At 46.8% G+C, this 144,179-nt stretch overlaps 3 protein-coding genes across 4 annotated transcripts in view; 2 read left to right on the forward strand and 1 right to left on the reverse strand.

The window, feature by feature from the left end:
* Positions 1-23,904: 23,904 nt before the first annotated feature.
* On the reverse strand, positions 23,905-28,445 carry LOC129865497 (serine/threonine-protein kinase WNK1-like). 2 transcript variants are annotated; one of them, XM_055938344.1, is made up of 2 exons: positions 27,951-28,445; positions 23,905-25,821 (listed from the first exon to the last, which is right to left on the reverse strand). In XM_055938344.1, exon 2 carries the CDS (start codon positions 25,163-25,165, stop codon positions 24,284-24,286), a length of 882 nt encoding a protein of 293 aa, XP_055794319.1. In that variant the 5' UTR covers positions 25,166-25,821; positions 27,951-28,445; the 3' UTR covers positions 23,905-24,283. The 2 variants fall into 2 exon arrangements, with proteins under 2 accessions (XP_055794319.1, XP_055794318.1); XM_055938343.1 differs by having other exon boundaries at positions 27,732-28,445.
* A 26,200-nt stretch (positions 28,446-54,645) lies between these two features.
* LOC129865498 (ninjurin-2-like) lies at positions 54,646-119,817 on the forward strand. The gene is made up of 4 exons (XM_055938345.1): positions 54,646-54,903; positions 117,731-117,864; positions 118,026-118,105; positions 119,028-119,817. Exons 1-4 carry the CDS (start codon positions 54,868-54,870, stop codon positions 119,174-119,176), a joined length of 399 nt encoding a protein of 132 aa, XP_055794320.1. The 5' UTR covers positions 54,646-54,867; the 3' UTR covers positions 119,177-119,817.
* A 2,644-nt stretch (positions 119,818-122,461) lies between these two features.
* LOC129865499 (ELKS/Rab6-interacting/CAST family member 1-like) overlaps positions 122,462-144,179 on the forward strand; it is a 48,702-nt gene continuing 26,984 nt past the window's right edge. The window contains exon 1 of the mRNA XM_055938346.1: positions 122,462-122,667. The gene's annotated coding sequence lies outside the window, so the exon portion shown is untranslated. The remainder of the gene's footprint in view (positions 122,668-144,179) is intronic.

The following is a 144,179-nucleotide window of genomic DNA, read 5'->3' on the forward strand; positions in this document are numbered from 1 at the left end:
CACAAACACACCAACATACAGCTAGCACCACCTGTACTCACAGTCACAAACACACCAACATAAGGCTAGCACCACCTGTACTCACAGTCACAAACACATGAAAACACTGCTCCAACATGCACCATTAGCCACTCAGAGAAAAACAGAGAGACAGACTGACAGCAGACATGACAGGCCTTGGAGTGAGTAGGTGAGTGTTTTTAGGTTGTTAACAGGCGTTACTACCACTGGGTTCAGTGCGGTCGTTCATCCAGTGATCTGCTCCTGAGGGGAAGCCCCGAGACCTGAGAGTCAAACCCTCTAAGCTGCTGGTGTGTGTCTGTGATAGATGAAACTTCTATGTCCTAATGGTCCCAGACTAGATTAGGACAGCATTAGTCAGGCCCACCAGGTTTCCTGCAGCTCCAGGAGCACATGATACAGGGTGCTGCCTATCCCCATCTGATCCCCTCCGTCTAGGCAGGGATAAGTACACAACACCCCTGAGGAGAAGGTCTGCCAGGGAAGTAAATGCGCTACTGGGGTTCTGGGAACAGGCTGGGTATGGGCTAGGGAAGGGATGTGTAGAGGCTAGGGAAGGGTAGAGGCTGGGTCCTGGGTGCAGGCTGGGTATGGGCTAGGGAAGGGATGGGTAGAGGCTAGGGAAGGGTAGAGGCTGGGTCCTGGGTGCAGGCTGGGTATGGGCTAGGGAAGGGATGGGTAGAGGCTAGGGAAGGGTAGAGGCTGGGTCCTGGGTGCAGGCTGGGTATGGGCTAGGGAAGGGATGGGTAGAGGCTAGGGAAGGGTAGAGGCTGGGTCCTGGGTGCAGGCTGGGTATGGGCTAGGGAAGGGATGGGTAGAGGCTAGGGAAGGGTAGAGGCTGGGTCCTGGGTGCAGGCTGGGTATGGGCTAGGGAAGGGATGGGAAGAGGCTAGGGAAGGGTAGAGGCTGGGTCCTGGGTGCAGGCTGGGTATGGGCTAGGGAAGGGATGGGTAGAGGCTAGGGAAGGGTAGAGGCTGGGTCCTGGGTGCAGGCTGGGTATGGGCTAGGGAAGGGATGGGTAGAGGCTAGGGAAGGGTAGAGGCTGGGTCCTGGGTGCAGGCTGGGTATGGGCTAGGGAAGGGATGGGAAGAGGCTAGGGAAGGGTAGAGGCTGGGTCCTGGGTGCAGGCTGGGTATGGGCTAGGGAAGGGATGGGTAGAGGCTAGGGAAGGGTAGAGGCTGGGTCCTGGGTGCAGGCTGGGTATGGGCTAGGGAAGGGATGGGAAGAGGCTAGGGAAGGGTAGAGGCTGGGTCCTGGGTGCAGGCTGGGTCAAGGCTGGAAATGGGATGGTACATGCCGGATATGGGCTTGGGATGGGTACAGGCTGGGTATGGGATGGTACAGGCTTGGTATGGGATGGGTACAGGCTTGGTATTGGCTAGGGATGGGTAGAGGCTGGGTATGGGATGGGTAGAGGCTGGGTATGGGATGAGTACAGACGGTATGGGATGGGGACTGGATGGGTATGGGATGGGTACAGGCTGGGTATGGGATGGGGACTGGATGGGTATGGGATGGGTACAGGCTGGGTATGGGATGGGGACTGGATGGGTATGGGATGGGTAGAGGCTAGGGATGGGTACAAGCTGGGTATGGGCACTGGCTGGGTAGAGGCTAGTGACGGGTACAGTCTGAGTAGAGTCTAGGGATGGGCTGCCAGTCTCTCTCTCCCATGTTCCAGACCACACAGTGCTGTAGCCAGATACTAGGGATTCATACATCATTAACTCTCTCCCTCTCTCTGCATTGCTCTCTTCCCTTCGCTCTTCCTTTATCAGGGATGTCTGTCTCCATCAGCATCTTATACACAACAGCAGACCACTTCCTGTCTGATGGATCAAATCTCCCAGCCCATACACACAAACAAACAAACAGGTCTCCAACGCATATTGCACACACAGCTGACAGACAAGAGAGCGAGACAGAGTTTACTCTCAAATATTTATAGGGCCAAGAGGGAATAGAAGCTTTTCAGACCAGTCCCAGTCATCAGTGCTGCTTGCTCACTCACGTAATGTGCTATACTGTATGCAGGTTAGATTTCGTATGTCCGATCAGAGTTTCAGTCCAGCTCCCTGGCAAGAGTCAGACAGATTGAGATAGAGAGGAGAACCTGCTCTCCCAGGCAGACTGGACTGGGTTGCAGTGGGCTACCAGACACAGAGAAACAGAGAGAGAGTGACTGTTACAGGTTGTTTTTTTCATTTATGTTTTGAAGATGGAATATTAGCACGTAGGGCACACTGATTGGTGTCTTCATTAGTCAGTATGTGTTACAGCTGTACTGGTTGCCATCTCGTTAGTGGGAAGGTGTTACAGCTGTACTGGTTGCCATCTTGTTAGTGGGAAGGTGTTACAGCTGTACTGGTTGCCATCTCGTTAGTGGGAAGGTGTTACAGCTGTACTGGTTGCCATCTCGTTAGTGGGAAGGTGTTACAGCTGTACTGGTTGCCATCTCGTTAGTGGGAAGGTGTTACAGCTGTACTGGCTGCCATCTCGTTAGTGGGAAGGTGTTACAGCTGTACTGGTTGCCATCTCGTTAGTGGGAAGGTGTTACAGCTGTACTGGTTGCCATCTCGTTAGTGGGAAGGTGTTACAGCTGTACTGGTTGCCATCTCGTTAGTGGGAAGGTGTTACAGCTGTACTGGTTGCCATCTCGTTAGTGGGAAGGTGTTACAGCTGTACTGGCTGCCATCTCGTTAGTGGGAAGGTGTTACAGCTGTACTGGTTGCCATCTCGTTAGTGGGAAGGTGTTACAGCTGTACTGGTTGCCATCTCGTTAGTGGGAAGGTGTTTCACCTGTGCTGGCCCAGGTGCTCTTTAAGAGTGGCTGGCCCAGGTGCTCTTTAAGAGTGGCTGGCCCAGGTGCTCTTTAAGAGTGGCTGGCCCAGGTGCTCTTTAAGAGTGGCTGGCCCAGGTGCTATTTAAGAGCGGCAGGCCCAGGTGCTATTTAAGAGCGGCAGGCCCAGGTGCTATTTAAGAGCGGCTGGCCCAGGTGCTATTTAAGAGCGGCTGGCCCAGGTGCTATTTAAGAGTGGCTGGCCCAGGTGCTCTTGAGAGACGTGGAACAGACAGACAATCCTTTATCTTTCCTGTTTTCGTTTTGCTCCACTTTTTGGTTTGCTTCCTGTCTTTAAGTTTGGTGTGGGGTTTTATTTTGTTTGCCTGTTCTGGGGCAAATGTAGTGGGTCTCATGGAGGGGGTCTTAAGTTCCAGTTGTTGTTGCTAGTAAACTTTCAGTGGACAACTACATGAGTGTCTTTCAGAACCCCTCCTAAAACCCCACGTGTTTCATTTTGGTGGTTGTCAGTGACTCTTCGTTAGTTTCCCCTTGTTTGAGCGACATTATTTGGTTTTCTTGCTGGGTAAGGTAATAGACCGCGCGCGAGAGACGGAGGGAGACCCGACAGAGACACGAGAGGGAGGCAAGTCGCGACTCACAAACGTACAACTTTAGCAGAACAACAAACATATTTGTCCTCCTGTTCCAAGAAGACAGATAGCTGTGTGGTAGCCTCACAAGCCGTTTTAGGCTTAATGACCCGTCCTTTAACCCCAGGCAGGGTCCCATTGTGACTGCTCTCTCACTACTACTACCACCAGGGTCTTGGTCAAATATTAACTTAGGCCAGAAGACGCTACAACAGGGAGGAACAATAGGTCTGCTCAGGTAACATTTGTTTAACGGCACCTTCCCTTGGGTGTGTCTGGTCAAACCCAAATCAACGTTTGTCACATCCTACCTCAACAGGACCACAGGGAAATAATTATGCTACAGGCAGCCTATTTGAGTAATTCAGGCACAGAACTGCCTCGTGCAGGGTTCCTCAACTGGCGGCCCGCAGGCTGAATTTGTAAAACAGATGCTGCCAGAGCAGGAATGGTGTCTAGGACCCGGCCTGGCCTGAGACTCTCCATATAAAACCGATGCAGCCAGAGCAGGAATGGTGTCTAGGACCCGGCCTGGCCTGAGACTCTCCACATAAAACAGATGTAGCCAGAGCAGGAATGGTGTCTAGGACCCGGCCTGGCCTGAGACTCTCCATATAAAACAGATGTAGCCAGAGCAGGAATGGTGTCTAGGACCCGGCCTGAGACTCTCCATATAAAACAGATGTAGCCAGAGGAGGAATGGTGTCTAGGACCCGACCTGGCCTGAGACTCTCCATATAAAACAGATGTAGCCAGAGCAGGAATGGTGTCTAGGACCCGGCCTGGCCTGAGACTCTCCATATAAAACAGATGTAGCCAGAGCAGGAATGGTGTCTAGGACCCGGCCTGGTCTGAGACTCTCCATATAAAACAGATGTAGCCAGAGCAGGAATGGTGTCTAGGACCCGGCCTGAGACTCTCCATATAAAACAGATGTAGCCAGAGCAGGAATGGTGTCTAGGACCCGGCCTGGCCTGAGACTCTCCATATAAAACAGTTGTAGCCAGAGCAGGAATGGTGTCTAGGACCCGGCCTGGTCTGAGACTCTCCATATAAAACAGATGTAGGCAGAGCAGGAATGGTGTCTAGGACCCGGCCTGGCCTGAGACTCTCCATATAAAACAGATGTAGCCAGAGCAGGAATGGTGTCTAGGACCCGGCCTGAGACTCTCCATATAAAACAGATGTAGCCAGAGCAGGAATGGTGTCTAGGACCCGGCCTGGCCTGAGACTCTCCATATAAAACAGATGTAGCCAGAGCAGGAATGGTGTCTAGGACCCGGCCTGGTCTGAGACTCTCCATATAAAACAGATGTAGCCAGAGCAGGAATGGTGTCTAGGACCCGGCCTGGCCTGAGACTCTCCACATAAAACAGATGTAGCCAGAGCAGGAATGGTGTCTAGGACCCGGCCTGAGACTCTCCATATAAAACAGATGCTGCCAGAGCAGGAATGGTGTCTAGGACCCGGCCTGGCCTGAGACTCTCCATATAAAACAGATGTAGCCAGAGCAGGAATGGTGTCTAGGACCCGGCCTGGCCGGAGACTCTCCATATAAAACAGATGTAGCCAGAGCAGGAATGGTGTCTAGGACCCGGCCTGGCCTGAGACTCTCCATATAAAACAGATGTAGCCAGAGCAGGAACGGTGTCTAGGACCCAGCCTGGCCTGAGACTCCATATAAAACAGATGAGTCGGCCGGTTGCAGCCCCGCACTGCCACAGACAGTCTGAATATTTCGCAGCCTCCAGATTTATCCCTGCAAACCATGTGACTGGCTGGCTGATGCATGGAATGAGATGGCATTACACAGACCGCAGGTTGGTGCATACTGTAAAACAAGCTGTATAACAGAGCTGGAGGGAAGGGTGAGTGGGAGGGTGGATGAGAGGGAGTGGAGGGAGTGACACATGCATATCAAGCCATGGCAAGACATAATTTGCATACCTTTGGTTCCATGTTTCTAAACACAACCGCCAATATAAATGTCATGAGCGGTGTTCGAATACCCATACTAACATACTGTATACTACCTACTTAATGAGTACACACTCTATAAATTCCTTTAAGTATACTGTAAATGAACGGTAACGTTTCAGTTGAGCGTACGCGTCGCCTGTCTACCGGAAGTTGATGCTGTTGCTATGCAACCTCTTGCTAGCGTAACAAATGACTATCTTGACATTTTACAATTTCGGGTGTGTTCGTAAGTTATCAGATTGTCCGTGTCGCTCTCGGAGCGTTCAGAACGCTCACTGGACGCTCTGGCCGAGGAGTAGGGTTGATCTGAGCGTTCAACGGCAGTCAAGGACCCAAGCTAACTGGCTAACGTTGGCTAGCTATTTCCACACACAAATGAGAGAACACCTCACTCTGACCATTTCACTCACCTTAGCAGAGCTGGTTAGGCTGTTTTCATGTTATCCAGAGTTTTTGCTGACGATTACTGTCACCGGCCATATTCAACAGGTGTTGAGCATTTGTAAATTCAGCAGTTATTCTGCGCTCTGGCACATTCAGACGAGATTGCTCTGAAATCGGAGTAGATAGCCAGAATGAACAACGTCCACTGAAACACACAACAACTATACCACTTAGCTAAGAATGATGTGAATAATCAAGTCAATAAACGTTGGGTAGTTAGTTAATATACTGCCTGGCAAGTTCGATTAGCAGCCAACAAATGTTAGCTAGTTACCTAACATACCGGTATTAACATACTGGTATTTTCTTCAAATCTGAAAACGTTGTGTGGCCACGCCCATTTTCTGAAGAATTGCATTATGGGCCCTAAAAGCACAGAAATAGTGTACACATACTTTGGCGAATTTAGTAAGACATCCGGGCACATTTGGCATACTAACTATATCCACACTATGACCAATAAGCATAAAATATACTCAATTCACATCACAAATAGTACAGTTAGTGTGGTTAGTATGAGTATTTGAACACAGCTATGGTTTCTCAGAAGCCCCAGCTGCCTGACTGTAGGCTTTTATTATTAAGTGTCGGCTTATTGACAACATGACACACAGCTTGTGAGGGAGGAGTCATCTTAACAGATCTACTGCACACTGGTGATGGAGCTCATTTCCTGACTAAGAGAATGAGAACCAATCAAGTTCTCTGCAAGTCAAATCTTTTGTGAAGCATCACAGCACAATTGAAAAATATATGGCAAATAAAAATCCGAAATGGATGATGTTGGAAGATAGATGGGAAAGGTTGAGTGGAGCTGAAGGGTGGGACTAATAACAAGATAAACAATGTAGGGCATACGGGATCTGTGAAATGTGTATAGGTGCGGAGCTATTGTGAAATAGCACAGTTACAAGTGGAAATCAAACTGGATGGACAACAGAAATAGAGGAAGGACTAAGAACAAACAAGAGAGAACTATTATGAAGTAGACTGTGTCTGTAAAATGTGTATAAGTATAAATTGAAGGTAAAAACAGAAATGTTTATCAGTTTACTCCAATTGGGGGATCGGTGGTAGGGTTTGCGGGGAATAATAATAAAGGTATACTCTTTAAAAAAAGTATGTATGTCTATGTAGGTATGTGTATGTATATATGTGTATATGTATGCATACGTGAATGGATATATATATTTACCCCAAAAAATATGGGGGATTGGAAATGATGCAGACAATTACATTGGAAGCAACATTCTTTCCGCAATATTAAGCTGATCCACCCCCCCCCCCCTAAAAAAAAAGTTCTCTGTAAGGGAGAACCAATCATATTGGTCCTTTTAGACACTAGAGAGTAGTGATCCCCTATTGGAGCAGGTATGGAACAAAAGCTGCAGTGCATAGCAAAAATATCTCCACAGGATTGGTCATCCCTGCTGTAGTAAAGGTAACGGAAAGCAGCAGTGGGACACTGTCATGGACTCTTAAAGATAATTACCTGAAAAGAGAGAATAGCATTGGATTGGTGATAGCATTGGCTGGAGGGCGTTACCTTCCACCATTGATAAATCCATGAGAGGGAGGGTGTCTGGAAGTACAAACTTGGGGAGAAGGGAACCTCTAAAGGCAGCAGTACAGGACCACTGCGTCATGGCCTGGCCTTGCACTGTAGAGTTCAGTTCACCACATAGCAGAGACATTAACATTCTTCCACTAGTTATCTGGAGTTCTGTGGCTGAGAGGAGAGACATGAGAGCACCGGTCAGCTGAAGCAGGCAGGCCCACACACCCCTTCTCTCCCCCTCACAAGCAGGCAGGCCCACACACCCCTTCTCTCCCCCCTCGCTCTTACAAGCAGGCAGGCCCACACACCCCTTCTCTCTCCCCTCACTCTTACAAGCAGGCAGGCCCACACACCCCTTCTCTCCCCCCTCGCTCTTACAAGCAGGCAGGCCAACACTCATCTCTCCCCCCACCTTTATTCTCTCCCTCCCTCCTCTCTCAAACTTCCAAGGCGAGGGGTGACATGTACGCACTGAGCCAACCAACACATCACAGGGAAAGAAGTGAAATGACATACCAGAGCAGAGAGAGTGTGGGAGAGGTGATAATGGAAAATGCAATGTCTCAAATAACCACAGAGAAACATGAGCTCAATTATGAGTTCCACATATGAGGGTTTGTAACGTCTAACACACACACACACACACACACACACACACACAATGCCCTGTAGATGACATGGGAATGTGTTGACATTGACAGGTCACCTGAACCGCGGTGACAGCAGGCACAGTGGCATGGGCTAGAGGACACAGCGTGCCTCCACTGTCACCGGGCTGTGTCTCTGTTACTGCTCAGTCAGGAGGACGGGCAGTTGACTATTCCAGTACTTGCATGCTTTTTTGGGGGGGGGGGGGGGGGGGGTACTTTGAAAAATAAAAATTATATAGATAGATTTATCCATCTTTGTCCCATTTCGTTACCTTACAGCCTTATTCTAAAATGGGGTAAATACAACTTCCTCAATCTACACAAAATACCCCATAATGACAAAGTGACAACAGGTTTTTAGAAATGTTTGTAAATGAATAAAAAAAACTTTTCTATGAGACTCCAAATTGAGCTCAGGTGCATCCTGTTTCCATTGATCATCCTTGTGTTGTTTCTACAACTTGATTGGAGTCCACCTGTGGTAAATTCAATTGATTGGAAATTATTTGGAAAGGCACACACACACAGTCTATATAAGGTCCCACAGTTGAAAGTGCATGTCAGAGCAAAAACCAAGCAATAAGGTCAAAGGAGTTGTCCGTAGAGCTCCGAGACAGGATTGTGTCAAGGCACAGATCTGGGGAAGGGTACCAAAAAAGTCTGCAGCATTGAAGGTCCCCAAGAACACAGCGGCCTCCATAATTCTTAAATGGAAGAAATTTGCAACCACCAAGACTCTTCCTAAAGCTGGCCGCCCGGCCAAACTGAGCAATCGGGGGAGAAGGGCCTTGGTCACTCTGACAGAGCTCCAGAGTTCCTCTGGAGATGGGAGAACCTTCCAGGCCTAGGCTAATCAATTCTAAATGGCACTAGCAGTTCGCAAAGTAGACAGGACACATATTTCCCTACTTCAATCAACCAGTGCATTTTGAATGTGATAACTGTCGTTGTTTGGCACGGAACGCAGCGCGTGTATCCCATCAGAGGCATTTATGCCCACCGTCCCACCGCTTTTAAAGGCATTTATTTCTAACAGGCGCTTGTGTCCGAATGCAATTGAGTGAGTGAGACATGGAGGGGAAACTACATTTAGGGACTAGAATTGTGTGATGCTTGCCATGGTTTAAAAAATGTTGTACCCCGCAAATGTACAAATGGAACACTAGAGTCAAAGGAAATTGACGTGGTCGTCAAGACAACAAGCCACAAAGCACATACCACCAAGAAGTTTAACAGTATTTGAAATAATGGTGATCTCTGGTTAAAGATCGAATTTTGACTTCCGTTCGAGTATTCAATTACGCATACCCATCCCTACTCTGTCCCCACCTCTAACCCTGTCAGTCAGTCTCTGTCCCCGTTTCTAGACTGTTCCAATCCTTGTCACGAGTGTGTCATGTCATTAGGCTCTCTCAGGCGTCTGCTGTTCTGACCATGCAGCAGAACAGCCCCGGCAGATGAGGTGCTGCTATTTATAGATCCTAAAAAAAAGGAGCAGGGGGGGTAAAAAAGTATATTTCTTTCTTTCTCTCCCCTGCTCCTTCCTTCGCTGGGTTAGAATATTCCCACAGTGCATCTGTGTTTTGGTCTGGATAAAAAGTGATAGGTCATCGCCCCGCCGTCACCCCCCCCCCCCCTCTCCTTCTCTGTACAATACAGCCTGCCTCGTCATCCACACAGAGAGAGACAGAGGACACCGAGGTGGGATCCGATAGCCACACAAACACAACAATCTGTTACTGGCCAGCAGCCGTATACCCTTGAGAAGAAGACAGGCACTACTTCTCTGGCAAGGCCCTGAGAGTTTAAAATGGCCGTTTATATTGCTTTATTATCACACTCAATTTCTGGGGCTGCAAAACTTTGTTTTCAGAGAGCAGGGTGCCCTACTTTCCCCTTGCGGTAGGGGGTGAACACAGACCTTCATGTGATGTAATAGTCTGTGACAGCACGGCAGCCTCAGAGTTGAAGGAGAGTTGAACACCTTCCCTCAATCCTCACAACCTTTTTCCTCATGGCCTACGCTCCAGGAGAAGTAAAAGACAAAGTAAGAAGTCCAGCCCAATAGTGTTTGCGGAAAGGCGCACCAAATGTGACATTTGACCCAAAAGCTACTGTAAAATTGACATTCCTTCAAGTTCAGTGGTTTCTCCAAGTGGAGCAGTTGAATAATGGATATGCTGACTTGGGTTAGGACAAATCATACAATATAGTAGTACAATTATAACAGCAGCAGTCACATTCATCAGATTCCTGCGTTTTCTTGCTTGGGAACCACTCCATTCATATTGCTGTGATCAAAGCTCAGGGCTAGCCCTCTTTTATAGGCCAAGACCTCTCCATCCTATCCCAGCTTGCTCCACTTTCAACAGACACCATGTGATATGGTTTAGCCCTGCTGCATGCACGTGGAGAACTGTGGAGCCTTTTGGCTCCATCAATCTCTGACAGGGAAGGAGAGGGAGCAAGAGACACACAGAGAGTCTATTTATTCCCCTTATTGTACTTTAACTATTTGAACATTGTTACAACACTGTTATACTATGACATTTGAAATGTCTATTATTTTGACATTTTTGTGAGCGTAATGTTTACTGTACATTTATTATTTCACTTTTGTTTATTATCTATTTCACTTGCTTTGGCAATGTAAACATGCGTTTCCCATGCCAATAAATCCCTTTGAATTGAGAATGGGCGAATAAGGGTGGGTAGAGAGGGAGAAGATGGGAGGGGGCAGAGAGACAGAGAAAGAGGAGAAGGAGAGACAGAGACAGAGAGAGAGAGGAGAAGGAAAAGATGGGAAGGGGCAGAGAAAGAGAAGATGTGAGGGGGCAGAGAAAGAGAAGATGTGAGGGGGCAGAGAAAGAGAAGAAGTGAGGGGGCAGAGAAAGAGAAGATGTGAGGGGGCAGAGAAAGAGAAGATGTGAGGGGGCAGAGAAAGAGACAGGAAAAGAAAGTAAGACAGAAGAGTGACCCTGTTCCTCCACTGTGTCTTAAGGCCTCTCTGAGAGCCTGGGGGCATTGTAGAAGGCGAAGCGAAAACGACCCAATTAAAATCAAACGGTCAATTAAGCCCAAAGCTTCAGTGAGTCAGCAGTTCTTCTCTTCTCAGTTTGCAACGTAGGTCTCTCTCCCCTTCTGATCACAGACACCATGAGCTCTTCCTCCTTTACGGTAAATGAGAAAATGTGTTTGTTTTTAGACCACAGATTTTGACTTGAGGCCTTAAAAAAAAAAATTATGAACTCTCCAATTTTAGAAACTGGTGTAATATATTGGTTAGCAGATGCAGCCCAAATCTCCACACAGCCACAGCTCACACATCAGCCCGACACAGCAGAGCTCGGCTAGAGAGGACGGCTGAAGGAAGGATTTGGATAATACATGTTTTATTTAACTAGGCAAGTCAGTTAATGAACAAATTCTTATTTACAATGACGGCCTACCCCGGCCAAACCCGGACGACGCTGGGCCAATTGTGCACCCCCTATGGGACTCCCAAACATGGCCAGCCTAGATTCGAACCAGGGACTGTAGTGATGCCTCTTGCACTGAGATGCAGTGCCTTCGACCACTGCGCCACTCAGGAGCCATAATGGAGGACTTGACAATTCTATGCATCAAGACAGCTAGATACAATGCTCATGATTGGGTCTTTCTGCTTGGTTTGGGTTATTCTGAAAGGGAACAATGGAGTGGGGAGAGTGTAGAAAGGAGAGGAGAGGTGGGTCACACACCCCCCTCCCTAACCTGTTTTTTTTGTCCAGTGAGCTGCCCGCTCTTACAAATGACTGACGTCCTGCCACAAGAATCCAGGGAATGCGAGAGCAAACAGAAAACCAACCAACCAGGGAGCAGTGGACAACAGAGAACCCATCATCAACCACAACAGACTGTCTCTCTCACACACAATTACAGAGCAGCAGGCAGCACAGTCACTGCAGTGCAGCTCAGCTTACGCTGATGCAGTGAAGTGAACAAGCAGTCTAGTTTATCCCAGTTTTAGCCACCGAGGCTCACATAAGGCCTGTTGATCAATAGGTTTGTTCTCTCTCTGGATCCATTGTGGCAGGGTAGTGCTATTGAAAGTGAAAACCACAGCACCAGTTCTTTAAGGTCATGATATGTAAGTCACAAGTAGGCCAAGTTATGTCATCATAACGCATTGTTAGTGAATATGTTCCTACTGTAGATTGCATTGCAGCAAGCCTGTTTTCTGCACTAGTTCATATAGGTCAGGGATGGGCAACATATATTTCGTTTTTAACAATTGGGGGGGTTCTCAAATCGGGTCTCAACTTGCCGTCCTGAGAGTTAGAACAGTAGAACACACAAGGTGCCATTTTTAAATGTGGTTGACATCATCAGTTTCAGTTGTTATGTCAGTCACTCAATGAACCGGTCAGCTAACAACACTGATTGGTAAGTTAGTCTAGCCAGGAGAGTGGTGGGTGAATGGGGTGGAGGGTAGCAAGTGGAGGAGTTCTGGAAGGTTCACAAGGGAGTTGGGAAATAGGGAGGGTGGGATTGTGGGTGGTTGAATAGGAGAGTTGGAGGGAAAGGGGAGGTGCAGGAGAGTTGGAGGGAAAGTTAATTGGAGACTCACTCAAGGGAAAACAAAATAGGAATCCAACTCCACTGATTTTATACTTGCAGCCATCTGTCAATATGGGGTTTTGTAGTTAAGAATGTGAACTGATTAGTTTAATTATTTTGACAATGTCACTATTGTTTAACTGGCTCATATAAAACATAACCCCTCAATTTTCTAAATCTGAAACACACTTGGGCCGGGCCCTCCTTCCAGACTGTGTGTCTGTCGTTCCACAAACAGCATGGGCTTTACAAAACTCTTTCCAGAAAATGATTTAGAGACAATCAGCATGAAGGAAATTGATGACGGGCCAGAGAGAAGAGGTTAGTAATGGAGCCAATACGCTATGCTAGTAGCCTTGTCATTTGTGATCTTTTGTAGGCTGGTATTCAATAGGCAAAAACGTAGCAAAAAAAAGGTCTTCAGCACTAAAACTGAAAAGCATCTGGCAGAAGTAAATTCATCCAAACACACACATGTAGTATTTTATATATCTGATGTAACCACATGTTCATGAATCTGATGATTTAATCATCAAGTCCATTCAAAACACCAGGGACATTAACACGGAAGTATGACGTAGGAACGAGTCACTTGCATTGTTTATAATGGGAGGTAAAACAGAGGTGGAGGTAGGGGAGCAGGCAGGAGGTGTAGGGGTGAGCAGGCAGGAGGTGTAGGGGTGAGCAGGCAGGAGGTGTAGGGGTGAGCAGGCAGGAGGTGTAGGTGTGAGCAGGCAGGAGGTGTAGGGACGAGCAGGCAGGAGGTGTAGGTGTGAGCAGGCAGGAGGTGTAGGTGTGAGCAGGCAGGAGGTGTAGGGGCGAGCAGGCAGGAGGTGTAGGTGTGAGCAGGCAGGAGGTGTAGGGGCGAGCAGGCAGGAGGTGTAGGGACGAGCAGGCAGGAGGTGTAGGGACGAGCAGGCAGGAGGTGTAGGTGTGAGCAGGCAGGAGGTGTAGGTGTGAGCAGGCAGGAGGTGTAGGGGCGAGCAGGCAGGAGGTGTAGGTGTGAGCAGGCAGGAGGTGTAGGGGCGAGCAGGCAGGAGGTGTAGGGGCGAGCAGGCAGGAGGTGTAGGGACGAGCAGGCAGGAGGTGTAGGGACGAGCAGGCAGGAGGTGTAGGGACGAGCAGGCAGGAGGTGTAGGGACGAGCAGGCAGGAGGTGTAGGGACGAGCAGGCAGGAGGTGTAGGGACGAGCAGGCAGGAGGTGTAGGGACGAGCAGGCAGGAGGTGTAGGGGTGAGCAGGCAGGAGGTGTAGGGGTGAGCAGGCAGGAGGTGTAGGGGTGAGCAGGCAGGAGGTGTAGGGGTGAGCAGGCAGGAGGTGTAGGGGTGAGCAGGCAGGAGGTGTAGGGGTGAGCAGGCAGGAGATGTAGGGGTGAGCAGGCGGGAGGTGTAGGGGTGAGCAGTGAAAACGTGAGCAGTTTACTGCCTTCAAGAGAAGATAAAAACATTTCTTCATAAACTCAGAGTCTTGGTTGGCCCTGAGGAAATCTGGGGAATTACAGCAAGCATCTTCACATAGTTTAGATCCCCATCTCAAGAGGAGCGGAGAGAAAGAACAAGCCTTGGCATGCCACCATCTCTCTCCCCTTCTTTCGCTCCCTTTAAAAAGACCGGCATTGAAACCTACAGGAGATCACCAATTCAGTGCTGTAAGTGGCATAGCGGTTAAGAGCGTTGGGTCAGTAACCGAAAGGTCACTAGTTCAAATCCACGAACCAGCAAGATGGGAAATCTGCCGTTCTGCCTTTGAGCAAGGCAGTTAACCCACAACAACAACTGCTCCCCGGGTGCCGATGACGATAACGGCAGCCCCTCGCACGTCTCTGGTTCAGAGGGGTTGGGTTAAATGCAGAAGAGACATTTTGATTGCATGCATTCAGTTGTGCAACCGACTAGGTATCCACCTTCCCTTTCTTTCAGAGCAGGCCAGGCTGACCTGCTTTATGTTAGCTATTAGCCTAGCATTTAGCCTATTGCTCTTGAGTTTCTAGCTTTTAGTCTACTGCAGTTGGGATTTTTAGCATTTAGCCTAGCGCTCTGTGCTACTGAGGAGAGATGGGCTGTGAAAATAAAGAGCAGACAGTTAGCTTAAAATGTGAGAACAGACAAGCGTCTCTGACGAAAACGAGAAACGAGAAAAAGTAGAGGAAGACAGCGAGATGGAAAGAGAGAGACACAGAGAGAGCGACACACACACACACACAGAGAGACAGCTAGAGACAGAGAGAGAGCGCGAATGAGAGAGAGAGCGAGAAAGCACAGCTGGGTCATGCTTCTTCAGAGGTAAATCATACAGCCTGTCTGACGCAGGCGCTTCACTTGTCCCCAATTCACCCAGCCTTGTTCACGGCCCTGTTACAGAACAACCCCACTGTCACACAGGCGCTTCACTTGTCCCCAATTCCCCCAGCCTTGTTCACGGCCCTGTTACTGAACAACCCCACTGTCACACAGGCGCTTCACTTGTCCCCAATTCCCCCAGCCTTGTTCACGGCCCTGTTACTGAACAACCCCACTGTCACACAGGCGCTTCACTTGTCCCCAATTCCCCCAGCCTTGTTCACGGCCCTGTTACTGAACAACCCCACTGTCACACAGGCGCTTCACTTGTCCCCAATTCCCCCAGCCTTGTTCACGGCCCTGTTACTGAACAACCCCACTGTCACACAGGCGCTTCACTTGTCCCCAATTCCCCCAGCCTTGTTCACGGCCCTGTTACTGAACAACCCCACTGTCACACAGGCGCTTCACTTGTCCCCAATTCCCCCAGCCTTGTTCACGGCCCTGTTACTGAACAACCCCACTGTCGCTCTAGTGTAGCCTAGTCTGACTGCTGCCGCAACTCAAACCACGCAAATCCTCTACACCACACTGCGCCACTCAAAAACCTTATCCCACCCACAAGGCTCTGACAGAGAGAGGGGGAGGTAAGAGAAAGACAAATGCTTTCAGCAGACACGGAGCCCAAAGACGAAACCAGACGGACAAATTTACTAGCTGAGTGATAAAATGCCAAGCAGAAGAGAGAGAACGAGAAAGATTTTTTTTTAAATAACTGTCAATCATATCTTTCAGAGAAAAGGCAAACATTCAGTAGATTTCCATTACAGACTGATGTTCCTGTATCTCACACTCAAAACGTGTAAACGCACACACTCAAGATACACACACAGTTTGTAAATGAAGGAAGCGCAGCCCCTTCGCCTCTGCTCTGTCTTCCTCTGACCCAACACTGACACACACAAAGTACTTCAACAATGAATCAGGGGAAGAGAAGGGAAATGGCTGTGGCTCAGATCCATGGGATTGGGTTTCTTCCTCCTCTAGCTCTGGCTGTCAAAAATGGCACCCTATTCCCTTTATAGTGCACTACCTTTGATCAGGGCTCTGGTTAAAAGTAGTGCACTATAAAGAGAATAGATTGCTATTTGGCACTCCTCCTCTCTGTTCACATCCTCTGCATTATTCACTGATGACGACACGATGGCTGTATCCCAGAACTCCCTACATAGTGCACCATTTTCTACATAGTGCACTACTTTTGAGCCAGTGCACTAGCCTAAATAGGGAATAGTGTGTCATTTGGGACACAAGCTCTCGCTCTCTCCCTTGCTCACTTAGCCATTGCCTCTGAGATCTCAGTGTGTGTGTGTGTGTGTGTGTGTGTGTGTGTGTGTGTGTCTCTTAGCTGCAGGGCAGACAAGGCAGAGTCATCTCCCTCACAAATTCCTTTACTCTGATTACTAACATCTCTGTGATAAGCCCCAGAGCTCAGGGCCGACTGAAGGATTACGTCAGAGCAGAGAGAGACCTCCAGTATGACCTCTTAGTCCATTACTGTGTTGTAATATAGAATAACCAGGTCAATTTACATCTTCTACATTCTTTATGGCAGTTTTTTCCCCAAAAATGTCTTGCTTCAGTGTGTGTGTGTGTGTGTGTGTGTGTGTGTGTGTGTGTGTGTGTGTGTCATGCGCGTGTGTGTCGCTGTGTGTGTAGGCCTAGACTTTCCTTGGCGCAGGTCCTGGACCTGTAGCATAATGGAAGAAGGAAGGAGAGCCAAGTGTAAGTGAAGAGTCTACATGACAACCAGTTTAAGGGCCATTAGAGCAGCACTCTGGGTCTATGTCCCAAATGGAGCCCTATTCACGATTTAGTGCACTACAAATAGGGCTCTGGTGAAAAGTAGTGTACTATATAGGGAATAGGTTGCTGTTTGGGCAGCAAAATTCTGCTGTCTACTCTCCACTACAACACAAGGTCACACAGACCTGATAGGAACCACAGGAAACACGTCAGCGAGGGGGAGAGGGGGGAAAAGAGAGAAACAGAGACAGACGGATGGCTAGAGGAATGGGGTGTTGCGCAAACTGTGAGTCAGGTTCTGTTTCTATCACTCTGCAAAAGCAGAATGAAGAACGTGTCTCCTAAAATGAGAGGGTTTACAGGTCTCCTCCACTGAGTTACAATAACACTGCTTTGTTTCCACTGTCCTGTCCTCTCTCTGACATCTTAGGACACGAGAGAGATGAGGTAAAAGAAAGAGTGATGAGACTCATGAGGTGAAAGCGAGAGAAAGCACAAAAGAAATAAAAAATCCCAGAGAATAAGCTCAGAGCAAATATAATCTTTAGTAGCCCTGTTTTATCTAGCAGCAATCTCTTCTCTGCCTAATTGCACCATTATAATTCCTGTGAAAGGAAAACCAAAGTGAGAGTGAGACATGAGATATATATGAATGAGACTCATGCGATACGAGGTGAAAGCCAGAGAAAGCACTGAAAGAACAGAGCTGCGAGAGTGAGTACTCAGAGCATATACAGAGCATTCAGAAAGTATTCAGACCCCTTGACTTTTTACACATTTTGGTACGTTACAGCCTCAATCTAAAATTGATTCAATAGATTTTCCACCCTCATCAATCTACCCCACAATACCCCATAAGGACAAAGCAAAAACAGGTTTTTAGAACTGTCCCCCCCCCCCAAAAAAAATGAAACACATTAACTGAAATTTTACATTTACAAGTATTCAGACCCATTACTCAGTACTCTGTTGAAGCACCTTGGCAGCGATTACAGCCTCGAGTCTTCTTGGGGTATGATGCTACAAGCTATGCACACCTGTATTTGGGGAGTTTCTTCCATTCTTCACTGCAGATCCTCTCAAGCTCTGTCAGGTTGGATAGGGAGCGTCGCTACACAGCTATTTTCAGGTCTCTCCAGAGATGTTCGATCAGGTTCAAGTCCGGGCTCTGGCTGGGCCATTCAATGACATTCAGAGACTTGTCCCAAAACCACTCCTGCGTTGTCATGGCTGTGTGCTTAGGGTCGTTTTCCTCTTGGAAGGTGAACCTTCACCCCAGGCTGAGGTCCTGAGCCCTAATCTATGGATTTCACGACTGGGAATACAGATGGTCACAGATACTAGGGATGCACGATATATCAGTGAACATATCAGAATCGGACGATATTAGCTAAAAATGCCAACATCGGTATTGGCCGATGTCTAGTTTAACGGCGATGTGCAAAACTGATGTCAAAGCTGACGTGCATACCTATTTAACGTAGGTACATGACATAATGATGCCACGTAAAATGTTGCGGTACACATGCAACACAGCATTCCTAACCTAGCTCACAATGTCTGCTGTGTGGATCAAGCAGTCAACAAGTCAAGCAGTCATTTGAAAGAGTAACAAAATTTCAGCGAGACAACTCAAAGGCGAAATCCATTAAAGCAATTCATTGCCCTTGACAATCAACCGTTCTCTGTCGTGGGTGATGTTGGCTTTTGCCGACTGGTCGAGCACCAGTACACACAACCAAGTGCGCTATTTTTCAGATGTTGCCCTACCGGAGTTACACAGTAATAGCGTCACTGCTATTAGTTTCACGACATACATACTATGGAACGACCCGTTTGGGTCTTTGCGTGTCAAAAAAGATACAGTAGCACTGTCAAACCTGTACAAAAAAGTCTGCAAACAAGCAAACACCGGCCATGAACGATGTGTTTACAATACCGCGTTGGTAATAAAGCATAATTTGTTCTACCGCAACTTCTGGGGTAGCTAGCTTTAGCTTGGTATCTAGCTGGCACCAATACAACCAGCCTGAAAACAATGACCAGTTAAAACTGCATTATTCTTAGCAATGATTTCAGAATCCTTGTGAGTAAGTATTAGCTAGGTTGCCATTTGTTGTTCGCCTATTGAAATTGAACTTCAGTTCATGAAAATAAATAGCTAGCCAGCTACTTAACCCTGTTGCCTAAACTAATGTTATAAGCATCCAGCTAGCTTCATCTGGCTAGTGAGGCTCAACCAGACTGGGTTATGTATGTGTTGTGAAGCTAGCCACAGTAAGAATTAGCCACAAGTGCAATTTGCAGTTTGCCTTCAAAATAAAAGTATGTCATTGACAGTGACGCAAATGAATACAAATAGTATTTGTATTTTGAAGGCTAACCACAAAGTCCACTATTGTGGCTAATCCTTATTGTGGCTAGCTTCACATAGATGGGTCCGAAAAAGAACTGCCTTCTAAAATAACCCTAATTTATATAAAGACACCTAGTTATATAGCTACTTAAACAGATTGTCGTTTTGCTATGTTTTTTTTAATGACCAGCACTGTAGGTGCGCGAGACAACTTTACCAGCATCAAAGCATACGTATCGATGTATCGTTGTGACATATAAAATACGAGAGTGTAATCAATGTGTAATAACTACTTAAAAAATGTATGAACGCGTTAAATTATTATGTGACGTGCAGTCATATTCAGGTCCTGATTGGTCAAAGTGTTATTTGTCGTGTATCTTTTTTGACACGCAAACGGCGTTCCATAGAAATCCTGGTTGAGAATGAAACGACTGAACAACGACACAGCACAGCAAGTAAGTGAAAGAAATAGGTTTTGATTATGTTTTACTAGTAATGGGTACATACGTAAATGCCAACAAAATAACTTTTTGGTCAGTGTGGTGTGTGTAACCTTTATTTAACTAGGCAAGTCAGTTAAGAACAAATTCTTATTTACGGTGACGGCCTACCCCGGCCAAACCTGGATGACACTGGGCCAATTGTGTGCCGCCCTATGGGACTCCCTATGGGCAGGATGTGATACAGCCTGGATTCGAACCAGGGACTGTAGTGACGCCTATTGCACTGAGATGCAGTGCCTTAGACCGCTGCGTCTGTGTGTGTGTGTGTTAAATAGTTAACTGTAGAATGCTAGAATGCTTAAAAGGCCACTAAAATTGTATATATCGGTATCGTTTTTTGCGGGTGCATCATATCGGTGCATCACTAACAGATACCTTTAAAAAAAATGGCCTCACAATAGGCCTCAGGAACTTTCGCTGTATTTTTGTGCAATGAAATTGTCATCAATAAAATGTAATTGTGTTCGGTGTCCGTAGCTTATGCCTGCCCATACCATAACCCCACCGTCTGTTCACAACATTGACATAAACAAACCGCTCGCCTACACGACGCCATACAAGTGGTCTATGATTGTGAGGCCGGTGGGACATACTGACAAATTCTCTAAAACGAAGTTGGAGGCGGCTTATAGTAGAGAAATTAACATTACATTATCTGGCAACAGCTCTGGTGGACATTCCTTCAGTCAGTATGTCAATTGCACACTCCCTCAAAACTTGAGTCATCTTTGGCATTGTCTTGTGTGACAAAACGTCACATTTTAGAGTGGCCTTTTATTGTCCCCAGCATAAGGTGCATTTGTGTAATGATCATGCTGTTTAAAATCAGATTCTTGATATGCCACAGCTGTCAGGTGGATGGATTATCTTGGCAAAGGAGAAATGCTCACTACTAACAGGGATGTTAACAAACCATTATGGTGTCATTTCAGAACCCGTCAACCATCCCGCTCAGTTTGAGAAGGAGACCAAGTGATGCTGCAGTACTGAAGTCAACCCCCCTCTTAGTCTCTCTTTCTCCCTCACTTCCCACAAAAGAAACAAAACAGTTTAGCTTATCTCCAGAACTTCTCATAAATAACTTAACTAACGTTCCACAAAGCTTAGCTGACTGCAGTCTCCTAGCTCACAGTCATATCCCTGTGCCCTAATTCCATACAAGGAAGATGAAATAAAGAATAGAGTTCCCATGGCGGCGAAGGATATAAATTGCAAATATCAGTCAAGTATATAGAGGGGTAGGCTAAGTAATTAAAAAGAGTGACTGCCTTCATAAAGCAACAAATCCCTTTGAAAACGGCCTATATGGAATCGATATGAGTCAGAAACAGTTATTCTAGTGTCCAAATTTACTAAAGTGTAAATGGGATGAAGTCAGTCTGGTCTAAAACGGAGTTTGGAACATCTGCGTGTCACATCGGGTAAATGAAGGTGGGGGTGTCCACTTGCCCACTAACATAGGGTGAACAGCTGTGGAGATTGCCCTCTACCCAATAGCATAGACAGTGAGACAGACCTGCCCAGCAGCTCTGACTGTTTACATAAGATAACACGTAGCACTTTTTGTACTTGAGAAATACTGCATCAAACACCTTCGATGGATGAAAAATTGTGCATCTAAAAACATACTCGGCCAAAATGTAAAAATTCATTAAAGATTTCTGGGGACGTTGAGGAAATGAAATAGGCTTCCGCATCTAGTGTCTCATGAGGGACAAACACCATTAACCAAAAGTGGAAATCGGTCAGGAGACACACCACTAAGACTGAAATCTAGTTTTTCTAATGAGCAACAGAAAAACACACGTGCCAATCGGCGTGTTCAGTGGCTCTTTAAGATCCTATCACTGTTTAAAAACATTATCAGCATAGAAAGTCATACAAAAACCTAAACTTAAGAGAAAGACATTTCAAAGTAATGTTAGGTTAAATCTGTCCCCAAACACAGGCCTCACGAGTGGAACAGCGGTCTAAGGCACTGTATTGCAGTGTTTGAGGCGTCACTACAGATTCGGGTTCGATCCCGGATTGAGTCGCAGCCGGCGGTGCACAATTGGCCCAGAGTCATCCGGGTTAGGTGGAGGTTTGGCCAGCTGGGATGTCCTTGTCCCCATCGTGTCCTAGCGACTATTTGTGGCGGCCGGCTCATGCACGCTGACATCGGTCGCCAGTAGTACAGTGGTTCCTCAGACACATTGGTGAGGCTGGCTTCTGGGTTAAGTGAGCTGTGTGTCAAGAAGCAGTGCGGCTTGGCAGGGTCGTGTTTCGGAGGAGGCATGGCTCTCTTGACCTTCGCCTCTCCCGAGTCCGTACGGGAGTGGCAGCAATGGGACAAGACTAACTTGACCCGCCCCCACCCAAAAAAAACGTGTATTAATAGATTTTTTAAATTATGTCCGCAAACATAGACAATCTGCATTGAGAAAGAGACCACAGAAATTCTCTCTCAAGCTCAGCATGAATGGCATTAGAATAACGCTCAGAGGTGCTCGGTCCCTCCCCCTCTACTTAGCCTGGTGCTCAAAAACCTTGAAATTCCCTCTAAAACACGACCGCCGACAAGGGTAACATCCCAAATGGCACCCTATTCCCCATAGAGTGCACTATTTCTGACCAGAGCCCTATGGGCCTTGCTGTCTTTGTCAACAGTAGTGCAATAAATAGGGAGCCGTTTTGGACGCATCCTAGATTATTCTTCCTCATTTCCCCCCACTGTCCCTCAAGTTCAGAAAACATTGACCAATTAAAATGTGGTTTCCTTCTAGAGTTCCTCCGCCCAACAACCAACTCTCAGCCATGGCCTACAAAAGGACAGAGGGCCACTGCAGCATACAAGGCCAGGCACTCCTCTGTGTGTGTGTGTGTGTGTGTGTGTGTGTGTGTGTGTGTGTGTGTGTGTGTGTGTGTGTGTGTGTGTGTGTGTGTGTGTGTGTGTGTGTGTGTGTGTCTCCACTTCCCCTTTTCATTCTGCTCCCTCTCTTTGTCAAAGGCAAACATTGTCATCAACCCCTCGCTGCGCCTACTCATGACCTACGACCCCACTACCCCTCCACTCCCCCCTCCTTTCTTTCCCTCCATCCTTCTTTCATTCCCTCTGGGATGGGACTGCTTTGGATCAGCTATTGAGGGATGCACCCCACCCCCCCGCAACTCTTCACACACGTCACACAAACAGTCACCGACCAATTCCAGATGCTCTCATGACGCCACGCCCACCCAGGCAGCGTGTGAGAGCGTGGTGGTGTGTGTAACCCCACTCCCACTACTTCATCCCATGTCAGTAGAAGTGCATAGTCTGTCTTACAAAACCGTCTGACAAACACAAACAGTCATCCATCCATAGGATTACCCAGCCAGCAGGCCCAATAGCGGTCTTAACACTACATGCAATGTACATTATGTTACCTGTGGTTAGAGTGGATACACACATTTACATAACATAACCTTAATCTACAGACCAGGAGCTCTTTATAGACATTAAGAATTCACTATTGGATGAGCTGCCTGGATGATGCTTGAAGGGGCATCGTCACGTCCACATGCGATCAGCTGCAACCAGGCGACTGAGTGATGTGATTCAAATCCACGGTTGTGGATTATAGGGGAGGACTGTGATTGGACAGTTTTCTAGTACCTGAGCCCAACTGACTGTATGACTAACAAGTTGTAGCGTAAGTCATAGTGACAACAAACGTTGAAAGTAGCATCTAGGCCACAGAGCTGGGACCAGGGCTCAGTCACAACTCACAAGCATCTCTTTGAAAGAAAAGGCTGCAGAACAAGTGAAATTCAGCAGAGAGGGAGAAACAGCATCTTGTGACTCCTACTCAGGAGGAAAACAGCTTTATTGCAGTGAGTGACCTGAACGCACTCTAAATGAGAACCTACTGAGTTTCATTAACAACATGGTTAACACGGACCCCTTGTAATGCGTTCCAAATGGTGCCCTTTTCCCTTTACTGTGCCCCTCAAGCGCTGGTCAAAGTGGTCGATTATAAAGGGAATAGGGTGCCATTAGAGAGACACCCCGAGTTACAGCTGTTTAACCCCAAGGTGTTATTTTTAAACTAACCTCCGCGCCTGCTTACCTGACCCCAAACTGAGGCACCTTCGTGGAGGGATTTGGGAGTTAGTTATCAGTGACCGTATCACAGAGCCAAGCAACCAACTGCTCCTTCCACCACGTGAGCTAGAGCTGTGCTAGATTCTAAACGGAGCTGTGAATTCAAATAAGATCCAGTCATATGACTGGCTGGCTGCCAAACGTGAAACTTTATAGCGGACATGTTCCTCTCTCTCTCTCTCCAGGCTTCTTCAATGAATGACCCACATTAAGCACTATGGGAACCATGACCACAAAAACAACTTCTCGTACAGAATAAGAATGTAGAAACTAGCAACAACATCCTGTGTGCCATTCTGTCTGTCTGGGCTGTTGCATCGGCACCCGCAAGTTGCACCCTTGCTGGGCATCATCTTACCTCCGCGCTGCTCTGACATCATCCATCTATCAACCCTGTGTGATCTTTATCAGACGAGGTATAGCAAGCTACATCCTTCCTTCCGCACCTTATCTGTATCTTCCTACCTGGGAAATTTTGTGTACGCCAATCTATTTAGGTACTTTAGTTTGCCACTACAATAAAACATTGCTTAAAATGTTACTCCGAGCAGAGAGTAAGTAAGTAAAGAAGGATAGTAAATGATTGGGTTGTGTCTTACCTGCAGTTCGCACCACGCCACCTCCACTGTAGTCTCCGTATCCAGGCCCTTGTAGACCGTCTTGAAGGATCCACGTCCGATCTCGATGTCAAACTTTAGGAAGCGTCCATCCAGCGAGGTCCCTATGGCCTTGGTCTCTACTTCCTCTATGTCGTCCTGAACCTTCTTCTCTGCTTCCCTCTTCTGCTCCTCTAATAGGGCCTTAGCGGCCCCCTTCTCCTTCTCCTCTCGCATCTCCTCTGTAACACTACCGCTCTCCTCCTCCGCGGGCTCCCCCGCTTTACTGGGCACCACCTCCTCGATTCCAGGAGCCTCTGCGGCGGCTAACGACGACAGCTTCTTTACTTTCTCTCCGCCGCAAACATCCAATACTGCCGTGCTTGGCTTTATCTGCACTACCATACCATCCGCTCTAGTACCACCACCAACACTGGGCCCTAATACCGCAATACAAGTCCCATCCCCTCCTTCCTCATCTGCCTCCACCTCGGCCACCGCCAGACAAGGCTCGGGTACCACCACAGAGGGGACAGCCAGGGAGAGACAGCCCAGGCTGGGGGGCTCACAGTCGGGCGGGGAGGTGAGGATGACGGCCTTGCTGGGGAGGTCTAAGGCGGTGGCGTTCGAGTCACAGATGACGCTGCGCCGGAAGAAGCGATGCTCGGCCTGTTTGGGGTCGCGGTCCATGGTGTGGCGGCGGCGGCGGACACCGTCAGTTCCCAAATTCTCACCAAGGTACGTGTCCGAGCTGGAACCATTCACATTCTTGGGCGGCGGAGGGAAAGGGGCAAGGAACTTGTCTGTTTCCGACATCTTGTTTTATTTATTCCAGGGGGTGAGTGAGCAATGAGCAAAAAAACCTCCAAAATATAAAGTATAAATAAATTACAAGGAAGAACCAAAACTTGAGAAAAAGTAACTGTAAACCTCAACCAACAATAAACCAAAACTTTTGTTGTGAAGAACCAAACACCTGTGCGTCTTCCAAACAAACTCCTGAGAGGGGGGAAATATATAATATGGGTATATAAAATAAAACCTCTGGAGAAAACCCTCTGTGGAGTTTGGATGGGGGGAGAGTTAACTTAACCTCCTCTGTAAGTGTCACTTAACAACAACAGTTACTATAACTTTTACAGCGCTCAGGGGTGGTTGGGCCCAGAAGAGGGGGCGTTCTTTTATAAATGGAAAAGAACAGGAAACAGTCACAGAGGAGCAAGCGCTGATGATGACACACAAGGACCGTCAAATCCACACCATCCATCCTGTAGCGACCCAGAGATAGCCTTCATTGAGCATAAGGGACCACAAGAAGAGGAGGCCAGATAGTCTGTACTAGCAGGCTCAGGCTGACTGCTTGGGCCTGGACAGTGGACAGCCTCTGGCGTGTCTCTGTAGTGATGGTGGGGGAGGGAGAAAACTCACTCACACCATTAACTCCACTGCCTCCAAAGCCAGGTCCAGATTCACTAAAAGAGAACAGAGGGAGAGTGAAGGAATGAGGCAGAGAAGTTTGGTTTAATTGCATATCCAAATTTAAAGTAACTGTAAACCTCAACCCTGACTCTGCTTGACCTCAGGGTTACAGCGTAAAACAATTCAGAGAGTAGCTTGGTTTGGCATGCACTACTGCAGCTGCAGAACAGGAGACTTGGTTTTACACATCCCAAATTGAACTCTAGTCCCTACATAGTACACTACTTTTGACCGGCGCTATTCCCTACATATAGTTTACTATATGACAGTGGTTATCAAACCTCTCCTCAGGGGAACCCTAGCCGTTCCATGTATTTGATCTATTCCAGAACTAGCACACCTGATTCAACGTGTCAACAAATCATCAATCCCTTGAATAGGTGAATCAGGTGAGCTAGTTCAGAGTTACAAAAAAATTGTGAAAAGGTTAGTGCTATCTGGGATCCTTGGGACATCCCTACCTTAAACTTTCTGTAGGTTTTCGTTTCAACACCAGTTGTAACTAACCCGCTTCAGTTTATCAACCAGCTAAGTATTAGAATCAGGTGCGCTAGATTAGGGTTGGTGTAAAAACCTACAGAATGGTGCGCTCCAGGAACGGGGTTGGAGAGCCATGCATTAACCATTTAGGAGTAGCGTCAGAGTTGGGATGTCCCAAGGATTCAGTTTAAACTTTTCCATTGTGGAAGGAAGAAGGGTCCCCGATGAGTGGTTTGAGAAGCACTGATATGGAAGTGTGCAATTTAGGACGTAAAACAGTGTGGCATCTAAAAACGAATTAGCTCGCTACCCATTCCATTACTCTTGTTCAGAAATGTATGGACATGTCTGAATATTAATTAAGCACACAAAAAAAAAATATTCCCCATAATTGTACTATCAATATTTTTCCACGAGTAATTTCCACTGGTAATGTATAATCTCGTTTACCAGATTTCTGACCATACGCAGATAATTTATTAACAGATTTTCTTAGAAATGCCTAAATTAAGATAATAAATCCGAAGTGACTGAAATGTAATTACAAAGAAAATTTAAAAAAACATCTGAACCTGGTTAAACGTGACACACATGAATGACGTTGACGGGTCGTCAATCTGAGAATAAATTATCTCATTAATTTCGTGGGTCGAATCGATACCGTGAGCAAGCTAATATTATTATTATTGTTTTACACCGAAAAACATTGACGCTGCCAATAATATCTGATAATGGTGACTCGAGTTTGTATTATATTTTCTTCCGATCATAAATGTTACGTTATTCATTTACCTTTATTGAAGAGTACGCTCTGTGGCCTTTCCCTTCCCACTCGTCTTTATAGCTAGCTAGCATAACTGGCTAACCATAGAGGAATAGTTCGCTAGCTACACTTCTGCAGTGCTGTCTTGCCGTAGCTATAATGAATTCTACAACGAACAGGCACATCTATCGACTGTCAAGGGGTCTGTACCAAAGCGAGTGTACAGCGAAATAGTTATGTTATTTGTCGTCAACTTGGACAACTAGCTAGCTAACTTAGTCAGGTAAAAAACCTCGTGAGGAACATGAAAACGAACGCAAGGTAGTCCTGGTTACTTTACGCTCGCGCTGGATATGGATAGTCTCGCGCATAAAATGACTTCCAGACAGAGCGCACAATGCAGATAAATAGTTAGCGGTTGTTACAACAAACTAGCAGTAATTGCAATAGTGACCAATGCCAGGCATGTTAAGCAAACCCAGGCGATGCAACACAGAACGCCGATACGGTTTTCCACAGCACGCGCTATAGCGAGCCGTAGAAGTTAGCCAAAAAGCTATATTTCGTAGCGAAACAGCCAAGAATCAAGCTAGTATACCTGGATGTCAATATGCATGCACTTTCCAGCTATATCAACAACATGATTGGTAAAGGCATTACCTTTTGTATCATGGCCATTCTCCCGTAGAAGATCGGTTGGTTGATACTTGAAGAGTAATTCAACAACAAAAAAATGCAACGATAGTCCTAGTTACTAGTATTAGAACACATTCGTTGTTTTTTTTTTTTAAATGTGCAAGAATAAACGCGTATATCTACATTCCAAAGTGACCGTATGCGTTCTCAAGACCGCCGTCTTTCATTGGCTTTAGCAGCTACCTCAAGCAGAGCGAGAAAGCCACGTTCATATCGGGGTTGTATCCGCTATGTATCCAGCAGTTCTTCTCTCCCTCCTATTAGATCAGAGCGGACAAAACTAATTCTCCATCTCTCAGCCGCAATTCAATTCCAGATGACCTCAATTTTACTCCATCTCCATGCGATTACTCAGCTACAGTTGTATTACGATGTGAACACAGAAAGAGCAAGACATCCACTGCGGTTCAATTCTCGTTCACTCGTCTGTTCCAATGACTCCGTTCGAATCGAATGCGCTTTTGTTATCCACAAAACAGCAGAGAGAAAATGACAACACAATGTATGTAGGCAAAGACTCTCTCCTACGTGTCCACAGTCAGATGTTGCCGTTTCAGGTCGCTAACATAGCCTGCATACAGCTGTTTCCCCTTGGTTCGCTTCATCCACAGATGTAAGGTTTGCTGGAGCGCCGACTGTGCATCTGGTTGCTAACTGCTCTAGCCAAGCTATGCGCTTCCAAACTGCGTATTGACGTGGGGCCTCGTCAGCCAGTCGCTTTTTTTTTTTTTTTTCTTCTTTTTTTTTATATAAATCAAAGACCTGGGGGATCGCGCCTGCTTCCACACTGGCGAGACCGAAGCCAGCGATAGCAGACTGGCTTCAACATTTTATACGGATACACTGTCCAAAAAGACCATGGAGTATGGGGACATGTCACTTTTTATCCAGGGGAGAGTAGACTCAGACTGTCAACTTCCCTGCCCCCTAAATTGATTCAGCTATAACATAGTAGGCTAAGAAGAGCTCTTAACGTTACTGTCTCACAGTAATGCGTTCTGATTTTGTGTGAGGTTGTTTTTTGTTGTCTGTTGTCTTTTTCATGTGGACAATGAACACCATTCATTTGAGCTTTTCTTAATGAGAATAATATACTTATTTGTAAATGTCAGAGTACTTATATTGAAATAACATTACAATTACATACATCTGATATAGCACCTGCGAAAAGTGCTTGTTTCCAGATGTTGGGATGAAGAGCCTGCGCAGAAGTGGATATTATCGAATTTGTAGTCAATGAAGGAGGAAGTATAATCCGACTTTATTGACATTCATGATGTTTTGAAATCCATTTAAATTATATAAAGTGTCTGAAATATATACTGTAGATTACTTTGTGTGTTGTTCGAGTTGTGTGTCTGTCAAATTTAAAGTCCAGGTTCATCAAAAGTTATTCGTTTGGTCAGTGCAAATGTACTGCACTACAATTCCCAAGCACAACATTGACACACCGCGCGAGATCCACAAGGGGATTTTAGTTTTCATCGGATAATGATGTGTAAACCAGGCTAATGCGTTTGGCCCCATTCTTTCATCATAATGGATTGTCTTTGTCTGAAAGTTGTTGGTTGAATAAGGAATTGGAAACGTTGACATATTTGTCTTATTGTTTGTGATGGTCATTGTATTACATCACTGTATTGTTAATAACGTGCAAATCTTTCAGCCTCTTTCAGAAGTAGGCTAGTTTGAAAATGTGTATTTATAGGGTGGTACAATTTCCTGCATTTTTCACATCGTTTTAAAAGACATATACTGACTTCCATAGGCTACCAGAAGTCCAGAACCATTTACAACCACTCTAACATGAGATTTGTCATAACTCCAGAACTGATCATGAGTCTTTAATGATGAGAACCAGCTCTGGCCTGAGAAAGCCGTCTCACTGAGACAGCCATGAAGTAGCTTCACAACAGAAAATTACCATGTCAACTGGGATGATTTATTCTCTTCATGTTGTCCCATATGCAGCCTCTAACAATGGGACAGCCCTCTTTTGTAACTTCCTGTGTAAGATCCAAACCAGTCTCTTTCTCACACACACACACACAGTCTCTTCAGCAGCTCTTCTATTCCGCTGACAGTTCAATGTAGATCGATGTAGACAGCCCTCATCGTGTATGCCAAATTGCACCCTATTTCCTATATAGTGCACTACTTTTGACCAGAGCCCATCATGGGCTTATATAGGGAATAGGGTGTCATTTTGAATGTGGCTTCAGTCTGTGTGGGTGTGCTCTCTGCAGCCATTCCTCTGGGACCAGAGCTGCTCTCTTACCAAGCCTCAGCAGCTTGTCTGGGTAGTGCTGCTGCCTGAGAGGTGCAGGTGGCTCCCCTACTCTTTGACCAACGCTGGGCTCCGATGCCAAGTGTCCAACAGGTGTCCAAGTGGCTTGAGAAATAGAAGCTCTGCCTGAATGGGATCTCTCCTAACGCAGACAGGAAGGAGTCGGAAATATAAAGACAGAAGCTATCGCTACAATAATTAACAACGTAACATGTTTTGGTTGATATAGTAATAACAATATCTATTGTTGTCTATAAGGAGGGAACTTTGTCTTTTTTAATTAAATATAGTTTTTGTTTTTATTACTGTTAAATGTATAGTAGGCAAGTGTGTGAAACATGGCATTAATTCAGGCAAAAACAACTTGGTTGTAAGTCAAAGATGAACCCCTAATTGAAGATCGTTGAAGTAATAGATGATGTTATATATTATGTACTAGATGATGTAATATATGATGTACTAGAGGATGTTGTCACGTCCTGACCATAGTTCTTATGTGTTTTGCTTGTTTAGTGTTGGTCAGGACGTGAGCTGGGTGGAAATTCTATGTTGTGTGTCTAGTGCGTCTGTTTCTGTGTTCAGCCTAATATGGTTCTCAATCAGAGACAGCTGTCAATCGTTGTCCCTGATTGAGAATCATATATAGGTGGCTTGTTTTGTGTTGGGGATTGTGGGTGGTTGTTTCCTGTCTCTGTGTTTGTGGTCTTCACCAGATAGGACTGTCTCGGCTTTCACGGTTTGTTATTTGTTAATGTTCACCATTTATCGTCTGATTAAACATGTTGAACACTAACTGTGCTGCCTTTTGGTCCTCTCCTTCATCCCAGGAGGAAAGCCGTTACAGATGTAATAGATGATGTACTAGATTAGGTAATAGATGTACTAGATTAGGTAATGTTGGTGTTTTTCTCAATAGAGAAACCCTGTCATATTTAAACCCTTGTCCTAACACATATTTCCTGTTGGTGCAGAGTTGAGCAGGAAGTCAATAGCCTTTGAAGGTAGAAACGGTGGCACACACATACAGGGAGACACACTCACATACAGTCACACACATTTATGCACACACACACATATTGTACTCAAACCAACTCTAGTTGCAGAAAATAAATGTGTCACTGAAGTCAACACTGTAAATTCCAATAAAGTTACGCAATATTTCTTACTGCGGATTTTAACACTTAAAATATATTTTGGACTGCAGTTTTAATACAATCTAAAGTTCTGCAATATTTGTGACTATCTTTTGATCATTTTTTCAAGTGTGGGGTTAGTGTAGTGTATGGTTAGTGTAGTGTGGGGTTAGTGTAGTGTGGGGTTAGTGTAGGGTTAGTGTAGTGTAAGGTTAGTGTAATGTATGTGTAACAGTATAGCTTCCGTCCCTCTCCTCGCCCCTACCTGGGCTCGAACCAGGGACCCTCTGCACACATCAACAACTGCCTCCCACGAAGCATCGTTACCCATCGCTCCACAAAAGCCGCGGCCCTTGCAGAGCAAGGGGAACAACTACTTCAAGGTCTCAGAGCCAGTGACGTCACCGATTGAAATGCTATTAGCGCGCACCACCGCTAACTAGCTAGCCATTTCACATCGGTTACATAAGGTTAGTGTAGTGTATGGGTAGTGTAAGGTTTGTGTAGTGTTAGTGTATGGGTAGTGTAAGGTTTGTGTAGTGTATGGGTAGTGTGGGGTTAGTGTAGTGGCGCAGCGGTCTAAGGCACTGCATCTCATTGCTAGAGCCATCACTACAGACCCTGGTTCGATTCCAGGCTGTATCACAACTACACTGGCTTCCTGTTAAGGCAAGGGCTTATTTCAAGGTTTTACTGTTAACCTACAAAGCATTACATGGGCTTGCGCCTACCTATCTTTCCGATTTGGTCCTGCCGTACATATCTATACGTACGCTACGGTCACAAGACGCAGGCCTCCTTACTGTCCCTAGAATTTCTAAGCAAACAGCTGGAGGCAGGGCTTTCTCCTATAGGGCTCCATTTTTATGGATTGGTCTGCCTACCCATGTGAGAGACGCAGACTCGGTCGCAACCTTTAAGTTTTTATTGAAGACTCATCTCTTCAGTCAGTCCTATGATTGTGTGTAGTCTGGCCCAGGAGTGTGAAGGTGAACGGAAAGGCACTGGAGCAACGAACCGTCCTTGCTGTCTCTGCCTGGCCGGTTCCCCTCTCTCCACTGGGATTCTCTGCCTCTAACCCTATTACAGGGGCTGAGTCACTGGCTTACTGGTGCTCTTCCATGCCGTCCCTAGGAGGGGTGCGTCACGTGAGTGGGTTGAGTCACTGACGTGATCTTCCTGCCCGGGTTGGCCCTCCCCCGGGTTGTGTCGTGGCGGAGATCTTTGTGGGCTATACTCGGCCTTGTCTCAGGATAGTAAGTTGGTGGTTGAAGGTATCCCTCTAATGGTGTGGGGGCTGTGCTTTGACAAAGTGGTTGGGGTTATATCCTGCCTGTTTGGCCCTGTCCAGGGGTATGGGACAGGTCGGGGGCCATAGTGTCTCCCGACCCCTCCTGTCTCAGCCTCCAGTATTTATGCTGCAGTAGTTTATGTGTCGGGGGGGCTAGTGTCAGTCTGTTATATCTGGAGTATTTCTCCTGTATTATCCAGTGTCCTGTGTGAATTTAAGTATGCTCTCTCTAATTCTCTTTCTTTCTTACTTTCTCTCTCTCGGAGGACCTGAGCCCTGGGACCATGTCTCAGGACTACCTGGCCTGATGACTTCTTGCTCTCCCCAGTCCACCTGGCTGTGCTGCTGCTCCAGTTTCAACTGTTCTGGCTGCGGCTATGGAACCCTGACCTGTTCACTGGATGTGCTACCTGTCCCAGACCTGCTGTTTTCAACTCTCTAGAGACAGCAGGAGCGGTAGAGATAATCTGAATGATCGGCTATGAAAAGCCAACTGACATTTACTCCTGAGGTGCTGACCTGTTGCACCCTCGACAACCAGTGTGATTATTATTATCTGACTCTGCTGGTCATCTATGAACATTTGAACATCTTGGCCATGTTCTGTTATAAATCTCCAACCCGGCACAGCCAGAAGAGGACTGGCCACCCCTCATAGCCTGGTTCCTCTCTAGGTTTCTTCCTAGGCTCTGGCCTTTCTAGGGAGTTGTTCCTAGCCACCGTGCTTCTATCTGCATTGCTTGCTGTTTGGGGTTTTAGGCTGGGTTTCTGTACAGCACTTTGAGATATCAGCTGATGTAAGAAGGGCTTTATAAATACATTTGATTGATTGATTGATTGATTGATGATTGGGAGTCCCATAGGGCGGTGCATCATTGGCCCAGCGTCGTCCGGGTTAGGGTTTGGCGGGGGTAGGCCGTCACTGTAAGTAAGAAATTGTTCTTAACTGACTTGCCTAGTTAAATAAAGGTTAAATAAAACATATAAAAATAGTTGTGTGGGTCTAGTGTAGTGTAGGATTAGTGTAGTGCATGGTAGGATTAGTGTAGTGTGGGTTTGGTGTAGTGTTTGGTTAGTGTCTGGTAGGATTAGTGTAGTGTGGGTTTAGTGTAGTGTATGGTTAGTGTCTGGTAGGATTAGTGTAGTGTGGGTTTAGTGTAGTGTATGGTTAGTGTCTGGTAGGATTAGTGTAGTGTATGGTTAGTGTCTGGTAGGATTAGTGTAGTGTATGGCTAGTGTCTGGTAGGATTAGTGTAGTGTATGGTAGGATTAGTGTAGTGTATGGTTAGTGTCTGGTAGGATTAGTGTAGTGTATGGTTAGTGTAGTGTGGGTTTAGTGTAGTGTATGGTTAGTGTAGTGTGGGTTTAGTGTAGTGTATGGTTAGTGTAGTGTATGGTTAGTGTCTGGTAGGATTAGTGTAGTGTGGGTTTAGTGTAGTGCATGGTAGGATTAGTGTAGTGTGGGTTTGGTGTAGTGTTTGGTTAGTGTCTGGTAGGATTAGTGTAGTGTGGGTTTAGTGTAGTGTATGGTTAGTGTCTGGTAGGATTAGTGTAGTGTGGGTTTAGTGTAGTGTATGGTTAGTGTCTGGTAGGATTAGTGTAGTGTATGGTTAGTGTCTGGTAGGATTAGTGTAGTGTATGGCTAGTGTCTGGTAGGATTAGTGTAGTGTATGGTAGGATTAGTGTAGTGTATGGTTAGTGTCTGGTAGGATTAGTGTAGTGTATGGTTAGTGTAGTGTGGGTTTAGTGTAGTGTATGGTTAGTGTAGTGTGGGTTTAGTGTAGTGTATGGTTAGTGTAGTGTATGGTTAGTGTCTGGTAGGATTAGTGTAGTGTGGGTTTAGTGTAGTGTATGGTTAGTGTCTGGTAGGATTAGTGTAGTGTGGGTTTAGTGTAGTGTATGGTTAGTGTAGTGTGGGTTTAGTGTAGTGTATGGTTAGTGTAGTGTATGGTTAGTGTCTGGTAGGATTAGTGTAGTGTATGGTTAGTGTAGTGTCGGTTTAGTGTAGTGTATGGTTAGTGTCTGGTAGGATTAGTGTAGTGTGGGTTTAGTGTAGTGTATGGTTAGTGTCTGGTAGGATTAGTGTAGTGTGGGTTTAGTGTAGTGTATGGTTAGTGTCTGGTAGGATTAGTGTAATGTATGGTTAGTGTATGGTAGGATTAGTGTAGTGTATGGCTAGTGTCTGGTAGGATTAGTGTATGGTAGGATTAGTGTAATGTATGGTTAGTGTATGGTAGGATTAGTGTAGTGTGGGTTTAGTGTAGTGTATGGCTAGTGTCTGGTAGGATTAGTGTAATGTATGGTTAGTGTAGTGTATGGTTAGTGTCTGGTAGGATTAGTGTATGGTATGGCTAGTGTAGTGTATGGCTAGTGTCTGGTAGGATTAGTGTAGTGTATGGCTAGTGTCTGGTAGGATTAGTGTAGTGTATGGCTAGTGCCTGGTAGGATTAGTGTAGTGTATGGTTAGTGTCTGGTAGGATTAGTGTAGTGTATGGTTAGTGTATGGTAGGATTAGTGTAGTTTATGGTTAGTGTATGGTAGGATTAGTGTAGTGTATGGTTAGTGTCTGGTAGGATTAGTGTATGGTAGGATTAGTGTAATGTATGGCTAGTGTAGTGTATGGTTAGTGTCTGGTAGGATTAGTGTAGTGTATGGCTAGTGTATGGTAGGATTAGTGTAGTGTATGGCTAGTGTCTGGTAGGATTAGTGTAGTGTATGGTTAGTGTATGGTAGGATTAGTGTAGTGTATGGTTAGTGTAGTGTATGGTTAGTGTCTGGTAGGATTAGTGTAGTGTGGGTTTAGTGTAGTGTATGGTTAGTGTCTGGTAGGATTAGTGTAATGTATGGTTAGTGTATGGTAGGATTAGTGTAGTGTATGGCTAGTGTCTGGTAGGATTAGTGTATGGTAGGATTAGTGTAATGTATGGTTAGTGTATGGTAGGATTAGTGTAGTGTGGGTTTAGTGTAGTGTATGGCTAGTGTCTGGTAGGATTAGTGTAATGTATGGTTAGTGTATGGTAGGATTAGTGTATGGTATGGCTAGTGTCTGGTAGGATTAGTGTATGGTATGGCTAGTGTAGTGTATGGCTAGTGTCTGGTAGGATTAGTGTAGTGTATGGCTAGTGTCTGGTAGGATTAGTGTAGTGTATGGCTAGTGTCTGGTAGGATTAGTGTAGTGTATGGTTAGTGTCTGGTAGGATTAGTGTAGTGTATGGTTAGTGTATGGTAGGATTAGTGTAGTGTATGGTTAGTGAATGGTAGGATTAGTGTAGTGTAGGATTAGTGTAGTGTAGGATTCGTGTAGTGTATGGTTAGTGTATGGTAGGATTAGTGTAGTGTGGATTCATTGCATATCAGATGTGTTCTGTCAAGCAACCAGGTCAGATAATGTTTGAGAAAGCAGCATTGTCCATCAATAGGGATGACTAGCGTCCTGTCCACCCCATCTCTATACTGTACATTCAAAGTCTTTTCTGGTTTCTCAAGTCTCAATACACTTTGGGAAATAAACAATAAACACATTTTCCTGCTGTAATTTTCAATAAACTTCCACCAATTACCGTATTCATTTATTTAACAGACTATGTTATAGAGTGTGTTAGTGTTGTCATGTAGTTTAGATTGATTACCTCTGTGGAGCGATTCTGATCAGGGGTCGACTGGTGTTTTTGTCTTATGTCTGTCACCGCGTTACGTCCCAAATGGCAACCTATTGCCTATATAGTGCCCTACTTTAGACCACATCCCTATTCCCTATATAGTGCACTACTTTAGACCAGAGCCCTATTCCCTATATAGCGCACTACTTTAGACCAGAGCCCTATTCCCTATGTATTGCACTACTTTTGACCAGGGCCTGTAGTGCAGCCCTAAACTGTTCACAGGATAACACACTCACTCAAATAGACCAAGGGAACAAAGGAAACCAGAAGGCTTCTGCAGAAGAAAATGCAGTGATAAGAAATGTGTCAAATAGACACCGAGTCTACAAAACATTAAGAACACCTTCCTAATATAGAGTTGCACTCTTTGCCCTTAGAATAACCTCAATTCGTCGGGGCACGAACTCTACAAGGTGTCAAAAGCCTTCGACAGGGATGCTGGCCCATGTTGACTCCAATGCACAGTTGTCAAGTTGGCTGGATGTCCTTTGGGTGGTGTTACATTCTTGATAACCACCGGAAACTATTGAGCGTGAAAAACTCAGCAGTGTTGCAGTTCCTGACACGAACCGATGCGCCTGAGAACTACTACCATACCCCGTTCAAAGGCACTTACATTTATTGTCTTGCCCATTCACCCTCTGAATGACACACATACACAATCCATGTCTCAAATGTCTCCAGGCTTAAATCCGTCATAGCTTTTACCTGGATTTACATCACGAAAGGAGCAGGTGTTCCTAATGTTTTGTCCCCTCAGTGTAGATATTTGTTTGTCCTTTATTTAACTAGGCAAGTCAGTTAAGAACAAATTCTTATTTTCAATGGCAGCCTAGGAACAGTGGGTTAACTGCCTTGTTCAGGGGCAGAATGACAGATTTGAACTGTGAGCTCGGGGATTCGAACTTGCAACCATGCTGTTACTAGTCCAACGCTCACTAGGCTCTCTAACCACTAGGCTACCCTGCCGACTACATGTGACTACATGTGCCCAGGAAGCAAGCTGGTATAGAAATATCAAATCAAACTTTATTTCCACATTCATCGAATACAACAAGTGTAGACTTTACTGTGAAATGCTTACTTACAAACCGTTAACCAACAATAACGAGGCAATATACAGGTGGTACCGAGTCAGTGTGCAAGGGTACAGGCTAGTTGAGATAATATGTACATGTAGGTGGGGGCGAAGTGACTATGCATAGGTAACAAACAATGTAAATTGTCCAGTGGCGATTCTTATGAATTGTTCAGCAGTCTAATGGCTTGGGGGTAGAGGCTGTTGAGGAGCCTTTTGGTCCTAGACTCCGGTACCGCTTGCCATGTGGTAGCAGAGAAAACAGTCTATAACTTGGGTGACTGGAGTCTCTGACAATTTTATGGGCTTTCCTCTGACACCGCCTATTATATAGGTCCTGGATGGCAGGAAGCTTGGCCCCAGTGATGTACTGGCCCGTTCGCACTACCCTCTGTAGTGCCTTACGGTCAGATGCCGAGCAGTTGCCATACCAGGTGGTGATGCAACCGGGCAGGATGCTCTCGATGGTGCAGCTGTAGAACCTTTTGAGGATCTGGGGACCCATGCCAAATCTTTTCAGTCTCCTGAGGGGGAAAAGGTTTTGTCGTGCCCTCTTCACGACTGTCTTGGTATGTTTGGACCATGATAGTTTGTTGGTGATGTGGACACCAAGGAACTTGAAGCTCTCAACCTGCTCCACTACAGTCCCGTCGATGTTAATGGGGGCCTGTTCGGCCCTCCTTTTCCTGTGGTCCACGATCAGCTCTTTTGTCTTGTTCACATTGAAGGAGAGATTGTTGTCCTGGCACCACACTGCCAGTTCTCTGACCTCCTCCCTATAGGCCGTCTCATCGTTGTCGGTGATCTGGCCTACCACTGTTGTGTCGTCAGATATACTACATACAGTAGATATACTACATACATGTACCCAGAAAGCAAGCTGGTATAGAAATATAGATATACTACTACATGTACCCAGAAAGCAAGCTGGTATAGAAATATAGATATACTACATACATGTACCCAGAAAGCAAGCTGGTATAGAAATATAGATATACTACTACATGTACCCAGAAAGCCAGCTGGTACAGAAATATAGATATACTACTACATGTACCCAGAAAGCCAGCTGGTATAGAAACTGTTGTCACGACTTCCGCCGAAGTCGGCCCTTCTCCTTGTTCGGGTGGTGTTCGGCGGTCGACGTCACCGGCTTTCTAGTCACCATCGATCCATTTTTCTGTTTCGTTTTGTTTTGTCTGTATTTTACACACCTGGTATCAATTCCCCCCATCATGTTCCCTATTTAACCCTCTGTCTTTCATTTATGTTTGTCCGTGATTGTTTGTGCGTTAGGTGTTGTATTTGATACGTGTTCGTATCTGTTTCTTTTCCATTTGTGGAATTGTGTATATATTATGAGTAAATACTCTGTGGTTTCGCTCAGACCTGTGTCCTGCGTTTGACTCCAAACATTCTCCGCACACAACCCTGACAACTGTGAAATGTACAGTAGATATAAACTACTGCATGTACCCAGGAACGAAGCCGGTATATGAAACTATCGTTAATCTTTTTGCTGGACCAAAATTGAATTGAATTGGGACAGAGAAAATGTTCACTGGTGTTATTATAAAATCAACACAGATTTGGGCCAGGGATCTTTTTAAACATATTATTTAAAAAAGGAAGTGATGTGTTCAGTATATGGGAAGGGGAGACCTAGTCAGTTGCACAACTGAGTGCATTCAACCAAGATGTGTCTTCCGTATTTAACCCTCTGAACCAGAGAGGCGCACGGGGCAGCCTTTGTCGACTTCATCGGCGTCCGGGGAACAGTTGTTGGGTGTTAACTGCCTTGCTCAAGGGCAGAATGGCAGATTTTTCCACCTTGCCAGATTAGGGATTTGAACCAGCAACCTTTTGGTTACTGGCTAAACGTGCTTAAAATATGCAAAGTGCATCATACCGGCTGTATTTCTGTATTTTGACATGTATATATCTTGAAAACTTAATTGCTGACATGCAAAAAAAATGTGGGACTATATGGACTAATGAAACAAATACCAGAAGATAGTTTTTGGGTGGACTTTTCCTTTAATCCATAGTACATTTCCCTTTGTGATGCAAAGGTTAAATGCCCATTGTTTTCACTTTGCTCCTCTTGTGTAGAGTGCAATAACAAAGAGCACCGCAGTTGAGGACCTCGGCAAGGCTGCTGCATTGAGCGCTGAGCTCTGGTGACTCAAACAGCACATGATTTTCCTATTCTGCGATGACATGAAAAACTAATTTAAACTAAAACTCAGAAAGCATTAAGTAAATGAACTGTCACTGGTTATTTGTACCCGTTTCCCCCTCCTTTTCCCAATACCTATGTACTCCCTGTTTAAACCTTCACTAACCCCTCTGTTTCTCAATGACTCTTTGTCTTTTAGAATGTGCTCGAGGGCCTCTCATGTCAGTCAATACATCAGGGCTGCTTGGTGTTTATTGGCTTCTGCGTCCCAAACATCATCCTCTTCCGTATGTAGTGAATATTGTGGACCCATGAGGCTCTGGTCAAACGTAGTTCAATGCTATTTGGGATGTTCCCATGGTGACGTGGGGTTTTGTACATGTTGTGTTTTCACTGCACACAGAGGTTAGCAACACTCTGAAAACATTAGAAAACACAGTAACCACCTCATTTATTTTTCTTTCACTCATGCCCTCCCTCCCTCCCTCCCTCCCGCCCCCCCCCTCCCTCCCTCCCTCCCTCCCTCCCTCCCTCCCTCCCTCCCTCCCTCCCTCCCTCCCTCCCTCCCTCCCCCCCCCTCCCTCCCTCCCTCCCTCCCTCCCTCCCTCCCCCCCCCCCTCCCTCCCTCCCTCCCTCCCTCCCTCGCTCCCTCCCTGCCTCCCTCCCGCCCTCCCTCCCCCCTCCCTCCCTCCCTCCCTCCCTCCCTCCCCGTTCTCTCTTTCTTATCATGCGTGACACACGTGTTCGTTCTGTGGTCTTTCTCTCACTATGCACCTTGTGAGGGCTATGAAGCCTCCAGCACCCCCTTAATCCTGCCACATGATGAAGATGTGGAAAGTGACAATACATGGGATATCTGTTTTTAGACTTGGTATAGGACCCCAGTGGTCTGTTTTAGACTTGGTATAGGACCCCCCCAGTGGTCTGTTTTAGACATGGTATAGGACCCCCCAGTGGTCTGTTTTTAGACTTGGTATAGGACCCCCCCAGTGGTCTGTTTTAGACTTGGTATAGGACCCCCCCAGTGGTCTGTTTTAGACTTGGTATAGGACCCCCCCAGTGGTCTGTTTTAGACTTGGTATAGGACCCCTCCAGTCGCCTGTTTTAGACATGGTATAGGACCCCCCCAGTGGTCTGTTGTTTGTTGTTTCCTGTCTACTTTGGGTAACAGTATGTTGTTTCCTGTCTACTTTGGGCAACAGCATGTTGTTTCCTGTCTACTGTGGGCAACAGCATGTTGTTTCCTGTCTACTTTTGACAACAGCATGTTGTTTCCTGTCTACTGTGGGCAACAGCATGTTGTTTCCTGTCTACTTTGGGCAACAGCATGTTGTTTCCTGTCTACTGTGGGCAACAGCATGTTGTTTCCTGTCTACTTTGGGCAACAGCATGTTGTTTCCTGTCTACTTTGGGCAACAGCATGTTGTTTCCTGTCTACTTTGGGCAACAGCATGTTGTTTCCTGTCTACTGTGGGCAACAGCATGTTGTTTCCTGTCTACTGTGGGCAACAGCATGTTGTTTCCTGTCTACTGTGGGCAACAGCATGTTGTTTCCTGTCTACTTTGGGCAACAGCATGTTGTTTCCTGTCTACTTTGGGCAAATAGCATGTTGTTTCATGTCTACTGTGGGCAACAGCATGTTGTTTCGTGTCTACTGTGGGCAACAGCATGTTGTTTCCTGTCTACTTTGGGCAACAGCATGTTGTTTCCTGTCTACTGTGGGTAACAGCATGTTGTTTCCTGTCTACTATGGGCAACGGCATGTTGTTTCCTGTCTACTGTGGGCAACAGCATGTTGTTTCCTGTCTACTTTGGGCAACAGCATGTTGTTTCCTGTCTACTTTGGGTAACAGCATGTTGTTTCCTGTCTACTTTGGGCAACAGCATGTTGTTTCCTGTCTACTTTGGGCAACAGCATGTTGTTTCCTGTCTACTTTGGGCAACAGCATGTTGTTTCCTGTCTACTGTGGGCAACAGCATGTTGTTTCCTGTCTACTTTGGGCAACAGCATGTTGTTTCCTGTCTACTTTGGGCAACAGCATGTTGTTTCCTGTCTACTTTGGACAACAGCATGTTGTTTCCTGTCTACTTTGGGCAACAGCATGTTGTTTCCTGTCTACTGTGGGCAACAGCATGTTGTTTCCTGTCTACTGTGGGCAACAGCATGTTGTTTCCTGTCTACTTTGGGCAACAGCATGTTGTTTCCTGTCTACTATGGGCAACAGCATGTTGTTTCCTGTCTACTTTGGGCAACTGATTTGCCCTGCACTCTCTTCCAGTATTGGTTAACAAAGGCTGTTTTCTGTATGGACTGGGTGGAAGGAGATAGGTAGCTAACATGATGACTGTATGTTACAAAACACAAGCTATACCAGGAAATTAGGGGGCTAAATTTAAGTGATGGAAAGGGAAGTGATGAACGTTAAGGTTATGCAACAAATTGTTCAACATCTTGGAGAAACTGGGAAACAATTTAGAATCGCCAATAAGCAGTTTGAAATGTTGACACATAAGGATGTAAGAAAATGATCAACTTCACTTTCCCTTGTGGGTGTAAGGAGGATGTATTGCTGCAGTGATCATGTTGCAGTGATGGACGTGTCACTTCCTCTTGGTTAGTAGTATTACAAGAGAGGATGAGGATGTAATGGAGGGATTTTAGTTAAAGTTGAAGATATCCTCAGTCAGCTGCTTGGATCCGTATTACTCACCATGATTGCATGTCTTAGTTATTACTCTATCTATTAACAAAATACTAACTTGCTTTGGTTAAAAGCGTCTGCTACATGGCATATTTATTTAAAACGACTGCAGTGACTCTTCTCGCCAGCTGGGGGCAGAAGAGAGTCCAAAGACAAAACGCACTGAGCTTTATGTTCCCCCCATGGGGTGCCGATATTTTAAACGCATGGGGAAAATTACCTGCACGTGTACATGTTCTCTGTTGTTGCAACATTTTAAGCAATTATAGTCAATTAGGCATTTTTCCCTGCGGTTGGAGTAGCTTTGAAAAGGTAATTGCTTCAAACAGTAATTGCACAAGTCAGGAATGCCTGACTGAGAGGTCTGTGACTGCAGTAGCTATGGAAGACATATGTAATATCTGAGGGGGACAATGGGACACCTAATATGATCTAAATCAGGTTGATGTCTCATCTTTAAGTTATGATATATATCTTCTCACGACCCACAACTGTTATCTTGTGCCGTTGGGTTGTAGCATTTGCTGTAAATTGTCCTCACAGATCACCACACAGGATGCAGGTACACCTGTGGCTTTAGATTCAGCAGATGTCCAGAAGAGCAGACAGATCATTCACAGGATTACATTTGGCCTCTTTGAAAATATTAAATATCCTTGATTTTGTTTTGCACAAATATAATTTTCATGAAAATGTGTATCAATGGCGCCAGTAATTTATAGTATTCTGCATTGACTTTGGGAGCAATACATTTACATGGTAGTTGAAGCTTCTTAAAAGGCCATAGTAATTGTGGGTTTCTCTCCCAAACACAATGCTGCATTTTCCCTGGACATGTATGGTGTGTGTGTGTATGTGTGTATGTGTGTGTGTGTGTGTGTGTGTGTGTGTGTGTGTGTGTGTGTGTGTGTGTGTGTGTGTGTGTGTGTGTGTGTGTGTGTGTGTGTGTGTGTGTGTGTGTGTGTGTGTGTGTGTGTGTGTGTATCTTCCTGTCGACCTGCAGGCTCCTCACACACACCGTCACACACACTGTCACACACACACTGTCACACACACACTGTCACACACACACTGTCACACACACTATCACACACACACACACACACTGTCACACACACTGTCACACACACGGTCACACACACTGTCACACACACACTGTCACACACACACTGTCACACACACTGTCACACACACTGCCACACACACTGCCACACACACACACACACACACTGTCACACACACTGCCACACACACTGTCACACACACTGCCACACACACTGTCACACACACGGTCACACACATTTTCACACACTGCTCATTTGTCACGACGCAGAAACAAAACATTTGTGCAAAGAAAGACTCAACTACCGGTAATGTAGAGGTGCTTGGTTTGCATGACAAGGGAAGGAGGTTTCCCACCCGTTGAACAGGGAAGTGTAGCAACTTTGTTGTGCCAAAGTCCCCACATCAAAGCTATAGCGTGTGTGCGTGTGCGTGTGCGTGTGTGCGCGCGTGTGTGTGTGTGTGCGCGCGTGTGTGTGTGTGTGTGTGTGCGCCTCCCTCTCAAAGGCAACTGTACTGACACATTTATGGACAGTGTTAATGTCATGCCAAGTAACTGACAGATACATTCACCTTTAGAGTGCTGTGGGAGTATGTTGTGTACAGAACCTTTACAAAGAAACAACTAACTCCTCCCTAGGAACAGACTTGGGGTTCAGCTCATCTCCTTCCTAGGAACAGACTTGGGGTTCAGCTCATCTCCTTCCTAGGAACAGACTTGGGGTTCAGCTCATCTCCTTCCTAGGAACAGACTTGGGGTTCAGCTCATCTCCTTCCTAGGAACAGACTTGGGGTTCAGCTCATCTCCTTCCTAGGAACAGACTTGGGGTTCAGCTCATCTCCTTCCTAGGAACAGACTTGGGGTTCAGCTCATCTCCTTCCTAGGAACAGACTTGGGGTTCAGCTCATCTCCTTCCTAGGAACAGACTTGGGGTTCAGCTCATCTCCTTCCTAGGAACAGACTTGGGGTTCAGCTCATCTCCTCCCTAGGAACAGACTTGGGGTTCAGCTCATCTCCTCCCTAGGAACAGACTTGGGGTTCAGCTCATCTCCTTCCTAGGAACAGACTTGGGGTTCAGCTCATCTCATCTCTAGGAACAGACTTGGGGTTCAGCTCCTCTCCTCTCTAGGAACAGACTTGGGGTTCAGCTCATCTCATCTCTAGGAACAGACTTGGGGTTCAGCTCATCTCTAGGAACAGACTTGGGGTTCATCTCATCTCTAGGAACAGACTTGGGGTTCAGCTCATCTCTAGGAACAGACTTGGGGTTCATCTCCTCTCTAGGAACAGACTTGGGGTTCAGCTCATCTCATCTCTAGGAACAGACTTGGGGTTCAGCTCATCTCTAGGAACAGACTTGGGGTTCATCTCCTCCCTAGGAACAGACTTGGGGTTCAGCTCATCTCTAGGAACAGACTTGGGATTCAGCTCCTTCCTAGGAACAGACTTGGGGTTCAGCTCATCTCATCTCTAGGAACAGACTTGGGGTTCATCTCATCTCTAGGAACAGACTTGGGGTTCAGCTCATCTCTAGGAACAGACTTGGGGTTCAGCTCATCTCTATGAACAGACTTGGGGTTCAGCTCCTCTCCTCTCTAGGAACAGACTTGGGGTTCAGCTCATCTCTAGGAACAGACTAGGGGTTCAGCTCATCTCTAGGAACAGACTTGGGGTTCAGCTCATCTCTAGGAACAGACTTGGGGTTCAGCTCATCTCTAGGAACAGACTTGGGGTTCAGCTCATCTCTAGAAACAGACTTGGGGTTCAGCTCATCTCTAGGAACAGACTTGGGGTTCAGCTCATCTCTAGGAACAGACTTGGGGTTCAGCTCATCTCATCTCTAGGAACAGACTTGGGGTTCAGCTCATCTCTAGGAACAGACTTGGGGTTCAGCTCATCTCTAGGAACAGACTTGGGGTTCAGCTCATCTCTAGAAACAGACTTGGGGTTCAGCTCATCTCTAGGAACAGACTTGGGGTTCAGCTCCTCTCTAGGAACAGACTTGGGGTTCAGCTCATCTCCTCCCTGGGAACAGACTTGGGGTTCAGCTCATCTCTAGGAACAGACTTGGGGTTCATCTCATCTCTAGGAACAGACTTGGGGTTCATCTCATCTCTAGGAACAGACTTGGGGTTCAGCTCATCTCTAGGAACAGACTTGGGGTTCAGCTCCTCTCTAGGAACAGACTTGGGGTTCAGCTCATCTCTAGGAACAGACTTGGGGTTCAGCTCATCTCTAGGAACAGACTTGGGGTTCATCTCCTCTCTAGGAACAGACTTGGGGTTCAGCTCATCTCTAGGAACAGACTTGGGGTTCAGCTCATCTCCTCTATAGGAACAGACTTGGGGTTCATCTCCTCTCTAGGAACGGACTTGGTTCAGCTCATCTCTAGGAACAGACTTGGGGTTCAGCTCCTCTCTAGGAACAGACTTGGGGTTCAGCTCATCTCCTCTCTAGGAACAGACTTGGGGTTCATCTCCTCTCTAGGAACGGACTTGGTTCAGCTCATCTCTAGGAACAGACTTGGGGTTCAGCTCCTCTCTAGGAACAGACTTGGGGCTCAGCTCATCTCTAGGAACAGACTTGGGGTTCATCTCCTCTCTAGGAACAGACTTGGGGTTCAGCTCATCTCCTCTCTAGGAACAGACTTGGGGTTCAGCTCATCTCTAGGAACAGACTTGGGGTTCATCTCCTCTCTAGGAACAGACTTGGGGTTCAGCTCATCTCTAGGAACAGACTTGGGGTTCAGCTCATCTCTAGGAACAGACTTGGGGTTCAGCTCATCTCCTTCCTAGGAACAGACTTGGTTATAGCACCTCCCTGACTGTGAGGTCTTAGTACCAGGATGAGGAGACACGTAGCACCTCCCTGACTGTGAGGTCTTAGTACCAGGATGAGGAGACACGAAGAACCTCCCTGGCTGTGAGGTCTTAGTACCAGGATGAGGAGACACGAAGAACCTCCCTGGCTGTGAGGTCTTAGGACCAGGATGAGGAGACACGAAGAACCTCCCTGGCTGTGAGGTCTTAGTACCAGGATGAGGAGACACGAAGAACCTCCCTGGCTGTGAGGTCTTAGTACCAGGATGAGGAGACACGAAGAACCTCCCTGGCTGTGAGGTCTTAGTACCAGGATGAGGAGACACGAAGAACCTCCCTGGCTGTGAGGTCTTAGTACCAGGATGAGGAGACACGAAGAACCTCCCTGGCTGTGAGGTCTTAGTACCAGGATGAGGAGACACAAAGAACCTCCCTGGCTGTGAGGTCTTAGGACCAGGATGAGGAGACATGGGCTACATTCCCGTTCTCCTGAAGTGTGAACTTGTACACTTTCTTGCATGGATTTATTAACGATGGAAACTCCCTCCTGCCAATGCTTATACCAACCCTGTCCCTTTAAATCTATGATGGGTGTGTGCAAGGGTGGAAAACTGGGACGTAGCCATACACAGGGAGTAAACAGAGAGACAGCACCACACTATACCACGTGTCCACCATCACAACTACACACACACACACACACACACACACACACACACACACACACACACACACGCACACGCACACGCACACGCACACGCACACGCACACGCACACGCACACACACACAACGTACAGCTGTAGTGGCACCCAGTCAACCCCTCATCTCCCTGGTTGGTCCCAGTCGCCTTGGCTACGGCTGGCTGGCATATAAAGGCTCTTTATGGTGTGTGTGTGTGTGTGTGTGTGTGTGTGTGTGTGTGTGTGTGTGTGTGTGTGTGTGTGTGTGTGTGTGTGTGTGTGTGTGTGTGTGTGTGTGTGTGTGTGTGTGTGTGTGTGCGTGCGTGCGTGCGTGCGTGCGTGCGTGCGTGTGAATGGGAGACCAGCACAGCCTAGCACCCGACCTTTGACCTCTCTATGTTAAACGATTGAGGCTGGCGCCTGGCCGTGACAAAACAGGGTCGTGTTCAGTAGGCACAAAACAGGGGAACATTTTGAAACTGGGGAGGTTTTATCTGGACTAGTCCAATAGGAATGCCCATGTGCGTGCTGTTTTGCTACGTTATGCCCCACTGAACATGACCCTGGCGTGTGATTGGTCAATACAGTAGTAGGGATGCTACTGTCTCCACACAAAAAAAACAGGAGAAGTATTTTTTCAGTCAGCTTATCTTTTATAACTGTTACAACAAGCATTTCGCGACACACGTGAATGTGAGCAATAAAATGGGATTTGAACTACAAAGACCCATAAAGCTGTAAGAAGCCCCAGTCTTTCAGTCCGTCACCGAGGATATGAGGCTTGACAACTAGACAAATTGACTGGATCCCTGGAAAGTCTTGCGCTTTGCCTTTTCTCAGAAAAAGAGGAAGGAGTATCATTTTTCTTCCCTCAAAAGCTTAATCTTGGTGTTTTTCAAAGCAGGATGTAGTGAGGCTCTCTGTTGAAGCTGAACTTTGCAGCACAGCTTTTAGACCTGTGCAAACAGACGGTTGTTTAACATACCTGGGCTGGTTGTGGCCTCTGATTATTGAAAAGCCTTACTGTCAACTGGAAGCCCTCCCCGTTCTTACTGTCAACTGGAAGCCCTCCCGTTCTTACTGTCAACTGGAAGCCCTCCCCGTTCTTACTGTCAACTGGAAGCCCTCCCCGTTCTTACTGTCAACTGGAAGCCCTCCCCGTCCTTACTGTCAACTGGAAGCCCTCCCCGTTCTTACTGTCAACTGGAAGCCCTCCCCGTTCTTACTGTCAACTGGAAGCCCTCCCCGTTCTTACTGTCAACTGGAAGCCCTCCCCGTTCTTACTGTCAACTGGAAGCCCTCCCCGTTCTTACTGTCAACTGGAAGCCCTCCCCGTTCTTACTGTCAACTGGAAGCCCTCCCCGTTCTTACTGTCAACTGGAAGCCCTCAACCGTTCTTACTGTCAACTGGAAGCCCTCCCCGTTCTGACTGTCAACTGGAAGTCCTCCCCGTTCTTACTGTCAACTGGAAGCCCTCCCCGTTCTTACTGTCAACTGGAAGCCCTCCCCGTTCTTACTGTCAACTGGAAGCCCTCCCCGTTCTTACTGTCAACTGGAAGCCCTCCCCGTTCTTACTGTCAACTGGAAGCCCTCCCCGTTCTTACTGTCAACTGGAAGCCCTCCCCGTTCTTACTGTCAACTGGAAGCCCTCAACCGTTCTTACTGTCAACTGGAAGCCCTCCCCGTTCTTACTGTCAACTGGAAGCCCTCCCGTTCTTACTGTCAACTGGAAGCCCTCCCCGTTCTTACTGTCAAGTGGAAGCCCTCCCCGTTCTTACTGTCAACCGGAAGCCCTCCCCGTTCTGACTGTCAACTGGAAGCCCTCCTCGTTCTTACTGTCAACTGGAAGCCCTCCCCGTTCTTACTGTCAACTGGAAGCCCTCCCCGTTCTTACTGTCAACTGGAAGCCCTCCTCGTTCTTACTGTCAACTGGAAGCCCTCCTCGTTCTTACTGTCAACTGGAAGCCCTCCCCGTTCTTACTGTCAACAGGAAGCCCTCCCCGTTCTTACTGTCAACCGGAAGCCCTCCCCGTTCTGACTGTCAACTGGAAGCCCTCCTCGTTCTTACTGTCAACTGGAAGCCCTCCCCGTTCTTACTGTCAACTGGAAGCCCTCCCCGTTCTTACTGTCAACTGGAAGCCCTCCCCGTTCTTACTGTCAACTAGAAGCCCTCCTCGTTCTTACTGTCAACTGGAAGCCCTCCCCGTTCTTACTGTCAACTGGAAGCCCTTCCCGTCCTTACTGTCAACTGGAAGCCCTTCCCGTTCTTACTGTCAACTGGAAGCCCTTCCCGTTCTTACTGTCAACTGGAAGCCCTCCCCGTTCTTACTGTCAACTGGAAGCCCTCCTCGTTCTTACTGTCAACTGGAAGCCCTCCCCGTTCTTACTGTCAACTGGAAGCCCTTCCCGTTTTTACTGTCAACTGGAAGCCCTTCCCGTCCTTACTGTCAACTGGAAGCCCTCCTCGTTCTTACTGTCAACTGGAAGCCCTCCCCGTTCTTACTGTCAACTGGAAGCCCTCCCCGTTCTTACTGTCAACTGGAAGCCCTCCCCGTTCTTACTGTCAACTGGAAGCCCTCCCCGTTCTTACTGTCAACTGGAAGCCCTCCCCGTTCTTACTGTCAACTGGAAGCCCTCCCCGTTCTGACTGTCAACTGGAAGCCCTCCCCGTTCTTACTGTCAACTGGAAGCCCTCCCCGTTCTTACTGTCAACTGGAAGCCCTCCCCGTTCTTACTGTCAACTGGAAGCCCTCCCCGTTCTTACTGTCAACTGGAAGCCCTCCCCGTTCTGACTGTCAACTGGAAGCCCTCCCCGTTCTTACTGTCAACTGGAAGCCCTCCCCGTTCTTACTGTCAACTGGAAGCCCTCCCCGTTCTTACTGTCAACTGGAAGCCCTCCCCGTTCTTACTGTCAACTGGAAGCCCTCCCCGTTCTTACTGTCAACTGGAAGCCCTCCCCGTTCTTACTGTCAACTGGAAGCCCTCCCCGTTCTTACTGTCAACTGGAAGCCCTCCCCGTTCCCTCTCTGCCTTCTGCCTTCCAGAACTACTGGAACGTTCCACCTCCAGGCTCTGATATTATAATCCGCTGTGTTGTGGGGACTCTTTTCTGTCTCTGTCTCAGTGCTGATAATTATAGCTGACGGGTTGGTTTCCCTTTTTTTGCTGAGTATGAAAGAAACTAGTATCTTTTAGTTTCTGCATAACTTAGGGGCTCAGGATGAGCTTCTGTGTGTTTATGTATTGAAAAGAGGAACAAACGAACAAAAATTACCTTCAAATGTGTACTTTAGTGAAGTTCGTATTTTTTTCCCCAGGTAATAATCAGTTTGAGGATTGCGGAGGCGAGGACGAGGTTGGCGCCCCTCTACCGTGACCCTGCGGCTAGCGCTGTTTGATCATAGCTGACATCCAGATGTTCCCTCGGGCTGACAGGGCAACTCAAACAAAGTCAGTCTCCCTACGTCCCAGATAGCGTGCTATTCCTTACATAGTGCACTGTGGGCCCTGGTCAAAAGTAGTGCACTATGCAGGGCATAGGGTGCCATTGTCTGTTTGGCAGCCCTGTGACTGTTCCAACAGGTGGCTTGAACACACAGATTATCATCTACAATTATCAGTGACCTGACTATAACCTGTCTATGACCTGACTATAACCTGAATATAACCTGTCTATGACCTGACTATAATCTGTCTATGACCTGACTATAACCTGTCTATGACCTGACTATAACCTGACTATGACCTGACTATGACCTGACTATAACCTGTCTATGACCTGACTATAACCTGACTATGACCTGACTATAACCTGACTGTGACCTGACTATAACCTGTCTATGACCTGACTATAACCTGTCTATGACCTGACTATGACCTGACTGTGACCTGACTATAACCTGTCTATGACCTGACTATAACCTGTCTATGACCTGACTATGACCTGACTGTGACCTGACTATAACCTGACTATGACCTGACTATAACCTGTCTATGACCTGACTGTGACCTGACTGTGACCTGACTATAACCTGTCTATGACCTGACTATAACCTGTCTATGACCTGACTATGACCTGACTATAACCTGTCTATAACCTGTCTATGACCTGACTATAACCTGACTATAACCTGACTATGACCTGACTATGACCTGACTATAACCTGTCTATGACCTGACTATAACCTGACTATGACCTGACTATAACCTGACTATGACCTGACTATGACCTGACTGTGACCTGACTATAACCTGTCTATGACCTGACTATAACCTGACTGTGACCTGACTATGACCTGACTATAACCTGTCTATGACCTGACTATGACCTGACTGTGACCTGACTATAACCTGCCTATGACCTGACTATAACCTGTCTATGACCTGACTAGGACCTGACTATAACCTGTCTATAACCTGTCTATGACCTGACTATAACCTGACTGTGACCTGACTATAACCTGTCTATGACCTGACTATAACCTGTCTATGACCTGACTATGACCTGACTGTGACCTGACTATAACCTGACTATGACCTGACTATAACCTGTCTATGACCTGACTGTGACCTGACTGTGACCTGACTATAACCTGTCTATGACCTGACTATAACCTGTCTATGACCTGACTATGACCTGACTATAACCTGTCTATGACCTGACTATAACCTGTCTATGACCTGACTATGACCTGACTATGACCTGACTATGACCTGACTATGACCTGACTATAACCTGTCTATGACCTGACTATGACCTGACTATAACCTGTCTATAACCTGTCTATGACCTGACTATAACCTGTCTATGACCTGACTATGACCTGACTATGCCCTGACTATAACCTGTCTATGACCTGACTATGACCTGACTATGACCTGACTATAACCTGTCTATGACCTGACTATGACCTGACTGTGACCTGACTGGTTAAAGGCCCACTCCTTCATTGGAAAACAACAAAGCAGCCGCCCTGCCACTTTGTTTGGTATAAAACAGAGGGATGGGGTTGGAGAAATGTAACTTTGAAATGCATCAATTTATCATTGACTATTATCAGCATCTCTCATACTAAAACCAGACGATGCTGACCTTACCGTGACCTGACTACTGTATGATCCCTCAGGATAACTGATGCTGACCTTACCGTGACCTGACTACTGTATGATCCCTCAGGATAACTGATGCTGACCTTACCGTGACCTGACTACTGTATGATCCCTCAGGATAACTGATGGCAAAGGTCCAGCTGACCAACAACTCATTATTTTCATGATTTTAAGTTTCAAAAAGTTCATTTCCAAAAACTCTGAATTCCTAGAAGGTAAAGGGAGAAGAATTGTGAGAAAGCATTCCAGATCCTGTGTGTGAGAGCTCTGTTTGTTGTTGATGTTTTGTATATGTTGTATGTACGTTTTGAACATAAATCCCTTCTGAGAACAGGCAGCTATTTAACCTAAAACCCACCCATGACCCTATATAGACTACATACCAGCATTGCCTTCAGTTAGCAGATTGTTCTGTAAGTGTAAGATTGGAGACATTCTAAGATTCTTCTGTGGTTAGATCTCAATAAGAATCTCCATTCTGGGTTTGTGGCCTTAGTTGTTTACATACAACAGTGGGCCTTCTGTCTAACGTAGCACGGTTCAGTAGACTAAACACAGAAATAGCAGATCTGTATTTGTTGACCAAATAGACGCAAATACGGCATGAAACCACACTAGGATGGTTTGTTGAATGAACACTGGGAGACCATAGAGGTTCAACAACCTAATAATATTGACTGGGCGGGAAGAGAGATAATGTATTTACTATACTCTGGTTTAGAGACCCACTAGGGTTTTATTGACTGGTTCCCCTCCGGTTTAGAGACCCACTAGGGTTTTATTGACTGGTTCCCCTCCGGTTTAGAGACCCACTAGGGTTTTATTGACTGGTTCCCCTCTGGTTTAGAGACCCACTAGGGTTTTATTGACTGGTTCCCCATTTGGCTGAAAGAGACAGGGGTTTGGTACTCTGGTTTAGAGACCCACTAGGGTTGTATTGACTGGTTCCTCTCTGGTTTAGAGACCCACTAGGGTTGTATTGACTGGTTCCCCTCTGGTTTAGAGACCCACTAGGGTTGTGTTGACTGGTTCCCCTCTGGTTTAGAGACCCACTAGGGTTGTGTTGACTGGTTCCCCTCTGGTTTAGAGACCCACTAGGGTTTTATTGACTGGTTCCCCATTTGGCTGAAAGAGACAGGGGTTTGGTACTCTGGTTTAGAGACCCACTAGGGTTTTATTGACTGGTTCCCCTCTGGTTTAGAGACCCACTAGGGTTTTATTGACTGGTTCCCCATTTGGCTGAAAGAGACAGGGGTTTGGTACTCTGGTTTAGAGACCCACTAGGGTTCTATTGACTGGTTCCCCATTTGGCTGAAAGAGACAGGGGTTTGGTACTCTGGTTTAGAGACCCACTAGGGTTTTATTGACTGGTTCCCCTCCGGTTTAGAGACCCACTAGGGTTTTATTGACTGGTTCCCCTCTGGTTTAGAGACCCACTAGGGTTTTATTGACTGGTTCCCCATTTGGCTGAAAGAGACAGGGGTTTGGTACTCTGGTTTAGAGACCCACTAGGGTTGTATTGACTGGTTCCTCTCTGGTTTAGAGACCCACTAGGGTTGTATTGACTGGTTCCCCTCTGGTTTAGAGACCCACTAGGGTTGTGTTGACTGGTTCCCCTCTGGTTTAGAGACCCACTAGGGTTGTGTTGACTGGTTCCCCTCTGGTTTAGAGACCCACTAGGGTTTTATTGACTGGTTCCCCATTTGGCTGAAAGAGACAGGGGTTTGGTACTCTGGTTTAGAGACCCACTAGGGTTCTATTGACTGGTTCCCCATTTGGCTGAAAGAGACAGGGGTTTGGTACTCTGGTTTAGAGACCCACTAGGGTTTTATTGACTGGTTCCTCTCTGGTTTAGAGACCCACTAGGGTTGTATTGACTGGTTCCTCTCTGGTTTAGAGACCCACTAGGGTTTTATTGACTGGTTCCCCTCTGGTTTAGAGACCCACTAGGGTTTTATTGACTGGTTCCCCATTTGGCTGAAAGAGACAGGGGTTTGGTACTCTGGTTTAGAGACCCACTAGGGTTTTATTGACTGGTTCCCCTCTGGTTTAGAGACCCACTAGGGTTGTATTGACTGGTTCCCCTCTGGTTTAGAGACCCACTAGGGTTGTATTGACTGGTTCCCCTCTGGTTTAGAGACCCACCAGGGTTTCATTGACTGGTTCATCATTTGGCTGAAAGAGACAGGGGTTTGGTACTCTGGTTTAGAGACCCACTAGGGTTCTATTGACTGGTTCCCCATTTGGCTGAAAGAGACAGGGGTTTGGTACTCTGGTTTAGAGACCCACTAGGGTTGTATTGACTGGTTCCCCTCTGGTTTAGAGACCCACTAGGGTTTTATTGACTGGTTCCCCTCTGGTTTAGAGACCCACTAGGGTTGTATTGACTGGTTCCTCTCTGGTTTAGAGACCCACTAGGGTTGTATTGACTGGTTCCTCTCTGGTTTAGAGACCCACTAGGGTTTTATTGACTGGTTCCCCTGTGGTTTAGAGACCCACTAGGGTTGTATTGACTGGTTCCCCTCTGGTTTAGAGACCCACTAGGGTTGTATTGACTGGTTCCCCTCTGGTTTAGAGACCCACTAGGGTTGTATTGACTGGTTCCCCTCTGGTTTAGAGACCCACTAGGGTTGTATTGACTGGTTCCCCTCTGGTTTAGAGACCCACTAGGGTTTTATTGACTGGTTCCCCTCTGGTTTAGAGACCCACTAGGGTTTTATTGACTGGTTCCCCATTTGGCTGAAAGAGACAGGGGTTTTGTTGCCTTTTCAGTTGCCAGTTGCATTCCACTCCCAGTGCTGTTGTGAGGGGGGGGGGGGGGGAACCCTGAATAACACACTTGTTTGTCTGCCTGTCCTTGCCCTGCCTGGTGCCCTGCATTTCTTAAAAATGCTCTGCCAGCTTTTCAGCGTTTTTAGTTCAAGTTCCACACAAGGCACAGTTTTAGCTTGGCCATCAGGGGAGACACAGGGAAGGCACAGGGAAGGTACACAGACGGAGAGAGATCGGAAAATAGGGATAAAAGAGCTTAAACTGGTCGATTTCTTTGCCACAAGCACAGGGCCCTTAAAGATCTGGTAGCTGTCTTGACTTCCATGATGTCAACAACAAGAGGACGCGCAGAACGGCAGGTTAGTACTAAACCTCACTGGCCTGATAATGATGTGATGGTGGTCAGTTCAGAGGACCTCTCTGTCCTCTGTATATTCTCTCTCGCTCTGTCTTTCTCTCACTCTCTCTCTGTCTCTCTCTCTCTCTCTGTCTATCCCTCATTCTCTGTCTCTCTCTCTCTCTGTCTCTCCCTCACTCTCTGTCTCTCCCTCGCTCTCTGTCTCCCCCTCGCTCTCTGTCTCTCTCTCGCTCTCTGTCTCTCTCTCACTCCCTGTCTCTCTCTCTCTGTCTCTCTCTCTGTCTCTCCCTCATTCTCTGTCTCTCTCTCTCTCTCTGTCTCTCCCTCACTCTCTGTCTCTCCCTCACTCTCTGTCTCTCCCTCGCTCTCTGTCTCTCCCTCTCTCTGTCTCTCCCTCATTCTCTGTCTCTCTCTCTCTCTCTCTGTCTCTCCCTCACTCTCTGTCTCTCTCTCTATCTCTCCCTCGCTCTCTGTCTCTCTCTCTCTCTCTCTCTCTCTCTCTCTCTCTCTGTCTCTCTCTCTCTGTCCTCTGTATATTCTCTCTCTCTCTCTCTCTCTTTCTCTTTCTCTTTCTCTGTCTCTCTCTCTCTCAATTCAATTCAATTCAATTCAATTTGCTTTATTGGCATGACGTAACAATGTACATATTGCCAAAGCTTATTTACAATATAAAAATGAGAATCAAAATGGTCAACGGGACAACAGTAACAACAATAACTAAGTGTCAAAATAACCATACATTCAACAATAACAATAAACATACAGTAGAGGACATGTGCAGGTTGATTGGTCTGTCAGACACTGTCCCTCAACTTATGGCAGGCAGCAATGTAGTGCGCTGCCAACCCACAGCTCTCTGCGTCCTCCCCCAACAGGACGGGTAGCCTATCCTCATCAGAGAGGTCTTTGAAACCTTGAATAAGAGTTTCAAATTTGGGGAAATGACACTCTCTAATTGTTTTATATTTTTGACATTTTGTCAGGAAATGCAGCTCCGTCTCAGGTTCTGCTGTTGTGCAGTGGTTGCACAGCCTTTCCTCTACAGGGAGCCAGGTTTTCCTGTGTCTACCCTTCTCAATGGCAAGGCTGTGCTCACTGAGCCTGTACTTTGTCAAGGTTTTTCTAAGGTTTTGATCAGTAACCATAGTCAAATAGTTAGCCACGGTGTACTGTCGATTTAGGGCCAGATAGCACTGCATTTTTCTTTGTGTTTGTGCTTGTGTTTCCCAATAAGCAATGTAGTTTTGTTTTGACTGTGTTGTAATTTGGTTTATCCTGATTGATTGGATGTTCTGGTCCTGAGGCTTCAGTGTGTTAGTAGAACAGGTTTGTGAACTCAGCCCCAGGACCAGCTGGATGAGGGGACTCTTTTCTTTGCTCAGCTCTTGGTATTGCAGGGCTTGGTAGTGATATGAGAGGGGGTCACTGTATTTTAGATGTTTCCAAAACTTAATTGCTCTTTTTTGAGTTTTTATTATTAGTGGATATTTGCCTAATTCTGCCCTGCATGCATTGTTTGTAGTTTTCCTCTGGACATGTAGGAGAATCTTACAGAACTCTGCATGCAGGGTTTCAATGGGATGTTTGTCCCATTTGATGAAATCTTGTTTTGCAAGTGGACCCCACACCTCGCTGCCATAAAGTGCAATTGGTTCAATGACATATTCAATTAGTTTTAGCCAAATTTTAATAGGTATTTCAATTTGAATTTGCTTTTTAATTGCGTAGAATGCCCTGCGTGCTTTCTCTCTCAGTTCATTCACTGCCTCATTAAGGTGTCCAGTTGAGCTTATTTTTAAACCTAAGTAATTGTAGTGTGTGCAGTACTCTATATATTTTGTACCAATTGAGAACTTTGGTCTAATTCCCTGAGATCTGGATCTTCTCTGGAAAAACATTATTTTAGTCTTTTTGGGGTTTACTGCCAGGGCCCAGGTCTGGCAGTACTGCTCTAGCAGATCCAGGCTCTGCTGTAGGCCATGTGCTGTGGGTGACAACAGGCATAGGTCATCTGCGAAGAGTAGGCATTTAACCTCTGAATTATGGAGACTAACACCAGGGGCTGAGGATTTATCTAGAATAGTGGCCAATTCGTTGATGTAAATATTGAAGAGTGCAGGGCTCAGATTACAACCCTGACGAAGGCCCCGCCCCTGGTTAAAGAATTCTGTTCTTTTCTTGCCAATTTTAATGCTGCACGTATTGCCAGTATACATTGATTTAATTATGTCATATGTTTTACCCCCTACACCACTTTCAATAACTTTGTAGAACAGTCCTGTGTGCCAAATAGAATCAAATGCTTTTTGGAAGTCGATAAAGCAAGCGTATATTTTGGTATTATTTTGGTGGACATGTTTACCTATCAGGGTGTGTAGGGTGTAAATATGATCGGTCGTGCGATGTTTTGGTATAAATCCAATTTGGCTTTTACTCAAGACATTGTGCTTATTAAGGAAGTTTAGAACTCTTACATTTATAATACTACAGAAAACCTTCCCCAGGTTACTGTTCACACAAATGCCTCTGTAATTGTTAGGGTCAAATTTGTCTCCGTTTTTAAAGATTGGGGTTATGAGTCCTTGATTCCAGATGTCAGGGAAATAACCTACACTCAGGATCAAATTAAACAGTTTTAATATGGCCAATTGAAATTTTGCACTAGTGAGTTTGAGCATCTCATTTAGGATGCCATCAGGTCCGCATGCCTTTTTAAATTTGAGAGCCTGAAGTTTCTTATAGAGCTCCTGGTCAGTAATTGGGGAGTCCAGTGGATTTTGGTTGTCCTTTATAGCTTTTTCTAATCCATTCAACTTCTCATGAATTTGGCGTTGTTCTGCGTTTGTGTCAATTTGAACGGTGTTGTAGAGTGTTTTAAAATGGGTTGTCCATATGTCACCATTTTGTATCGCTAATTCCTCTTGTTTAGATTTCTTTAATTTTTTCCAATTTTGCCAGAAGTTGTTTGTGTTTATGGACTCCTCAATTAGCATCAGCTGCTTTCTGTTGTACTGGGCTTTTTTGGTTCTGAGTGTACGTTTATAGAGTTTTAAAGTCTCACAGTAATGAAGGCGTAATTCACCATTATTTGGGTCTCTGTGCTTTTGGTTGGATAGTGTTCAAATTTTTTTTCTTATAATTTTACAATCTGCATCAAACCAGTTGTCATCTGTGATCTTTTTTGTTTTGTTTTTTATCAATTTCAATTGTGCTTCTTTTGCCGTTTGCCTGAATATATAGTTGATGTTTTGTACTGCTAGATTGATGCCTTCTTTACTGTGAGTGAATGTGGTATCCAGAAAGTTATCTAAGAGTGTTTCGATATTTTGGTTCCAGGTTGCTTTCTGGTATTCTTCTGTGCTGTTTTGGGCCCATCTGTATGAATTTCTGATGTTGTACAGCTTACTGGGCTGTGAATGTGTGGTTGTTTCCATGTCTGTTCTTTTGAGGAACAATGTAATTTGGCTGTGATCAGACAGAGGTGTTAGTGGCTTGACAGTGAATGAGCTGAGAGAGAAAGGGTCAATGTCTGTGATCATATAGTCTACTGTACTGTGGCCAAGAGGTGAGCAGTAGGTGAATCTCCCCAAAGAGTCCCCCCGTAACCTACCATTGACAAAGTACAGACCCAGGCTTCTACAGAGCTGCAAAAGATCCCTTCCGTTTTTGTTGACGGTGCTGTCACTGTTGTTTCTATGGGGGAGATTAAGGCAGTTAGAAACAGTATGGCCTGTAATAAAGCTGTCCCCTCGTGTGCTCGTTAGATCAGGTAGTGTTCCTGTGCGCGCATTTGTGTCTCTCTCTCTCTCTTTCCCCTCTCTTGTTCATTTGTTCATTGCTGTGACACAGTGGTGTGGTATGTTCCAGGTATTTGAGAGAGAGAGATCAGATCTTGTCTCCTTCCTTCCCTCTCTCTGTCTCTCTCTACTCAGAGGTAGTGAGGCTCATCCCTCTCTCTGTCTCTCTCTACTCAGAGGTAGTGAGGCTCTTCCCTCTCTCTGTCTCTCTCTACTCAGAGGTAGTGAGGCTCTTCCCTCTCTCTGTCTCTCTCTACTCAGAGGTAGTGAGGCTCTTCCCTCTCTCTGTCTCTCTCTACTCAGAGGTAGTGAGGCCCTTCCCTCTCTCTGTCTCTCTCTACTCAGAGGTAGTGAGGCTCTTCCCTCTCTCTGTCTCTCTCTACTCAGAGGTAGTGAGGCTCTTCCCTCTCTCTGTCTCTCTCTACTCAGAGGTAGTGAGGCTCTTCCCTCTCTCTGTCTCTCTCTACTCAGAGGTAGTGAGGCTCTTTCCTCTCTCTGTCTCTCTCTACTCAGAGGTAGTGAGGCTCTTTCCTCTCTCTGTCTCTCTCTACTCAGAGGTAGTGAGGCTCATCCCTCTCTCTGTCTCTCTCTACTCAGAGGTAGTGAGGCTCTTTCCTCTCTCTGTCTCTCTCTACTCAGAGGTAGTGAGGCTCATCCCTCTCTGTCTCTCTCTACTCAGAGGTAGTGAGGCTCTTCCCTCTCTCTGTCTCTCTCTACTCAGAGGTAGTGAGGCTCATCCCTCTCTGTCTCTCTCTACTCAGAGGTAGTGAGGCTCATCCCTCTGTCTCTCTCTACTCAGAGGTAGTGAGGCTCATCCCTCTCTGTCTCTCTCTACTCAGAGGTAGTGAGGCTCATCCCTCTCTGTCTCTCTCTACTCAGAGGTAGTGAGGCTCATGACATCCATCAAATATCCATTAGGACCTGGCTGCTAAGACAGGGCTGCAGGGGCTTTAATGTACCTCTGGATCAACAGAACATGTGCTTAACAATCCACTGGGACGGGGCTTCGGGAATTATCACAGCATTCCTCCAGGAGTGGCTGCTGTGGCTGCTGCCAACATACTGACTCAACTCCAGCCACTTTAATAATGGGAATTGATGGAAATTTATGTAAAAATGTATCACTAGCCACTTTAAACAATGCCACTTAATATAATGTTCACATACCCTACATTACTCATCTCATATGTATGTACTGTACTCTATACCATCTACTGCATCTTGCCTATGCCGTTCTGTACCATCACTCATTCATATATCTTTATGTACATATTCTTTATCCCTTTACACTTGTGTGTGTATAAGGTAGTAGTTGTGGAATTGTTAGGTTAGATTACTTGTTGGTTATTACTGCATTGTCGGAACTAGAAGCACAAGCATTTCGCTACACTCGCATTAACATCTGCTAACCATGTGTATGTGACACGTTCCTGACCTATTTCTGTTAGTTTGTTGTATGTGTTAGTTGGTCAGGACGTGAGTTTGGGTGGGCATTCTATGTTTTCTGTTTCTATGTTGGTTTATGGGTTGCCTGGTATGGCTCTTAATTAGAGGCAGGTGTTTTGGCGTTCCTCTAAGAGTCATATTTAGGTAGGTTGTTTCACAGTGTTCGTTGTGGGTGGTTGTCTCCTGTGTCAGTGTTTGTCGCACCATACGGGACTGTTCGGTTTGTTTTGTATATCGTTCTTTTGTGTAGTCTATTTTCCTGTTCGTGAGTTCTGCGTTGTATGTGAGTTCGCATGTCCAGGTTTGTCTACTCCGTTTTGTTGTTTTGTTAGTTTATAGTCAAGTTCGTGTTTTCGTCTTTTTCTGTAAATAAATATGTCAACATACCTTGCTGCGCATTGGTCATCCGATCCCTCTCTCCTCTCCTCGTCCGAGGAGGAGGAAGAATACGACAACCGTTACAGAACCACCCACCGATCCAGAACCAAGCAGCATGAGTTCGAGCAGCGGCCAAGAAATCAGGACTCATGGACTTGGGAGGAAGTATTGGAGGGAAAAGGTCCTTGGGCGCACATTGGGGAATATCGCCGCGCTCGTGAGGAGATGGAAGCAGCACGAGCCCAGGAGCGATGGTATGAGGAGGCAGCAAAGAGACGTGGCTGGAGACCGGAGAATCAAGCCCAAAACCGGCGTTATGAGGGGACGCGTCTAGCACGGAAGCCCGAAAAGCCCGTGAGTACCACCCAAAAATGTATTGGGGGGGGGGGGGGGGGGGGGGGGGGCTAAGAGGTACTTCCCAGGCTAACCGTGGAGAGCGGGAGTACGGGCAGACGCCGTGTTACGCAGTAGAGCGCACGGTGTCTCCTGTACGGGTGCATAGCCCAGTGCGGGTTATTCCACCTCCCCGCACTGGTAGGGCTAGATTGAGCATTGAGCCAAGTGCCATGAAGCCGGCTCTACATATCTGGCCACCAGTACGTCTCCTTGGGCCGGCTTACATGGCACCAGCCTTACGCATGGTGTCCCCGGTTCGCCTACATAGCCCGGTGCGGGTTATTCCACCTCCCCGCACTGGTCGGGCGACGGGGAGCATTCAACCAGGTAAGGTTGGGCAGGCTCGGTGCTCAAGGGAGCCAGTACGCCTGCACGGTCTGGTATTTCCGGCACTACCTCCCCGCCACAGCCCAGTACCACCAGTGCCTACACCACGCACCAGGCTTCCAGTGCGTTTCCAGAGCCCTGTTCCTCCTCCACGCACTCTCTCTATGGTGCGTGTCTCCAGCCAGGTGCCTCCAGTTCCGGCACCACGCACTAAGCCACCTGTGCGTCTCCAGAGCCCTGTACACACTGTTCCTTCTCCCCGTACTCGTCCTGAGGTGCGTGCACTCAGCCCGGTGCCACCAGTGCCGGTACCACGCACCAGGCATATAGTGCGCTTCGAAAGGTCAGTGTGCCCTGTCCCTGCTCCCCGCACTAGGCTTGAAGTGCGTGTCCCCAGTCAGGTGCCTCCAGTTCCGGCACCACGCACCAAGCCTACAGTGCGTCTCAGCCGGCCAGAGTCTGCCGTCTGCCCAACGGCGCATGAACTGCCTGTCTGCCATGAGCCTGCAAAGCTGCCCGTCTGCCATGAGCCTACAGAGCCTTCCGCCAGACAGGAGCAGCCAAAGCCTTCCGCCAGACAGGAGCAGTCTGAGCCATCCGTCTCCGCAGCGCCATCTGAGCCATCCGTCTCCGCAGCGCCATCTGAGCCATCCGTCTCCGCAGCGCCATCTGAGGCATCCATCTCCGCAGCGCCATCTGAGCCATCCGTCTCCCCAGCGCCGTCTGAGCCATCCGTCTCCCCAGCGCCGTCTGAGCCATCCGTCTCCCCAGCGCCGTCTGAGCCATCCGTCTCCCCAGCGCAGTCTGAGCCATCCGTCTCCGCAGCGCCATCTGAGCCATCCATCTCCGCAGCGCCATCTGAGCCATCCGTCTCCCCAGCGCCGTCTGAGCCATCCGTCTCCCCAGCGCCGTCTGAGCCATCCGTCTCCCCAGCGCCGTCTGAGCCATCCGTCTCCCCAGCGCAGTCTGAGCCATCCGTCTCCCCAGCGCCGTCTGAGCCATCCGTCTGTCCCGAGCCATTAGAGCCGCCCGTCTGTCCCGAGCCGTCAGAGCCGAGAGTCAGTCAGGAGCCGCTAGAGCCAGTCGTCAGTCAGGATCTGCCAGAGCCGCCAACCAGACAGGATCTGCCAGAGCCGCCAACCAGACAGGATCTGCCAGAGCCGCCAACCAGACAGGATCTGCCAGAGCCGCCAACCAGACAGGATCTGCCAGAGCCGCCAACCAGCCATGAGCGTCCAGAGCCGTCAGCCAGCCATGAGCGTCCAGAGCCGTCAGCCAGCCATGAGCGTCCAGAGCCGTCAGCCAGCCATGAGCGTCCAGAGCCGTCAGCCAGCCATGAGTGTCCAGAGCCGTCAGCCAGCCATGAGCGTCCAGAGCCGTCAGCCAGCCATGAGCGTCCAGAGCCGTCAGCCAGCCATGAGCGTCCAGAGCCGTCAGCCAGTCATGAGCTGTCCCTCAGCCCAGAGCGGCTATTTATTCAGAACTGCCCCTCAGTCCAGAGCTGTCTCTCTGTCCGGAGCTGCCTTTCAGTCCGGAGTTGCCTCTCTATCCTGAGTTGCCTCTCTATCCTGAGTTGCCTCTCTATCCTGAGTTACCTCGCTATCCTGATCTATCCCTCTGTCCTGAGCTATCCCTCTGTCCTGAGCTATCCCTCTGTCCTGAGCTATCCCTCTGTCCCGGTGCTGCCCCTGGTGTCGATGTTACCAAAAGGATTTAGTGGGGGTAAGATGAGGGTGGTCATTCATAGGGGGAAATGTAAGCTGGGATTGACTATGGTGGGGTGGGGACCTCGCCCGGAGCCTGAGCCACCACCGTGGTCAGATGCCCACCCAGACCCTCCCCTAGACTTTGTGCTGGTGCGCCCGGAGTTCGCACCTTATGGGGGGGGTTATGTCACGTTCCTGACCTACTTCTGTTAGTTTGTTGTATGTGTTAGTTAGTCAGGACGTGAGTTTGGGTGGGCATTCTATGTTTTCTGTTTCTATGTTGGTTTATGGGTTGCCTGGTATGGCTCTTAATTAGAGGCAGGTGTTTTGGCGTTCCTCTAAGAGTCATATTTAGGTAGGTTGTTTCACAGTGTTCGTTGTGGGTGGTTGTCTCCTGTGTCAGTGTTTGTCGCACCATACGGGACTGTTCGGTTTGTTTTGTATATCGTTCTTTTGTGTAGTCTATTTTCCTGTTCGTGAGTTCTGCGTTGTATGTGAGTTCGCATGTCCAGGTTTGTCTACTCCGTTTTGTTGTTTTGTTAGTTTATAGTCAGGTTCGTGTTTTCGTCTTTTCTGTAAATAAATATGTCAACATACCTTGCTGCGCATTGGTCATCCGATCCCTCTCTCCTCTCCTCGTCCGAGGAGGAGGAAGAATACGACAACCGTTACAGTATGTGACAAATAAAATGTGATTTGATTTGATTTGGAGAGGGAGAGGGGGGGGGAGAGGGAGAGGGCATGGGAGAGGGGGAGGGAGAGGGAGAGGGGGGGCGAGGGAGAGGGCGGGGGAGAGGAGAGGAGAGGAGAGAAGAGAAGGGGAGGGGAGGGAGGGAGAGGGAGGGGGAGAGGGCGGGGGAGAGCGAGGGAGAGGGAGAGGGGGAGGGAGAGTTCTTTATCCTTTTCTCTCTCTTCTATCCTCTGCTTCTCTTTCTTTCTCTGTCTATTCTTCTCTCTTTCTAAGTCTTGAGGAGTTTAATCTCCCTCTCCCTCGCCTTCTGCCTCTCCCTCTCCCTCTCCCCCGCCCTCTCCCTCTCCTTCTGCCTCTCTCTCTGTGCTCTTGACTAGAATACAGCCTATATATATAAGTGGGTAAAACAGTGTGTAAACATGATTAAAGTGACCAGTGTTTAATGGCTTTATGTACATAGGGCAGCAGTCTCTGAGGTGCAGGGTAGCGTCAGTAATCTTTATGTAACTATAGGGTGCAGATTTAGTCCGTGGCTGACTGAGCCAGGCGGAACAGAACTCAAGAGGAGGGTGTGTGAACTCAAGTGTGTGCGTACGTGAGACAATGAAAGAGCTTTTGTAAAGGAGTTTCAGTCTGTGTAGTATTGTTTCTCCAAGTGGGAGCTACAGTACAGTGTACAGTAATTATCTATATCCTGCCTTCATATTTCGACATCCCAAGAGGTGCAGCGGTCTAAGGCACTGCATCTCAGTGCTAAAGGCGTCACTACAGACACCCTGGTTAGATTCCAGGCTGTATCACAACCGGCCGTGATTGGGAGTCCCGTAGGGTTGGCGCACAATTGGCCCAGAGTCGTCCGGGTTTGGCCGGTGTACGCCATCGTTGTAAATAAGAATTTGTTCTAGTTTAAAATAAGGTTAAATAAATAAAAATATTCACGTCTATCTCTCTCTGTATCAGTACCATTGGTGGAATGAAAGAGTCAGGTGCAGAGAGCAGGGTAATCTTCAACAAGTGGATATTTATTCCTTCCAGAAATAAAATACATGAACGGCGACGCCACACAAAACACCGGGCGCGTCAAAGTACTATCCAAGAAAAAGTATTACAGAAATCCACTAACGAACACCACCAACACGAAACAGAATAACGAGCCCGCACAAAAGTCGGCGGGCCAACTGGGTTTAAATACCCCCTAACCTAAACACAAAACAGGTGAAACAAATTAGACCAACTCAAAAGAAAACAGAAAAGGGGATCGGTGGCAGCTAGTAGACCGGAGACGACACCGCCGAACGCCGCCCGAACGGGAAGAGGCACCATCCTCAGCGGGACTCGTAACACTCTCTCTGTGTGAGTCTGTGCCTCTGTCTGTGTGTGTGTGTGTGTGGTTGAATGTTTGTGTGTGTGTGTGTGTGTGTGTGTGTGTGTGTGTGTGTGTGTGTGTGTGTGTGTGTGTGTGTGTGTGTGTGTGTGTGTGTGTGTGAGCTATAGTACAGTAATGTAATTCTCAATTTCCTGCTAATGTACACGTCTCTCTCACCCCACAATGCAGCTGTTCTTCCTGTGTTATCTGCTGAGTTCCTCTGCAGGGGACAGATTCCAGAGGGATTTATCTCAACAACAGTGTCTTCTGGCGTTCTGTCTTTTCTTAACACTCTGCCTCCATCTGCTTTTCATGGTGGTTTGGTTGGTGGAGACATTATTGGTTTTACATTGGCCTGCATCTCTAATGACACCCTATTCACTATGTAGTGCACTACTTTAGACCAGAGCCCTATTCCCTATATAGTGCACTACTTTAGACCAGAGCCCTATTCCCTATATAGTGCACTACTTTAGACCAGAGCCCTATTCCCTATATAGTGCACTACTTTAGACCAGAACCCTATTCCCTATATAGTGCACTACTTTAGACCAGGGCCCTATTCCCTATATAGTGCACTACTTTAGACCAGGGCCCTATTCTCTATATAGTGCACTACTTTAGACCAAAGCCCTATTCCCTATATAGTGCACTACTTTAGACCAGAGCCCTATTCCCTGTATAGTGCACTACTTTTTACCAGAGCCCTATTCCATAATAGTGCACTACTTTTGACCAGAGCCCTATTCCCTGTATAGTGCACTACTTTTTACCAGAGCCCTATTCCATAATAGTGCACTACTTTTGACCAGAGCCCTATTCCCTGTATAGTGCACTACTTTTGACCAGAGCCCTATTCCCTGTATAGTGCACTACTTTTTACCAGAGCCCTATTCCCTAATAGTGCACTACTTTTTACCAGAGCCCTATTCCCTAATAGTGCACTACTTTTTACCAGAGCCCTATGGGAGATGAGGTGCTATTTGGGACATTGTTTGTCATGATAGTCCAAGGGCTTGTTGAAGCTCGTCAAATCACTTGATGACCGCAATCTGACCGGTACCAGCGTAGTAAGCAACAATTAGCCCTTGCCCTTTCTGACCCCTAGCTATGATTAGCTGTTAGCCCTTTCTGACCCCTAGCTATGATTAGTTGTTAGCCCTTTCTGACCCCTAGCTATAATTAGCTGTTAGCCCTTTCTGACCCCTAGCTATGATTAGCCGTTAGCCCTTTCTGACCCCTAGCTATGATTAGCTGTTAGCCCTTTCTGACCCCTAGCTATGATTAGCTGTTAGCCCTTTCTGACCCCTAGCTATGATTAGCTGTTAGCCCTTTCTGACCCCTAGCTATGATTAGCTGTTAGCCCCTTCTGATCCCTAGCTATGATTAGCTGTTAGCCCTTTCTGACCCCTAGCTATGATTAGCTGTTAGCCCTTTCTGACCCCTAGCTATGATTAGCTGTTAGCCTTGCCTAGCCTAGCTATGTTAGCAGAATGGAGAGGGGTGATCCTGGTTAATCTTCGAGGAGTGAAGCTGTCTATGGTGCAGTGTGGAGAGTGAAGCAGGAGTGAAGCTGTCTATGGTGCAGTGTGGAGGGTGAAGCAGGAGTGAAGCTGTCTATGGTGCAGTGTGGAGGTTGAAGCAGGAGTGAAGCTGACTATGGTGCAGCGTGGAGGGTGAAGCAGGGACTGTCTCGTTGCTCCATCCTGGACTAGAACCAGAGACCCTCTCGTTGCTCCATCCTGGACTAGAACCAGAGACCCTCTCGTTGGTCCATCCTGGACTAGAACCAGAGACCCTCTCGTTGCTCTATCCTGGACTAGAACCAGAGACCCTCTCGTTGGTCCATCCTGGACTAGAACCAGAGACCCTCTCGTTGCTCCATCCTGGACTAGAACCAGAGACCCTCTCGTTGCTCCATCCTGGACTAGAACCAGAGACCGTCTCGTTGCTCCATCCTGGACTAGAACCAGAGACCCTCTCGTTGCTCTATCCTGGACTAGAACCAGAGACCCTCTCGTTGCTCTATCCTGAACTAGAACCAGAGACCCTCTCGTTGCTCCACCCTGGACTAGAACCAGAGACCCTCTCGTTGCTCCATCCTGGACTAGAACCAGAGACCCTCTCATTGCTCCATCCTGGACTAGAACCAGAGACCCTCTCGTTGCTCCATCCTGAACTAGAACCAGAGACCCTCTCGTTGCTCTATCCTGGACTAGAACCAGAGACCCTCTCGTTGCTCCATCCTGGACTAGAACCAGAGACCCTCTCGTTGCTCCATCCTGGACTAGAACCAGAGACCCTCTCGTTGGTCCATCCTGGACTAGAACCAGAGACCCTCTCGTTGCTCTATCCTGGACTAGAACCAGAGACCCTCTCGTTGGTCCATCCTGGACTAGAACCAGAGACCCTCTCGTTGCTCCATCCTGGACTAGAACCAGAGACCCTCTCGTTGCTCCATCCTGGACTAGAACCAGAGACCGTCTCGTTGCTCCATCCTGGACTAGAACCAGAGACCCTCTCGTTGCTCTATCCTGGACTAGAACCAGAGACCCTCTCGTTGCTCTATCCTGAACTAGAACCAGAGACCCTCTCGTTGCTCCATCCTGGACTAGAACCAGAGACCCTCTCGTTGCTCTATCCTGGACTAGAACCAGAGACCCTCTCGTTGCTCTATCCTGGACTAGAACCAGAGACCCTCTCGTTGCTCCATCCTGGACTAGAACCAGAGACCCTCTCGTTGCTCCATCCTGGACTAGAACCAGAGACCCTCTCGTTGCTCCATCCTGGACTAGAACCAGAGACCCTCTCGTTGCTCCATCCTGGACTAGAACCAGAGACCCTCTCGTTGCTCCATCCTGGACTAGAACCAGAGACCCTCTCGTTGCTCCATCCTGGACTAGAACCAGAGACCCTCTCGTTGCTCCATCCTGGACTAGAACCAGAGACCCTCTCGTTGCTCCATCCTGGACTAGAACCACTCTGAGATGCTTCGTGAATACAGGCCCAGGATAATTTGCTAGCACCACTCTGTTATAATTCGATGAAAGGCCAGAACATCTCACCACCACCAGCCTAGTGTCATGTCATTCGGAGAGACCATGTCAAGTCTGAACCTGATTATCCTCTGCTTATTACCGTCTGTGTGATGACCCGGGAGAATCACAGTTTAGTGTAAATGACAGTATGTGCTGTGTCATCTTGTGTAATTCTGTTGGCCAGGACATTCCAGGAGGGGCCTTTAGGGATTTACCATTAGTCCACAAGGAGATGTTTTAAAACAGTTGGAGACTTTAAGGTCACCCTGAGGTCACTTCTTTTGAACAGACAGTAAAGTTGTGTTCTTCACTCTGACAGAGTATTACTGTAAGCCAACTTTGACCTTTGATCCTGAGGGAATTCTTCAGTTGGTTCCTGAACAGGTTGAGGACATAATCTAACGTTATATGCGGCTTCCAGTCATACGATCCTGTCACCTGTCAGGAGACTGCAGGGGTTGAGCCTGAGTTTATATCTCCTGTATGGTTTAGTTGAGTTTAGGTTGAGGGTAGCTAACCAATTGTGTTGGTTGACTTGGTGTCTCCCCATGACAACATAAGAGAAGACACCAACTGTCAGAAGAGATTGGCTGATTGTATTGATGTTTGAGTTCAGGATAGGTTGAGATCAGTATAGGTTGAGATCAGTATAGGTTGAGTTCAGTATAGGTTGAGTTCAGTATTGGTTGAGTTCAGTATAGGTTGAGTTCAGGATAGATTGAGTTCAGGATAGGTTGAGTTCAGGATAGGTTGAGTTCAGGATAGGTTGAGTTCAGGATAGGTTGAGTTCAGTATAGGTTGAGTTCAGTATAGGTTGAGTTCAGGATAGGTTGAGTTCAGGATAGGTTGAGTTCAGGATAGGTTGAGTTCGGGATAGGTTGAGTTCGGGATAGGTTGAGTTCGGGATAGGTTGAGTTCGGGATAGGTTGAGTTCGGGATAGGTTGAGTTCGGGATAGGTTGAGTTCGGGATAGGTTGAGTTCGGGATAGGTTGAGTTCAGGATAGGTTGAGTTCGGGATAGGTTGAGTTCGGGATAGGTTGAGTTCAGGATAGGTTGAGTGTAGCTAACTACCGGTTTATGTTTAGGCTGAATGGTTGACTTGGTGTTTTGCCTTCTTGGTGTCTCCCCACGACCCCCCTGTCCTACTGTCCCTGACTCAAGGGTTGGGTTCAGATTCAGGTTGAGTTAATTAGCTCTTTGGCCAAACGTCTTTTGTCTCTGTCTTAATGTCCCCCCATAACAAGTACCCTGCCCCTTGTCTCTGTCTTAATGTCCCCCCATAACCAGTACCCTGCCCCTTGTCTCTGTCTTAATGTCCCCCACAACCAGTACCCTGTCCCTTGTCTCTGTCTTAATGTCCCCCCATAACCAGTACCCCTGTCCCTTGTCTCTGTCTTAATGTCCCCCCCATAACCAGTACCCTGCCCATTGTCTCTGTCTTAATGTCCCCCCATAACAAGTACCCTGCCCCTTGTCTCTGTCTTAATGTCCCCCCATAACCAGTACCCTGCCCCTTGTCTCTGTCTTAATGTCCCCCACAACCAGTACCCTGTCCCTTGTCTCTGTCTTAATGTCCCCCCCATAACCAGTACCCTGCCCATTGTCTCTGTCTTAATGTCCCCCCATAACCAGTACCCTGCCCCTTGTCTCTGTCTTAATGTCCCCCCACAACCAGTACCCTGCCCCTTGTCTCTGTCTTAATGTCCCCCACAACCAGTACCCTGTCCCTTGTCTCTGTCTTAATGTCCCCCCACAACCAGTACCCTGCCCCTTGTCTCTGTCTTAATGTCCCCCATAACCAGTACCCTGCCCCTTGTCTCTGTCTTAATGTCCCCCCACAACCAGTACCCGGCCCCTTGTCTCTGTCTTAATGTCCCCCCATAACCAGTACCCCATGTCCCTTGTCTCTGTCTTAATGTCTCCCACAACCAGTACCCTGTCCCTTGTCTCTGTCTTAATGTCCCCCCACAACCAGTACCCTGCCCCTTGTCTCTGTCTTAATGTCCCCCATAACCAGTACCCTGCACCTTGTTTCTGTCTTAATGTCCCCCCACAACCAGTACCCCTGTCCCTTGTCTCTGTCTTAATGTCCCCCCACAACCAGTACCCTGCCCCTTGTCTCTGTCTTAATGTCCCCCCACAACCATTACCCCTGCCCCTTGTCTCTGTCTTAATGTCCCCCCACAACCATTACCCTGCCCCTTGTCTCTGTCTTAATGTCCCCACACAACCAGTACCCTGCCCCTTGTCTCTGTCATGCGTCCCCTACTTCTAGCACTTCCAGAAATAGCTCCTAGCCTCCCCTGGCTTCTCCTGGGCAGTTGACACATTCTGAGTGTCCCTGGGAAGTATAGAGAGATGCTCAGCGTTTCTCAGAACGACCCGGCCAAACACACCCAGTCCCCATTCAGACCCAGCCCTACTGGCACTGTGGTGACACTGTGACCCAGCCCTACTGGCACTGTGGTGACACTGTGACCCAGCCCTACTGGCTCTGTGGTGACACTGGCACTGTGGTGACACTGTGACCCAGCCCTACTGGCACTGTGGTGACACTGGCACTGTGGTGACACTGTGACCCAGCCCTACTGGCTCTGTGGTGACACTGTGACCCAGCCCTACTGGCTCTGTGGTGACACTGTGACCCAGCCCTACTGGCACTGTGGTGACACTGGTGACACTGTGACCCAGCCCTACTGGCGCTGTGGTGACACTGGTGACACTGTGACCCAGCCCTACTGGCGCTGTGGTGACACTGTGACCCAGCCCTACTGGCTCTGTGGTGACACTGTGACCCAGCCCTACTGGCTCTGTGGTGACACTGTGACCCAGCCCTACTGGCACTGTGGCGACACTGTGACCCAGCCCTACTGGCCCTGTGGTGACACTGTGACCCAGCCCTACTGGCCCTGTGGTGACACTGTGACCCAGCCCTACTGGCTATGTGGTGACACTGTGACCCAGCCCTACTGGCCCTGTGGTGACACTGTGACCCAGCCCTACTGGCTCTGTGGTGACACTGTGACCCAGCCCTACTGGCTCTGTGGTGACACTGTGACCCAGCCCTACTGGCTCTGTGGTGACACTGTGACCCAGCCTTGACACACTGCGACACCTCTAACGATGTCCGTCACTCTCAATACCTGGAAATCTGAGATGTGTATTGTTGTATATACTGCCCACAGTTCTATGTAATCTATACAATCCATTATCAATATAGTCTCACATTGATAGAAAGTGTATTCTACGAGACTCAACCCTACTGGCAGTCTAGTGCCACTGTGACCCTCTACTGACACACTGAGCAGGAAACCCTACCACGGCAGAACACATACCTCTACTAGCATGTTAGTCATTAGCAATACTGGACATCTGAGTTGTATGCTGATGTACTGTCACCCCTACCAGATGATCTATATCTGTCCTCTATCAATCTAGCCTTGTGCTGCCAGACACTCTATTCTAGGAAATCAACCTAAGATCCTGGTGGTCAGTCTAATGTTACTTAGTCTAAATACATGTTAACCACAGGGGTTTGGTGACACCTAAACTGGGGAGGACGGGCTGGTGATAAAGGATGGAGTGGAATTAATGGAATGGTGTCAAAATACATCAAACACACGGTTTCCATGGTTTCCAAGCCGTTCCATTATTATGAGCCGTCCTCCCTTCAGCAGCCTCCTGTGGTGTTAACCTAACAAGTCTCTGGTTCTATATCAACCCATTTGGTCCAGTTTACCAGTCTAGTTGGACTATTCTGTCCATTTGGTCCAGTTTACCAGTCTAGTTGGACTATTCTACCCATTTGGTCCAGTTTACCAGTCTAGTTGGACTATTCTGTCCATTTGGTCCAGTTTACCAGTCTAGTTAGTCTATTCTACCCCATTTGGACCAGTTTACCAGTCTAGTTGGACAATTCTACCCATTTGGTCCAGTTTACCAGTCTAGTTGGACTATTCTACCCATTTGGTTCAGTTTACCAGTCTAGTTGGACTATTCTAGCCATTTGGTCCAGTTTACCAGTCTAGTTGGACTATTCTACCCATTTGGTCCAGTTTAACAGTCTAGTTGGACTATTCTGTCCATTTGGTCCAGTTTACCAGTCTAGTTGGACTATTCTACCCATTTGGTTCAGTTTACCAGTCTAGTTGGACTATTCTACCCATTTGGTTCAGTTTACCAGTCTAGTTGGACTATTCTACCCCATTTGGACCAGTTTACCAGTCTAGTTGGACTATTCTACCCATTTAGTCCAGTTTACCAGTCTAGTTGGACTATTCTACCCCATTTGGACCAGTTTACCAGTCTAGTTGGACTATTCTACCCATTTGGACCAGTTTACTAGTCTAGTTGGACTATTCTACCCCATTTGGACCAGTTTACCAGTCTAGTTGGACTATTCTGTCCATTTGGTCCAGTTTACCAGTCTAGTTGGACTATTCTACCCATTTGGTCCAGTTTACCAGTCTAGTTAGTCTATTCTACCCATTTGGACCAGTTTACCAGTCTAGTTGGACTATTCTACCCATTTGGTTCAGTTTACCAGTCTAGTTGGACTATTCTACCCCATTTGGACCAGTTTACCAGTCTAGTTAGTCTATTCTACCCATTTGGTCCAGTTTACCAGTCTAGTTAGTCTATTCTACCCATTTGGTCCAGTTTACCAGTCTAGTTGGACTATTCTACCCCATTTGGACCAGTTTACCAGTCTAGTTGGACTATTCTACCCATTTGGACCAGTTTACCAGTCTAGTTAGTCTATTCTACCCATTTGGACCAGTTTACCAGTCTAGTTAGTCTATTCTACCCATTTGGTCCAGTTTACCAGTCTAGTTAGTCTATTCTACCCATTTGGTCCAGTTTACCAGTCTAGTTGGACTATTCTACCCCATTTGGACCAGTTTACCAGTCTAGTTGGACTATTCTACCCATTTAGTCCAGTTTACCAGTCTAGTTGGACTATTCTACCCAATTTGGACCAGTTTACCAGTCTAGTTGGACTATTCTACCCAATTTGGACCAGTTTACCAGTCTAGTTGGACTATTCTACCCCATTTGGACCAGTTTACCAGTCTAGTTGGACTATTCTGTCCATTTGGTACAGTTTACCAGTCTAGTTGGACTATTCTACCCCATTTGGACCAGTTTACCAGTCTAGTTGGACTATTCTACCCCATTTGGACCAGTTTACCAGTCTAGTTAGTCTATTCTACCCATTTGGTCCAGTTTACCAGTCTAGTTAGTCTCCCATTTGGTCCAGTTTACCAGTCTAGTTAGTCTATTCTACCCATTTGTCTGTCTTATTTCTTTCTGTCCATCTGTATATGTCTTACTGTCGGGCTGCCGACAAAAAATTCCTGATATCTTTTTTTTTCTCTCGTTCTGCTGTGTTGTGTGTTCTGTCGTTCTCTGTTGTTATGGTTTCAGGCTGCTCCAGGGGGCACACTTTGTTTTCATTTCATTTTCGGGGAAATTACTATGAGGTACTGTATGGATTTGAAGCTGTTCTGCAGGTCGGGCTGAATTTCCCAAAAACACAGTGTGTGTGTGTGTGTGTGTGTGTGTGTGTGTGTGTGTGTGTGTGTGTGTGTGTGTTTGTGCACGAATACCTGTGTCTATCAGTGTGTGTGTGTGTGTTTGTGCGGAAGAGCCAATCATATTTAGCATCAAACTAAGGGGGGTTGAAATGGCTGAGGATATGAGTGCTTCCAGATGTTCACTGAAAACAAAATTATACAATTACACTGGACGTGAAGGAGAGAGCTCTCTACTATAAGGACGTGAAGGAGAGAGCTCTCTCCTAAGGCCGTGAAGGAGAGAGCTCTCTAACTATAAGGACGTGAAGGAGAGAGCTCTCTAACTATAAGGCCGTGAAGGAGAGAGCTCTCTACTAAGGCCGTGAAGGAGAGAGCTCTCTAACTACAAGGCCGTGAAGGAGAGAGCTCTCTAACTATAAGGACGTGAAGGAGAGAGCTCTCTAACTACAAGGCCGTGAAGGAGAGAGCTCTCTAACTATAAGGCCGTGAAGGAGAGAGCTCCCTAACTACAAGGCCGTGAAGGAGAGAGCTCTCTAACTACAAGGCCGTGAAGGAGAGAGCTCTCTAACTATAAGATCATGAGGGAGAGAGCTCTCTAACTATAAGGACGTGAAGGAGAGAGCTCTCTAACTACAAGGCCGTGAAGGAGAGAGCTCTCTAACTATAAGGCCGTGAAGGAGAGAGCTCTCTAACTATAAGGCCGTGAAGGAGAGAGCTCTCTAACTATAAGGCCGTGAAGGAGAGAGCTCTCTAACTATAAGGCCGTGAAGGAGAGAGCTCTCTAACTACAAGGCCGTGAAGGAGAGAGCTCTCTAACTATAAGGCCGTGAAGGAGAGAGCTCTCTAACTATAAGGCCGTGAAGGAGAGAGCTCTCTAACTATAAGGCCGTGAAGGAGAGAGCTCTCTAACTATAAGGCTGTGAAGGAGAGAGCTCTCTAACTATAAGATCACGAGGGAGAGAGCTCTCTAACTACAAGGCCGTGAAGGAGAGAGCTCTCTAACTATAAGGCCGTGAAAGAGAGCTCTCTAACTACAAGGCCGTGAAGGAGAGAGCTCTCTAACTACAAGGCCGTGAAGGAGAGAGCTCTCTAACTATAAGGACGTCATTGTAAATAAGAATGTGTTCTTAACTGACTTGCCTAGTTAAATAAATAAAAATAGAAAAGTCACGAAAGTGCAAAACCCCCGCCCACCTGCAACTTCAGGCTCAAGTAGATTATTTGAAATATTTCGAATAGTATTTGAACCCAGGTCTCGGCCTAATGCAAACATGTACCTTCTTTTATCAGAGCACATTACACACACACACACACACACACACACACACACACACACACACACACACACACACACACACACACACACACACACACACACACACACACACACACACACACACACACACACACACACACACACACACACACACACACACACACACACACACACACACACACACACACACACACACACACACACACACACACACACACACACACACACACACACACACACACACACACATTGTGGTGATCTGATCATAAATTAGCTAATAAGTATCAGCTGATGGGTCTGTCGTTGTGTCAAAACAATGTGAGAGTCATTATTAGTCATGGAACCATGTCATAACATCATGGGTGTGTTCAGGGAGGACAGGGGTTAAACATCAGGGTGTGTGTGTGTGCGTGCGTCCGTGTTGTGTAATAGTATTAGCAGAGTGAACAGAACAGAGCAGATAAGCTACTATGATGGGTAATATTTAGCCCATCAATGCTAGGACTAATCCCACAGCACCCTGCTGCAATATCTCCATGGAGACAGAGGAACACATGTCTAGCACCCTGCTGTAATATCTCCATAGAGATAGAGGAACACATGTCTAGCAGCCCCCTGCTGTAATATCTCCATAGAGATAGAGGAACACATGTCTAGCAGCCTGCTGTAATATCTCCATAGAGACAGAGGAACACATGTCTAGCAGCCTGCTGTAATATCTCCATAGAGATAGAGGAACACATGTCTAGCAGCCTGCTGTAATATCTCCATAGAGATAGAGGAACACATGTCTAGCAGCCTGCTGTAATATCTCCATAGAGACAGAGGAACACATGTCTAGCAGCCTGCTGTAATATCTCCATAGAGACAGAGGAACACATGTCTAGCAGCCTGCTGTAATATCTCCATAGAGACAGAGGAACACATGTCTAACAGCCTGCTGCTGTAATATCTCCATAGAGACAGAGGAACACATGTCTAGCAGCCTGCTGCTGTAATATCTCCATAGAGACAGAGGCACACATGTCTAGCAGCCTGCTGTAATATCTCCATAGAGACAGAGGAACACATGTCTAGCAGCCTGCTGCTGTAATATCTCCATAGAGACAGAGGAACACATGTCTAGCAGCCTGCTGTAATATCTCCATAGAGACAGAGGAACACATGTCTAGCAGCCTGCTGTAATATCTTCATAGAGATAGAGGAACACATGTCTAGCAGCCTGCTGTAATATCTCCATAGAGACAGAGGAACACATGTCTAGCAGCCTGCTGTAATATCTCCATAGAGACAGAGGAACACATGTCTAGCAGCCTGCTGTAATATCTTCATAGAGATAGAGGAACACATGTCTAGCACCCTGCTGTAATATCTCCATAGAGATAGAGGAACACATGTCTAGCAGCCTGCTGTAATATCTCCATAGAGATAGAGGAACACATGTCTAGCAGCCTGCTGTAATATCTCCATAGAGATAGAGGAACACATGTCTAGCAGCCTGCTGTAATATCTCCATGGAGATAGAGGAACACATGTCTAGCAGCCTGCTGTAATATCTCCATAGAGATAGAGGAACACATGTCTAGCAGCCTCCTGCTGTAATATCTCCATGGAGATAGAGGAACACATGTCTAGCAGCCTGCTGTAATATCTCCATAGAGATAGAGGAACACATGTCTAGCAGCCTGCTGTAATATCTCCATAGAGACAGAGGAACACATGTCTAGCAGCCTGCTGTAATATCTCCATAGAGATAGAGGAACACATGTCTAGCAGCCTGCTGTAATATCTCCATAGAGAAAAAGTAACACATGTCTAGCAGCCCCCTGCTGTAATATCTCCATAGAGACAGAGGAACACATGTCTAGCAGCCTGCTGTAATATCTCCATAGAGATAGAGGAACACATGTCTAGCAGCCCGCTGCTGTAATATCTCCATGGAGATAGAGGAACACATGTCTAGCAGCCCCCTGCTGTAATATCTCCATAGAGATAGAGGAACACATGTCTAGCAGCCTGCTGTAATATCTCCATAGAGACAGAGGAACACATGTATAGCAGCCCCCTGCTGTAATATCTCCATGGAGATAGAGGAACACATGTCTAGCAGCCTGCTGTAATATCTCCATAGAGATAGAGGAACACATGTCTAGCAGCCTGCTGTAATATCTCCATAGAGATAGAGGAACACATGTCTAGCAGCCTGCTGTAATATCTCCATAGAGATAGAGGAACACATGTCTAGCAGCCTCCTGCTGTAATATCTCCATGGAGATAGAGGAACACATGTCTAGCAGCCTGCTGTAATATCTCCATAGAGACAGAGGAACACATGTCTAGCAGCCTGCTGTAATATCTCCATAGAGACAGAGGAACACATGTCTAGCAGCCTGCTGTAATATCTCCATAGAGATAGAGGAACACATGTCTAGCAGCCTGCTGTAATATCTCCATAGAGACAGAGGAACACATGTCTAACAGCCTGCTGTAATATCTCCATAGAGACAGAGGCACACATGTCTAGCAGCCTGCTGTAATATCTCCATAGAGATAGAGGAACACATGTCTAGCAGCCTGCTGTAATATCTCCATAGAGACAGAGGAACACATGTCTAGCAGCCCCCTGCTGTAATATCTCCATGGATATAGAGGAACACATGTCTAGCAGCCTGCTGTAATATCTCCATAGAGATAGAGGAACACATGTCTAGCAGCCTGCTGTAATATCTCCATAGAGATAGAGGAACACATGTCTAGCAGCCTGCTGTAATATCTCCATAGAGAAAAAGGAACACATGTCTAGCAGCCCCCTGCTGTAATATCTCCATAGAGACAGAGGAACACATGTCTAGCAGCCTGCTGTAATATCTCCATAGAGATAGAGGAACAAGAGTCGAGAGGCAACACGTCCTCTATTGGATGTGTTGCCTCTTGACGTCCTCTATTGGATGTGTTTCCTCTTGACGTCCTCTATTGGATGTGTTGCCTCTTGGCGTCCTCTATTGGATGTGTTGCCTCTTGTCCTCTATTGGATGTGTTTCCTCTTGTCCTCTATTGGATGTGTTGCCTCTTGTCCTCTATTGGATGTGTTGCCTCTTGGTGTCCTCTATTGGATGTGTTTCCTGTTGACGTCCTCTATTGGATGTGTTGCCTCTTGTCCTCTATTGGATGTGTTGCCTCTTGTCCTCTATTGGATGTGTTGCCTCTTGGTGTCCTCTATTGGATGTGTTTCCTCTTGTCCTCTATTGGATGTGTTGCTTCTTGTCCTCTATTGGATGTGTTGCCTCTTGTCCTCTATAGGATGTGTTGCCTATTGTCCTCTATTGGATGTGTTTCCTGTTGACGTCCTCTATTGGATGTGTTGCCTCTTGTCCTCTATTGGATGTGTTGCCTCTTGTCCCCTATTGGATGTGTTGCCTCTTGACGTCCTCTTTTGGATGTGTTGCCTCTTGGCGTCCTCTATTGGATGTGTTGCCTCTTGTCCTTTATTGGATGTGTTTCCTCTTGTCCTCTATTGGATGTGTTGTCTCTTGACGTCCTCTATTGGATGTGTTTCCTCTTGGCGTCCTCTATTGGATGTGTTTCCTCTTGGCGTCCTCTATTCGATGTGTTTCCTCTTGGTGTCCTCTATTGGATGTGTTGCCTCTTGTCCTCTATTGGATGTGTTGCCTCTTGGTGTCCTCTATTGGATGTGTTTCCTCTTGTCCTCTATTGGATGTGTTGCCTCTTGTCCTCTATTGGATGTGTTGCCTCTTGACGTCCTCTATTGGATGTGTTTCCTCTTGGCGTCCTCTATTGGATGTGTTTACTCTTGGCGTCCTCTATTGGATGTGTTGCCTCTTGACGTCCTCTATTGGATGTGTTTCCTCTTGACGTCCTCTATTGGATGTGTTGCCTCTTGTCCTCTATTGGATGTGTTGCCTCTTGGCGTCCTCTATTGGATGTTTTGCCTCTTGTCCTCTATTGGATGTGTTTCCTCTTGACGTCCTCTATTGGATGTGTTGCCTCTTGTCCTCTATTGGATGTGTTGCCTCTTGGCGTCCTCTATTTGATGTGTTGCCTCTTGTCCTCTATTGGATGTGTTGCCTCTGGGCGTCCTCTATTGGATGTGTTTCCTCTTGACGTCCTCTATTGGATGTGTTGCCTCTTGACGTCCTCTATTGGATGTGTTTCCTCTTGACGTCCTCTATTGGATGTGTTGCCTCTTGTCCTCTATTGGATGTGTTGCCTCTTGGCGTCCTCTATTGGATGTGTTTCCTCTTGTCCTCTATTGGATGTGTTGCCTCTTGACGTCCTCTATTGGATGTGTTTCCTCTTGTCCTCTATTGGATGTGTTGCCTCTTGTCCTCTATTGGATGTGTTGCCTCTTGACGTCCTCTATTGGATGTGTTTCCTCTTGTCCTCTATTGGATGTGTTTCCTCTTGTCCTCTATTGGATGTGTTGCCTCTTGACGTCCTCTATTGGATGTGTTTCCTCTTGTCCTCTATTGGATGTGTTGCCTCTTGACGTCCTCTATTGGATGTGTTTCCTCTTGTCCTCTATTGGATGTGTTGCCTCTTGTCCTCTATTGGATGTGTTGCCTCTTGACGTCCTCTATTGGATGTGTTGCCTCTTGACGTCCTCTATTGGATGTGTTGCCTCTTGTCCTCTATTGGATGCGTTGTCTCTTGTCCTCTATTGGATGCGTTGTCTCTTGTCCTCTATTGGATGCGTTGTCTCTTGTCCTCTAATGGACATGTTGCCTCTTGCCGTCCTCTGACTCCACTCTAACCCTACCAGGGTAACACAGTGACAACCAAGTTGATAATCAATCATTTTTTATTGGGGTTCTCAAGGACTCAGTGGGGAATTAGAGTCAGATATATTGATTTATATTGTTGGTCTTGGAATGGAGACGTATCTGTCTACGGGGTTTGTCCCAAATGGTTCTCTAAATAGTGCACTACTTTAGACCAGGGTCCATAGGGCTCTATACAGGGAATAGGGTGCCAGGCTCTATACAGGGAATAGGGTGCCAGGCTCTATACAGGGAATAGGGTGCCAGGCTCTATATAGGGAATAGGGTGCCAGGCTCTATATAGGGAATAGGGTGCCAGGCTCTATATAGGGAATAGGGTGCCATTTTGGACACAGACACAGAGTAGCTAGCTAGTAGATAGTATATTACTACATTCAGGGGGATCCTCCCTCACACTGCCCCCTTTCTTAGAAGTCCCAGTCCCGGTCATAACTGGTTCTGAGATAAAAGTCAATCCCCTCTGCTCCTTGAGCCTGTGGGAGGACAAGCCTGGTCCCTTCCAGCGGTCTAGCGGTCAGGATGGGTATACTGTAGCTATATATACTGGAACAGAGCCACACACAGACATAGGACAAGCCTGGTCCCTTCCAGCGGTCTAGAGGTCAGGATGGGTATACTGTAGCTATATATACTGGAACAGAGCTACACACAGACATAGGACAAGCCTGGTCCCTTCCAGCGGTCTAGAGGTCAGGATAGATAGAGCTATATATTACAGCCAGCTGATTGACGTGTTCAACTGAGCAGGTGATGTGCTCATTCCACCTGCTCTAGTTATGGTAAGAGACAGAGGAGCTCTTAGCAGTCTGTGAAGGGAGTCTCTGTGAAGGGACTCTCTGAAGGCGGTCTCTGTGAAGGCGGTCTCTGTGAAGGGAGTCTCTGTGAAGGGAGTCTCTGTGAAGGCAGTCTCTGTGAAGGGTGTCTCTGTGAAGGCAGTCTCTGTGAAGACAGTCTCTGTGAAGGTGGTCTCTGTGAAGGGAGTCTCTGTGAAGGCAGTCTCTGTGAAGGCAGTCTCTGTGAAGGCAGTCTCTGTGAAGGGAGTCTCTGTGAAGGCAGTCTCTGTGAAGACAGTCTCCGTGAAGGGAGTCTCTGAAGGCGGTCTCTGTGAAGACGGTCTCTGTGAAGGCAGTCTCTGTGAAGGCAGTCTCTGTGAAGGCAGTCTCTGGCAACATTGCACTGCTGCATGAGGTAACTTACTTAAAGGAAATTCCCGAACATTTCCAGGAAACTGTATGTGTGTGTGCCTATGCACGCATTTCATCTGTAGCCTAATAAACTGCATGGTTTCCTGAGTCCTAGTTGGACGACCACACACCATATCATCGCATTACTTCAATATCATGGTTATTATATCAATATTTGCACATAAGGGAGTTTCCACTGCCATTTCTCACACAATTCATTTTACCGACACTAAAATAAATGTACATTTAATATCAAATTGTACCGAAATGTCCTGTTTCCATCTCGGCTCTCGTGATTTTTATTTATACATGTGAATTTACTCACATAAAAACTGTGGATGGAAAGGTAGTTAATGAGTCCTTTCACTGAGGTAGGCCCCTGTGTACAGACTGGCTGTGGCCCAAATGGCATCCTATTCCCTACATAGTGCACTACTTTAGACCAAAAGGTAGTGCCCTATATAAGGGGGAAAGGGTGCCATTTGGAACTGAAACCGGGTTCTGGGTGTTCATGCTGGCAGGCTGGCTCTGAGCTGACCTTTGTGCCTTTGGAACATGGTACACCGTTTCAACAGGATGGGAATATAGGTGTTAGTTGCCTAGATACACACTTCAATTACCACCTGACATGATGGGTCAACATAACTGCGGACCAAAGGTCGTTGAGGTCATCGTTGGGTGTTGCTGTCATTTTGTGCTTTTGTAGAAAAGATAAAAGGAGAACAAATAAATGTTTGCGTCTCGTCCATTCAGGGTCCTTATTTAAAAGTTTGCTTTGTGTCGTACATTTAATTCAGGGAAACACTCATGTATTGAACAGCAACATGCAATACAATAATAACTTCTGTTTATGGGCCTCTATTATCAATCTGAAAAGGTCCCATGGAAAAGTTGACGTCCATATTTCAGTATCAGTACAACACATACAGTCATGTAGCTCTGGGGATTTGAGGCCATTTTAAAAGTCTGTTTGGTTTTCCCTTTCTCTATTATGTTCTCTCTATCAGGTTCTCTGTCTGTCTGTCTGTCTCTCTGTCTCTCTGTCTCTCTCTCTCTCTGTCTCTCTCTATCAGGTTCTCTGTCTCTCTGTCTGTCTGTCTGTCTGTCTGTCTGTCTGTCTGTCTCTCACTCTCTCTCTTGCGCTCTCTCACGTCTCTCTCTCTTTCTCTCTCTCTTTCTCTCGCTCTCTCTTTCTCTCGCTCTCTCTTTCTCTCGCTCTCTCTTTCTCTCTCTCTCTCTCTCAATTCGATAAAATTCAATTTAAGGGCTTTATTGGCATGGGAAACATATGTTTACATTGCCATAGCAAGTGAAATAGATAAATAAAAGTGAAATAAACAATATTTTTTTACAGTAAACATTACACTCACAAAAGTTCCAAAATAATAAAGACATTACAAATGTCATATTATGTGCAATTAGTTAAAGTACAAAAGGGCAAATAAATAAACATAAATATGGGTTGTATTTACAATGGTGTTTGTTCTTCATTGGTTGCCCTTTTCTTGTCAACAGGTCACAAATCTTGCTGCTGTGATGTCACACTGTGGTATTTCACCCAGTAGATATGGGAGTTTATCCAAATTGGGTTTGTTTTGTAATTTTTTGTGGATCTGTGTAATCTGAGGGGAAATATGTGTCTCTAATATGGTCATACATTTGGCAGGAGGTTAGGAAGTGCAGCTCAGTTTCCACCTCATTTTGTGGGCAGTGTGCACATAGCCTGTCTTCTCTTGAGAGCCATGTTTACCTACGGCGGCCTTTCTCAATAGCAAGGCTATACTCACTGAGTCTGTACATATTCAAATCTTTCCTTAAATTTGGGTCAGTCACAGTGGTCAGGTATTCTGCCACTGTGTTCTCTCTGTTTAGGGCCAAATAGCATTCTAGTTTGCTCAGTTTTTCTTTCCAATGTGTTAAGTAATTCTCTTTTTGTTTTCTCATGATTGTGTTATGTTTGTGGCAAATCCAATACAACACATGACTGAGTACCACTCTTCATATTTTCAAGCATCATGTTATGGGTATGCTTGTCATCGGCAAGGACAAGGGGGTTTGTATTTAAAAAAAATGAAAAAACACAGAATAGAGCTAAGCACAGACAAAATCCTACAGGAAAACCTGGTTCAGTCTGCTTTCCACAGACACTGGGAGACAACCTTCCTTCCCCCTAGACACTCCTCCACTCCTCCCCTCCTCTCCTCCTCTCCTCCTCTCCTCCTTTCCTCCAATCCTGCCCACAGGACTTCTGACTCATCCCTCACTCACCTCAGCACTCCTCTCATCTTTGCCCCTTCTCTCCTCTCTCCCTCTCCTCTCTCCCTCTCCTCTCTCCCTTTCATCCTCTGTTCCTGATCCAGACCCAGCAGCCCCACCTCCGGCCTCGCAGGCTCACCCTACACACACCCACTCTACACACACCATGCCCAACCTCAAACCAAACCTACAACTCTGAGTTGAATTTGCCCTTAGGGCCCAGTCCTACGATCAGTTTAAGTAAGCTTCCACTTCCCAAATATAAGAACTGACCTTGTTTGTGGGGTCACTTTGTCTTTCTCCTTACCCATAATCCCTCCCCAAACCACTTCACATGCTGTACCTGTGTTTCAGTATGGCACCCTAACATAGAACTGCCAATCAAAGCATGTGGCCAGATTCCTGCTTCCTGTGTTTGTTATGACTAGATGGAGAGATGGAGCCAAGTCAAACAGATGGAAATGTGATGACAGACACCGGCTGTGTTTTCTAACAGATATAAATCAGATTCTGTTGTCAGGCTGTACCAATCTTCTACATGATAATTACATGAATCATAGTTTGTTTTTTGTCGACTCATCAAATGATTTGACAATTAGTAAATATGTATTGCGAAACCTATTATCATTAGGAGAACGCCCCAAAAAATGTTACGCTGAAATCCGTAGTTGGTGAAAGTGCCACGTCTTGCAATATGACAACAACAGAAAAGTTACTTCAAACAACGAACACGGTCATTTTTCCATTTGGACATCCTTAGAAACGGGATCGGACAGCAGGAAATGGATGCTGCTCTCCTCCCATTCAACAACAGAACAACAACAATACCAAAGGTGCTGGGAAATCCCTTCATGGACTCCAGCTTTAACATTGGTTTGGGTACTTCGTTTTTCGTCACAGCTCACTAAATTGCTTATTTGGGATATGGAATGAATAGAGCAGTGTTGTCATGCTGAGATAGGGACGGTTACTGTTACACTCATCTCAGTGTCTATTTTGTGTACAGTAGACTGTACTTATCAGTAAAGTACACAGTCTCTAAGCAGTGTGGGAGGGGCAACAGTTACACTATATGAAGATCTGTGTTCAAGCTCTCTCTCTTTCTCTCTGTCTCCGTCTCCGTCTCCGTCTCTGTCTCTCTCTCTCTGTCTCTCTCTCTCTCTCTCTCTCTGTCTCTCTCTCTCTCTCTCTCTCTCTCTCTCTGTCTCTCTCTGTCTCGCTCTCTCTCTCTCTCTCTCTCTCTCTCTCTCTCTGTCTCTCTCTCTCTCTCTCTCTCTCTCTCTCTCTCTCTGTCTCTCTGTCTCTCTCTCTCTCTCTCTCTCTCTCTCTCTCTGTCTCTCTCTGTCTCGCTCTCTCTCGCTCTCATTCATTCAACAAAAAAAAAATGTCTGTCTCTCTCAATTCAATTCAAGGGGCTTTATTGGCATGGGAAACGTTAACATTGCCAAAGCAAGTGAGGTAGATAATATACAAAAGTGAAATAAACAATAAAAATGAACAGTAAACATTACACATATATTACACATCCAGTAGGTCTCTCTCTCTCTCTCAATTCAATTCAATTCAATTCAAGGGGCTTTATTGGCATGGGAAACATGTGTTAACATTGCCAAAGCAAGTGAGGTAGATAATATACAAAAGTCAAATAAACAATAAAAAATGAACAGTAAACATTACACTCACAGAAGTTTCAAAACAATAAAGACATTACAAATGTCATATTATATATATATGCAGTGTTGTAACAATGTACAAATGGTTAAAGCACACAAGTTAAAGTAAATAAACATAAATATGGGTTGTATTTACAATGGTGTTTGTTCTTCACTGGTTGCCCTTTTCTGGTGGCAACAAGTCACAAATCTTGCTGCTGTGATGGCACACTGTGGAATTTCACCCAGTAGATATGGGAGTTTATCAAAATTGGATTTGTTTTCGAATTCTTTGTGGATCTGTGTAATCTGAGGGAAATATGTCTCTCTAATATGGTCATACATTGGGCAGGAGGTTAGGAAGTGCAGCTCAGTTTCCACCTCATTTTGTGGGCAGTGTGCACATAGCCTGTCTTCTCTTGAGAGCCATGTCTGCCTACGGCGGCCTTTCTCAATAGCAAGGCTATGCTCACTGAGTCTGTACATAGTCAAAGCTTTCCTTAAGTTTGGGTTAGTCACAGTGGTTAGGTATTCTGCCACTGTATACTCTCTGTTTAGGGCCAAATAGCATTCTAGTTTGCTCTGTTTTTTTGTTAATTCTTTCCAATGTGTCAAGTAATTATCTTTTTGTTTTCTCATGATTTGGTTGGGTCTAACTGTGCTGTTGTCCTGGGGCTCTGTGGGGTGTGTTTGTGTTTGTGAACAGAGCCCTAGGACCAGCTTGCTTAGGGGACTCTTCTCCAGGTTCATCTCTCTGTAGGTGATGGCTTTGTTATGGAAGGTTTGGGAATCGCTTCCTTTTAGGTGGTTGTAGAATTTAACGGCTCTTTTCTGGATTTTGATAATTAGTGGGTATCGGCCTAATTCTGCTCTGTCTCTCTGTCTCTCTCTCTCTCTCTCTCTCTCTCTCTCTCTCTCTCTCTCTCTCTGTCTCTGTCTCTGTCTCTGTCTCTGTCTCTGTCTCTGTCTCTGTCTCTGTCTCTGTCTCTGTCTCTGTCTCTGTCTCTGTCTCTGTCTCTGTCTCTGTCTCTCTCTCTGTCTCTGTCTCTGTCTCTGTCTCTGTCTCTCTCTCTCTGTCTCTCTGTCTCTCTGTCTCTCTGTCTCTCTGTCTCTCTGTCTCTCTGTCTCTCTGTCTCTCTGTCTCTCTGTCTCTCTGTCTCTGTCTCTGTCTCTGTCTCTCTCTCTCTGTCTCTCTCGCTCTCTCTCGCTCTCATTCACTCAACAACAAAAAAATGTCTGTCTCTCTCAATTCAATTCAAGGGGCTTTATTGGCATGGGAAACCGTTAACATTGCCAAAGCAAGTGAGGTAGATAATATACAAAAGTGAAATAAACAATAAAAATTAACAGTAAACATTACACATACATTACACATCCAGTAGGTCTCTCTCTCTCTCTCTCTCTCTCTCTTTGTCCCCTTTTGGCCCCAGTAGGTCCCAGTAGACTCCAGTAAACCCCTTTAGAACCCAGTAGACTCCAGTAGACCCCATTTAGACCCTGTGGCCCCATCCTCCCTCTGCTTAGTAGCACCCTCCCTCCCTGTGCCCCCATCCTCCCTCTGCTTAGTAGCACCCCCCCTCCCTATAACCCCATCCTCCCTCTGCTTAGTAGCACCCTCCCTCCCTATAACCCCATCATCCCTCTGCTTAGTAGCACCCTCCCTCCCTGTGCCCCCATCCTCCCTCTGCTTAGTAGCACCCCCCCTCCCTGTAACCCCATCCTCCCTCTGCTTAGTAGCACCCTCCCTCCCTATAACCCCATCCTCCCTCTGCTTAGTAGCACCCCCCCTCCCTGTAACCCCATCCTCCCTCTGCTTAGTAGCACCCCCCCTCCCTGTAGCCCCATCCTCCCTCTGCTTAGTAGCACCCCCCCTCCCTGTAACCCCATCCTCCCTCTGCTTAGTAGCACCCTCCCTCCCTGTAACCCCATCCTCCCTCTGCTTAGTAGCACCCTCCCTCCCTGTGCCCCATCCTCCCTCTGCTTAGTAGCACCCCCCCCTCCCTATAACCCCATCCTCCCTCTGCTTAGTAGCACCCTCCCTCTCTGTGCCCCCATCCTCCCTCTGCTTAGTAGCACCCCCCCTCCCTATAACCCCATCCTCCCTCTGCTTAGTAGCACCCCCCCTCCCTATAACCCCATCCTCCCTCTGCTTAGTAGCACCCTCCCCTCCCTGTAACCCCATCCTCCCTCTGCTTAGTAGCACCCCCCCTCCCTATAACCCCATCCTCCCTCTGCTTAGTAGCACCCTCCCCTCCCTGTAACCCCATCCTCCCTCTGCCCCCTCAGCCTCCAGCACCTCTCTGCATGTCCTGAACAGCCCTCTTCCACCCCCAACCCATTCCAGTGTTATTGTTTCCATACGGGTCAGAGTGAGACAGTAGGCTGGAGGCTGTGGGCTGGAGGCTGGAGGCTGGAGGCTGGAGGCTAGATGTCTGACTGCAGGAAGATACACAGAGAGGGGAGGGGACAGCAGGACAACCATTGAGACAGTTATTTAGGGAGCCATTAGTGAAGGGTGTGTACTGTGCACACATGTTTTGGGGTGTAAATACATTTGGTGATTGTGCCCTCAAATGAATGTGTGTGTATATATTTCATTTAGCTGAACAATGTGTGTGTAACGGCTGAACTAGACACACACAACGGGTCACAGCTGGACAGGCCCTGGGGGGGATTCTATTGGCCAGTGTCCTGTTGGACAGGAAGTGACATCGCTGTGTTCCGATGCCATGATGGCTCTGACTGCACACTGGCCAACATGAAACAGGCCAGAGTGTGTGTGTGTGTGTGTGTGTACGAGTACTTGCATGAAAATGCGTGTGCGATTGTGCGATTGGTCATCCTGTGGGTCCTTTCTGTGTGTGTTTAACAGTGACGTCATACACATAACAATGTTTTACTGTCCCCTCTAACTCAGGACAGATAAGTAGGGAGGGAGGGAGGGAGGGAGGGAGGGAGGGAGGGAGGGAGGGAGGAAATGGGGACAGAGAAGAGAGCTATAGAAACAGAGAGATACAGAGACAGACAGAAACTGAGAAACAGACACAGACAGACAGACAGACAGACAGACAGAGAGACAGACAGACAGACAGACTGACAGATAGCCATACAGACAGACTGACAGATAGCCATACAGACAGACTGACAGATAGCCATACAGACAGACTGACAGACAGACAGATGGTGCCGTACTGTATGGCTGCCGTCTTACGAGCTCCGATCCAAGTTTGCTATTTTGAACTAAATGTATCCGCTCTCATTGGTAGTTGCTGACCTCAATTCCGTCTTCAACTTGGACTCGTCTGCCCTCGGCTCTTTGTGTACCTCTGACCCAATTGTCGGGCTATCCAAGAGGAAACGCCAGCAGGAGAGTGGGCATCCTGGTGAGACTAAGGTGAAAGGAAAACCGGTCACCTCTTCCCTCCATTCGATTGGCCAAGTCACTTGATAATAAGATGGAGGACCTCCAATCGCTGATCTGTTATCAACGGGACTCTCGTAACTGTAATATCCTCTACTTTTCTGGAACATGGCTTTCGGACAAGATGCCCCCCATGGCTATCCAACTCTACGGATTCTCCCCCAGCGGACAGGACGTTGGATTCTCCCCCAGCGGACAGGACGTTGGATTCTCCCCGAGCGGACAGGACGTCGGATTCTCCCCGAGCGGACAGGACGTTGGATTCTCCCCCAGCGGACAGGACGTTGGATTCTCCCCCAGCGGACAGGACGTCGGATTCTCCCCGAGCGGACAGGACGTCGGATTCTCCCCCAGCGGACAGGACGTTGGATTCTCCCCGAGCGGACAGGACGTTGGATTCTCCCCCAGCGGACAGGACGTTGGATTCTCCCCCAGCGGACAGGACGTTGGATTCTCCCCCAGCGGACAGGACGTTGGATTCTCCCCCAGCGGACAGGACGTTGGATTCTCCCCCAGCGGACAGGACGTTGGATTCTCCCCCAGCGGACAGGTCGTTGGATTCTCCCCCAGCGGACAGGACGTTGGATTCTCCCCGAGCGGACAGGACGTTGGATTCTCCCCCAGCTGTAAAGGCAGTCAATGTTGTTCTCCTCCTCAAACGAGGAGGAGCATGGATAGGACCAAGATGCGGATTGAGGGAAATAAGCCATCTTTTAATAAAAACAGCAAACAAGACACTACAAAACTACAAAACAACAAATGAGACTAACCTTCAAACTGTCCTGTGAGGACACAGGAACAAACACCCACAAAACACCAGTGAAACCCTGGCTGCCTTTGTATGACTCTCAATTAGAGACAAACAATACACACCTGTCTCTAATTGAGAATCATACCAGGCCGAACACAAAACCCCACATAGAAATACAAACATAGACAAACCCACCCAACTCACGCCCTGACCAACTAAAATGAATACAAAACAAAGGAAAACAGGTCAGGAACGTGACAGAACCCCCCCCTTAAGGTGCGAACTCCGGGCGCACCAGCACAAAGTCTAGGGGAGGGTCTGGGTGGGCGTCTGTCCACGGTGGCGGCTCTGGCGGTGGACGAGGTCCCCACCCCACCATAATCAATCCCCGCTTCTTTATCCCCCTCCCAATGACCACCCTCCCACTAACCCCACCTAAATGAAGGGGCAGCACCGGGATAAGGGGCAGCACCGGGATAAGGGGCAGCACCGGGACAAGGGGCAGCACCGGGACAAGGGGCAGCACCGGGACAAGGGGCAGCACCGGGACAAGGGGCAGCACCGGGACAAGGGGCAGCACCGGGACAAGGGGCAGCACCGGGATAAGGACCAGCACCGGGATAAGGGGCGGCAGGTCCTGGCTGAGGGACTCCGGCAGGTCCTGGCTGAGGGACTCCGGCAGGTCCGGGCTGAGTGGCAGCTCCGGACTGTAGGGCAGCTCCGGACTGTAGGGCAGCTCCGGACTGTACGGCAGCTCCGGACTGTAGGGCAGCTCCGGACTGTCGGACGTCTCTGGCAGCTCCTGACTGGCGGGCGTCTCTGGCAGCTCCTGACTGGCGGGCGTCTCTGGCAGCTCCTGACTGGCGGGCGTCTCTGGCAGCTCCTGACTGGCGGGCGTCTCTGGCAGCTCCTGACTGGCGGGCGTCTCTGGCAGCTCCTGACTGGCGGGCGTCTCTGGCAGCTCCTGACTGGCGGGCGTCTCTGGCAGCTCCTGACTGGCGGACGGCTCTAGCGGCTCCTGACTGACGGACGGCTCTACTGGCTCGGGACAGACGGGCGGCTCTAATGGCTCGTGGCAGACGGATGACTCAGATGGCGCTGGGCAGACAGATGGCTCAGACGGCGCTGGGCAGACAGATGGCTCAGACGGCGCTGGGCAGACAGATGGCTCAGACGGCGCTGGGCAGACAGATGGCTCAGACGGCGCTGGGCAGACAGATGGCTCAGACGGCGCTGGGCAGACAGATGGCTCAGACGGCGCTGGGCAGACAGATGGCTCAGACGGCGCTGGGCAGACAGATGGCTCAGACGGCGCTGGGCAGACAGATGGCTCAGACGGAGCTGGGCAGACGGGCCGTTCAGGCACCGCTGGGCAGACGGCAGACTCTGGCCGGCTGAGACGCACTATAGGCCTGGTGCGTGGTACCGGAACTGGAGGTACCGGGCTGAGGGCACGCACCTCAGGGCGAGTGCGGGGAACAGGAACAGGGCACACTGGACTCTCGTGGCGCACTCTAGGCCTGGTGCGTGGTACCGGAACTGGAGGTACCGGGCTGAGGGCACGCACCTCAGGGCGAGTGCGGGGAGAAGGAACAGTGCGTCCAGGGCTCTGGAGACGCACAGGAGGCTTGGTGCGTGGTGCCGGAACTGGAGGCACCGGGCTGGAGACACGCACCATAGGGAGAGTACGTGGAAGAGGAACAGGGCTCTGGAGATGCACTGGAAGCCTGGTGCGTGGTGTAGGCACTGGTGGTACTGAGCTGGGGTGGGAAGGTGGCGCCGGATATACCGGACCGTGAAGGAGAACACGTGCTCTTGAGCACCGAGCCTCCCCAACCTTACCAGGTTGAATGGACCCCGTAGCCCTGCCAGTGCGGCGAGGTGGAATAGCCCGCACTGGGCTATGCAGGCGAACCGGGGACACCACCTGTAAGGCTGGTGCCATGTACGCCGGCCCGAGGAGACGTACTGGAGGCCAGATACGTTGGGCCGGCTTCATGGCATCCGGCTCGATGCCCAACCTAGCCCTCCCAGTGCGGCAAGGTGGAATAGCCCGCACTGGGCTAAGCACGCGTACTGGGGACACCGTGCGCTTCACCGCATAACACGGTGTCTGACCAGTACGACGCCCTCTTACTCCACGGCAAGCCCGGGGAGTTGGCTCAGGTATCCAACCCGGCTTCGCCACACTCCCCTTTAGCCCCCCCCCAAGAAATTCTTGGGTGAGCCTCTCGGGCTTCCAGCCTCTCATACGTGCTGCCTCCTCAATCCACCGCTCCTGAGCTGTGGCTGCCTTCTTCACCTCCCGAGAGCGGCGATTCTCTCCAACCCTTCCCCAGGGTCCTTTTCCGTCCATGATCTCCCAAGACCATTCCTCCTGTGTCCAGTGCCTTAGTTCTTTTTCTCTCTCCTCAATCCGCTTGGTCCTGTTGTGGTGGGTGTTTCTGTAAAGGCAGTCAATGTTGTTCTCCTCCTCAAACGAGGAGGAGCATGGATAGGACCAAGATGCGGATTGAGGGAAATAAGCCATCTTTTAATAAAAACAGCAAACAAGACACTACAAAACTACAAAACAACAAATGAGACTAACCTTCAAACTGTCCTGTGAGGACACAGGAACAAACACCCACAAAACACCAGTGAAACCCTGGCTGCCTTTGTATGACTCTCAATTAGAGACAAACAATACACACCTGTCTCTAATTGAGAATCATACCAGGCCGAACACAAAACCCCACATAGAAATACAAACATAGACAAACCCACCCAACTCACGCCCTGACCAACTAAAATGAATACAAAACAAAGGAAAACAGGTCAGGAACGTGACACCAGCGGACAGGACGTTGGATTCTCCCCCAGCGGACAGGACGTTGGATTCTCCCCCAGCGGACAGGACGTTGGATTCTCCCCCAGCGGACAGGACGTTTGATTCTCCCCCAGCGGACAGGACGTTGGATTCTCCCCCAGCGGACAGGACGTTGGATTCTCCCCCAGCGGACAGGACGTTGGATTCAGGCAGTTGGTGATTTCTACAAGGCTATAAACAAGCAGGAAACCCAGAGGCGGCTTTCTGGTTACCGGTCATTTTAATTCCACATCACTAAAACATGTGATGCCCAATTTCTATCAACACGTCTCCTTCGCCACTAGGACCACTTGTTACTCAACTCCCAAGCAAAGGTTCACCCTCGTCCCCCCTTCGGCAAATCAGATCATGACTGCTTCCTGTTTACAAACAAGAGCTCAAACAGGAAATAACCGTGACGCGCTCCATAGAGAAATGGTCCTCCGCGTTGCAGGACTGCTTTGCTAGCGCTGACTGGGATATGTTCCGGGACTCCGCCGGTGGCATCTAACGTTCAATCTAACGGTACCCCAAACCCCTCTTTCACGCTGCTGCTTCTCTCTATATATACGCATAGTCACTTAAACTATACATTCATGTACATACTACCTCAATTGGGCCGACCAACCAGTATCCCCGCTCATTGGCTAACCGGGCTATCTGCATTGTGTCCCGTCACCCACCACCCCCTCTTTTACGCTACTGCATCTCTGTTCATCATGTATGCATAGTCACTTTAACCATATCTGTTCAAATATTTTTATTGAACACACACAGGAATGGTGTATAGGTATGAAAGGCAGGTATACAATTTTTAACTAAACATAACAGAGCAGATAGAAATAAAAAGATCCAGAGTTCTGGGTACAAAACAATTATTACAAAACAAGGACAGGTAGAAAGAAAGAGGGTGGGTGTCACCCCCCCCTTATTCCCCCCCTTTATCCCTCCCCCCCTTTATCCCTTCCCCTTATACCCCTCCCCGCTGCTCGGGTGGCGGTGCCAACACGTGCTGCCCAGAGGTGGATTAAAATATTACAATGGAGAGTGCGTTAAAAAGTACAAATTCACAGCGCCGAATGGTCCAAGTAAGAGAGGAAAGGCTGCCAGATCTGATCAAATGTTAATAATTTATTGTTCAGAATATATCTAATCCTTTCTAAGTGTACAGTGTTTGCCAATTCGCTGAGCCATAATTTGGTAGTGGGCGCTTCCCTACACTTTAACCATATCTACATGTACATACTACCTCAGTCAGCCTGACCAACCGGTCTCTATATATAGCCTCTCTACTGTATACAGCCTCTCTACTGTATATAGCCTCACTGCTGTATATAGCCTCACTACTGTATATAGCCTCTCTACTGTATATAGCCTCTCTACTGTATATAGCCTCTCTACTGTATATAGCCTCGCTACTGTATATAGCCTCGCTACTGTATATAGCCTCACTACTGTATATAGCCTCGCTACTGTATATAGCCTCTCTACTGTATATAGCCTCTCTACTCTATATAGCCTCGCTACTGTATATAGCCTCGCTACTGTATATAGCCTCACTACTGTATATAGCCTCGCTACTGTATATAGCCTCTCTACTGTATATAGCCTCGCTACTGTATATAGCCTCTCTACTGTATATAGCCTCGCTACTGTATATAGCCTCACTACTGTATATAGCCTCTCTACTGTATATAGCCTCGCTACTGTATATAGCCTCGCTACTGTATATAGCCTCTCTACTGTATTTAGCCTCTCTACTGTATATAGCCTCTCTACTGTATGTAGCCTCGCTACTGTATATAACCTCACTACTGTATATAGCCTCTCTACTGTATATAGCCTCACTACTGTATATAGCCTCTCTACTGTATATAGCCTCGCTACTGTATATAGCCTCACTACTGTATATAGCCTCTCTACTGTATATAGCGTCGCTACTGTATATAGCCTCTCTACTGTATATAGCCTCTCTACTGTATATAGCCTCACTACTGTATATAGCCTCTCTACTGTATATAGCCTCGCTACTGTATATAGCCTCTCTACTGTATATAGCCTCTCTACTGTATATAGCCTCGCTACTGTATGTAGCCTCGCTACTGGTATTTTTCACTGTCTTTTAACTGTTGTTTTATTTCTTTACTTACCTATTGTTCACCTAACACCTTTTTTGCACTATTGGTTAGAGCCTGTAAGTAACATTTCACTGTAAGGTCTACTACACCTGTTGTATTCAGCATTTCACTGTAAGGTCTACACCTGTTGTATTCAGCATTTCACTGTAAGGTCTACACCTGTTGTATTCAGCATTTCACTGTAAGGTCTACTACACCTGTTGTATTCAGCATTTCATTGTAAGGTCTACTACACCTGTTGTATTCAGCATTTCACTGTAAGGTCTACTACACCTGTTGTATTCAGCATTTCATTGTAAGGTCTACTACACCTGTTGTATTCAACATTTCACTGTAAGGTCTACACCTGTTGTATTCAGCATTTCACTGTAAGGTCTACACCTGTTGTATTCAGCATTTCACTGTAAGGTCTACACCTGTTGTATTCAGCATTTCACTGTAAGGTCTACACCTGTTGTATTCAGCATTTCACTGTAAGGTCTACTACACCTGTTGTATTCAGCATTTCACTGTAAGGTCTACTACACCTGTTGTATTCAGCATTTCATTGTAAGGTCTACTACACCTGTTGTATTCAGCATTTCACTGTAAGGTCTACTACACCTGTTGTATTCAGCATTTCATTGTAAGGTCTACTACACCTGTTGTATTCAACATTTCACTGTAAGGTCTACTACACCTGTTGTATTCAGCATTTCACTGTAAGGTCTACTACACCTGTTGTATTCAGCATTTCACTGTAAGGTCTACTACACCTGTTGTATTCAGCATTTCATTGTAAGGTCTACTACACCTGTTGTATTCAGCATTTCACTGTAAGGTCTACTACACCTGTTGTATTCAGCATTTCACTGTAAGGTCTACACCTGTTGTGCCACAGAGGGACTCCAATCCATTGAATTTACCACAGAGGGACTCCAATCCATTTAATTTACCACAGAGGACCTCCAATCCATTTAATTTACCACAGAGGACCTCCAATCCATTTAATTTATCACAGAGGGACTCCAATCCATTGAATTTACCACAGAGGGACTCCAATCCATTTTGGGAGATCAAAGTGATATCGTTCTAACAGCATCATGTTATGTGTGTGTGTGATCATGTTATGTGTGTGTGTGATCATGTTATGTGTGTGTGTGGGCGTATGTTGTGTGAGTGTGTATAAGTTGGGGTGTCGGTGTGCAGTCAGTATGTGTGAGTGTGTATAAGTTGGGGTGTCGGTGTGCAGTAAGTATGTGTGAGTGTGTAGGTAGAGTTAAAAGCGTGAATGCAGGTCGTCAAGGTAACCGTTTGATGATCTATTTAGCAGTCTTGTTTAGCGGCTTGGGAGTAGAAGCTGTTCAGGGTTCACCGGTACCACTTGCCATGTGGAAGCAGAGAGAACGGTCTATGGATTGGGTGGCTGGAGTCTATTTAAATGTTTTGGGCCTTCCTCTGACCTGGTATAGAGGTCCTGGATGGCAGGGAGCTTTGCCCCTGTGATGTACTGGGCCATACTCACTACACTCTGTAGCGCCGTACCAAGCGGTGAAGCAGCCAGTCAAGATGCTCTCAATGGTGCAGCTGTAGAACTTTTTGAGGATTTGAGGACCCATGCAATCCTTACTATTATCAATGTCTGTCTGTGTGTGTGTGTGTGTGTGTGTGTGTGTGTGTGTGTGTGTGTGTGTGTGTGTGTGTGTGTGTGTGTGTGTGTGTGTGTGTGTGTGTGTGAGAGAGAGAGGAGGACAGAGAGAGAGAGGAGGACAGATAGAGAGGAGGACAGATAGAGAGAGGAGGACAGATAGAGAGAGAGATAATAAACTCCCATATCTACTGGGTGAAATTCCACAGTGTGCCATCACAGCAGCAAGATTTGTGACTTGTTGCCACCAGAAAAGGGCAACCAGTGAAGAACAAACACCATTGTAAATACAACCCATATTTATGTTTATTTACTTTAACTTGTGTGCTTTAACCATTTGTACATTGTTACAACACTGCATATATATATAATAAGACATTTGTAATGTCTTTATTGTTTTGAAACTTCTGTATGTGTAATGTTTACTGTTCATTTTTTATTGTTTATTTGACTTTTGTATATTATCTACCTCACTTGCTTTGGCAATGTTAACACATGTTTCCCATGCCAATAAAGCCCCTTGAATTGAATTGAATTGAATTGAGAGGAGGACAGATAGAGAGAGGAGGACAGATAGAGAGAGGAGGACAGATAGAGAGAGGAGGACAGATAGAGAGAGAGGAGGACAGATAGAGAGAGAGGAGGACAGATAGAGAGAGAGGAGGACAGATAGAGAGAGAGGAGGACAGACAGAGAGAGGAAGACAGATAGAGAGAGAGGAGGACAGATAGGGAGAGAGGAGGACAGATAGAGAGGAGGACAGATAGAGAGAGAGGAGGACATATAGAGAGAGAGGAGGACATATAGAGAGAGAGGAAGACAGATAGGGAGAGAGGAGGACAGACAGAGAGAGGAGGACAGATAGAGAGAGAGGAAGACAGATAGAGAGAGGAGGACAGATAGAGAGAGAGGAGGACAGATAGAGGGAGAGGAGGACATATAGAGAGAGAGGAGGACAGATAGAGGGAGAGGAGGACAGATAGAGAGAGAGGAGGACAGATATAGAGAGAGGAGGAAAGATAGAGAGAGAGGAGGACAGATAGAGAGAGGAGGACAGATAGAGAGAGAGGACAGATAGAGAGAGAGGAGGACAGATAGGGAGAGAGGAGGACAGATAGGGAGAGAGGAGGACAGATAGAGAGAGGAGGACAGATAGAGAGAGAGGAGGACAGATAGGGAGAGAGGAGGACAGATATAGAGAGAGAGGACAGATAGAGAGAGAGGAGGACATATAGAGAGAGAGGAGGACAGATAGAGAGAGGAGGACAGATAGAGAGAGAGGAGGACATATAGAGAGAGAGGAAGACAGATAGGGAGAGAGGAGGACAGATATAGAGAGAGAGGACAGATAGAGAGAGAGGAGGACATATAGAGAGAGAGGAGGACAGATAGAGAGAGGAGGACAGATAGAGAGAGGAGGACAGATAGAGAGAGAGGAGGACAGATAGAGAGAGAGGAGGACAGATAGAGAGAGGAGGACAGATAGAGAGAGAGGAGGACATATAGAGAGAGAGGAAGACAGATAGGGAGAGAGGAGGACAGACAGAGAGAGGAGGACAGATAGAGAGAGAGGAAGACAGATAGAGAGAGGAGGACAGATAGAGAGAGAGGAGGACAGATAGAGGGAGAGGAGGACATATAGAGAGAGAGGAGGACAGATAGAGGGAGAGGAGGACATATAGAGAGAGAGGAGGACAGATATAGAGAGAGGAGGAAAGATAGAGAGAGAGGAGGACAGATAGAGAGAGGAGGACAGATAGAGAGAGAGGACAGATAGAGAGAGAGGAGGACAGATAGAGAGAGAGGAGCTCTGGCCTGAGCCTCCCTAGATGATCACTAACTCCATACAAAGCTACAAAGATGTTTAACCCCACGACAAGACCATGATGTGTTAACACTCTAATTTTCAGAAATCTCTATTGGTATAGTTTCATCTCTGTTAACCAGACCTGTGACATCTCTATGGGTAGAGTTGCATCTCTGTTAACCAGACCTGTGACATCTCTATGGGAAGAGTTGCATCTCTGTTAACCCAACCTGTGACATCTCTATGGGTAGAGTTGCATCTCTGTTAACCCAACCTGTGACATCTCTATGGGTAGAGGTTCATCTCTGTTAACCAGACCTGTGACATCTCTATGGGTATAGTTGCATCTCTGTTAACCAGACCTGTGACATCTCTATGGGTAGAGGTTCATCTCTGTTAACCAGACCTGTGACATCTCTATGGGTAGAGTTGCATCTCTGTTAACCAGACCTGTGACATCTCTATGGGTAGAGTTTCATCTCTGTTAACCAGACCTGTGACATCTCTATGGGTAGAGGTTCATCTCTGTTAACCAGACCTGTGACATCTCTATGGGTAGAGTTTCATCTCTGTTAACCAGACCTGTGACATCTCTATGGGTAGAGGTTCATCCCTGTTAACCAGACCTGTGTGTGGTGCTATCAGGCATTAAATCACAGTGTTGTACATCTAACACTGCTGCCTCTGTTTCTGTTCAGCCACCGGGCCCCTACATGTGGAACCATGAAGGGTGTGTGTGTGCGTGCGTGTGTGTGTGTGCGTGCGTGCGTGCGTGTGTGCGTGCGTGCGTGTGTGTGTGAGTGTGTGTGTAGATGCATGCGTGCCTCAGTGTGTGTGTGAGTGTGTGTGTAGATGCATGCGTGCCTCAGTGTGTGTGTGTGTGTGTGTGTGTGTGTGTGTGTGTGTGTGTGTGTGTGTGTGTGTGTGTGTGTGTGTGTGTGTGTGTGTGTGTGTGTGTGTGTGTGTGTGTGTGTGTGTGTGTGTGTGTGTGTGCGTGTGTGTGTGTGTGTGAGTGTGTGTGTAGATGCGTGCGTGCCTCAGTGTGTGTGTGTGTGTGTGTGTGTGTGTGTGTGTGTGTGTGTGTGTGTGTGTGTGAGGGGTCAGCAGAGTTAAGACAGCTGCACTAAGGCCTCTGGGATGAGGTCAGTCTCCACACCCAGTCTCTGTTTGGTACAGTTATAGCCATTAGCATGTTTTAACCTAACTGTCATCTGTCACCACATAACTATGCAGTGAGGGGATGTTTAACTATAGAAAACTCCTTGTTTCATTCTATGTTCTCTGTTGCAGACTATCATTAAAGATAGAACAAGGTTTTTTAGCTGTTTGTGGTGTTTGCAGTTCTGTTGTCACAATGCTCTCTTAGCTGATACTGGTGACTCTCTGTTCCATGCAGTAAGAGGACATACCCACCGTTTTACAGCTATTTCTCATAGCTCTGTTGTAGTTCACTGTGCTCCTTTACCTAATACTGGAGACTTCCTAACAGAACTGGTCTTTATAATACCTAATACTGGAGACTTCCTGACATAACTGGTCTTTATAATACCTAATACTGGAGACTTCCTAACAGGACTGGTCTTTATTTTACCTAATACTGGAGACTTCCTAACATAACTGGTCTTTATTTTACCTAATACTGGAGACTTCCTGGCATAACTGGTCTTTATAATACCTAATACTGGAGACTTCCTGGCATAACTGGTCTTTATAATACCTAATACTGGAGACTTCCTAACAGGACTGGTCTTTATTTTACCTAATACTGGAGACTTCCTAACATAACTGGTCTTTATTTTACCTAATACTGGAGACTTCCTAACATAACTGGTCTTTATAATACCTAATACTGGAGACTTCCTGACATAACTGGTCTTTATTTTACCTAATACTGGAGACTTCCTGGCATAACTGGTCTTTATAATACCTAATACTGGAGACTTCCTGGCATAACTGGTCTTTATTTTACCTAATACTGGAGACTTCCTAACATAACTGGTCTTTATAATACCTAATACTGGAGACTTCCTGACATAACTGGTCTTTATTTTACCTAATACTGGAGACTTCCTAACATAACTGGTCTTTATTTTATCCAATACTGGAGACTTCCTAACATAACTGGTCTTTATTTTACCTAATACTGGAGACTTCCTGGCATAACTGGTCTTTATAATACCTAATACTGGAGACTTCCTGGCATAACTGGTCTTTATAATACCTAATACTGGAGACTTCCTGACATAACTGGTCTTTATTTTACCTAATACTGGAGACTTCCTGGCATAACTGGTCTTTATAATACCTAATACTGGAGACTTCCTGGCATAACTGGTCTTTATTTTACCTAATACTGGAGACTTCCTAACATAACTGCTCTTTATAATACCTAATACTGGAGACTTCCTGACATAACTGGTCTTTATTTTACCTAATACTGGAGACTTCCTAACATAACTGGTCTTTATTTTACCTAATACTGGAGACTTCCTAACATAACTGGTCTTTATTTTACCTAATACTGGAGACTTCCTGGCATAACTGGTCTTTATAATACCTAATACTGGAGACTTCCTGGCATAACTGGTCTTTATAATACCTAATACTGGAGACTTCCTGACATAACTGGTCTTTATAATACCTAATACTGGAGACTTCCTGGCATAACTGGTCTTTATAATACCTAATACTGGAGACTTCCTGGCATAACTGGTCTTTATTTTACCTAATACTGGAGACTTCATAACAGATCTGGTCTTTATTTTACCTAATACTGGAGACTTCCTAACAGATCTGGTCTTTATTTTACCTAATACTGGAGACTTCATAACAGAACTGGTTTTCTTGTAAACAACACTATTTGAGTGGGAGGACTTAGGGGTTAAGTTTCAAACCTAATACACTGACAAACTGTCTGTCTGTCTGTCTGTCTGTCTGTCTGTCTGTCTGTCTGTCTGTCTGTCTGTCTGTGCGAGCGTGTGTGTGAAGCAGAGAGGCACAGAGAGGTCTTGTTACAGACACCTCTGCCTAACATTCTCTGAAGTGCAGGAGAAGATAGCTCTCTGAAGATAGTTCTCTGAAGATAGTTCTCTGAAGATGGCTCTCTGAAGATAGTTCTCTGAAGATAGTTCTCTGAAGATAGTTCTCTGAAGATAGCTCTCTGAAGATAGTTCTCTGAAGATAGTTCTCTGAAGATAGTTCTCTGAAGATAGCTCTCTGAAGATAGCTCTCTGAAGATAGCTCTCTGAAGATAGCTCTCTGAAGATAGCTCTCTGAAGATAGCTCTCTGAAGATAGCTCTCTGAAGATAGCTCTCTGAAGATAGCTCTCTGAAGATAGTTCTCTGAAGATGGCTCTCTGAAGATGGCTCTCTGAAGATGGCTCTCTGAAGATAGCTCTCTGAAGATAGCTCTCTGAAGATAGTTCTCTGAAGATAGCTCTCTGAAGATAGCTCTCTGAAGATAGCTCTCTGAAGATAGCTCTCTGAAGATAGCTCTCTGAAGATAGCTCTCTGAAGATAGTTATCTGAAGATAGCTCTCTGAAGATAGCTCTCTGAAGATAGCTCTCTGAAGATAGCTCTCTGAAGATAGCTCTCTGAAGATAGCTCTCTGAAGATAGCTCTCTGAAGATAGCTCTCTGAAGATAGTTCTCTGAAGATAGTTCTCTGAAGATAGTTCTCTGAAGATAGTTCTCTGAAGATAGCTCTCTGAAGATAGCTCTCTGAAGATAGCTCTCTGAAGATAGTTCTCTGCCATTCTGCTGATCACACTGTGGACAGGGCCTTTACCCTTTCCTCTGTGTGTGTGTACATACGTACATGCCTCAATGTGTGTGTGTGTGTGTGTGTGTGTGTGTGTGTGTGTGTGTGTGTGTGTGTGTGTGTGTGTGTGTGTGTGTGTGTGTGTGTGTGTGTGTGTGTGTGTGTGTGTGTGTGTGTGTGTGTGTGTGTGTGTGTGTGTGTGTGTGTGTGTGTGTGTGCATCCGTGGGTGTGTGGGTTTGCACAGTGAGGCCATGTCATATGAGACCATACCGGCTGGCCCAACCTCTTTGATCCAACCCTGTAAAACATAATTTAAAGTCACCTACTCTAATCTCTACTGGTTTCAATACAAACACTAAAACAACATCAGCCATGAATATGAAACACAAGCTGTTGCACCATAGGCCAAATAAGACTAGTAGCCGTGTGTGTGTGTGTGTGTGTGTGTGTGTGTGTGTGTGTGTGTGTGTGTGTGTGTGTGTGTGTGTGTGTGTGTGTGTGTGTGTGTGTGTGTGTGTGTGTGTGTGTACATGATCTGTAAAGTGTTCCAAGATATGTTCATACTGTGTGAGCACAAGTACTGACACGTGTACTATACCTCCCAAATGGAACCCTATTCCCTATGTAGTGCACTACTTTTGACCATGGCCCATACTGTACGGTCAACAGTAGTGCACTACAGTACATAGGGAATAGGGTGCCATTTGGGATACATGCTGTGTGTGCATGGTGCTGCTGCCTGTAAGCCTCTGTCACCCTTTATACTGTCAACCACAGTCATGAGGTGGCATTCAGGACTGACATAGCTGGGTTATAAAGGAGCTCAGGACTGACATAGCTGGGTTATAAAGGAGCTCAGGACTGACATAGCTGGGTTATAAAGGAGCTCAGGACTGACATAGCTGGGTTATAAAGGAGCTCAGGACTGACATAGCTGGGTTATAAAGGAGCTCAGGACTGACATAGCTGGGTTATAAAGGAGCTCAGGACTGACATAGCTGGGTTATAAAGGAGCTCAGGACTGACATAGCTGGGTTATAAAGGAGCTCAGGACTGACATAGCTGGGTTATAAAGGAGCTCAGGACTGACATAGCTAGGTTATAAAGGAGCTCACTCAGGACTGACATAGCTGGGTTATAAAGGAGCTCAGGACTGACATAGCTGGGTTATAAAGGTGCTCAGGACTGACATAGCTGGGTTATAAAGGAGCTCACTCAGGACTGACATAGCTGGGTTATAAAGGAGCTCAGGACTGACATATCTGGGTTATAAAGGAGCTTAGGACTGACATAGCTGGGTTATAAAGGAGCTCAGGACTGACATAGCTGGGTTATAAAGGAGCTCAGGACTGTCATAGCTGGGTTATAAAGGAGCTTAGGACTGACATAGCTGGGTTATAAAGGAGCTCAGGACTGACATAGCTGGGTTATAAAGGAGCTCAGGACTGACATAGCTGGGTTATAAAGGAGCTCAGGACTGACATAGCTGGTTTATAAAGGAGCTCAGGACTGACATAGCTGGGTTATAAAGGAGCTCAGGACTGACATAGCTGGGTTATAAAGGAGCTCAGGACTGACATAGCTGGGTTATAAAGGAGCTCAGGACTGACATAGCTGGGTTATAAAGGAGCTCACTCAGGACTGACATAGCTGGGTTATAAAGGAGCTCAGGACTGACATAGCTATGTTATAAAGGAGCTCAGGACTGACATAGCTAGGTAATAAAGGAGCTCCCTCAGGACCTACATAGCTGGGTTATAAAGGAGCTCAGGACTGACATATCTAGGTTATAAAGGAGCTCACTCAGGACTGACATACACTACATTACCAAAAGTATGTGGACACCTGCTGGTCGAACATCTCATTCCAAAATCATGGGTATTAATATGGAGCTGGTCCCCCCATTGCTGCTATAACAGCCTCCACTCTTCTGGGAAGGCTTTCCACTAGATGTTTGAACATTTCTGCCGGGACTTCCATTCAGCCACAAGATCATTAGTGAAGTTGGGTACTGATGTTGGGCGATTAGGCCTGGCTCGCATTTGGTGTTTCAATTAATCTCAAAAGTGTTCGATGGGGTTGAGGTCAGGGCTCTGTGCAGGCCAGTCAAGTTCTTCAACACTAATCTCGACAAACCATTTCCGTGTGGACCTCGCTTTGTGCACGGAGGCATTGTCATGCTGAAACAGGAAAGGGCCTTCCCTAAACTGTTGACACAAAGTTGGAAGCACAGAATCGTCTAGAATGTCATTGTATGCTGTAGTGTTAAGATTTCCCTTCACTGGAGCTAAGGGGCCGAGCCCGACCCATGAACAACAGCCCCAGGCCATTATTCTACCAGATGGTGAGGCGTGATTCATCTTCAGAGAAAGTGTTTCCACTGCTCCAGATGTTTCCACTGCTCCAGAGAATGTGTTTCCACTGCTCCAGATGTTTCCACTGCTCCAGAGAATGTGTTTCCACTGCTCCAGAGAATGTGTTTCCACTGCTCCAGAGATTGTGTTTCCTCTGCTCCAGAGAATGTGTTTCCACTGCTCCAGAGAATGTGTTTCCACTGCTCCAGAGAATGTGTTTCCACTGCTCCAGAGAATGTGTTTCCACTGCTCCAGAGAATGTGTTTCCACTGCTCCAGATGTTTCCACTGCTCCAGATGTTTCCACTGCTCCAGATGTTTCCACTGCTCCAGATGTTTCCACTGCTCCAGATGTTTCCACTGCTCCAGAGAATGTGTTTCCACTGCTCCAGAGAATGTGTTTCCACTGCTCCAGAGAATGTGCTTCCACTGCTCCAGAGAATGTGTTTCCACTGCTCCAGATGTTTCCACTGCTCCAGAGAATGTGTTTCCACTGCTCCAGAGAATGTGTTTCCACTGCTCCAGAGAATGTGTTTCCACTGCTCCAGAGAATGTGTTTCCTCTGCTCCAGAGAATGTGTTTCCACTGCTCCAGATGTGTTTCCACTGCTCCAGAGAATGTGTTTCCACTGCTCCAGATGTGTTTCCACTGCTCCAGAGAATGTGTTTCCACTGCTCCAGAGAATGTGTTTCCACTGCTCCAGAGAATGTGTTTCCACTGCTCCAGAGAATGTGTTTCCACTGCTCCAGAGAATGTGTTTCCACTGCTCCAGATGTGTTTCCACTGCTCCAGAGAATGTGTTTCCACTGCTCCAGAGTCCTATGGCTGCTCGGCCAAAGAAACCAATTTTATGAAGCTACTGACGAACAGTTATTGTGCTGAAGTTGCTTCCAGAGGCAGTTTGGAACTCGGTAGCGAGTGTTGCAACCGAGGACAGACAATTTTTGTGCGTTACGCGCTTCAGCATGGTCCCATTCTGTGAGCTTGTGTGGCCTACCACTTTGAGGCTGAGCCGTTGTTGCTCCTAGAAGTTTCCACTTCACAATAACAGCACTTACAATCGACTGGAGCAGCTCTAGCAGGGCCAAAATTTGACGAACTGGCTAGTTGGAAAGATGGCATCCTATGCCGGTGCCATGTTGAAAGTCACTGAGCTCTTCAGTAAGGCCATGCTATGTTTGTTTATGGAGATTGCATTGCTGTGAGCTCGATTTTATACACCTGTCAGCAACGGGTGTGGCTGAAATAGCCAAATACTTTTGTGTATATATAGTGTCTCTAGGTCACATAAGAGTTCATTCAGGACTGACATACAGTACCTAGGTTATGTAAGAGCTCACTCAGCGTATGAGATGGGCCCCTCTCCCTTTCTATGTTTTTCTCTCTATCTGCCTTTGTCTCTTTCTCCTTCTCTCTCTCTGTCTCTCTCTCTGTCTTTTTCTCTCTCTCTCTCTGCCTCTCTCTTTCTCCCCTCTCTCTCTGTCTCCTCTCTCTCCTCTCCCCTCTCTCTCTCTCTCTCTCTCGCTCTCTCTCTCTCTGTCTCCTTCTCTCTCTCCTCTCCCCTCTCTCTCTCTTTCTCCTATCTCTGTCCTTCTCTCCCTCTCTCTCTACTTCTTCCTTCTCCCCTCTCTCTCCTATCCTCACCCTCTTACCCTCACTTTCCTCTCTCCATTGGCCAAGACACCCGACAAGCAGGGGTATGATTGGCTGAGAACCCTAAGGTGTGGGGTGAAATATAACCTGTATCTGTCGTTGGCACGGTAACACTGTGTAACGTTTGTTGTCGGAATGAGACCAAGGTGCAGCGTAGTAGGCGTACATTCTTCTTTAATTTAAATGTTCCACCAAAAAACAATACAACGACCGAACAGCTTCGTCGTGCAAACTACATGCTCTCAAAACAAAGACAAGATCCCACTGAAGGAGGGAAAAGGGCTGCCTAAGTATGATCCCCAATCAGAGACAATGAAAGACTGCTGCCTCTGATTGGGAACCACACTCGGCCAAACACAAAGAAATAGAGAACATAGAATGCCCACCGAAATCACACCCTGACGGAACCAAACATAGAGAATAACAAGGATCAGGGTGTGACACACTGATAGTTATCTATGTTTTCTTTTTGAATGCTTACACATGTAGGATCTGAAATTGACCAGTTTCTCACAGTAGGAAAATAACCATGCAGCAACAGGAAATGATTGTGTGGATTATTATTGATCGACATTTTTGTAGGGGTTGGTACATTTGTTGTAAGGATAAATCAAGTCTAAAATTTGAAAGTGGAAATTATAAACTTTAGAAGCCTTTGTAAATCTTGAATACAATACATGTGTTCATGTCTTGATCAACAGGTTGATCAAATTAAGATCCTGCACCTGTAGCAGTAAATCCTGTCATGTCAGGCAGGTATGGTGATTTGATGCCACACATACTGTAGAGGCCTACATGTTTTCAGAGGTACAGTATTTGTCAGCAAACGTCATGCATGAAACTTTTGAACACTAGCAAAGTGTAGTTGTCCCAGTGATAGTGATAGATAATTCATGTTTGATACATAAAGTGTAGTTGTCCCAGTGATAGTGATAGATAATTCATGTTTGATACATAACGTGTAGTTGTCCCAGTGATAGTGATAGATAATTCATGTTTGATACATAAAGTGTAGTTGTCCCAGTGATAGTGAATGTTCTGATAGGAGTTCACGAGGACTGTTTTTGATCATATGCCCCGATCAGGAAACACTCTGGGACTACATCCTACTACTACACAGTTAGATAAAATGCCCGTTCCCTCCAGACCCCCGCCTGTTCCCTCCAGACCCCCGCCCGTTCCCTCCAGACCCCCGCCCGTTCCCTCCAGACCTCCGTCTGTTCCCTCAAGACCCCCGCCCGTTCCCTCCAGACCCCCGCCCGTTCCCTTCAGACCCCCGCCCGTTCCCTCCAGACCCCCGCCTGTTCCCTCCAGACCCCCGCCCGTTCCCTCCAGACCCCCGCCCGTTCCCTCCAGACCCCCGCCTGTTAACTCCAGACCCCCGCCTGTTCCCTCCAGACCCCCGCCCGTTCCCTCCAGACCCCCGCCTGTTAACTCCAGACCCCCGCCTGTTCCCTCCAGACCCCCACCCGTTCCCTCCAGACCCCCGCCCGTTCCCTCCAGACCCCCGCCCGTTAACTCATGGCAAACTTTCAAATTACAGTGTCAGAAGAACAATTTGCTCGTCTTTAGTTAGTTACATAGTGTAAGGTAGGGGTCAATTAACTCAGTTCAGTCAATTCATGAACTGGAAAAATGTCTCTACCCTGTCTCAGATGTTTCCCTTGCGGTCCCCCCCCGTCCCCCCCGTCCCGTCCCACCCCCCATCCTGTCGTCCCCCCCGTCCCCTCATGCCGCCCCCCGTCTCCCCGTCCCATCCCCGGCATGTCGTCCCCACGTCCCGCCCCCCATCCTGTCATCCCCCCATCCCGCCCCCCCCCTGTCCTGTCCCCCCCCATAGAAAATACCTGTATAAATAATACTATAAAAGGTCTCTATGAAGGTCGTCGTTGTGCCAAGATACACAGTGGGTAAAACAGAAGAAAGAAAGACAAAACTGAGGGGAGAATGTGCCACTCTGACCCACTCCTAGCCTGTTCCCATTCGCCATCGGCCAGGGGAGCAGCCAATGAGCAGTAAGGGGAGATGTTTTACTTCCTGTGGGCTGGTATACGGCCCCCTTTGAGGAATATTCCAGACCTCTCCCGTTGTGTTTATTTAATAATCCTGCTTGTTAACTAAAACAGTACCACAGTGTGTGTGGTATAACTCGACCTGAGCCTGTGTGTGTGTGTGTGTGTGTGTGTGTGTGTGTGTGTGTGTGTGTGTGTGTGTGTGTGTGTGTGTGTGTGTGTGTGTGTGTGTGTGTGTGGTATAACTCGACCTGAGCCTATGTGTGTGTGTGTGTGGTATAACTCGACCTGAGCCTATGTGTGTGTGTGTGTGTGTGTGTGTGTGTGTGTGTGTGTGTGTGTGTGTGTGTGTGTGTGTGTGTGTGTGTGTGTGTGTGTGTGTGTGTGTGTGTGTGTGGTTACTAGACTTGAGCCTGGTGCTGGGTCTTTCCTGCTTTCAGGAAAGGAAAATGAATTTAAAGGGAAAGACAGGACTCCAGACTTTACCTACACTACAGTCCTTTATATATGTATCCACAGGTAGATATAAATACATTTAATAATGTCTGGGCTTTCAGGGTTTATAGTTATTGAGAGGGAAGGAGAGAGAGAGAGAGTTAGTGATAGAGAGTTAGTGAGAGAGAGAGTTAGAGAGAGAGAGTTAGAGAGAGAGAGTTAGTGAGAGAGAGTTAGTGTGTGAGAGAGAGAGAGAGAGAGAGAGAGAGAGAGAGAGAGAGAGAGAGAGAGAGAGAGAGAGAGAGAGAGAACCAAAAACGGGAGAAGATTTGAGAAAACGAGTGCGTGAAAAAGAGATATGAGTGTATATTCTGGCAGCCCTCCCTGTAAGTAATGTAAATACCGTGTGACTGTAGCGGTGTCAGAGGAGAACCAGTATACAGTATATACATTCCTCCTCTCCTCCCTCCCTCCCTGAGCACGTGGTGGGACATGAAGTCAGTGTTATGAAACACTTAGAGTTCTAGGAAGGCAGACGTCAGTTCCAAGAGATCAGGGACGTAGGAGGAATAACAACCAGGCAGTGCAGCAACACATTTATACCCCCGTCGCTGTACAAAGGTCAGAGGTCAGGTTGTTATTGTAAAAGACAATGTTTTCCTCAATGACTTACCTGACTTACCAAAACAAAAGTTTACAATTCTTCAAATGATTGACAAGTTGTTGATTTTCTCTTCAGTCCGTTTGAGAGAACGAGTCATCTGAAAGTTTCAACAGGTATTCGCCAGGTGCACCGGATACAACAGGTATTCGCCAGGTGCACCGTATACAACAGGTATTCGCCAGGTGCACCGGATACAACAGGTATTCGCCAGGTGCACCCGATACAACAGGTATTCGCCAGGTGCACCCGATACAACAGGTATTCGCCAGGTGCACCGGATACAACAGGTATTCGCCAGGTGCACCGGATACAACAGGTATTCGCCAGGTGCACCGGATACAACAGGTACTCGCCAGGTGCACCGGATACAACAGGTACTCGCCAGGTGCACCGGATACAACAGGTACTCGCCAGGTGCACCGGATACAACAGGTATTCGCCAGGTGCACCGGATACAACAGGTATTCGCCAGGTGCACCCGATACAACAGGTATTCGCCAGGTGCACCCGATACAACAGGTATTCGCCAGGTGCACCGGATACAACAGGTATTCGCCAGGTGCACCGGATACAACAGGTATTCGCCAGGTGCACCGGATACAACAGGTATTCGCCAGGTGCACCGGATACAACAGGTATTCGCCAGGTGCACCGGATACAACAGGTATTCGCCAGGTGCACCCGATACAACAGGTATTCGCCAGGTGCACCCGATACAACAGGTATTCGCCAGGTGCACCGGATACAACAGGTATTCGCCAGGTGCACCGGATACAACAGGTATTCGCCAGGTGCACCGGATACAACAGGTATTCGCCAGGTGCACCGGATACAACAGGTATTCGCCAGGTGCACCGAAAACAACAGGTATTCGCCAGGTGCACCGGATACAACAGGTATTCGCCAGGTGCACCGGATACAACAGGTATTCGCCAGGTGCACCCGATACAACAGGTATTCGCCAGGTGCACCGGATACAACAGGTATTCGCCAGGTGCACCGGATACAACAGGTACTCGCCAGGTGCACCGGATACAACAGGTATTCGCCAGGTGCACCGGATACAACAGGTATTCGCCAGGTGCACCGGATACAACAGGTATTCGCCAGGTGCACCGGATACAACAGGTATTCGCCAGGTGCACCGGATACAACAGGTATTCGCCAGGTGCACCCGATACAACAGGTGTAAAACAGTACAGTGACATTCCTACCTTGGGAGCTCCTTCCAGCAATGCAGAGTTAATAATAATAATAATAATCTAGATAATAATAATAATAATAGAAAATACATGTTTTAAAACAAGAAGCACGATATAGGTTGAAGAAACAGGACAATAACACAGAGATGTTGTCTGTATCATGTTGGGGTCACAGTTCACAGGCTCTTACAGGAGGTCTGGTTCTGGAAAGGACCTAAAATGGCCGCTTCCATCATGATGTTCTGAAACATGTTTTGTGATACGAATGTAAAACAAACTAAACATGTCAAACATCCTCACAGTGAAGTTTCTATGTGAGAACTGTCAGAACAATTGGAGACACCAAAGATATTTCCCTCCTCCTCTGGGGTGGAATCGGATACAAAGGACTTGCTGACAGACATGACGGTGTTGTGACAGATTTACGGGTTGAGGAATACGGACATTGTTTCCAAGAGATCAAAGAAGAGACAAAGTACACAGCAGGAAGAGCAACACTACAAAGCAGTACACCTTTAAAAACACAAACTACAACAACGTCCCCTGTATTAAGAGGACAACTTTAGTAATATGACTGTTTACTTACAACCATTCCCCTTTCTCCCCAGTAGAGGGGTACCATTCCCTTTTCTCCCCAGTAGAGGGGTACCATTCCCTTTTCTCCCCAGTAGAGGGGTACCATTCCCTTTTCTCCCCAGTAGAGGGGTACCATTCCCTTTTCTCCCCAGTAGAGGGGTACCATTCCCTTTTCTCCCCAGTAGAGGGGTACCATTCCCTTTTCTCCCCAGTAGAAGAGGGGTACCATTCCCATTTCTCCCCAGTAGAAGAGGGGTACCATTCCCTTTTCTCCACAGTAGAAGAGGGGTACCATTCCCTTTTCTCCCCAGTAGAAGAGTGAACCATTCCCTGTTCTCCCCAGTAGAAGAGGGGTACTGTAACGGCAGTCCTCCTCCTCTTCATCTTCGGAAGAGGAGGAGTATTGAGGGAACCAAGGCGCAGCGAAGTTTGAATACATAATTTATTAAACGAAAACACGAACTTGAATAAACTAACAAAAAACAACAAACGGTGTAGACAGACCTAGACGACGTACTTACATAAAACAAGAAAAAACGCACGAATAGGAACATAGGCTACACAAACCGAACAAACCGTAAACAGTCCCGCGTGGTGTACAAACACAGACACGGAAGACAATCACCCACAACGAACACTGTGACAACGCCTACCTAAATATGACTCTTAATTAGAGGAACGCCAAACACCTGCCTCTAATTAAGAGCCATACCAGGCAACCCAAAAACCAACACAGAAACAGAAAACATAGAATGCCCACCCAACCTCACGTCCTGACCAACTAACACACATAAACTAACAGAAATAGGTCAGGAACGTGACAGGTACCATTCCCTTTTCTCCCCAGTAAAAGAGGGGTACCATTCCCTTTTCTCCCCAGTAAAAGAGGGGAACCATTCCCTTTTCTCCCCAGTAGAAGAGGGGTACCATTCCCTTTTCTCCCCAGTAGAAGAGGGGTACCATTCCCTTTTCTCCCCAGTAGAAGAGGGGGTACCATTCCCTTTTCTCCCCAGTAGAAGAGGGGTACCATTCCCTTTTCTCCCCAGTAAAAGAGGGGTACCATTCCCTTTTCTCCCCAGTAGAAGAGGGGTACCATTCCCTTTTCTCCCCAGTAGAAGAGGGGGTACCATTCCCTTTTCTCCCCGGTAGAAGAGGGGTACCATTCCCTTTTCTCCCCAGTAGAAGAGGGGTACCATTCCCTTTTCTCCCCGGTAGAAGAGGGGTACCATTCCCTTTTCTCCCCAGTAAAAGAAGGGTACCATTCCCTTTTCTCCCCAGTAGAAGAGGGGGAACCATTCCATTTTCTCCCCAGTAGAAGAGGGGGAACCATTCCATTTTCTCCCCAGTAAAAGAGGGGTACCATTCCCTTTTCTCCCCAGTAGAAGAGGGGTACCATTCCCTTTTCTCCCCAGTAGAAGAGGGGTACCATTCCCTTTTCTCCCCAGTAGAAGAGGGGTACCATTCCCTTTTCTCCCCAGTAAAAGAGGGGTACCATTCCCTTTTCTCCCCAGTAAAAGAGGGGTACCATTCCCTTTTCTCCCCAGTAGAAGAGGGGTACCATTCCCTTTTCTCTCCAGTAGAAGAGGGGGTACCATTCCCTTTTCTCCCCAGTAGAAGAGGGGGAACCATTCCCTTTTCTCCCCAGTAGAAGAGGGGTACCATTCCCTTTTCTCCCCAGTAGAAGAGGGGGAACCATTCCCTTTTCTCCCCAGTAGAAGAGGGGTACCATTCCCTTTTCTCCCCAGTAGAAGAGGGGTACCATTCCCTTTTCTCCCCAGTAGAAGAGGGGGTACCATTCCCTTTTCTCCCCAGTAGAAGAGGGGTACCATTCCCTTTTCTCCCCAGTAAAAGAGGGGTACCATTCCCTTTTCTCCCCAGTAGAAGAGGGGTACCATTCCCTTTTCTCCCCAGTAGAAGAGGGGGTACCATTCCCTTTTCTCCCCAGTAGAAGAGGGGTACCATTCCCTTTTCTCTCCAGTAGAAGAGGGGTACCATTCCCTTTTCTCCCCAGTAGAAGAGGGGTACCATTCCCTTTTCTCCCCGGTAGAAGAGGGGTACCATTCCCTTTTCTCCCCAGTAAAAGAGGGGTACCATTCCCTTTTCTCCCCGGTAGAAGAGGGGTACCATTCCCTTTTCTCCCCAGTAAAAGAGGGGTACCATTCCCTTTTCTCCCCAGTAGAAGAGGGGGAACCATTCCATTTTCTCCCCAGTAGAAGAGGGGGAACCATTCCATTTTCTCCCCAGTAAAAGAGGGGTACCATTCCCTTTTCTCCCCAGTAGAAGAGGGGTACCATTCCCTTTTCTCCCCAGTAGAAGAGGGGTACCATTCCCTTTTCTCTCCAGTAGAAGAGGGGGTACCATTCCCTTTTCTCCCCAGTAGAAGAGTGGTACCATTCCCTTTTCTCCCAACAACGCACCACTGTACAGTGTAACGTCCCCTAAACCCTCTCCTCAGCAGGACAACTGTATTACTGTACAGTGTAACGCCCCCTAAACCCTCTCCTCAGCAGGACAACTGTATTACTGTACAGTGTAACGCCCCCTAAACCCTCTCCTCAGCAGGACAACTGTATTACTGTACAGTGTAACGCCCCCTAAATCCTCTCCTCAGCAGGACAACTTAATTACTAGCTACAACTATCTATAGTATCATTTCCTGGTGGAGATGTTTGTTGTGATATCGTTGTTTTGAGGGGAACATCAGTATCACTTCCTGGTGATGTTTGTTGTGATATCGTTGTTATGAGGGGAACATCAGTATCACTTCCTGGTGGAGATGTTTGTTGTGATATCGTTGTTATGAGGGGAACATCAGTATCACTTTCTGGTGGAGATGTTTGTTGTGATATCGTTGTTATGAGGGGAACATCAGTATCACTTCCTGGTGGAGATGTTTGTTGTGATATCGTTGAGGGGAACATCAGTGTCACTTCCTGGTGGAGATGTTTGTTGTGATATCGTTGTTATGAGGGGAACATCAGTATCACTTCCTGGTGGAGATGTTTGTTGTGATATCGTTGAGGGGAACATCAGTATCCTGATGGTTAGAGGATATCATTGTTTGTCTGCTTCTCTTTTTGTTATTAGATAAGTAATAACGACTACAGCTGATCCTCTCATGCTCAACATAGCGGAAAGACACACACACACACGTGCACGAACGCACGCAGGAACGGGCGTGCAAGACGCACACACACACACGTGCACGAACGCAGGCAGGAACGGGCGTGCAAGACGCACACACACACGTGCACGAACGCAGGCAGGAACGGGCGTGCAAGACGCACACACACACGTGCACGAACGCATGCAGGAACGGGCGTGCAAGACGCACACACACACGTGCACGAACGCACGCAGGAACGGGTGTGCAAGACGCACACACACACACGTGCACGAACGCAGGCAGGAACGGGCGTGCAAGACACACACACACACGTGTATACACAAACTTTACTTCTCAAACAGAAACGTTGGCTCCATGCAGTCTGAGTAAATGGAAATGGTCCATTAACTTAGATATGCCATCAATTTACAGTAACATCTATAAAAACGATTGTTTCAACTACCGGATAAGTACACATTACAATTTCAAGTGGTTTGTTTAATATCTCAAACACAATCAATCATCATAAATCAGATCTGCAGTCATGGTCAGTGCTGCCCTCTATTGGTCATTTACTGGTATTACAAGTGCAGCAGTCTTATAGAAAAACACCCAGCATAGCAGTTTGTTGATGCATAGTGCCCCCTTGTGTTGATAACTAGTACTGAATTGTCTCTCCTTCCCTGTACTTCTACTCCATAGCAACATTAGTGGATTAGGTAGCATGCTTAGTCTCTCTTCTGCTATGTTAACACACTACTGAAACAGCTGCTTTGTGGAAGTTAGGTGGCCTGCCGTACACACACACACACACACACACACACACACACACACACACACACACACACACACACACACACACACACACACACACACACACACACACACACACACACACACTCTGTGTGGGTGAACTAGAGCCGATGAGGTATAGTGCTGGTCTGATGGAGTATTTTTATTTTATTTATTTTACCGTTATTTTACCAGGTAAGTTGACTGAGAACACGTTCTCATTTGCAGCAACGACCTGGGGAATAGTTACAGGGGAGAGGAGGGGGATGAATGAGCCAATTGTAAACTCTACTGGTCTGGTCTGGTGGTCTACTGGTCTACTGGTCTACTGGTCTAGTCTGATGGTCTACTGGTCTGGTCTGGTAGAGTCTGTTGGTCTACTGGTCTGGTCTGGTGGTCTACTGGTCTACTGGTCTACTGGTCTAGTATGATGGTCTATTGGTCTGGTCTGATGGTCTACTGGTCTGGTCTGATGGTCTACTGGTCTGGTCTGGTGGAGTCTGATGGTCTACTGGTCTGGTGGAGTTTGATGGTCTACTGGTCTGGTGGAGTTTGATGGTCTACTGGTCTGGTCTGATGGTCTACTGGTCTGGTCTGGTGGAGTCTGATGGTCTACTGGTCTGGTGGAGTTTGATGGTTTACTGGTCTGGTCTGGTGGAATCTGTTGGTCTACTGGTCTGGTCGTCTAACTGGTCTAGTCTGGTGGAGTCTGATGGTCTACTGGTCTGGTCTGGTAGAGTCTGTTGGTCTACTGGTCTGGTCTGGTGGTCTACTGGTCTACTGGTCTACTGGTCTAGTCTGATGGTCTACTGGTCTGGTTTGGTGGTCTACTGGTCTGATGGAGTCTGATGGTCTACTGGTCTGGTCTGATGGTCTACTGGTCTACTGGTCTACTGGTCTAGTCTGATGGTCTACTGGTCTGGTTTGGTGGTCTACTGGTCTGATGGAGTCTGATGGTCTACTGGTTTGGTCTGATTGTCTTCTGGTCTGGTCTGGTGGAGTCTGATGGTCTACTGGTCTGATGGAGTCTGATGTTCTACTGGTATAGTCTGGTGGAGTCTGATGGTCTACTGGTCTGGTCTGATGGAGTATGATGGTCTATTGGTCTGGTCTGATGGTCTACTGGTCTGGTCTGATGGTCTACTGGTCTGGTCTGGTGGAGTCTGATGGTCTACTGGTCTGGTGGAGTTTGATGGTCTACTGGTCTGGTCTGGTGGAATCTGTTGGTCTACTGGTCTGGTCGTCTAACTGGTCTAGTCTGGTGGAGTCTGATGGTCTACTGGTCTGGTCTGGTAGAGTCTGTTGGTCTACTGGTCTGGTCTGGTGGTCTACTGGTCTACTGGTCTACTGGTCTAGTCTGATGGTCTACTGGTCTGGTTTGGTGGTCTACTGGTCTGATGGAGTCTGATGGTCTACTGGTCTGGTCTGATGGTCTACTGGTCTACTGGTCTACTGGTCTAGTCTGATGGTCTACTGGTCTGGTTTGGTGGTCTACTGGTCTGATGGAGTCTGATGGTCTACTGGTTTGGTCTGATTGTCTTCTGGTCTGGTCTGGTGGAGTCTGATGGTCTACTGGTCTGATGGAGTCTGATGTTCTACTGGTCTAGTCTGGTGGAGTCTGATGGTCTACTGGTCTGGTCTGATGGAGTCTGATGGTCTACTGGTCTGGTCTGATTGTCTACTGGTCTGGTCTGATGGTCTACTGGTCTGGTCTGATGGAGTCTGATGGTCTACTGGTTTGGTCTAATGGAGTCTGATGGTCTACTGGTCTGGTCTGATGGAGTCTGATGGTCTACTGGTTTGGTCTAATGGAGTCTGATGGTCTACTGGTCTGGACTGGTGGAGTTTGATGGTCTACTGGTCTACTGGTCTTGTCTGGTGGAGTCTGATGGTCTACTGGTCTACTGGTCTACAGAACAGCTGGGATCAGGTTAGCCACCTGATCTACCCTGAGCCACAGAGCAAACAAACAACATGATGAACACACACACACACACACACACACACACACACACACACACACACACACACACACACACACACACACACACACACACACACACACACACACACACACACACACACACACACACACACTTGTTTTATTTATTTAAATAGGCAAGTCAGTTAAGAACAAATTCTTATTTACAATGACTGCCTACCAAACCCTAACCCGGACGACGCTGGGCCAATGGGACTCCCAATCACGGACAGTTGTGATACAGCCTGGAATCCAACCAGGATCTGTAGTGACGCCTCTAGCACTGAGATGCAGTGCCTTAGACCGCTGCGCCACTCGGGAGCCCACGATGTACACACTCTAACACACACACAACATGTACACCACGATGGACACACTCTAACACACACACACACACACAGCACGTACACTACGATGTACACACTCTAATACACACACACAGCACGTACACCATGATGGACACACTCTAACACACACAGAGAAATGAAATACAGAAATATCTATTTTACATAAGTATTCAGACCCCTGAGTCAATACTTTGTAGAAGCACCTTTGGCAGCGATTACAGATGTGAGTCTTTCTGGGTAAATCTATAACAGCCTTCCACACCTGGATTGTGTTACAGTATATAGTATAGTATAGTATACAGTATATAGTATACACTATATAGTATATAGTATAGTATACAGTATATAGTATAGTATACAGTATATAGTATAGTATACAGTATACAGTATATAGTATAGTATAAGGTCTATAGTATAGTATAGTATACATTATATAGTATATAGTATAGTATACAGTATATAGTATATTATACAGTATATAGTGTAGTATACAGTATATAGTATAGTATACAGTATATAGTATAGTATACAGTATACAGTATAGTATATTATACATTATATAGTATAGTATAGTATACATTATATAGTATATCGTATAGTATACAGTATATAGTATAGTATACAGTATATAGTATAGTATACAGTATATAGTATAGTATACAGTATAGTATATTATACATTATATAGTATAGTATACAGTATATAGTATACAGTATATAGTATAGTATAGTATACCGTATGTAGTATAGTATAGTATACAGTTTTCCCCCTCCCCTCACCACTGTTTCCTACATGTTATTCTGGATACTGTGCTGCCATCTATTGGTGCATTAGGAGAATTGACGAGGGTTCAGATTACAGATTGTATTTGCTTCCATCTACTGTATGAAGGGGAGAAACAACTAGTGGGTAGAGGATTTTACTTACCCGTCCCTCGCTCCCTCCCTTCCTCAGGGTGGTGACTCTAGTCTCAACCTGAAACACTATGCCACTAAGAAGACCAGAGCAGAGAGAATGTTAGACATGGCCTTACTCATGGTTAATACTCTCTCTGTCTCTCTCTCTTTTTCTCTTTTTCTCTTTTTCTCTCTCTCTGTCTCTCTCTGTCTATGTCTATGTCTATGTCTATGTCTATGTCTATGTCTATGTCTCTGTCTATGTCTCTCTGTCTCTCTGTCTCTCTGTCTCTCTGTCTCTCTCTCTTTTTCTCTTTTTCTCTCTCTCTCTCTGTCTCTCTCTGTCTATGTCTATGTCTATGTCTATGTCTCTCTCTCTCTGTCTCTCTGTCTCTCTGTCTCTCACTCTCACTCTCACTCTCACTCTCACTCTGACTCTGACTCTGTCTCTGTCTCTGTCTCTGTCTCTGTCTCTGTCTCTGTCTCTGTCTCTGTCTCTGTCTCTGTCTCTCTGTCTCTCTGTCTCTCTGTCTCTCTGTCTCTCTGTCTCTCTGTCTCTGTCTCTGTCTCTGTCTCTGTCTCTGTCTCTGTCTCTGTCTCTGTCTCAGGGTGGTAACACCAGTCTGAATCTGAACCACTATGCCACTAAGAAGACGGTGGCAGGGAGCATGTTAGATGTGGCCCTGCTGATGGCCAACGCTGCCCAGCTGAAGGCCGTCCTGGAACAGGGGCCAGACTTCAGGTATTCTTATTACATTTCATTTGATCATTTAAAACACAACTGGATATTTGTGTGTAAAATAATTGTAACAATAAAGTTTCCTGACTCACTGTATTTCCATTGTAGTCGTCTGGTTTTGGCCACAAGGCAGGATGAGTCTAAGAGATTATACGTCATTACAGGTACTACGTCACCGTCGTGGTCCTCATCGGGTCTTCCCTGCTCTTCCAGGTGCTGGCTGGGGTACTGTTTGTCGCCATGGGTGAGTCTGGGATCGTAAAGTCAAGTGTCATTATAGTAAAGAACCTGGACTGTAAGATGTCCATGCGAGGGGCAACAGAAGCACACAGTCCGTTTCACAATTCAACCAATGTGTTGTAAACAGTTTATTACTGACCTTTAAACAGTCATCTTAGTCCAGCAGGGCTCCAGTTGTCTGTAGCTGACGTGATGTAACTCTGTAGTTCTGAACCAGTTGTCTGTAGCTGACGTGATGTAACTCTGTAGTTCTGAACCAGTTGTCTGTAGCTGACGTGATGTAACTCTGTAGTTCTGAACCAGTTGTCTGTAGCTGACGTGATGTAACTCTGTAGTTCTAAACCAGTTGTCTGTAGCTGACGTGATGTAACTCTGTAGTTCTGAACCAGTTGTCTGTAGCTGACGTGATGTAACTCTGTAGTTCTGAACCAGTTGTCTGTAGCTGACGTGATGTAACTCTGTAGTTCTGAACCAGTTGTCTGTAGCTGACGTGATGTAACTCTGTAGTTCTAAACCAGTTGTCTGTAGCTGACGTGATGTAACTCTGTAGTTCTGAACCAGTAGTTGTTTAGTAAACTGTAAACATGAACTTGCTTGACCACGCTGCAGGTCATATGACTGTTATATGTAATATTTGCTTTGTGGACGTCGCCTGACAGATGTTTCTCTCTGGTTTTGTGGTGAAACAAACGTATGTGTAGTTTAATTTATTCCGCCACTGTGTGACTGTTTTTTGTTGTTGTATATTATTGTATATCACGGTGGCGTATGAACGAAAGGGTTATAGAGCAAACAACACAATATCACAACATAGGATATAATATGTCTTGTTTCCCGGCTTGGCTTCCTCTGTGATATTACCCACGCACCACTGCGGTATAGGATCTCGCCTCAGTTACAACACTGTTTGTCTCTGTGTGTTCCAGCACGTAAGGACCTGAACGACGTAGCCAACCAGAGGAAGCTGGACATCATGAACAACGTGGCCACCGGCCTTGTCTTCATCACCGCCATCATCAACATCTTCATCACCGCATTTGGAGTGCAGAAAACTGGCTTGTACCCCAAAACCTAGACTGAAGACTGGCCTGTACCCCAAAACCTATACAGTAGACTGACCTGTACCCCAAAACCTAGACAGAATACTGACCTGTACCCCAAAACCTAGACTGAAGACTGGCCTGCACCCCAAAACCTATACAGTAGACTGACCTGTACCCCAAAACCTAAAGTGATATACTTCAGCGATATTATCTTTTAAAACATGGCAATACGGGTTTACTATTGTAACTTTTTTTATCAGAAGAGATTTGTAAAAGGAAGATATTAATAATTGTAAATGTCAAAAAGCAGAATTGTCTTATTCTAATGTGTATGGCTCAGAAATCAAATTAAAGACAAGTGTTTGGGCTACAGATCAGTCTCTGTAGACAAACGGGTTGCCTCCCACAATTTAACAATGTTCAAGCATGTCCTTGGTCTGGGATTTCCAAGAATGGCTACAGACCAATGGGTCTTCTGATAATATAAGGGTCTTCTGATAATATAAGGGTCTTCAGATAGGGGAAAGATAATATAAGGGTCTTCAGATAATATGAGGGTCTTCAGATAATATAAGGGGAAACAGTGACTACTAGTGGTCTGTATTTGACTAATAAAGAAGGATACTCACTGTGTCCAAAGTGTGTCTCTAATGCAATAAAGTCCATACAACAACTGTGTCTTGGTCAAATGTTCTGCTATGTGCTTAGACACGTGATACTGAATAAAGGTGCTTATAAATGATAAGTAATACGGTCGTGGAGTAAATGATGACATCAGTTACATGTAATCTGATTACAACAAAAACTGTAACTGTAATTACTTATGTTACCAGCAAAAAACATTGTAATCAGATTACAGATACTTTTGGAAAAACGAGATGATTACTTCTTGGATTACTTTTTTTTTTTAAAGGATGTTGTGCAAAAAAAATACATTATGACAGCTTCCTGTTTTCTCAATGACATTCAGTTAAGCATTGAAAAAAGGAGCAGGTTTAAAGGTCCAATGCACCTGTTTTTAGCTCAATATCAAATCATTTCTAACTAACAATTAAGTGCCTTATTGTGATTTCAATTAAAATGGTCAAAAATAAACAAAAAATAGCTTCTTGGCAAAGAACAATTTCTATTGGTCCGAGTTAGGAGGGGAAAAATGAAAACTAGCTATTATTGGCAGAGAGGTTTGGAATGCTATTCTTATTGGTCGGTTAACTAATTTACCACCTGGTGATTTCACCAGACAGGCCAAAACTCAATTCCACCAAAAACAGGCTGAAATTTCAGGCTGAAAAAACAGCTCTTATAGGAAAAGGAGCATCATCATCATTTTCACCATTCCACAGTATTATTCCGACCTCATAGTGTGGAAATATACACAGAGTGGACAAAACATTAGGAACACCTGCTCTTTCCATGACATAGACTGACCAGGTGAAAGCTATGATCCCTTATTGATGTCACCTGTTAAATCCACTTCAATCAGTGTAGATGAAGGTAGAGGAGACAGGTTAAAGAATGATTTTTAAGCCTTGAGACAATTGAGACATGGATTGTGTATGTGCCATTCAGAGGGTGATAGTGCCTTTGAACAGGGTATGGTAGTAAACGCCAGGCGCACCGGTTTGAGTGTGTCAAGAACTGCAACGCTGCTGGGTTTTTCACCCTCAACAGTTTTCTGTGTGTATCAAGAATGGTCCACCACCCAAAGGACATCCAGCCAACTTGACACAACTGTAGGAAGCAATGGAGTCAACATGGGCCAGCCTCCCTGTGGAACTCTTTCCACACACCTGGAACGCTTTCGGCAAAAGGAAGGTATTCCTAATGTTTTGTACACTCGGTGTATATAAAACACAGGAACATCACATTTTTGACTGTATGGGCCTTTAAGTTTTTCCACCCGAGCAAGTCTGACCACAAGTCAGAGACCACTGTGATGACACACCAACTGATGACCACCAATCAGACACCACTGTGATGACACACCAACTGATGACCACCAATCAGAGACCACTGTGATGACACACCAACTGATGACCACCAATCAGAGACCACTGTGATGACACACCAACTGATAACCACCAATCAGACACCACTGTGATGACACCCCAACTGATGACCACCAATCAGAGACCACTGTGATGACACACCAACTGATGACCACCAATCAGAGACCACTGTGATGACACACCAACTGATGACCACCAATCAGAGACCACTGTGATGACACACCAACTGATGACCACCAATTAGACACCACTGTGATGACAAATGCCGTTGATGGATCCTTTTAGTATTCTTCTAATCAAAATGTAACTGAAAGTAATCAGATTACTTTACTGAGTTTGGGTAATTAGTAACAGTACTGTAACATATTACATTGGACAGGTAATTAGTAACTGTACTGTAACAGATTACATTGGACAGGTAATTAGTAACTACTGTAACAGATTACATTGGACAGGTAATTAGTAACTGTACTGTAACATATTACATTGGACAGGTAATTAGTAACTGTACTGTAACAGATTACATTTAGAAAGTAACCTAACCAACCCTAGACTAATAAGTCATTACATTTCATGATCAAGGCTTTGGTCTATGGCCACTCGGGTGACCAAACCAGACACATTCATTGGGCCACGTCTGGGTGTGTGTGTGTGTGTGTGTGTGTGTGTGTGTGTGTGTGTGTGTGTGTGTGTGTGTGTGTGTGTGTGTGTGTGTGTGTAAGGGGTACACACACTACACCACCTTGGCGCCAGGGGACTGGACTGGGACAGTATGGGAGGTCGTCAACACTGACACCTGGAATTATCAGAACTGTCATTGACAGTGGATTACAATGAACACATTGCTGTACAGGCCTACACACACCACATGTGCATACTTAGACATACACAAAAGTAAATTGTAAGCAACAAAATACATAATACTGTGTATAGCTCTCAAAGTACATGAGACACAATGTCATGGGCACACTACACACAGCTAGCCTTACAATAACACACTTGTTGTAGTTTCCAAACAGTGTCGGAGCTTCAGAGGCTTTGACAACGCACTGTTATCAGGATCTGTGATTAGGTTAGGAAGTGTTTACCAAAGTGCGCCCTCTCCTGTTTGAAATACCTGGCAACGAATCAAAGAGCTGCATGAGTAAGGTTCTAGAATAGAGTGTGTTCTGTTGTGAAAGTCTCTCTGCTACAGAGGAAAGCCCGTTCATTTCTTTAGTGACCTCAAGCATAGCGCTCTCCCGCCTGTGCGTGATGTTGAAAGACTCGTGCACGTACGGCGGTGGAGTGGAGGGAGGCCATTCTCGTGAACGCGCACCCCGAGCCTTACGTCACTGAAGCGCCCTGGCTCGGGGATCTACTGGTAGTGCTGGCAATAGAGGAGAAAAAAATCAACTGCTCCGAAAAGAGGCATTTTCTATCGGTTGTAACGGTTCCTCAACGGATAACGGTTATATCTGACGCCGGATACGGATAATTGACATAACTGGACTAACCGGATTTATGAGAAGAAGGTAGGTGACATTTTAAAAGTGAATTTCTAGATTGAAGCCCACTTCTGACTGGGCTGAGAAGTGGACAGTCTAATTGCCGTGAGTGTGTGTCTCTCAGGAAAGAGAAGCCATGTACATGTGTTGAGTGTGAGTGGTGTTATATGGTAGTTTTGACAGCATGTCTGTTGTAATTAACTATAATTATACGCAGCTTTACTTAGTTGTCGTCTCGAGTTGTTGGGCTCTTCTGTAGCGCGAGATAGAAGGAGGGAAAATATATTTAGCGGTTGAGGAAAAGAGGTGTCTCGTTTCACTGGGGTTTTACACAATGTAGGTATGCAATGTATTCTACCATTCAATGTATTCCTGTGTTCCCTCAGAGGAATAGGCAGTCTTATAGCCGACTAAAGCGGTTATGAATCAATGCATTGCGTTTTCGGCGGTGTAGTGAGAGGGTTCTTCTAGACTGCCGTTGAGGGTTCATTTGACTGTCTTGCTCTAAAGGTTTAAGTCTTTGACTTGTCAGTCTTACGAAAGAGCTGTCAACTGGCAGCGTGGCCAACACAGTAAGTCGACACACAGCAAGTCGACACCCGCTCTACAGAGTAGCCAACAACCTATTCCAGCAAGTTGCAAATTGTTACATTGTTGCTACGCTGTGTGGATAAAACATTTATCGCCAGGCCTATTCGGCAACATTGTAGCCAGACGTTATTGTTGTAAACACAAAAGCTATAGAAAGATTTACGACAGCTCCGATTAGATAGACTCATTATTTTATCTACGACACGTTTTCCTACGGGAATGACTTCTTTATAGGGAATTACCTCCAAAGTGTAATGTTGCCGCCCGTTGAAATGGCATTTCCCCAACTCCTCCCATGAACACTGGAGTCGAACAACCCTGGCGCGGTTCACTTCCAGAATACCCAATCTGGACTAAACACGAGACCTTCTGAAGTGTTTGTAAACGCCCTGTGTAATAGACTGTAGCCTATTCCAAAGCACCCGTGGTTGACTTGGACGTACATGTGAGAGGAGGCGATACGGATTGAGGCGGTATTTGTAGGCTATTCCCGGTATCCACTAGGCTACTCGTATCCTCCAGACAGAGCGGGCAACAGGTTGCTTCATGGCTGGGGCTAACGTTGTCATCGACCCCTTGTTATTCATGCGTCACTGCACTTAACCTAGGTTTACCTCAAATAGCCTAATAACTACTCAGTAATAATGCGGCTCCCTAAGTAGATTAGTTTGACAGAATAATAACATTGTATTTTTTATCAGTTACTATTCTTTGAACGGTAGTATTTTTCATCAGGCTACAGTGGGCCTAGTTTGTAACGACAGTAGGCACCGTCTGTATTTTTCATGATGTCGCTAATTACCGGAGAAGTTACCTTAAGTTCATACACCTTATTTTTTTTTGTTGTTTAGTTTAGTTTATTAGCTCGTGCTGCAGCTCCTCTTCCGGAGGTCTGTTTAATGTTGTACATGTCATACATTACACAATGCTGTGTGTCCTGGCCTTTTGACTCATAATTGATTAGTCAGTTGACTGAGTCTGCCTGTCAGTCTGCCTGTGTGTATGAGAGATAATTAAGGAGTGAGTGAATGAATGTTATGTTGTTCAGTACTACCTCCACTGTGAGGGGGCCAACAGTCTGTCTCAGTGTCAGAGCCCACCTGCTATAGAGACAAGACCCTAATAACATGTCACCCTACCCCAGTCCATATTCAAGGCCTTATGTCAGGCTGCTCCACTGTAAGGCCTTATGTCATTCTGCTCCACTGTAAGGCCTTATGTCAGGCTGCTCCACTGTAAGGCCTTATGCCAGGCTGCTCCACTGTAAGGCCTTATGCCAGGCTGCTCCACTGTAAGGCCCTTATGCCAGGCTGCTCCACTGTAAGGCCCTTATGCCAGGCTGCTCCACTGTAAGGCCTTATGCCAGGCTGCTCCACTGTAAGGCCTTATGCCAGGCTGCTCCACTGTAAGACTTTATGCCAGGCTGCTCCACTGTAAGGCCTTATGCCAGGCTGCTCCACTGTAAGGCCTTATGCCAGGCTGCTCCACTGTAAGGCCTTATGCCAGGCTGCTCCACTGTAAGGCCTTATGCCAGGCTGCTCCACTGTAAGGCATTATGTCAGGATGCTCCACTGTAAGGCCTTATGTCAGGCTGCTCCACTGTAAGGCATTATGTCAGGCTGCTCCACTGTAAGGCATTATGTCAGGCTGCTCCACTGTAAGGCCTTATGTCAGGATGCTCCACTGTAAGGCCTTATGTCAGGATGCTCCACTGTAAGGCCTTATGTCAGGCTGCTCCACTGTAAGGCCTTATGCCAGGCTGCTCCACTGTAAGGCCTTATGCCAGGCTGCTCCACTGTAAGGCCCTTATGTCAGTCTGCTCCACTGTAAGGCCTTATGCCAGGCTGCTCCACTGCAAGACCTTATGCCAGGCTGCTCCACTGTAAGGCCTTATGCCAGGCTGCTCCACTGTAAGGCCTTATGTCAGGCTGCTCCACTGTAAGGCCTTATGTCAGCGTTGTCCAGGTTTGGCCGGGGTAGGCCATCATTGTAACTTAACTGACTTGCCTAGTTAAATAAAGGTTAAATAAAATGATTTGAATGGTGTAGAATGAAAGAGGATGACATTGGCATACTATTGACATACTATAGATAACATACTGTAATTTTTTTGTTTAATGGAAATTTAGTGAACTAGTCACGACAACCCCCTCTAGCTGTTGATTAATAGTTTTCACCTCCCCTCTGGCCCCTATCCCAGTACCTGGTGGACACCTGGTTTCACCTCCCCCCTGACCCCTATCCCAGTACCTGGTGGACACCTGGTTTCACCTCCCCTCTGACCCCTATCCCAGTACCTGGTTTCACCTCCCCTCTGACCCCTATCCCAGTACCTCGTGGACACCTGGTTTCACCTCCCCTCTGGCCCCTATCCCAGTACCTGGTGGACACCTGGTTTCACCTCCCCTCTGATCCCTATCCCAGTACCTGGTGGACACCTGGTTTCACCTCCCCTCTGACCCCTATCCCAGTACCTGGTGGACACCTGGTTTCACCTCCCCTCTGACCCCTATCCCAGTACCTGGTGGACACCTGGTTTCACCTCCCCTCTGACCCCTATCCCAGTACCTGGTGGACACCTGGTTTCACCTCCCCTCTGACCCCTATCCCAGTACCTGGTTTCACCTCCCCTCTGACCCCTATCCCAGTACCTGGTGGACACCTGGTTTCACCTCCCCTCTGATCCCTATCCCAGTACCTGGTTTCACCTCCCCTCTGACCCCTATCCCAGTACCTGGTGGACACCTGGTTTCACCTCCCCTCTGATCCCTATCCCAGTACCTGGTGGACACCTGGTTTCACCTGGTTTCACCTCCCCTCTGATCCCTATCCCAGTACCTGGTGGCCACCTGGTTTCACCTCCCCTCTGACCCCTATCCCAGTACCTGGTGGCCACCTGGTTTCACCTCCCCTCTGGCCCCTATCCCAGTACCTGGTGGACACCTGGTTTCACCTCCCCTCTGATCCCTATCCCAGTACCTGGTGGACACCTGGTTTCACCTCCCCTCTGACCCCTATCCCAGTACCTGGTTTCACCTCCCCTCTGACCCCTATCCCAGTACCTGGTGGACACCTGGTTTCACCTCCCCTCTGACCCCTATCCCAGTACCTGGTGGACACCTGGTTTCACCTCCCCTCTGGCCCCTATCCCAGTACCTGGTGGACACCTGGTTTCACCTCCCCTCTGACCCCTATCCCAGTACCTGGTGGACACCTGGTTTCACCTCCCCTCTGATCCCTATCCCAGTACCTGGTGGACACCTGGTTTCACCTCCCCTCTGACCCCTATCCCAGTACCTGGTGGAGACCTGGTTTCACCTCCCCTCTGACCCCTATCCCAGTACCTGGTTTCACCTCCCCTCTGACCCCTATCCCAGTACCTGGTGGACACCTGGTTTCACCTCCCCTCTGACCCCTATCCCAGTACCTGGTTTCACCTCCCCTCTGACCCCTATCCCAGTACCTGGTGGACACCTGGTTTCACCTCCCCTCTGACCCCTATCCCAGTACCTGGTGGCCACCTGGTTTCACCTCCCCTCTGACCCCTATCCCAGTACCTGGTGGCCACCTGGTTTCACCTCCCCTCTGGCCCCTATCCCAGTACCTGGTGGACACCTGGTTTCACCTCCCCTCTGACCCCTATCCCAGTACCTGGTTTCACCTCCCCTCTGACCCCTATCCCAGTACCTGGTGGACACCTGGTTTCACCTCCCCTCTGACCCCTATCCCAGTACCTGGTGGACACCTGGTTGGAGCCTGACTTTATAACTACATCACGTAGAAGATCAAAGCCTGTCTAACTCCCTCTCTTTAACCCAGGAGGAGAGTAAAAGTGACAGAGAGAGAGAGGCCCCATGTACAAATTACTGCCTGAGTTGTTTGTTGAGTCCAATATGTGCAAGTCAAGACCTGTCATCTCTCACTTCTGTAACTTCAAGTTTACTCAAAATAAGCGCTTGTGGTGTGTGTGTGTGTGTGTGTGTGTGTGTGTGTGTGTGTGTGTGTGTGTGTGTGTGTGTGTGTGTGTGTGTGTGTGTGTGTGTGTGTGTGTGTGTGTGTGTGTGTGTGTGTGTGTGTGTGTGTGTGTGTGTGTTATCATGTATCAACTTGCTAGTGGCTTTCTGAGATAAAGAGTCTAATGGATAAGGATAATGCTGAATGAGAGTGAGATAAATTATATTCATGTTTGTATAGGAAGGATAATGCTGTACTGCATACGAAGGACAATGCTGCATTGTAGAGGAATGATAATGCTGTACTGTACAAGAAGGATAATGCTGTATTGTACAAGAAGGATAATGCTGTATTGTACAAGAAGGATAATGCTGTATTGTAGCAGAATGGTAATGTTGTACCGTAGATGAATGATAATGATGTATTGTAGAGGAATGATAATGTTGTATTGTAGCAGAATGGTAATGCTGTATTGTAGAGGAAGGATAATGCTGTATTGTAGAGGAATGATAATGTTGTATTGTAGCAGAATGGTAATGCTGTATTGTAGAGGAAGGATAATGCTGTATTGTAGCAGAATGCTAATGCTTTACCGTAGAGGAAGGATAATGCTGTATTGTAGAGGAATGATAATGTTGTATTGTAGCAGAATGGTAATGCTGTATTGTAGAGGAAGGATAATGCTGTATTGTAGCAGAATGCTAATGCTTTACCGTAGAGGAAGGATAATGCTGTATTGCAGAGGAATGGTAATGCTGTATTGTAGAGGAAGGATAATGCTGTATTGTAGGCCTTGTACACAGTAATAACACTATGTTTCCCCTAGAATCCAAAAAGTTGGGGTTAGCACTTCAGAACGTATTTCATTTAACACAAATTGAGATTGTTTAATTTTTGTGGAGTTAGCTCAATCTGGGCAAAGGTATTAGAGTCCTGCTGGGCTGAAGAAAGCCAAGCTCTTACTTTCATTTCTTTCCCAACCAATATTAATTTCTTCTCTTTTGCAACAATGAGTTTGGTAAGTTTACTTATGTGTTGGATGGCTGCTGTTGTAGTGAAAATGTAGGTTTATACCAGGTGTGTACAGGCCCACACATGTGCAAATTATACCCACGTGTGAGTTGGAGAGTTTTTTGTTTTGCATTTCCCAGCTACCCCTGAGAGTGGGGTTACAGCCGTTATCAATGGCTTCCCTGGAGCAACTAGTGTTAAGTGCCTTGCTCAAGGACACGTCAACATATTCTTCACCTCGTCTGCGCAGGGATTCGAACTAGCGACCTTTCGGTTACTGGCGCAGCACTCTAACCACTAGGCTACCTGCCACTGGCATATATTTTGCTGATTGTGCTATTACACATTGATGTCAGGGTTATGCCAGTTATGACAGAATAAACTATCCCTTTCACACTGTCAAGTTGTCTAGGTGTTATAATTATTTTCAGCTCTGCCCAAACTTGAAAACGGCTTGCTCAACCCGTGAAGGATGCAAAGGGACAACTCAATTCCTTTCCAGTGTTTTATTATGGTTTTGATGCCATTTGTTGAATATGTTGAAATAGTTGATTTGTTGAATAGAGTAGTTGAATCACAGAGGAATAGGGAATAGGAATAGCAATAGCAATAGGAATAGCACTAGCACTAGGAATAGCACTAGGAATAGGTTGATAACCTTAAACAAACAGAGAATAAACATGCATTATTTTACACTAAACAATGCATGACACAGCAACAAAGCATGGCTTTGAATAAAGTAAACGTTTAAACAATTTAATCTAGCACTTCTAGCAATTACTTCTGAGGTCAGAAAATATCCACAACAAAAGTCAAAATTCCTACCAGAGTTAAACATGTAAATTGCTAAGCACTGGATGCAACATAATAAATAATTCCAAACATTACATACCAGTTGCGTCTTTAGGGTTGAACAATGAGCTGTGTGTATGTTGAGGACCAAACATTTTATACCCATGCTTATCTGACAGGTGCGCATGTAAAAGTAGTCCCTCCAGAAATCCTGGCTCAATTTTTTAGTTCCACCTGTGTTTTTTGGGTTATCTGCCCTCTTGAGGCCTGGAGGTCTTTAAAGGAAGAGCTGCCATTGTGCTCATGTTTTGAGTGTTCTGTTTTGAGTGTTCTGTTTTGACGCAACACCTCCCACTTGACCTCCTGGTTCTTGAACCGAAGGAGGTCACACGAACCTCTGTGTTGGGCATGTTCGATTTCAGCTATCAGGCTCTTCCTTCTTCAACAGGAAGTATAACAATGATGCGTCTGACATCCCTATGAAGAACTGTAGCAGGTATTTTAGTTGAGAGTGTCTTTGACTTCTCTTGAGCAGGCTTCACAGTTGAGACTGGGTAGCTGGGAAAAGTTCTGACATGCACATCTCTGACGATGCCCTTCTTGTCAATGTTGACACTGATGACTCTGGCTAGTTTGTAGTGACCCCTCCAGGCATTTTGGTCAGCCAGCCAGACAACATCTCCAACAGCCACATTCCTATGTGTTGTGTGCCATTTACTCCTCACGAATAGATTGGGCCCAGCTAACTGACTCCACTTCCTCCAGAACCGGTCAACTTCTGTTTGGATAGCTCTCAATCTTTTGTATGGGTAGCTTTCAAAATCAAAGCATCCAAGATCTCCTCTGGGTCCAATCCGTCCAAGCAGAAGGGAATTTGGGCTGATGTATTCTATGCAGTCCTCCCGGCTTTGAGTTCTTGCATCTATGGGCCTTTCATTGGCAAGGTTAGCAGCCGTGTAGAGAAATGTTTGAAACTCACTCCATGTGAAGAGTCCTTCTCCTCCCAGGTTGTGCAAAGCCCGCTTCACAGTACGAACAGCTGCTTCTGCAGCTCCATTCCTGTGAGGGGAGTCTGCTGGGTGGATTTTCCAGCTCCATTCTGTCCCATGCTTGGAAGCTTCATTTTCAAGCTCAGATTTACCTAGTTGATCCAAGAAGATGTAGAGTTCTTTGAGGGCAGGTCTGGCACCCACAAAGTTCTTTCCAGGATCTGACCACAATTTCTTTGGGTGCCCTCTCAGTGCCGTGAATCTTTGGTAAGCCAGTAGGAAGCCTTCCGTCGACTGGTCACTGACAACATCTGTGTGTATAGCTCTGGATACCATGCAACAGAAGACAATACCCCACACCTTGAGCTTGGTTTTCTTTTTCACCTCGTCCTTGACTTCATACGGTCCAAATAAGTCCACTGTTGTGTACTCAAATGGTCTGGCTGGTGTTATCCGCTCGGATGGAAGGTCACTCATGATCTGTTGGCACTTTCTGGCCCTGGCCTTTCTGCACACCACACAATTGTCAACTCTCTTTTTAGCCAGCTTCCGGCCTTTTATCACCCAGGCTTTCTTCCTCATCCGGAGGAGTGTGCCTGCTATTTCTTCATGATTTGCACCATGGGCCTCTTGAGCTAGGAGAGTGGATATCCATGCCTCATATGGTAGAATTGGTACGGCAGTTTCGTCCTCATCAAAGATCTGGAACCTTCCTCCACAAACTAAGAGCCCAGTCTCTTTATCTCTGTAAACAGCGAGTCTGTTGAGAGTGGCATCTTGAAAGGTTATACCTTCTTGAGCTGCAAGGAACAAGTCTCTTAGTGCATCCTCACACTCCCCGACAGTGAGTACAGCTTGTTTGGCTCTGTACCTCCAGTTTGTTGAAAGAGCGTCCTCCCACTTTGGTTTATCTGAGGCTGAATTCTTGGTCAATATTTCTTTCCATCTCGTTGCGGCTCTCCAAACCCAGGCAATGACTCGGATCAGCCTGGTCAGATTGCTGAATTTCCTGATGTCAATCAGTTTTGTTACCGCAGAGCCGGCTGGTGATCTTCGGATCCGAGTCTTAGGTTCATCTGATTTATTTTGCTGTGTATCACTCTGGTTTCTCTTGACCTGCGCTCTGGTCAGTGCTGCTGAGAAAGCTTTCCTTCGAAGTTTGTTTATACCTTCCTTGCCATACGCAGCGATTTCTTTGGCTGACTTATGTGGCCACTCTTTCACAGGTTTCCTCAGGAATGCTGGTCCATCCTGCCACATGGAATCTTCCTGGAGGTCTTCTGGGGCTGCCCCTCTTGTTATGATGTCAGCACTGTTCAGGCTTCCTGGGATCCACCACCAGTCTTCTATGGATGTGGATTTCTGGATCTCTCCAACTCTATTTGCAAAGAAAGTTTGATATCCATAGCTGTCTCTCTGGATTGCTCCCAACACAGTTTGACTGTCCAGTAGATGGAGCCATCGTTCAATTTCTATTCGACTATGCTTTTCAACGTACTTTCGAAGTCGTGCTGCATAGACAGCACCGCAGATTTCAGCTTTTACTGGTTCTCCCTTTTGGTCCAATGGTGTGAGCTTTGCTTTGGATTCAACCAGTCTGACTTTGATGCCTTGCTGGGTCTCCCATCTTAAGTACACTACGGCTCCATAGCTCTTGTCACTTCCATCAGAGAATGTTATTCCCCATGGTTTTCCAATCCAGTTGGCTGGTGTGAGGCTTCTGTGAAAGGTGATTTGGCCAAGACGTGTGTATTCCTCAAAGAATTGGATGGCTTCTTCCCTCAAATTTTCAGACAAAGGTTTTTCCCAAGTGTCTCGGGTCAGAGTTTTGCCTCCAGCTTCCTGAAACGCCTTTCTGACAAGAATGGCGCCCTTTTGTTTGGCAGCTGTGACGAGGCCTATTGGGTCATACAGGCTAGCTACCTGGCTCAGCAGTTCTCTTCTCGTCAGTGGGTTTGGAGTTTTCCCTCTCACCTCTTCATCAAGGAGATTTTGGCCGACTTTCATTTTCCCTTTCCTCTTTGAGAAATTGATTGAAGTCATGAGGTCCAGTCTATCCTCCTCAACAAGGTATCCGACTCCAAGGGCTTTATTGTATCCTTCCCTCATTTGGTTTGGGAGAATGAGTGCTGTGCTTGACTGCGCTCCTTGTTCTCCTGGTACGATCTCCTGCCTCCCACTTTGATCTGACCGGACCCAGGGCTTGAGGACGAAGCCGCCTGCCTTCAGGATCTCTTCAACACTTTTGGTGTTCTGGTCCAGCTTTTGCAAGTCATTATGGGAAGTCAGTATGTCATCGACATAGGTATCCTCTTCAAGGATCCTACGTTCCTCCTCCAGGTGAGCAAACATGGGCAGTTTGCTTGTCTCTCTCATAGCCAATTGCGCAATGCACCCTGCTGGTCGATCGCCAATGTTGACTCTGGTGATCGCATACTCTTCAATCTCTTCCTCCTCAGTGTCTCTCCAGAGAAATCTGTGGAGGTGCATCTCCAGGTCTTCCAACCACACAGAATTGTACATTTTCTTAATGTCGCCGAGGGCAGCATTGACGCCTCTCCTGAACCTGAGTAGTACTGCTCGGATGGGATTGAGGACATCAGGCCCTTTCAGCAGAAGGTCATTCATGCTGACCCCTCTAAACTTCTGGCTGCTGTTCCATACCAGTCTCACAGGTGTTGTGAGAGAGTGCGGGTTTGCTGCCACCAAGTGGCTGACATACCATACTGGCCCCTTCCAGCTGGCAATGAGCTCTTTGGTGAGTTTCTTCGCTGCTCTTCTCTCGACCATTTCATGGACTTGAGCTGTGTATGCTATTCTCCACTCTGGCTCTTTTTTGAGTTGCTTTTCTGTTCTCAAGAAGGTGGCTTCCACCCCAATCCTGTTGTCAGGAAGGGAACTTGGATCTTGAATCCAGGGGTATTTTGTGTCCCAGTGGGGTTCATCACTGTGAGCATCTGCTTTGATGTAGGTGAGGCCTTTCCTTATGATCTCCAGCTCTCTTTCCTCACTCAGAGTCATTTCTTTGCCTCCTGGTTGACAGTTGCCGCACCGGCATCCTCCACACTTTGGGTCGCAAGCTGCTCCAATGCTGTCCCACTTCCACCAATCCAAGAACTCTCTGTGAGCAACTGTTCCTTTGGTTTCAGCTGTGAACAGCTTAGCTATCTCTTGATACTTGACAGCAGTTGCTTTCATGGATCGAGCAAAGTGTGTTTCAGACCTGTGTGCGGCTATATCCACTTCTTCAAACAGATCTGGATGTGCTCCACCAACAGTCTTTCCTAGCGGACCTTCCCACAAGACAAGGTCTCCAATCACCTTCACTCTTTGCGGAGCAAGTCTTCCTTCGCGGTGGCTTATCAGTAGCTCAATACTCTCCGGTCTACTCAGATCTCCTAGATTGACTTCTGGGAAGAACTTCTTGAGTTGCTCAGGTTTGATGACTCTGTGGACGTTGGCAATTTCATTCAAACCATAGCAGATAAGCTCATGAGCTCTTTCCGTGCCTATGGGCGTTTTGACCCTCACTCTGAGGAGATATCTTCTGGTTCTAACCTTCATGGCCATTCCTCCGACTCCATGAACGACTAAAGTGATGTTTTCACTTCGAAGATTTAATCTTCTGGCAGCTCTGTGAGTGATGTAGTTTGTGTCCGATGCCAAGTCGATCAGGGTTCCAATTCTTTGTCCTGCATTGGCAGTTACCTTGAGCAGCATTAGAATAACTGGCAATTCTTCTACTGCACTTGACTCAGTCACTCCCAGCTGATTATTTTTGACACAGTTTGTTTTCGCAGTGGCGTTGGTGAATGCTTTCTTGAATTTCTCTGCCATCTCTGGGGAGAGCTTAGACACCAATTCCTCCTGCTCCTCTGTAAGCGTATACCTTCTCACATTGGATTGTCTTCTGTCTGAGTCACTTCTCTTGAAATCTCCCTTCAGACAAAGAAAGAAATGATGGTCTTTCTTACAGTCTCTTTTCCTGCACAGGTAAGTGTCTTTGCATTCATCATCTTCTCCATGACAGACCAAGCACCTCTTGCAGGCCCCCAGCTTTTCTACAGCATCCAACTTTTCCACCGGCTTCAGTTCTTTGAAACGCTTGCAAAAGAAGATCTTTTCTCTATGCTTTTCATCTCCACAGACAACACAGCCGCCTTTCCTTGTGGAACGTGTGGACGCATATCTTCTCTCCACACAAGCATATTTATTTTCTGGCTTTTCACTCACTCCCAGCTGCTCTAATTTTTCAAGAATTTCCTCCTGTGTTTTCAGGAATTTAAGAAGGTTTTCAAAGTGATTGTCCGGCGTGACATTATTCCTCGGGTTAACCATGAAGACAAGCCAATCCCGCTTGATGTTGTCAGGTAACTTGCTTTCTATGGATCTAATCACTAGAGGGTTGTTGATGGCTCCTGTGCCTCCAAGCTCTGTGAGATCATCCAGTGCCTTCTCTATAGTTTGGATCATGTCGATAACTTTCCTTGGCTGATTTGCTCTTAAAGCAGGAATTTTCTCCAGATCCTCAATTATCTCCAAGGCAATTGTAGACTTGTTTCCATACCTGTTCTCAAGCACCCTGAACATGTCCTCAGCAGTATTGTAAGTAGACAAATGGAGGTCTCTGCACATTCTCTCATCTACACTGTCAATGAGTTGGATTTTCTTTACTTCGACTGAGCCTGTTGGTTCCCCCTGCTTCTGTAGACTCTCCCAGTCTCTCCTCCATCGATGGAAATTCCTTTTATACCCACTGAACTTGGGTAAACAGGTTGGTTTTATTCTCAGTGTCGGCTGTGGAGCTGGCATGGGCATCTGCAGCACTCTCCCTCTGTCTTTATCCTCTTCCGCAATTCTTTGCGCTGTGAGAAATCCTGCCCTCCTTGCTTCAAGGTTGTTTCTGAATGCTTTCAGATCCTTTACTCTGGCTTCCAGCCGTTCTTTTTCTGCTACTGGAATCCACATCTCCCACTCTGCTAGGCTTGTGATTGCATCTTGGACTTGTGCCTTCGCACCATCCCACCGTAGCTCGAAGCCATCTCTATTTACAGCCATAACAGGTATTTGAGCAACTCCATCACAGGCGGTCTCAGCTTCTTTGATTGCAGACTTCACCTCGTCCTCCCCGTATCTAGGCCATAGGTTGGACTGGATCATCCCCCTGACCTCATCCAATCGTACTTCGCATTCTTGGAATGTCTTCTCAAGTTCAGTCTGCTGCTGCTTGCTCAGGTCAGCTTCTTCACCCTCATCGGTTTCAGCTTCAATGTCTGCCAGAAGTCCAGCCCTGTATTCATCATTTGTCTCACTGACCTTCCTTGCCTCCGACGTGAGCTTCTTGAACTCCTCTCGCAGTTCGCTCTTAGTCATGTGTTTTGCACCTCTGCTAAGGAAGTTTGCTTGCTTGGTAAAAGCACTCTTAGCCAAAGTTCTTTCTTGCTTCAGCTCCTTCACGGTTTTCCCAAGAGTCTCCGCCGCCATTTTGAGATGTAAGCCAATACTCCTCTCTGCGACGACAGCTTTCCTGACTTCAGGCCGTTAATCCTTTCGTCTTCACTGCCACGCGTGGTTATCAACTGTCAAGTTGTCTAGGTGTTATAATTATTTTCAGCTCTGCCCAAACTTGAAAACGGCTTGCTCAACCCGTGAAGGATGCAAAGGGACAACTCAATTCCTTTCCAGTGTTTTATTATGGTTTTGATGCCATTTGTTGAATATGTTGAAATAGTTGATTTGTTGAATAGAGTAGTTGAATCACAGAGGAATAGGGAATAGGAATAGCAATAGCAATAGGAATAGCACTAGCACTAGGAATAGCACTAGGAATAGGTTGATAACCTTAAACAAACAGAGAATAAACATGCATTATTTTACACTAAACAATGCATGACACAGCAACAAAGCATGGCTTTGAATAAAGTAAACGTTTAAACAATTTAATCTAGCACTTCTAGCAATTACTTCTGAGGTCAGAAAATATCCACAACAAAAGTCAAAATTCCTACCAGAGTTAAACATGTAAATTGCTAAGCACTGGATGCAACATAATAAATAATTCCAAACATTACATACCAGTTGCGTCTTTAGGGTTGAACAATGAGCTGTGTGTATGTTGAGGACCAAACATTTTATACCCATGCTTATCTGACAGGTGCGCATGTAAAAGTAGTCCCTCCAGAAATCCTGGCTCAATTTTTTAGTTCCACCTGTGTTTTTTGGGTTATCTGCCCTCTTGAGGCCTGGAGGTCTTTAAAGGAAGAGCTGCCATTGTGCTCATGTTTTGAGTGTTCTGTTTTGAGTGTTCTGTTTTGACGCAACACACACCCCTTTCTCACACCTAACAAAGGGATATTACCCGGGCTATTATATGATGCTACGGATAGCATGTACCTGTTATGATGCTAAGGATAGCATGTACAGTACTATAGCTGTTCCTGTTATGATGCTAAGGATAGCATGTACACTACTATAGCTGTTCCTGTTATGATGCTAAGGATAGCATGTACAGTACTATAGCTGTTCCTGTTATGATGCTAAGGATAGCATGTACTGTAGCTCCTCCTCTTATGATGCTACGGATAGCATGTACAGTACTATAGCATGTCAGCACTGCACAACCCCCCCCCCCCCACCCCTCTCTATCTCTATGTAGGAGGGAAAGAGGAGACCCCCCCTCTCTCTATCTCTATGTAGGAGGGAAAGAGGAGACCCCCCCCTCTCTCTATCTCTATGTAGGAGGGAAAGAGGAGACCCCCCCCTCTCTATCTCTATGTAGGAGGGAAAGAGGAGACCCCCCCCCTCTCTATCTCTATGTAGGAGGGAAAGAGGAGACCCCCCCCCTCTCTATCTCTATGTAGGAGGGAAAGAGGAGACCCCCCCCTCTCTATCTCTATGTAGGAGGGAAAGAGGAGAACCCCCCCCCCCCCCTCTCTCTATCTCTATGTAGGAGGGAAAGAGGAGAACCCCCCTCCTCCCTCTCTATCTCTATGTAGGAGGGAAAGAGGAGAACCCCCCCCCCTCTCTATCTCTATGTAGGAGGGAAAGAGGAGACCCCCCCCCCTCTCTATCTCTATGTAGGAGGGAAAGAGGAGACCCCCCCTCTCTATCTCTATGTAGGAGAGAAAGAGGAGAACCCCCCCTCTCTCTATCTCTATGTAGGAGAGAAAGAGGAGAACCCCCCCCCTCTCTATCTCTATGTAGGAGGGAAAGAGGAGACCCCCCCTCTCTATCTCTATGTAGGAGAGAAAGAGGAGAACCCCCCCTCTCTCTATCTCTATGTAGCAGGGAAAGAGGAGACCCCCCCCTCTCTATCTCTATGTAGGAGAGAAAGAGGAGAACCCCCCCTCTCTCTATCTCTATGTAGGAGGGAAAGAGGAGAATCCCCCCTCTCTCTATCTCTATGTAGGAGGGAAAGAGGAGACCCCCCCCTCTCTATCTCTATGTAGGAGGGAATGAGGAGAACCCCCCCTCTCTATCTCTATGTAGGAGGGAAAGAGGAGACCCCCCCCCCCCCTCTCTATCTCTATGTAGGAGGGAAAGAGGAGAAAGAAACACAAAGTAGGGGTGCAGATGGACAAATGGAGCAGGTGAAGAGAGAAACAGAGAGTGAACATCTGTCCCTATCTGCTAGGTAGGCTCTGTGGTTGTCGAGGCGACAGGGAATGATATACACCTGTCCTGCACCAGGAGCTTCATCAACACATGACTTCCTGCCTCTTCATTGTCTCTCTCTTTCAATTCAAATGGCTTTATCAGCATGGGAAACGAATGCATGCCAAAGCAAATGAAATAGACAAGAAACCAAAACTCTCCCTTTCTCTCCCTTCCCCTCTCCCTCTCCCTTTCCCTTCCCCTTTCCCTTGCCCTCTCTCTCCCTTTCCCTTGCCCTCTCTCTCCCTTTCCCTTCCCCTCTCCCTTCCCCTCTCCCTTTCTCTCCCTTCCCCTCTCCCTCCCCCTCTCCCTTCCCCTATCTCTCCCTTTCTCTCCCTTCCCCTCTCCCTCTCCCTTTCTCTCCCTTCCCCTCTCCCTCTCCCTTCCTCTCTCTCTCCCTTCCCTTCTCTCTCCCTAGAGACTTTAACATTTCACTTTATTTATGTGTGGAACAAATTGTGTTGACTTACACATGACATATCTGTAGTTAGTGTGTAATGTTGTTGCTTTGAATATGTCCTCTCAGTCAGTCACTAGGTCAGGTCTGTCTTACACAATTAAAGGATATTTCCCTCTGCAGCTAATGGAGGAATTAAAGTGAGCTGGTCTCAGTGACTGGTCTGAGATCAGTGGTGGCAGGTAGAGGATCTCAAGATCTGAGAGAGAGAGAGAGAGGAAAGAGAGAGACAGAAAGAGAGAGAGATAGGGGGACAGAGAGAGAGGGGGGACAGAGAGAGAGGGGGGACAGAGAGAGAGGGGGGACAGAGAGAGAGGGGGGGCAGAGAGAGAGGGGGGACAGACAGAGAGGGGGGACAGACAGAGAGGGGGGACAGAGAGAGAGGGGGGACAGACAGAGAGGGGGGACAGATAGAGGGGGGGGGGGGCAGCGAGAGAGAGGGGGGGACAGAGAGAGAGGGGGGACAGAGAGAGAGAGGGGGACAGACAGAGAGGGGGGGACAGAGAGAGAGGGGGTGACAGAGAGAGAGGGGGTGACAGCGAGAGAGGGGGTGACAGCGAGAGAGGGGGGGACAGCGAGAGGGGGGGGGACAGAGAGGGGGGAACAGCGAGAGAGAGGGGGGACAGAGAAAGAGGGGGGGGAGACAGAGAGGGGCGGACAGCGAGAGATAGGGGGGATAGAGAGAGGGGGGGACAGCGAGAGATAGGGGGGAGACAGAGAGGGGGGGACAGCGAGAGAGAGGGGGGAGACAGAGAGGGGGGGACAGAGAGAGAGAGGGGGGGACAGAGAGAGAGAGGGGGGAGACAGAGAGAGAGAGGGGGGAGACAGAGAGGGGGGGACAGCGAGAGATAGGGGGGGACAGCGAGAGAGAGGGGGGAGACAGAGAGGGGGGGACAGAGAGAGAGAGGGGGGAGACAGTGAGGGGTGGACAGAGAGAGAGGGGGGAGAGAGAGAGGGGGGGACAGAGAGAGAGAGGGGGGAGACAGAGAGGGGAGGACAGAGAGAGAGAGGGGGGAGACAGAGAGGGGGGGACAGAGAGAGAGAGGGGGGAGACAGAGAGAGAGAGGGGGGAGACAGAAAGAGAGAGCTGGATAGTTCTGAGATCAGAGCTAACAGGTAGCTAGAGGTGGATTTGAAGGCGTGAGTTGATTTCTATAAATACACTGACCGACCAGGAGGAGTATTGATTTTTTCCACAGTTTGTTGTATTACAACCTGAGTTTAAAATGTATTATTTGTTATTTGTCACTGACCACCATGTCAAAGTGGAATTGTGTTTTTAGAAATGTGCAAAAATGAATTACAAATAAAAAGCTGAAATGTCTTGAGTCAATAAGTATTCAAGACAGCCATTTTCAAGTCTTGCCATAGATTTCCAAGCCGATTGAACTTGAATCTGCAGTGGGCTAAATCAGGGTCACACAGAGGGATTCTTGGTCGTCTTAGACAAATCTACTTTGAAACAAAAATGTACACCTCACACACATGGTTATGGGTTTAACAAAAAGAAGACACCTGTACCATGTCAGATATACTGTTGAAATGTATTACATTTTGAGTTTGCTTCCCAATATTACACTTTATATACATCACAGAAGACTGAAATACAGCAGAACCGTTTGACATAGAAACACCAGATTTTCATTGTATAAAAACAACATCTTTATTAATGATGAAACATATTAATAACATTCCACCCATGAGACCAAAGAGGATGCTGTTGGTCATTGACTGCAGGAAAGGGCGAAGTCAAAACTTTAACTAGGCCACTCAGGAACATTCAATGTCGTCTTGGTAAGCAGTGTGTTTTAGGTTGGTGTCCTGCTGAAAGGTGACTTTGTCTCCCAGTGTCTGGTGGAAAGCAGACTGAACCAGTTTTTCCTCTAAGATTTTTCTTCTGCTTAGCTCTATTCCATTTATTTTTTATCCTGAAAAACTCCCCAACCTTTAATGATGAGAAGCATACTCATAACATGATGCTGCCACCACCATGCTTGAAAATATGAAGTGTGGTACTCAGTGATGTGTTGTACTTCATTTGCCCCAAACGTAACACTTCGTAATCAGGACAAAAATTAAATGTCTTTGCCAAATTTCCCTTCTTTACACTCTGTCATTTATGTTAGTATCGTGGAGTAACTACAATGTTGTTGATCCATGCCCAGTTATCTCCTATCATAGCCATTAAACTGTAACTGTTTTAAAATCACCATTAGCCTCATAATAAAATCCCTGCGTGTTTTCCTTCCTCTCCACCAACAGAGTTAGGAAGGACACCTGTATCTTTGTATTGACTGGGTGTATTGATGCACCATCCAAAGTGTAACTGTCAAGTCTGCCCCCCCCGGCACTTGAGGGCGCCAGGCTGCCCTGCATCACGCACTCCTGCCATTTATTATGCACACCTGCCTTCCCTCGTCACGCGCATCAGCGATATTAGACTCACCTGGACTCACTCATCACCTGTTTATTACCTCCTCTATATTTGTCAGTTCCCCAGCTCTGTTCCCCGCTGCTGCCTCCACAATCACCCAACCTCAACCTAATGGAGATTGTTTGGGATGAGTTGGACTGCAGAGTGAAGGAAAAGCAGCCAACAAGTGCTCAGCATATGTGGGAATTCCTTCAAGACTGTTGGAAAAGTATTCCAGGTGAAGCTGGTTGAGAGAATGCCAAGAATGTGCAACGCTGTCATCAAGGCAAAGGGTGGCTATTTTGCTGAATCTAAAATCTAAAATATATTTTTATTTGTTTAACACTTTTTTGTTAATACATGATTCCATATGTGTTATTTTATAGTTTTGATGTCTTCACTATTATTCTACAATGTAGAAAATAGTAAAAAAATAAAGAAAAACCCTTGAATGAGTAGGTGTGTCCAAACTTTTGACTGGTACTGTATATCCTGATGCCTAGTCAATTTACCCCTATACATATCTACCTCCATCACTCCAGTATCCCTGTCACCTTACCCCTATACATATCTACCTCCATCACTCCAGTATCCCTGTCACCTTACCCCTATACATATCTACCTCCATCACTCCAGTATATAGTCACCTTACCCCTATACATATCTACCTCCATCACTCCAGTATCCCTGTCTCCTTACCTCTATACATATCTACCTCCATCACTCCAGTATCCCTGTCTCCTTACCCCTATACATATCTACCTCCATCACTCCAGTATCCCTGTCCCCTTACCCCTATACATATCTACCTCCATCACTCCAGTATATAGTCACCTTACCCCTATACATATCTACCTCCATCACTCCAGTATCCCTGTCACCTTACCCCTATACATATCTACCTCCATCACTCCAGTATCCCTGTCACCTTACCCCTATACATATCTACCTCCATCACTCCAGTATCCCTGTCTCCTTACCTCTATACATATCTACCTCCATCACTCCAGTATCCCTGTCCCCTTACCCCTATACATATCTACCTCCATCACTCCAGTATCCCTGTCTCCTTACCCCTATACATATCTACCTCCATCACTCCAGTATATAGTCACCTTACCCCTATACATATCTACCTCCATCACTCCAGTATCCCTGTCACCTTACCCCTATACATATCTACCTCCATCACTCCAGTATCCCTGTCACCTTACCCCTATACATATCTACCTCCATCACTCCAGTATCCCTGTCACCTTACCCCTATACATATCTACCTCCATCACTCCAGTATCCCTGTCACCTTACCCCTATACATATCTACCTCCATTACTCCAGTATCCCTGTCACCTTACCCCTATACATATCTACCTCCATCACTCCAGTATCCCTGTCTCCTTACCCCTATACATATCTACCTCCATCACTCCAGTATATAGTCACCTTACCCCTATACATATCTACCTCCATCACTCCAGTATCCCTGTCACCTTACCCCTATACATATCTACCTCCATCACTCCAGTATCCCTGTCACCTTACCCCTATACATATCTACCTCCATCACTCCAGTATCCCTGTCACCTTACCCCTATACATATCTACCTCCATCACTCCAGTATCCCTGTCACCTTACCCCTATACATATCTACCTCCATCACTCCAGTATCCCTGTCATCTTACCCCTATACATATCTACCTCCATCACTCCAGTATCCCTGTCACCTTACCCCTATACATATCTACCTCCATCACTCCAGTATCCCTGTCACCTTACCCCTATACATATCTACCTCCATCACTCCAGTATCCCTGTCACCTTACCCCTATACATATCTACCTCCATCACTCCAGTATCCCTGTCACCTTACCCCTATACATATCTACCTCCATCACTCCAGTATCCCTGTCACCTTACCCCTATACATATCTACCTCCATCATGTAAATACTGGAACTTGTGTGTTCCTGCTGTACGTCTTGTTATTTCTAGTAACACATTGTTATTGATGACTGCGTTGTTGGGTTTAGAGCTTCCTGTCAACAGGTGTATTAGAGGCGAAGTCAGGTGCAGGAGAGTAGAGTGATGTAAACAGGCGCACTTTATTTTAGTTCCAAAAACCTGAGCACTACATTAATAAAACGCGCTCAAAACACGGAACATCATAAAAGTAAAGTGCATAGTAAAACACCATAATAACAGGAAACAATTACACTCAAAACATGATGGGAACCAGAGGGTTAAATACAAGTAGATTGGGGAAATGAAAACCAGGTGTGTATGGAAACAAGACAAGACAAATGGATAAATGAAAAATGGAGCGGCGATGGCTAGAAAGCCGGTGACATCGATCGCCGAACGCCGCCCGAACAAGGAGAGGAGCCGACTTTGGTGGAAGTCGTGACACTTCCAAGAAAGGCTTTTCACTGGTGGATGTGATAATAAAACCGGAGACTAATAGACTCAAGACATTTCAGATTTTAAATGTTTATTCATTTGTAATAAATCAATAAATCATCCACTTTGACATGATGGGGTATTGTGTGTAGATCTGTGGCACAACATGTCAAGTCAAGGGGTTTGAATGCTTTCTGAAGGCGCTGTATTAAATCAGAAACGACTGAATATCAGAGTTATTTGTAACTGCTTGGAGAGGAAGCAAATGTTCATGTTGAAATTCATGCTTTGAAATACACAAGCCTTCTTTGTTGTTTTTGAACATTATTAACAAAGATCTATGATCTCTTTAAACTGTTCATATCTCATGAGTTGACTAGAACCCACGTGAACGTTTAATTCAGTTTAATTCTAGCCCTGAGCTTTATCTAGAGCCGACATCACCCTGACATTTTGTATGTGGTTTGCCCTGGTTACATCTTACTTTGGTGTCCCCGGTTTTCCTCCAACTTGCTTTATAATCGGTTTCTGTTCTTTGGAGATCCACTGATTGTAATCTTAAAGTTGTGTCCCAAATGGCACCCTATTCCATATTTAGTGCACTACTTTTGACCTGGGAAGTAGTGCCATTTGGGCCACTCAATATTTAGTGCACTACTTTTGACCTGGGAAGTAGTGCCATTTGGGCCACTCAATATTTAGTGCACTACTTTTGACCTGGGAAGTAGTGCCATTTGGGCCACGGTCTTAGTCATATGCTGAGGCCTGTTGCACACGTCGCCATGGGAACAGTGACACATGTACATGACAGTAAACACCACCTGGATTAGGAGACGTTTGGTTGGTCTCTTTGTTGCAGCTCAAGAGTCAGCCTAGAAGGACACTTTAGGAAAACACTTGGATCTTTCTTGCTTCAGTGGTTCTGTTCAATTTGCCTTACAAGAAAAGCTTCTCTCTCTCCTGTCTGTCTGTCTGTCTCTCTCTCTCTCTCTTCTGTCTGTCTCTCTCTCTCTCTTCTGTCTGTCTCTCTCTCTCTCTCTCTTCTATCTGTCTCTCTCTCTCTCTCGTCTGTCTGTCTGTCTGTCTGTCTGTCTGTCTGTCTGTCTGTCTGTCTGTGTCTGTATGTCTCTCCTCTCTCCTCTCTCTCTCCTCTCTTCTCTCTTCTCTCTTCTCTCTTCTCTTCTCTTCTCTCTTCTCTTCTCTCTTCTCTCTTCTCTCTTCTCTCTTCTCTCTTCTCTCTTCTCTCTTCTCTTCTCTTCTCTCTTCTCTTCTCTCTTCTCTC

Source organism: Salvelinus fontinalis, chromosome 11 (genome assembly GCF_029448725.1).
Source record: "Salvelinus fontinalis isolate EN_2023a chromosome 11, ASM2944872v1, whole genome shotgun sequence".
Taxonomy (NCBI): domain Eukaryota; kingdom Metazoa; phylum Chordata; class Actinopteri; order Salmoniformes; family Salmonidae; genus Salvelinus; species Salvelinus fontinalis.

Excerpts from the sequence above, each read along its gene's own strand:
- LOC129865497 (XM_055938344.1), bottom strand. The coding sequence starts at position 25,165 with ATGTCGGAAACAGACAAGTTCCTTGCCCCTTTCCCTCCGCCGCCCAAG.
- LOC129865498 (XM_055938345.1), top strand. The coding sequence starts at position 54,868 with ATGATGTCAACAACAAGAGGACGCGCAGAACGGCAG. Across the intron at positions 54,904-117,730 it reads GAGGACGCGCAGAACGGCAG|GGTGGTAACACCAGTCTGAA; the intron begins GTTAGTACTAAA and ends TCTCTGTCTCAG. Across the intron at positions 117,865-118,025 it reads GAACAGGGGCCAGACTTCAG|GTACTACGTCACCGTCGTGG; the intron begins GTATTCTTATTA and ends ACGTCATTACAG.